General features: G+C 39.0%; 6 protein-coding genes across 16 annotated transcripts in view; 2 read left to right on the top strand and 4 right to left on the bottom strand.

Annotated features, from left to right (window-relative positions):
* Positions 1 to 782, bottom strand: part of LOC137102706 (transforming growth factor beta-3 proprotein-like) — an 11299-nt gene extending 10517 nt beyond the window's left edge. The window contains exon 1 of the mRNA XM_067482480.1: positions 1 to 782. This exon is cut by the window's left edge and continues 57 nt beyond it. Within this exon, the coding sequence (XP_067338581.1) occupies positions 1 to 289 (289 nt within the window). The 5' untranslated portion in view covers positions 290 to 782.
* Positions 783 to 37797: 37015 nt separating this feature from the next.
* On the top strand, positions 37798 to 74099 carry esrrgb (estrogen-related receptor gamma b). 2 transcript variants are annotated; one of them, XM_067482933.1, is made up of 7 exons: positions 37798 to 38335; positions 47911 to 48326; positions 52491 to 52607; positions 59878 to 59988; positions 60181 to 60342; positions 66628 to 66897; positions 69448 to 74099. In XM_067482933.1, the coding sequence occupies exons 1-7, from the start codon at positions 38286 to 38288 to the stop codon at positions 69690 to 69692; spliced, it is 1371 nt and encodes a 456-aa protein (XP_067339034.1). In that variant the 5' UTR covers positions 37798 to 38285; the 3' UTR covers positions 69693 to 74099. The 2 variants fall into 2 exon arrangements, with proteins under 2 accessions (XP_067339034.1, XP_067339033.1); XM_067482932.1 differs by having other exon boundaries at positions 37802 to 38331.
* A 13429-nt stretch (positions 74100 to 87528) lies between these two features.
* On the top strand, positions 87529 to 114935 carry ylpm1 (YLP motif containing 1). 7 transcript variants are annotated; one of them, XM_067481503.1, is made up of 23 exons: positions 87530 to 88379; positions 91708 to 91932; positions 92503 to 92541; positions 92900 to 93088; positions 93282 to 93796; positions 94007 to 96661; positions 96923 to 97046; positions 98108 to 98249; positions 98325 to 98414; positions 98506 to 98686; positions 98819 to 98842; positions 98957 to 99147; positions 99326 to 99480; positions 99573 to 99635; positions 99785 to 99904; positions 100000 to 100176; positions 100258 to 100341; positions 100439 to 100522; positions 100607 to 100681; positions 105815 to 105866; positions 108301 to 108428; positions 108615 to 108789; positions 109313 to 109617. In XM_067481503.1, the coding sequence occupies exons 1-22, from the start codon at positions 87846 to 87848 to the stop codon at positions 108759 to 108761; spliced, it is 5994 nt and encodes a 1997-aa protein (XP_067337604.1). In that variant the 5' UTR covers positions 87530 to 87845; the 3' UTR covers positions 108762 to 108789; positions 109313 to 109617. The 7 variants fall into 7 exon arrangements, 6 of the variants coding, with proteins under 6 accessions (XP_067337608.1, XP_067337609.1, XP_067337604.1 ...); XR_010911212.1 differs by lacking the exons at positions 108615 to 108789; positions 109313 to 109617 and adding an exon at positions 108085 to 108193 and having other exon boundaries at positions 87529 to 88379; XM_067481507.1 differs by lacking the exon at positions 109313 to 109617 and having other exon boundaries at positions 87529 to 88379; positions 108592 to 108727.
* Positions 112362 to 117175, bottom strand: LOC137102234 (prospero homeobox protein 2-like). The gene is made up of 4 exons (XM_067481510.1): positions 115742 to 117175; positions 115270 to 115371; positions 114604 to 114798; positions 112362 to 112529 (listed from the first exon to the last, which is right to left on the bottom strand). The coding sequence occupies exons 1-4, from the start codon at positions 117143 to 117145 to the stop codon at positions 112362 to 112364; spliced, it is 1869 nt and encodes a 622-aa protein (XP_067337611.1). The 5' UTR covers positions 117146 to 117175.
* Positions 117176 to 123916: 6741 nt separating this feature from the next.
* Positions 123917 to 131144, bottom strand: LOC137102460 (leucine-rich repeat-containing protein 74A-like). 2 transcript variants are annotated; one of them, XM_067482013.1, is made up of 14 exons: positions 128509 to 131144; positions 128197 to 128365; positions 127569 to 127744; positions 127348 to 127455; positions 127170 to 127263; positions 127021 to 127070; positions 126833 to 126914; positions 126289 to 126374; positions 125999 to 126193; positions 125772 to 125867; positions 125509 to 125637; positions 125249 to 125353; positions 125006 to 125091; positions 123917 to 124787 (listed from the first exon to the last, which is right to left on the bottom strand). In XM_067482013.1, the coding sequence occupies exons 2-14, from the start codon at positions 128252 to 128254 to the stop codon at positions 124766 to 124768; spliced, it is 1287 nt and encodes a 428-aa protein (XP_067338114.1). In that variant the 5' UTR covers positions 128255 to 128365; positions 128509 to 131144; the 3' UTR covers positions 123917 to 124765. The 2 variants fall into 2 exon arrangements, with proteins under 2 accessions (XP_067338114.1, XP_067338115.1); XM_067482014.1 differs by lacking the exon at positions 128509 to 131144 and having other exon boundaries at positions 128164 to 128361.
* A 1128-nt stretch (positions 131145 to 132272) lies between these two features.
* Positions 132273 to 143578, bottom strand: LOC137102461 (jun dimerization protein 2-like). Of its 3 annotated transcripts, XM_067482015.1 has the most exons (5): positions 143421 to 143578; positions 142322 to 142374; positions 135259 to 135476; positions 134551 to 134655; positions 132275 to 134260 (listed from the first exon to the last, which is right to left on the bottom strand). In XM_067482015.1, the coding sequence occupies exons 3-5, from the start codon at positions 135451 to 135453 to the stop codon at positions 134069 to 134071; spliced, it is 492 nt and encodes a 163-aa protein (XP_067338116.1). In that variant the 5' UTR covers positions 135454 to 135476; positions 142322 to 142374; positions 143421 to 143578; the 3' UTR covers positions 132275 to 134068. The 3 variants fall into 3 exon arrangements, with proteins under 3 accessions (XP_067338118.1, XP_067338117.1, XP_067338116.1); XM_067482016.1 differs by lacking the exon at positions 142322 to 142374 and having other exon boundaries at positions 132274 to 134260; positions 143421 to 143565; XM_067482017.1 differs by lacking the exons at positions 142322 to 142374; positions 143421 to 143578 and having other exon boundaries at positions 132273 to 134260.
* Between the last annotated feature and the right edge of the window lie 601 nt (positions 143579 to 144179).

Genomic DNA, 144179 nt, shown 5'->3' with positions numbered 1-144179 from the left:
CTGTCTCTGTGTTGTCCTGACCGCAACTTTGCTGACGATCCCTCCGCAGCTCCTCCAGTAGCTCCTTGGTGCTGTTATACAAAGCTTGGATGTAATAAGGGATTTTATTTGGTCCGAGGGAGTGCGGTGGACTTGTAAGTCGGAGTTTGCTCAAAATTTGACCTCGTATTGCCTCGACCCTCTTCCTTTTCACATGATCAATATCCACGGTGGCACAAGTTGACAGGGATGAGCTCAAGGTTGCGCAGTTGAGGAGGAGGACAAACAGTAATACTTTACCCAAATGCATCTTTCTCTGCGCATTTGGTTCGCTCCGTAGTTTAATTTTGCAGATTCAGAGACGAAGACGGCCAAGGTCAATGTCAGGTAATGTTAGATGCAACTAATAAGCCCGGCCGAGGTTTCTGCTGTCTTCCGTTTGATTTAGCGGCAATAAACTCCTCACTTAGTTCGTTTTCTTGCGGCAGTCCCCTTTGTTAGGAACAGAAATCCAAGTTTGTGATCGCCCATTAGGCATTAATCACTTCAAAGTCCCGAATAAAAGAAACCAGCTTGTGTGAAATGGATCCGGCACAAATACCTCTGTAGAAACAAACTTTCTTTTTTGCATTCTTGTGCCCAGCCCAGTTGATTTAAGTCTTCTCGCAGCTTAGAACGTATCTCCTCTTTTAGGTTTCATTAAAACCTACAGCCTTGTTATTGTCTCTGAGGAGTCAGACCGCAGACTGTCGAGTTAACGAGGTATATGCGACTTTGAGTGGTCGGTATACTATGGCCTCACATGTGTTTTATACCACTGCTTTCTGACGTTTGATGGAGTAGGAGGGACTGCAGGCACCCGACAGAGTCCGCATCGTAACAGGGCATCAACTGTGACTAATAAACATGTTTGAGAGCCTGTTGACCACGTCGATCATATGAGTAATTTTATTCAATTTTAGTGTTAGTATTCTCAAAATTGTTGTTCCGTTATTAAGGAGTCCTAAGTCGCGCGCGTGTGTGTGTGTTTTGAAATGTGATTTAATTGTCTCTGCTTCTGTTCACACTCTGGCTCGAACACCCTCTAGTGGTAAGTTGTTGGACTCTCAGGCGCTTTATCTCACAATACCTCAGTTAAGAAATTCTCCTTTTCCTTAATTATATTCCTCTCTGAGCATCATATTAATAAATATGTCTTTTAAAGGACAGTATTTTGTTAGATGATATTGTAAAATAATCCTAGACTTTCCTCTTTTTTACTGTCCTCCCATAGGTTGAGTTAAAGGCAGCTTAAAAGCAGATGTAGAACACTACTGTAACTTAATATATTAAGCATGTTAATAATTCAGGTTTATACAGTATCTATTTCTTTAACTTAAATCTCATAACTGCATTTTAAGAAAAGGAGATGTTAAAAACAAATGTATCTGTTGTAGCCCCCATAAAAATAACAAATGCTTTGTTGCTTTTACACATGATATCTATAAAGATAATCCTATAATAATTCACAATTTGGTGTTTTGTCTGCACTTCCTCAGCTGAAGCCTTCTTACTAAACCCGCACAATAGAGAACAAATCCTGTTGTCAGGGTCTGCTCTCAAATTACAGAAATCCTTTCAAACTTCACATTCTGGCACCATGATCACACTGCTCTTCAAAAGAACTAAAATGTCCAAACTACTGAGGCACATTTTCCCATGCCCTCCAAACCAGCATCCTCACAAAATCCATTTTTCTTTCAGGGGGCCTGAAGGTTTGTTTCACAGACCCGCAAGTTATGTTATCTTTCAGAATTTGTTTTCACCCCCTCCCCAGTCACTTTTAATTCTATTCATAGAGTACATCCACATTTCTGGCTGAGTGAGCTTACAGTAGACCTAAAATAGGTTTAAGCTCACCCAGGCACTGGAGGCCCTGTACCCAAACATGGGGTCTGGTATTTAACTATTTTGCTTTTGCCCACCAGTTTGCATAGCAAGAATTATTTCATAAAATGTCCAAACTTGGTAAATATTTAGCCTTACACCATATGTTCAGGTGTTTGTTTATGCCACATACAAACTGTCTTGATTTATTTTGCTGGTGTTGAGATGAATATGACATGTATATATAATTATTACGCATATTTACTGTGTAAATGTACATATGCATTATACATTATTAATGTTGCATACAGACCCTTGCACCATCTGATACTCGTGGTCTGGCCCTGGTGTCAGATGTCTTCTAAGAAAAGTGTGATTTTTGTTGATTTTAAGCATATATGTGAGCGTTTTTTATGTGTTTTGATTATTTGTTTAGGAGTATATTAATGTCAGAAAATGTAACTTACAATTGCATAAAATGGGCTTGAATTATCAATTCATTGCTTCACCTAAATATCAGTGTCAATAAACATCCATTGGGCTGTTTTGGTGTTGTTTGTTAATATTACACTCCTCACTATTAAATGTACTTATTGTAGTTATTAATAAAATGTAGTCATAGGACCATTTTGTGACTTTCTTTTTATTGTTTTGAAATTGAATTCTTGTAAGGTCGCTGCAGGCTCTGGCTCAAATGCCTTCATTCTTCAGTTTGACTCTGTCATTTGTGAGCAATAGTCATGTTTGGTCTTTTTGTATGATCCAAAAATGAAAAGAGAATGACATATCTCTATACCAATTGTGAAACAATCTGAGGCCAAACACCCATCCACTTGCCCAAAGGCTCATCTCAAGAGTTTGAAAGCAGAGTTGGGGAATAGTTTGGAAGACACCACACAAGTAATTTCATATTGTTTTCTCTTACCAGGTCTTAAATTCTTCTTTCTATTGTTTTCTGGTCTTTATTTTCCAGTTTGTGTGTCACACCACCGTGCATACACTTAGTGAGGATTATTGAAATTTCTACATAATCTGGCAGTTTACATTCAATTCCTTTGGTTGTTTTGATGGCATAAAATAGATTCTTTGTTGTGCAGTCATGTCTGCTGCCTACTTAGCCTCATCCTTTGGCAATTATTGTAACGTTGGCAGTTCTCCATTAAGCCAGCAGGTGATGCTGCTTAACAAACAATGTTGTGCTGTGTCTCAGTCCGTATACAGATACAAGAGCAGAAAGATATAGTATAAAAAATAATACTCGTTGTTTTAAAAATTGGACCTTTATTCATGTCCAGAAATTCTATAACATTATTTAAAAGTGAATTAAATTTGAAAATACAATCACATGTTCTTTTAGTAATAAAAAATAAATTATAAATTCTGTCTGCTTTTAAATGACCAGCTATACTATACATTTGGTTTGAGCATGTATTTCCATTTGTCCTATCAAGGCTGTGTGGAGAGACTCTGTAATATATTATCAGGAGGCCACACTCAATCACATGAAATCCATCTAGAGCACACAAAATTATGTCATACCAGAAACACACATACACACACACACATAATTATATATTCATATATTGTATATTGTAGTAGTCCAGATTGTCTGGGCATTCCTAGACATGATCCCAGACATCATCATCAGAGTTCACTTTTACTCCAAACGTCCTCCAATGATTACCTCACTGCTAGGTCAGGTTTTAGTGAGTCATTCCCTGACAATCTCTCCGTCTCGCCCTACACACGGAAAAGGAATGCAGTACAGACCAGAGGATGAAAACAAAAACACATGCTGGTAGCCACATGGAGCAATATGTCTTTATTTTCCTGTAATGTAGGTTAGATTCCTGCTGTCTGTATTCGTCAGACTACTTACTATAACCATAATATTTGCCGTGTACCAACAGCATTGCTGCCCCGTCACAAAACGTAAAACTTTGTTTGTTTGTTTTTTAAGTTTAGTTTTTTAATTTTACCGTGGTTTTGAGGTCAGACATTAACAGCTGATCATATACACAGCTCTGACAGTCGGAATGTTTAGGACTGGCTAGAATAAGTCAGACAAACCCAAATACTATGCGTTATCCTGCCAGATTTCCCTACTACAGGAGACTGACAAGCCAGCACAGTAAAGTCTGCTTCGTCTGGGGCTAACAAGCCTATGAGTCATAGTTGGGGAGTCAGTTGGGTAGGAATGCTAACAGGAGACCCCTAAAACCCACACCAGCGGAGACAATGATGTGTGTATGTCATGCCATACAACTCAGATGACTCATCTGATTCCTTCACCATCTGTGTTAGTCATTGGTTTTCTTAATACATGTACATAGGAAAGGAATACCACGCTGGCTAGACGATGACTTAAGGTGAGATCACGTGGAGTCAGCAAAAACTTGTCTGTCGCTCTATCGTCTTTGTGTCTGTTGTGTTTATTGGGCTGTTTTTCTTGTTGCAACCTTACAATTATTACTATTTTCTAAATACAAGCCTAAATTGTTTACATGAAAATCACTTGCAGGATTAAAGGCTTATCTGTCTGTTGTGGTTACATTTGTAACAGAGGGATGGTTTGGCCCCATTGACAGGAAAATGATGGCAAATTGTAACATTTGACTGCACATATTCCGTACTCTTCTTGTTGTCACAGTTGCACGGTTAAACCCTACACTCCTCCTCTGCTCTTTGCACAGTTGACCAGCCTGTTAGTCTGTAGACTGATCTCAGTGATCTAAACAATTGTACTTTAATGATCTCTAGCTCTTGTTCCTATGGTTGTTCAATATACATAATGTAAACTGTGTTTGGAGAATCTGCTAATGTAACAAAATGGTTATATTAATTCTTTTATTTTAATCTAAACCTTGAGTAGTTACCATAAATAACAAACACATAAAAAAAAGATTTTTTTTTTGAAGACCAGGGACACAAGATCTTCAAACCTGAAACAAACAGTGTATATATAAATTTATATAAATAAAAAAAACACTTTCTATCCCTTATTTTCATGAGTATGTGATTCCTTTTCCCTCCTATGTCACCTTTCGTCATTTACTTTTCCTGGATTTTTGGCTGCCATATTCATGGGCGTGGTGTTTGGCAGGCCTCTGTGATGGCTTGCTCCCACAAGACAGAATATTGTGGTGTCTGATGTCACAGAGGTGAAGACTGTTCACTTTACATCTGGGTTTAAAGGGGTGGCGATCTGCTGAGTTAAGGCCTTTTGGAAAACAGAGGACAAGGTGTCATTGGGCCTCTGCATGAATATGAAATAGCAACGCCCATGTTGTTGATTCAAACGCCACACAAATACAGTCAAAGCTAAAGCTAAACACGCTTAGCATTTTGTGATTAGCACTCAGTGTGAGTAAGACGGCAGAAAGTTGCTGTGCTCAGGGATGTTTGTTGTGATTACTAATGGCAGAGTTTGTGCAAATGATTGATGGCAAGAGGCTGTCAGTGATTCCAGTTATGATTCAGCCCAGTTTAATCATGTTACCAAACCATGAGGAATTCTTTTTTAGTGACTTCACTTTTTCGTGCCTCTTGGGCTAAAATATAGACCTGTGACTGCTATAGTCACCATGTGGAAGTTAGAAGGAAAAATTAATCTAAAGTTTTATTCCTGCTCATCTTTGTTCTTCATGTGGAATTTTAGTGAAAAACAAACCAGGCCTTCTCCAACTCCCTCCTATCTTTAATCTTCCACACCCCATGTCTGTATTCTCATAAGTGTTGCAAGTTGGCTTATGGGGAAACTGGCTTTTGGGGATCGCCACATCATTGGCACGCGTGGCAGAGGAAGTGGAAGAATAACAGAGAAAACAAAAAGGCACTTTACTGGAAATTTTCCAATTAAAGGCAGACAGGAATAAATATGGTTATAAATATGGTTAGGCAGATGTTAATGTCTGCTTTCTGGTTTAGACAAGAACAATGATAATGTGCAAATACTGTTTATAAAACACAGACATAATGTAGGTTTGTGCTTATACACACATTACCAGCTTGCGCTCAAACACAATGGTAATATACATAATGCATACCAACACACACACACACACACACACACACACACACACACACACACACACACACACACAGACAGCTCTGGCCAGGTTAGTGCTGGCCTCCTCATGCAGAGTCTAGACAGGAAGCTGGACCATGCCAGATTAGGGATTTTCTCCCTCGAACCATTACACACACACACACACACACACACACACACACAGACACACACACACACACACACAAACACACACTGCTGACAGTCATCTTCTTTCAACATGTCTGTGTGTTTTGTGTGCCTGGATGTGTGTCAGGGAGAAAAGAGAAAGAAAGGGAGGTAAAACAGAGAATTGGTGACAGGACACTGTGTGGATGTACTGTAGACTTGTCTTTATACGCTTGTCTGTCTCTGTATGAACAACTCTCACGCAAAAAAACTCAGCCACAAAGAAGCAGACTTCATGTCGAAGGCTTTTTTTTTTTTTTACCTCTCATTCTCCTTTTTCCTCGACTTTCCACCCATTGAAATGATGAGTCTGAGGCGCAGTGTGAAAAGTTCAACTTGTCCTTCCCAGGTACAGGAACACACCACATCCTGTAGTGCTTAGCTAAATTAAACCGAGCCCCTACTGTTCTCATCTGCTCACCTGTAGCCCCTGCCAGGCCCGGCCATGACCTTTGAACCCACACAGATGGGTCTGCATAATAAGACATGGGCACACACGGCTAAGTGCCATCTTGGACATGTTTGATGGGTAGCTGTATGGGACAAGGAAGGTCTGAAAACTATATGTAGTGGAATGCTAATGGGTTGACCTTTCTAAAGAGATGAGGGTGTGTGTTAATGTGTGTGTTTCTATATTTTTTTGTTCGGATTGGACTGAGCTTTAAGCTAAGAAATCCGAGACCAATAGAAGTGTGTACTTACTGTACACAATTTTTGTCTGTGTGTGCGTTGTTGGCCTGAGGCCAATGCCCCCTGCACCCTGTGTATGGCACGAGTGGCTGTACTTTTCACTCTAACTGTATGAATATGCATGGCCTCCTGCCTGGTTAGACGTAGCAGTATAGACATGGATTATAAAGAGCTTTCCTAAAAAATTTTAAACTTTATGTTGTTTGGATTGTGTAGCAGAAAAAGAAGCACCTGGCCTCCAGAATGTGTTAAGGAATTGTTGAAGGAAGAAAACTATAATTTCTCAGTTGAGGAACAGTTCAGTTTGGGGTGAATGTATTGTTTTTCAGAGATGTTTTTTTATGACCACATGTTCAGTTTGAAGGTATGTTGCACAACAGTTTTTAAAGGAGTTGCTTTTCCATCCCATAGACATTTATGAATTGTAATGAGCAAATTTACACACAGAAAAAAAAGTGAAAAAAAGTCTCTGTAAGTCAGACTTACATGACGGAATACCAAAACAACTACACCTTCTTCAAAATTCAGTCCCTTTAGTCTGTCAATTTGAATGATCCCTGCTGTGAAAAAAAAAATCTATATGATAATTTCTTTTATTGCACCTGCATTCCACCTCACAACATGAAATATTCGATGTTGGCACAAGCAATTTAAGTTCACTTTTTATATATAATGTTTGAAAGGTTACTTTTGGATAGCAGCTATCTCCACCCAAGTCCTCCTGTTTTACACAACTTTAATATATGAGCATATTTACACCTTGTCTTAGAGAATATATGATATATGTGCACTGGCCACTGCTGCATTAACAGTATATTTCATCCGCTTCTTGGTTCTGTCTGTGAAACCATCTTCTTCATTTCCCACATGAGTGGCTTTCTTATCATCCAGACCCCCTCCCGCCTGCCCCAGGGGCTGAGTTAAAGCCGATAAAACACCCAAATATTCTGTTAAACATGGACGGCCTCTGCCGTGTGGCCTCTCCCTGCAATGCCTCCTGGGTAATTATGGTAATAACTCAGCCGTCAGAGGCGAGGCCAGAAGCCCTAGGATGACGAGGTCAGACTGCAGAGCTTGAGACGAGAGGAGCGGCAGCGCTGGAAGTGGGGTGGTCTGGGTCAAGGTGAAGCAGGTGGGGCTCGCGGGTTGCTATCACATAAACCCTTGCTGTCACGTCAGAGGCCGGTGGATGTATGTGGACATTCCCTGTGATCTGTCCTCCTCAACAATCAAGATGCTGATGAGGGATGATTACAAGTGTTTGAGTAGCTCAGTGTCTTCTGCAGCCTTGACTGATAGACACTTGGTCAGGTGGGTGGCATAGTAGGAAGGTGAAAGGGTGTCACTGTTTGGCTGTTGGACTGTGGAAACTAAAAACTGCTAATTGGCATGATCCATGTTACTTCAATAGCAAATATTGATGTGGTTTAGAGGAGCAAATTAGACAGATATTCAGAAAATTGAGAAAGACACAGGACAAAATGTTCTAGTGAAATCCGATCCATTATGGGTACATGTGGTCCCAGACATGGAGGTGTACAATGTTACTTTCAGAAATTAAAATCGACTTCTTTGTATTCACTGTATTGTCTGACCGCTTGCACACTCTGACGACAGTATCTTGCTTGATGAATAACCGCAAAAGAAATGGAGCAGACTGGGGTTTTGAACATTTTTGCAGAAAAACCATCTCTATCAGTAGATGTATCTGTTCACTTTAGCCGGATTTAAACATGTTGTATTATTGAATTTGAATCTTATATATTTTATAGATCATAACATTGTTATACAGACAATTCAGATTATTAAGAAGTAAATATCTTACTACTCACTTTAATATTGTGGTCTCAGTTTATTTAACAGTTTTGTAACTTCACTCTTGCATTTTAAGAACATTTTAGGTCATTGTATCTGAACATTTATTTTGAAAGGCAGAAGGATTCAGAATATAATTGGCATTATTACAAAGTACAAGAACACAGCAATTCACTGTGTGCATGTTTCTGTGCATGTACACTTACATGTGGGGCCCGAGCCTTTCTTACATAACCTATATTTAGACTCAAAGTTATGCTAGACGAACAATGACAGAAGCACAATATTCCCCTTTATTCTATCCAAATGTTGGTCGGAGACGAGACCACAGGAAAATGTTACCATTCAGTCACCATTTTAGCTCCTTCAGCATTTCGTAGTTTCTTGAACCCTAAATTTTCCCCTCTTGTGCTACTCTTTGATCACCCAACGCCAAAGCTTTGTCTGGGTCATTCCAGTCTCTTTGCATAGAAATGTCCTCTCTAAAGTATAAATTTGATAGGAAATGGAGTGAAGTGACAAGTGTAATTATTTCCACTGACACACATCTTCATTCAGACTGAAGTTTAATGTAAAAGTGATCAGTGCCAGGGCTATTATCAGAGGCATCCAGATGTCAAGGAAAATGAGAAAGCTGCATTCAGGGAAAGTATGAGTAAAAAGCTAACACCACTTTGCAATAAAGCTCAGCACTTAAACTATTTTGACATCTAACTAGTATTAGTACTGATAGATGTGGTCACAACCCTAATTTGGCTCCATAGCTTTTAACTCTTGCATATGTATTTCTTTCTTTTTGTTCAAGTATGAGAAGGTACCAAGCCCTAAATATCTCAGTTCAAAACCCATCAGTTTATTCCTGCCCTCCTAAATTTGTAAGCACTATGTTAGCACTTATTTGTGCTTACATAGTTACATACTGTACTTTATTCACTGCCATTCAGCCAGTGGTTCATTGAGACCCCTAACCTGCAAACAACTATAAATATTTATTTGCGTCAGCTTGTCTAAAAATAACTGTATTACAATAGAGTATCCTGGAAGAGTTCCAGGAGAGTTGTGCAGTGAGCAGTAGTCAGCATTCACAGTCCGGCCAGTGTGTCCACAGAGAGATTGGGCAGTGTCAAGAGGCAGACATATTGATAGCTTTGTGGTCAACAGGAAAAAAGTCACTTAGCAAGGGATCCTTTGGGTCCAAAGTGTATTTCTGGAATACGCAGATGGAAACGAGGAGCAGTTTGAATGAGGCACAGTGGTTCCCAGTTACATCTATAAAAACTGTCTCTGTGTTTTTGTAACATCACAGTGCTAAATTTCAAATGAAGCTAATGATTTCAAGGTTAGAAATACTGTAATTTATATTAGAGATTAGTTTAACAATTAATCTATCTACTATATATTTACTATTATCATGTGATGAGTTCTTCTTTTCCTTTTGGCTGTTCCCTTTCAGGGGTCGCCACAGCGAATCATGTGCCTCCATCTAACCCTGTCCTCTGCATCCTCTTCTCTCACACCAACTAACTTCATGTCAATTCAATTCAATTCAATTCAATTCAACTTTATTTATATAGCGCCAATTCACAACAAAGTCATCTCAGGGCACTTTACAGAATAAAGTCAAGATTATAAAGATATATAAAGAGAACCCAACAATTCCCCCTGGAGCAAGCCATAAGCAACAGTGGAGAGGAAAAACTCCCTTTAACGGAAGAAACCTCCAGCAGAACCAGGCTCAGGGTGGACAGCCATCTGCCTCGACCGGTTGGGGTGAGTGGAAAGGGGAGAGAGAAAAGAACAGAGCAACAAAAGCAACAACAAAACATCGGGCAGATTGGTAGGATCAGTAGCTTCACGCTGGAAGACACACAGCTTCAAAGCCGGGGGACACCTGCAGAAAGGGACCGAGAGAGGGGGACAGAGGAGGACAAAGACAACTACGGGAGAGAACACACAGAGTTAATGACATACAGTGGTGACAATTTCCTCTCTCACTACATCCGTAAATCTCCTCTTTGGTCTTCCTCTAGACCTCCTGCCTGGCAGCTCCAACCTCAGCATCCTTCTACCCATATATTCACTGTCTCTCCTCTGAACATCTCCAAACCACCTCAATCTGGCCTCTCTGACTTTATCTCCAAAACATCTACCATGAGCTGTCCCTCTGATGTCCTCATTCCTGATCCTGAGGATGCAGATGCACGTTAAATAATCAGGGTTTGTTTCAGTGTTGACTTAGAGGGTGTAAACCTTAAATTGACACATTCTTAATCTAGTAAAGCAACAACTTTTTTTTTTTTAAATCCACTGTCCCTTGTACAAATACTGCATAAACTTGATATAAATAAAAAATATTGTACTAGTGGTGTGTAGATGGTTCCTACACACTTGATGCTCAGTATGGTTGCACTGTGTGGCTTAGGTTGGCTTGTGCTTGTCCACACACTGATTAGTAACTTATGATTTGAGACAACCGTTCCCTGGTCTGCCCAGAGACAAACAAGTTTAAACTCAGCTCTGCATTCATTCTTTGTGCCAACAGTGTATGACCGCCAGTATCAAACTATCTACCTCTCTGACTCAGTATGAGACACAAGTCCCACTCCACAACTTGTGTCTCTCCACCCCAATCCCTCCTTCACCCCCAGAATGCAATAAATGTCCAGCCATCATTTATTTTAATTCACTCCCCTCTTGCACAGATGAAATGGATTCGTAACCTTGTAGGACAAGGACGTGCATGCCGTCTGCCGTCAGTTGCTGAGTTATTCTCTATTCTTCTAGCATAGGGAAGGGGAGAGAGGGAGAATGGGAGACAGTGAGAAAGAGGCCCAATGATGAAGAGAAATAGTCTGGCATGCAAATTGCCAGCTGCCATGTCCAATGAGGAGGCCTGGTGGAGATTGTCACCGTAGAAACTCTGGACAGGGTTAACGAGGCTGAGGGAGAGACAGAGCTTAAAAAGACAGCAGCAGCAGCAGAGGAAGGGTGGGAAAAGAGTCTGAAAAAACTCAGTGTGATTTATTTGGCAAATCAAGGCCTGGTGAGTGGCTTATTGGTAGCCTAATGAGAATGAGTGTTTAGGAGATAGCTAATTGGACGTGACCAAGGAGGAGAAGATAGGAGCAGGCAGAGATGAGGACTGGTTGGAGTGTGTCATTCAGATCCCAGTACTTTAACTTTGTTGCTGACAAAAATCAGAAGTCATCACACTTTTGAATCAGGAGCCTGGGACGGCATTTCGCATTTGCTAAAAACAACAACAACAACAACAAAACAATAACTTACCAAAACAGTTGCCAAATTTTTGCTCAGCACATGGATGATTAGACTAATGAATGCAGTTCAACAGATACTTTGCCATCATTGCCAAAATTTGGGCACTTAAGAATTTGGTACTCTTCCACGACATTGTTCATGTAAGAGCTTTAAAAACTAGATTATTATTTTCCGGCTCAGCGGGTATTTAATACATGATTATTCACCTGTTAGTGGGTTTTTACTTTGATCACACATCATATATTTGCTATTTGGGTTTTTGAGCATTTTATTTGAGATTTGGATAACAACACAGTCCAGAATATCTGGGGGAAACTGTTGTCCTTTTTAGCTAATAAAATACAATCTTTGCATTAGGTTATGATGACACATGATGCAACACCCACTAGAGGGTAGTATTTAACTACCAGCAGCTTTCAATATTTTTTTCCTGCTGCCTGCTATTTTTTGCTATATCCGTAGCTTTTTGTCTATTAGTCACTTGATGTCTGTATGAATGCTAAATTTCAAAGCCATTTTCATGATTTCATTGGAATATATGTTTTAATAAAGAAAATGTATTATTTCCACTCGTCTCTAGTATTTTGAGCTTACAGTACTGTCTCTCAATCAAGTTTTTAGCATAGACGCTCAAAAGAAACTCAAGGTGCACACCTGGTTCAGACATGTTCCTTCTTGACACGGTATCATCCTCTAACACTGAGCCGTGTGTAGCAGTAATCGTTTTTCTTTGTCGTTAAATCCTGTTGATACAATACACAACAACATATTTTTTGTTAACTCATGAATACATGACATGCCAATATTAACTGCGGTAACTTACAAGTTTACTGCCATTTAAGGTTGAGTGCAGGAATTTGGCAACCATGTGAAATTAAGATTCATTTAATTAGAAGTAATTGTATTGTTTTTTAAAAGCCTTTTACATCAACACCTGCTGCTGTTACGTTTTGCTTTTTGTTTGGTTGTTACATTTTCCTAAAAAATAAACCTTGCTTGTCGGCTCTCTGTCTGTTTCTGTATTAGTTGTATGCACGAAATAGTGTATACATAATGACTTAATAGATATTATTTCTGTTCTCTTGGAACCAAATTACACAGGTGCCTTTTGAATTGTATTCAACATTTGATTTCCAAATACATTTTTATTAAATCAGCCTCTCATTGCTCTCACAGCCTCTCTTGTCTTTTCATTGAATGCAGATCCTGTTAGTGATGACATCTCCTTTGTGCGTCCACTGAAGTCCTTGTAAATGTTTGTGTTGCATCCATTTGATCACCGCAGCCTCTCTCTCATTTCATGAGTGCTGCGGAATGCACATTTGAAATGGGTTAGGACACAAATAGGATTAATGCTCGCAAGAGTTCTCCTAAAGCGTTTCCACCTATAATGTTGTTTGCAGATGCACTAAATGAGATGTCTCAGCAGGAGCGTACATCTCTGTATGCAGAGCTAACGGAGGGAGGCCTACACCAGGCTGCTCTATGACCCTCTTGATGCAGCTTCTGCTTTCTGGCTCCACTTTCGACAGGACATTGCATATAGGGAAAGAGACAACATGGGAAATGTGATTACACTGTTTCCTAATGTAAGGGAATCTCATTTGTTTTGGCAGCCGCTTGATTGTTTCTTTCTGCGCCGGCAAATTCAGGAAAGTACGATGCAGATGAGGGTGAGCAGCTACTGTTACCACCCAATCTGAGAAAGTGTGTGTTGACTTTGAAACCCCAAACTTATGTTATGTTTATAGATTGAACGAAAACATTAAGCTTCTGTATATTTAAGTAGACCAAGAGATATTTAAGTCAGACTGTTAAGTCTGTTTTTTTGTGTTATGTGTGTGTGTGTGTGTGTGTGTGTGTGTGTGTGTGTGTGTGTGTGTGTGTGTGTGTGTGTGTGTGTGTGTGTGTGTGTGAAAAATACGTCATGCTCTAAACATAACTGTAAAAATAAATCCTGAAACCTAGTCTTAGAGTGCGGACTGTGGTCACAGTGCAGGATTATGACGTAAGATGTCTATTAAAGGACAAGACTTTCCTAAACAAGATGAATGAGAGATATCGAACTCTAGCATGACAAACGAGGGCTGAAGTGTGGCAAGTGTTTTATGATGGTCCCTAGGGTTCTTATCTCCCATAACCCCTGACCCCTTGACCTTTTAAAGCACAAGGGTGATTACAAGCAATGGAATAACTGCTGTACATGGCCATTACAATACTGTTGAACACATCTGGGATCTACGTTATGGAGAATTACAAAATTTGTTTCAGCAGCACATTGGCTGGAAAACAGAAATTTACAGAAGACAAAACGATAAAGCAAATAATAAAAAGATTTCACCATAATCTGCATACCTCTGTATCAAATATTCCGTCAACAAAAGAAGTGATTTCTGTCACTGGACCTGAGGTCTTCATGTGTTTAGCAACAAGGAACATGTAGGTCTCACTCACTGCTCATCCGTCACACCTGTCATGTAACCAACTATGATATTTGTTCCCCATGGGACATGTAACTGTGTGACACAGGCATTTTTCACCACAGGCTCTGACAGCACAGAGCAGCACTGACCATTAAACCCTGGGGCAGGTAGCAGTTTATTGAATGCTATAACTGAGGTGAAAGAGCGTTCAAATAAAGTCGAGCAAAATTGAGCGCATTTGTTTTAGCTTTGCGTGTAGTCTTAGGATAAAGTAAAATTTTCTACCCATGGAAAATGTAAGATCTTACTGACAAAACAGTCCAAGACATAAAAACTAAACTGAGTTGAGTTGTGTCGTTGCCATGTTTGATTAATCGTTGACAGTATGAATTTAGGGTAAGGACAAGTAACTGATGTACATCGATGCTCCTGTGGATACTAGTGTAACTGGCTACTGGAGATGTACTGTACATCATTTTTCGTAACATACAGTCTGAGATTAGTGCAGGGTCCCAGGGGTCTCGCTCGTCACTCCATTTCCTAAATTGACAGCTGGAGAAACTCTATTCCACTGGACATGATAAACGACACAGGCGTCAGAGGAGTGTGTAGCAGAAGAGAGAAAGGAGTGATAAATGGTGGAGGTTGGGAGGAATCAGGGCAGATGAAAGTTGTTGGGCACTGAGAAATGACTGACAGCTCATTATGACAATCCGAGAAGGGAGTATAAGTTGTTCAGCCGAGCGATTTTCTATATTTTCTTTTCTTTTTTCCAGTCTCAAATGCATAGAGAACAGGCGCAAATGTCCACTGATATTGAGGTTCTCAACATTAGTGAGTGTGTGAGTGTGTTTTTTTTCAGCTGTGGAGACTGAGAGATAAGAAAAACTAAGTGTCTGTTACAAAAAAAATACAAACAATTCCAAAAACATTCAAGATGTGTGCAGCAAAAAAAAAAAAAAAAAAAAAAAGCACATCCATTTAACAGCCTCTAAATACTTGGTTATAGTAATGCCCTGCTTTTTTAATAAGTTGACATCATCAAATATTTAAGAAATCTGTTTCGTTTTTAGTTTTTATTTGGGTTTGACGTTTCAATGTCAAGAGCAACAAGTATTTCTGACCACATTGACCTTTGCACTGGACATAGGTGACTGTTTTATTCATTTTTCATTACTCTTTACAGTATAACCCATTTGTCTTTGACATGTGTAGTGTGTATGAAGCTATAAGTCACCCATCAGGACCTTAGAAATCTCAAAGAAACCCCTGAGATTGCCAGTTGGCATTGCTTTATTGGGTATTTTCCCCAAGTACTTTTACTAGCTTCTTGCAACCTCACTCAATTTAGTTGTTTTAGCCCCCTATGGCTGTGTTGCTGATTTTGAATAAGTGCTCAGGGCAAGTAGGGTCAGCTGCAATTTCAGCCGTAGCTAAACTGGTCTATACTAATGTGAGATCTGAGGTGACTTTGACTTTTGATTAATGACAGTTCTCCAAAGGACATATCACCGGAAAAACTTTCCACAGCATGAAAATCACTTCCAGTAAAAGAAGAAAACATCTATATCTTTATGCATACGTAATATGGTGCTTACTGGCTGCATTCAGTGTGAAATGATACCCAGGTGCCGTTACAGGAGGCAAACACTGAAAGTGTTTGTTATTAAAATATTTGTACTTCTTGGGCCCCAAAGGCCCACTATGCCTTTTCCCACTTATGCATATTTCCATTATAGTGACATCAAGCAAACAGAGAAACGCTGCTGCCGCTTCTCTGCTGTTCTCTCTCCTTCTCTCTCGAGTGCTTCTCTCACAGGCTGTGAAAACAGCAGCCCCAGGGAGTATTCATATCCCATGAGCCCCTGGGGCAGAAGGCCCGAGGACACACTATGACGAGGGGTGTTGTGGGAAAAAAGAGAGCAGCATGAATACTATAGATAAATGTAAAGCAGATTGAATAGAATTGGCCCATTTGGGATTATGAAAAGAGATAATGAAAAAAGATGGGAGTGGCTACTGTAGTTTAAACCCTAAAACCACAGACAAGCAAAGAGAATTATACTAAACTTAAAAAGTCAATTCATGTGTCAAATAAAAGTTTACACACTAATATTTCAGTAATTACTGTGCACACTGAGAATTGCCTAAATAATTATCATTCTTATATAGATATATTTTGGGGGCTTTTTGGGCTTTTATTTCAGAGTGGGTTGCCCCATTATGCTTTTAATTTTAATAGAGGTGTGTTTCTATTAGCAGCATTATCTGTGAAGAAGTAGGATTGAAAATACATTTTAATTAGATCATATTCACCATGTAACAGTTCTCAACAAACCACAAAGTGTCCAAACATTTTATACCCAAGCTTTGTTGGTCATTAAAAATCTAAAGTTCAAATCAATTTTGTCCAGCACTAATATTCTATAGTATGTTGTAGTATTGAAGTTATGATCTACACTCACATGCTGCCTGCAGAATAAAGGTCATAAGAAAAGGAAAACTGAAGTGAAATGCCAGTTCAAAAACATACATGAAAAAAATGTCGTCTGTACTGCACAAGCTGTGCCGTGGTTTGTGAAGCAGACCAGAAGATTTACCAGAAGTAAGATTGTTGGATTGTGGGACAAAGGTCTCTGTGTCTGTGCTCTCCTGTATGATCTTATTATCTGTCAGCCAATTTAACAGAGAGGCCTTTAGGGAGTGACAATGGGGATATAGGGAAAGAGGAGGGGACGCCCTCGCAGACACACAGACACACACTGATAAACACACACAAACACACACCTCCGCTCTAATTCACACTGACCTCTGCGGCCTCTCCACAATGCCTGTTTTTGTATTTGATAGAAAAATCAATAGGCTTGCTGGCAGAGAACAACCTCCATGAAGAATTAAAACAAGGAAAGTGTTGGTAGCGGTCAATCATTTTTCTGTCCACTAACACCACACTTACTGATGCAGACATGAATAAATGCTGTTAACCTTTCAGAAACTTGCTGCAACCCTAAAATGGGAAGAGAAAGGTAAAAATGATGATGCAAGAAACATTTGAAAGTGTGACTCTGAAATCAGACATCAATCATTCTAAAAAATAAATTTCGTAGCAGAATCATTCCATTGTAGTTATTCATTGAACATGTTTGCAGTTCTAAAATTCCAGGCACAACCAAATATAAATCTAAATTGAACGCTGTGAGACATCCCATATGCAACATTATATAATTGTTTTGCTAATATCATCAACTGAAGACATTCTTAAAGCAAATATGTTATAATATAAATATTTTTATTATGCAAATGACACACATCTGTATCCTCTGGCTTGAAACATCTAGCTCTCTGACATAGGATATTACAAAACATTATGCAGGTAAATTGACTTGTATGTACATGTATTACCCTTATAAAATGGTAAATGGCACTCAAAGCACTTTACACTGCTTCTTATTTACCCATTCACACTCACAATCACACACACATTCATGCACCGATGGGGGAGCTGCTATGCAGCTGGCCAACACTCACCGGGAGCAACTAAGTTGGGGTTCAGTGTCTTGCTCAAGGACACTTTGACATGTGACCAGAGGAGCCGGGAATTGAACCAACAACTGTGAGATTGGTGGACAACCGCTCTACCTTCCTGCGCCACATTCGCCCCTCTATATATGGCTCATTTCACCTCATTGATGCAATTACAAAAATTGATTTGACTAAATGCTTATGTAATTCTCCGTGACTTGGCAATTACAAACTTAGAATATTGCAATATGCATCACAAATTTTTACAAAAACCTGTGTTGAAATCAGGCATTTTAGGCCACAACAGATAAAAAAACCCCATTAACTCCTGGAGGGACTAGTTCAGTTCAGCATACATTACATGTCTGTTCCTAAATATGAAATCAGAAAATTGTAATATCATATTTACAACCCCAATTCCAAAACCTTGGGAAGATGTGTAAAATGTAAATCAAAACAGAATGCAATGATTTGCAAATCTCATCAACCCATATTTTATTTACAGTAGAACATAAACAACATATCAGATGTTGAAACAGAGAAATTTTACCATTTCATGGAAAATATTAGCTTATTTTGAATTTGAATCAAAAAAGTTGAAAGAGGATGATGTTTACCATTGTGTAGCATCCCCTATTTAATAACTGTCTGTAAATGTCTGGGAAGTGAGGAGACCAGTTGCTGGAGTTTTATGAGACGAATGTTGTCCCATTCTTGTCTGATGTAGGACTCTAGCTGCTCAACAGTCCTGGCCCTTTGTTGCCGGATTTTCCATTTTATGATGCGCCAAATGTTTTCTTTTGGTGAAATTTCTGAACTGCAGGCAGGACAGTTCAGCACCTAGACTCCTCTCTTGCAAAGCCATGCTGTTGTAATGGAGGCAGTATGTGGTTTAGCATTGTCTTGCTGAAATATGCAAGGCCTTCCCTGAAAGAGATGTTGTCTGGATGGGAGCATATGTTGCTCTAAAACCTCTATGTACTTTTCAGCACTGATGGTGCCTTGCACAGGGAACAGACAGTGATTTCTGGAAGCGTTTCTGAGTCCATGCAGTGATATCAACAATCAGGTCTGTTTTTAATGCAGTGCCGATTAAGGGCCCAAAGATCACATGCAACAAGTTTTGACCTTGCACACATAGATTCCTCCTGATTCGAAATCGTTTGATGATATTCTATAATGTAGATGGTGGGATCTTCAAAGTCTTCACAAATGTACGTTGAGGAACATTTTTCTGAAGTTGTTCCACAATTATTTGGTGCAGTTTTTCACAGATTGGTGAACCTCTGCTCATCTTTACATTCGAGACACCCTGCCTCTCTGTGTTCCTTTTATACCTAGTCATTTTATTGACTTGTTGCCAATTAACCTAATTAGATGTCAAACGCTCCTCCATTTTTATTTTTTTTCTTTTGATTTGGGGGAATTACATTACAGCCTTTTTGTTGCCCCTCTTCCAACTTTAATGAGATGTGTTGCTGCCATCAAATTCAAAATGAGCTAATATTTTCAATTAAATGGTAAAATGTCTCAATTTCAAAATATGATATGTTGTTTATGTTCTACTGTAAATAAAATATAGTTTGATAAGATTTGCAAATCATTGCATTTGGTTTTTATTTACATTTTCACATCTTCCCAACTTTTTGGAATTGGGGTTGTAATACTGAAGTTACTGGGTTTTAGTGCAGCCACAGTTTCTTTGGCTATGAAATATATTTTTTTAACAGTTTGGTTTGGTGACATTGCTGGATTGGCTTTGGGAGAAGTCTCTAATTTGAACAACATAGAACAAATGTTGAGAGACCGGAAGATGGAGTTTATAGACTCCATCTAATGGAGTATTAGATGATGTCAGTAAAACTGGAATAGACAACACAAGCTTGTAGAGACTCTTAAGGTGAAGTGTACTTTTTAAAAATACATTTTAAAACATTTTTATACATTTCTTTTTTCATTTTGACATTTGTTATTGTGTGTAAATCGATGGGCAAAAATATGGCTTATTTCTAGTTTAAAATAAATGTACTATGCTGTATAATGTGCAAAAATTGAAGGGTAGGAATACTTTCCAAAGCTACTGCATCCCAAATTTTCCTGGACTGTGGATTCTGCTGACTTTTGATTAAATTATTTAAGGTTAAAAGGCTCCGGACATTGATAACTTGATTAGTTATGAACTCATCATCATTAAAACTTTTCAACACAGGCAGCGGGTTAGGCAGGTAGTTTATTAACCAGAGATCATTCTGGATAAACAGCTTCAAGTTAGTTTTCCACGCACAGTAAAACATGACCGCAGCCCATGATCAATAAAAACGCAGAGTTTCCACCACCAGCATCTGTGTAGTTTGTCAAATCACTGGTGATCTAATACCTGTGCTTACAACTAGAGGAAGATAGAACTTATTTTAATAAATAATCAAAAGACTTTAAAGCTGATTGATGGCCTGTTATGGTTCATTCATAAAACAACATTGGAATTAAACTCACAAATCTGGCATTAAAGCACCGCTTTTTACCAGCTCACCACTCTGGTATGGGATGGACAAGTGTTCACATGTCTGAAGGCAAATGTATCGTAATCATTGGTTAAAGACATGTTGCAGTGGGCTATAAACAAAGTCAGCACAGGGTTAGGACAGCAGCAGATTTAGAACTAGTTTTCACCAAGAAGTTGTTAATGCCTTCACAGTAGGATTCATGGGATGGGGGATGAGGATGACACTTTGCGACACCTGGTGGCTGCAAAGACAAACTGCAGGTTAGCTTAATGTGCCTTTTTCTGAATTAAACACACTGGATTTCTAACGGAACGCCACCAGTAAGGTACAGCAATCACATCGCACAAAAAAACCATGACACTTTCAACGGCTACATCTGTATGGCATGATAACAACCTACTAAACCTGGAAGGAGGTAGAAGGTTCAATACTGGACCATGATGATGGACGGATAGGAGCTGAATTACTCGTTGATTGGCTTAATTTTTACCATATTGGGTTATTAAAGCTTCACATGCTAATATCCCTTATTTAGCTTGTGCATGAATACTTCTTTGTAAAAAATTTTTACGGCTTTTATCAAATTCTCAGTTGTCTTGTGCAGAAACAATTTGTTGAATGACCCTATTCTTTTTAGAACAGTGTTCTATGAAACGAGTTATTATTATTACAGTTAGTTATTATTCATTTTCACACCTGAGTTCTGAGTGCATAATACTTTGATTAAAGACCATTTGCCATACTCAGACACAACTCAACATCAGCGAGCACTAACTGCGGTAACAGTTATTCCTCGAAATGTGGTTGTTGATCCAAGGTCAAGCAATGTAGACAGGCCTCTCTCATGCCAGTCTTGAGGCCATTCTGAACAGATGTTGGCAAAGCCAGCTGGACATGGCGACCTTGAGTAAATCTCAAGGGGGTCTTCTTTGGCAGCATGGGCACCCAACGCTCCCCCCTGGCAATGGAGAGCCAATGCAGCAGTGTGTAGGCAAGTGATGTGTGCGTCTACAAACCAGCATTGTGTGTCATTCAAGCTTCAGTGAAAAGGTACCAGTGAATCAATCACATGCCCTGTGTAACACTGCACTAAATGAAATTCAATGGACTGATTGAGTGAGTGATGGATGATTCACATACATACAGCCAGAATTAAGTGATGGAGAAACACTCAGAAGGAGAGTGGAGGAGGTGAGGGTTGGTTAGACCTCTGAGGTCTGAGGCGTGTGCTGTGTGTGTGTGTGTATGTGTGTGTTTGTGTGAAATATATAGACATAGAGTGAATAGACTCTGAAGGCTGGGCGCCCTGAGGAGTGCTGTGTTCATACCCCACATCTGCCCTCCCAGGATGCCGCAGAATTTGTGTGGGTGTGGGTGTGTGTGTGTATTTACTTCTGTGTGTTCAAGAGTGTGTGTGGTTACCATCTGGGCAGAACATCAGGGGCACGCCTGGACTGCACGGTGAGCCAGTCCACTTTTAATCTGCCCAGCGCCCTCTCCCCACCAAGGAAGGTCAACGCCTCGGCAAGGACAGCACTGTCACCCCTGTAACACCAACAGTGGGGGTCGGCACTGGCTATCCATAATAGATGGCAGCTGGCTTTAGTGTATGTCTTCACTTTGCCTGGGGCAGCGGTGTTAGCCCATCTTTCATTCCCACTACTCAGCCGAGCTAATGTGCTGTGTTAATGCTTGTGTGAATCAGGAGGAGTGCTCAGTCGTGTGTCTCCCCTGTAGCTACCGAGCGCTCATGTCATTGCCAAAATAGGACAGAAGGTGTTTCAACAAAGGAAACATTCATCTGAAGGTATCACAGCATGACAACAAAATCAACCTTCATACATAAGGAGTTTACAGCACTAGTTAGTAAGAGAAATGGGATATGGTGAACTTTGTATAACGAGGTGCCTTTGGTAAAGAGCCTTCTATGTGTAGTTTACAGAACTTAAAATCTTTAATCTCTAAAGTTTCTTTTTGTCGTTTTTTGTGTGTGTGACCCAAGTTTCATACTGTAAAGTGGCTGTACAGACTGACTCATCCATCAAGCATCATTTCTAAGAGCATCAAGAGCATGTTCTTCTTTCAACTTGCCACTGAGACCAAAACCATTTTAAATGCAAATGACCTAAATAAGATTAGCGAGGTAGGCAGTCCGCTCCTTGTTAATTATCCCATGCACTAGTCAATTAACAGCGCTAACGATGGGACACTTAGTGAGCGTTAACCCAATTTACCACGGCTAAGAGCCCGGTGGACACAGTTGCAAGGGGTAACCTAAGGTGGGATCGAGAAGAGAGGGGTTGGGGGAGGGTCAGCTTCACTCCTGTTAGAGAAGCCCTGGGTTTATAGACAGCGACTTGAGCTCTTGAGAAAAGTTTAGCACCTAACTATGAAATTAGAATTAAAAACCACTTAGCAATGGTGTGTGGTCTCCTCTTGTCTGTTCCCCCACCACGATGTGGGCTTGGGCACCATGTGGTCTAAAGGAGGAGCAGGACTCATTTAGGGGTAATTAGAGTTACTCAGGATGTGTTAGTCAAGATGCTGCTCTACAGTTAACAACATTAGCTATGGCAGGGATGAAGGCGCGCTCTGATTTAACAGTTGTCACTAGACCTTGGCTGTGAGAGGCACGGGTGACTGACAGGTCGACATCATTTATGTGTCTGGTTGTGCGCACATGTGATACTTGCTCACCTTTGTGTGTGTGCAGGAATATGTGTTTGCAGTGATGTGAAAAAAGCATTTGAAGGGTTATTGTGAAATTTGTCACTGTTGCTTCTGTCGTTCTCTGTCAGCGCAACCTTGTAAACCAGGAACAAAGCTGGTTTGTTCTAAGAGACATTAGGTGACATACAGTAAGCTACTGTTTACAGCGAGTGCATGGCACCTATTCAAGCATGCAGTGATACAGTGTTTTACACGGATAAAGTCACTGCTGTACAAGGCAGGTTGTGTTTTTTGTTTTTTTTAGTTGTATTGAAGAGCAGATGAAGCATTTCACAGCTTTTTTTGCCTTTTCCCATCACATCATGATAAATATATTATATTATAATGTCATCAGATAAAAATATAGCAAATTAAATTAAATGACCCTTCGCTTTAAGAGCATATGGGTTTCACTTGAGCTCTGTGAAAAGTGTACAGTTAAGGTTCATAACAACTTTGTATTAAATTAAAAAGCAACTTAGACTGATCAATCCAACCCACAATGAATGGGTGTAATTCGCTGCACTTATTTGTATCCAGATAAGATAAAGGTGGTCTGGTTGGTTTGTTATGTAAAAGTTGAGACTCAAATTGACATTGGTGCCTGTTATGTTTAAACATATGTCATTTGAGTTTAAAAGGTAATAAAATTGCTTCCCAACAGACAAAAGAAATGTTGGGAACTAAAAGAGCAGCATTTCCACATCCTCTATGTAAAAAGTCTTAACACTGAAAACATGTTTGTTTGTTTGTTTTTGCTTTCTTCCTATTTCCTATTTTCTTTTCATCTGTAGATAAGCAATTGTAACCTGCAATAAGAGGCTTGGACTTAAATTTTAAACATTTCTACATTTTTATGGAAATATTGGGCTTTAAATTATTTACTGTTCATTTTACTGTTCATTTACTGATGTTTTGGCAGAACCCCCCCACCTAATTCTAACTCAGACAGTGATTTTTTTTTTTTTTGGCATTTACTGACCTCAACACAAGACCAAATATACTGTATGTACAGAGTCAAAAATACACATGAACTTATAATTCACTGGTACTGAATGATCCAAAATATCTCAGCCAAAGGCCAAGGCCTCTCAACTTCCTGTTAGTAATCATGAGTGACCTCAGCTGGTGGCTTCTGTGTGCCAACATAAAAAGAGTTTGTTTGACAGAACTCAATGAGTTAACAGACACGCAGCACAATGAAAAAGTTTATTGAAGAGTTTATTGCAGATCTGAGAAAGATGACGGTTGTGATCATAATGATAACATATGTATATAATGTTTTTTCTCTTGTTTGTAGTTGGCCACTGTAAAAAGAAACTCCTAAATGTCTTCATAAGTTTTTTGGTACTTTTTGGAAGTGGTGGTTTGCACCAGCAGACCAGCATCAGTATGAACTTTAAAATACAGTACACGCTCACTCTCTGACTCCATGGGGTGACATTCAGGCGCTCTGTCAGACAGACTCTCTCCAAAATAACACATCTGCCCTGCTGACATAAATCATCATCACACCCTGGCCCTGCCCACCCATTTTCATCTGTGTAACCAGAGCTCTGTGCTTTAGCAGGAAGTGTATTGGTGTGAGTGGTCTATTGATCATTGATCTGGCGCCATCGATCTTAACCTCACCTCCTTCCCTCCCACCCTAACTCTCTCTCTTATTCTCTGCAATGTGTTTAAATTCACAGGACATTAGCTGTTCATCTTTTGACATCAATTCCCTCCTGGAATATACACATAAACTGAAATAATGAGAATAAATGGCACTTCTGTCTGCCACTGGTATTTCTTTTTTACATTATTGATTTATCTGCTTTAATCAATATTTTTTGCTACATGTGCAGGAATCACCTTGTAATGTTGCAGAAAAGGCACTTATTTCTCTCTGAGTGTCAATACCTATGACAACTTGAATACTGGTACAAGAAAAATCTTCATCAGTTAATTTTTTGATTACAATACAGAAAACAGAAAAGTAGAAAATTCAAATATCTAGAATTTGTTTATTTTTTTACAGAATTAAAGACTGTATGTGATAAAAAAAGAGGTTTTTTTTCTATTTATGCTTTGAAGCATGGGATCTAGAAAAAGAACAACAACCTTTATTGTCATATAGCACATACATATTACAATGAAATTCTTACTCTGCCTTTAACCCTTCCCCCTGGGGGGCGGCATTGGGCAGCCACAGGGTGGTCAGCTAGCATTGAGTGTCTCGCATCAGGGATACACCAGGTGGGTAGGCTGGGATTTGATTCCACAACTTCTGGATGCCATCCTGCTACTCTGCCGATTGAGCTACCAGGCACCTGGCTCCACCTGCATCTGGTTGGTTAGCAGTGCAGTCACAGTCTATCCTCGCTGGCTGTCAAACTTGTCTTCACAGACCTGCACTGATGATTTTGGTCATCACTGGCTCAACAGCCCCTGGATGTAACTACTTTATACGTATATTTTCGTAAGATCATCAGGTTTACTATAAGCTTGTCTAAGAGTTTTGTAATTAGGGGGTCTGGGAATTTTTCAGTGCATAAAGGAACACTGTGAAAATCTCGTTACATGTGCCACATCCTTGACTTTTTCTCAGTGAAAATGTTGCCATCCATGTATAGGTGCCTTTTGTAAAATATGTAAGTAAAATATTAAAATAATATGTCAATACATCGTTGCAAATAATCTGCAAAAGAAATTAAAATAAATATTGTATAAATGTCTTTTTTATAACCTGATCATATCATGTTTAAAACAGAGAATGACTCATGAGTTCAGGCTCGATCTCTTTATCAATGGCACAAATGGCCAACAGTAAAAGCTACAACTGTATGATGAGCAGATCAATATACACATAATTTACAAACTACAGGGCAGATAATCAATGAGTATAAAGGTGTATGAAATATACATTACAGGGACTCCACTATAGTGTTGACCAGGGACTTTGACAAATAGTCAAGTCATTTATTTTTGGCGGTATTGATTATTCAATCCGGAGAGTTCACCAGAACCGTCCATCTTCTGTTGTCCTTTTCACTTGATCTTCTTCAGAAGCTTATTTATGATTTGTGGGTCAGAAGCAGCTGTTGGTTAAAACCCCTTGGAGTTGAATAAAAAGTGATTTGAAGTAAAGCACCTTTAATGTGGCTTACCTTTGCTTACCTTGATTGAAATGTGACTTTACCTGGGTTTTATTTTCAATTTTAGCACTCAGACGGATTGCTTTCGTGCATTATTCTTTCTTTCGTGTATCATTCTTTCGACATAGTAAAACTAAAATGGTTAATGGACTTGTTACTCTGTGCTTCGGTCTCCAAGTCATTTCTCTTGAAGGCCCTTCCTTTCTTTTACTTTTAGTCAAATTTTTTGTTTCGTTCTGTTACGGTTTATGATATTCACACAGCCAGAATGTGATTATTGCTTGTCATTAGAATAACAAATGCACTGGGGCTCCTGATTTAGTGTGGCTCTGTGGCCCCTGATGTATATTAATACTACAACACTGCACCTCTTACCCAGAGTTCATCATTCATCCGGGCAAGAGGTGGAATTGAAAAGCAGTCCTTGTTTTTGCTGGAACTTGGATCATAGTCATTTATTGTGTCATGAGACAGGGTGGCCCGCTGCATGTCCTTCACCTCCACTTGCAATGCCAGCTTCTGTTAGAACTAAATTCTGTTTATGTGATATTCTGTGAGACTCCCAGTTCTTAACAGTGGAGGGGGGGGGGGGGGGGGGGGGTGTAGAATTAAAGTGAAGTGTAGTTTTAACTTCCTTGTGTTTATTGTCCTTTTTGTCTAAATGTATCTGCTGTCTTACGTTCAGATTTCTGAACTCTGTACTGAAATAAAAGAGTGACATATTTGCATTTCATTTCATTTCATACATATTTTTAATCATGTCTCCTGGCTCTGCCCAGCATACCCGTTTAAGTGTGGTGAGATTCTCGTTGAGTGAGTGGTGCAGCTCTGGGCTCAGTTAAGTGATGACTGCTGGTGACAGATTGTCCTCCACCACATTGGTAGCACTTCTCCCAGACAGACCGTCCATCCCTTTTTCATCTCTTCCTGAGTGGACGTGAGGGCTCACCCAGCGATACAAGACAAATAACACTTCTGCCAGGCCATCACTCTCTGCAGCAACGAGGCGTTTTAGTTTTCAGTTGACTGTAGTACATGTAGTAGACTCAGCTTCCTTTTTTATTCCTTGACCATCCCCGCTGCACTGCCATGGGTCTGGCTAAATATTTCTAAATTTAGTGTGTTAACTAAGTAGATTATTGTCATTTGCAGTGATGTATTTTCTTGGCCTTTTTCCAACCAAAACTGTTTTTCTTGTTCACGTTATTTACCTGATTGAGCTGTTGCAGTAATATTTTTAGATTCTCATTTCTTTAATCACTCTGAAATAACAAATAAACTAAGTCTAAATATGTTTAACTATACGTCTGAAGTTGAAATAGATAGTGTTGGTTAACCTTGAATGAAAGAAGCAATTTTAGACAAAAAAAAGAGGAAGGAGAAAATGTTTTGCACAAACATTTGGTCATTTTTACCTGATGTGCAAAAACTTGTAAATGGATTGTCTGTGTAACAATGCATGACTACCCTACCTGCCTTTTACTCAGGAGGAAGGTAGTGTGAATGTGCTTGTATGAAAGAGAGGCTTCGGTTGAGTCTAGACTCATGATTCGTTAACTTCACAGGTGCTCTCGGGGAATCCTGAGGCCACACTCCCCCTGCCACCGCCCAGGGCAATTATGCTCTTTTGAAATGCAAATGGTTGGCATGTACATGTGTTAGTGTGTGTGTGTGTGTGTGTGTGTGTGTGTGTGTGTGTGTGTGTGTGTGTGTGTGTGTGCATGCCTATATCGCCGATCGCTGTGTGGGAAGGTGGGTATACATGCAGGTCTGTGTGTGTGTGTCTCCGTGCGTGTCTATGGGTGTGCGTGTCCCCTTAACTTATCTTAAAAGCACCTAAATCCACTGGCACCCTAGTGCAGCAGCAGTCAAATACAATAACATCAGAAAGCCCTGCTACCTTGTGCTCGCTCGGTCCATAGAAGGGACCCTCCAAAATGCCGAGCCAACAAAGAACATACCTTCAATTAGACAAACGATTAACATTTTAGAGGAAGTCTGTGTTTGGGTCCCTTGGGCTCCCTGCACTCCCCTCCAGTCTCCTTTTCATATTCAAATCCACTGCATAAAAGTTAGCTATATCTAATCCTAAAAATGGGTCTTTTACTATTTTGTAAGGAGATAATGCCTGAAGTTTTAGCAGGTGAAATAATTGCCACGTTATAGAAGATCGTGTACCATTATGTTTAACAATCATCGTGGGCCATAGGTGCTCCAATGAGTCAGAGCAAACCTTGCTCTCACAAGCACCACAAAGCCGTATGATTTTGTCTTTTCTAATTTAGTTGCTGATTAGTCAGTCATGTTAGCCTCCATTCATTTAAACCAGCACCTCTCCGTGGGTAGCCTCAACACAAGTGGATTTTTTGTCATCATTATGTTGCGCTGGGGTTTGACAGTCTCCGTAAGAGACGCCATTATTGATTTGGTTCATTTTTGTTTCTGACTGCTGTCACTTAAGCATGGCATCTTAGTGCTGAGTAGGCCGGGGTTGCTCATCTGCCCTCCTCTACAACAAAGTGTGACAGGATACAAATGGTATTGTGTGGTAGCTGTAAACTTTGTGTGAACTTACACTGCGCTCCTGTGCTGTTAGGAGTAGATGAAATTCCTCTCAGGCACTTAACCTCGGGTCAGGTAAAGTGAATTCCTCCCAAATAAGCCACTTACAGGATTCACGGAGGTGTCTGTATAACTTTTTTTTTTTTTTTTTGAATTTAGAATCAGCTTTTTTATACTCAAAATTCATGGCAGTGTGCTGTCAGGTCTTATTAATGCTACACCTCACATTCACTAGATTCAACTTCCAACTGGATTTGCATTCATCCATTTGAAGGTGTCTTATACAACTGACAACATGTAACTCTAGGCAAATCATTATTTATTAACATTTTCACAGTACAATATAAAACACAAAAAGACTTTTACTTAAAAAACAACAAACCCACTCTGGTGAATTAAGACATTGACTCGGTTGAAGGAAACACCCTCTGAAATGCTGAAATTATGTATTGATTTTTCTCCTGTCTCGCGCCCCGATGCCTCTGGGTAATTGCCTCTTTGCTGCTGTTACTGCTACAGTTGAACTCAACCACTGGGGTGTCTCTATGTCTCTGGCCTGTTATGTAGACCCTTACATCAGGAAGACTACACCACTACATGTCTGTTCACATATCCCTACCATTGAGGAGGAAGGTAGAGAGGTTCCACTCTGTAGAGGTTCGGTGCTAAACACTGACAAGTGATATATTGCCATTAATAATAATGTTTTTTTTTTTTTTTAATAGTTCTCATTTAATGTGCAATTCAGGATTTAACTGTGTAAACACAGAGCATCTAAAAGCTGTTTTGTCAACACGTCAATAAAAATGAAAGTTTTATAGTGATATTTTTAGTTATATATTTTTATATGTTTTTAAATTCTAAACTAAAAATACATACTAGACAAACTAAGTTAACTTGAAATCAACAAACAGACATGTTTTCATCATTCAAATGACAGAAGCTTAGTCCAAACACGATTGTTTTGCCTGCTTGTATCAGTGTTTGGAAGTCGTCATTGCATTTATCTGTTGTGTTAGAGACAAGAACTAAATGGTAAAATCCCTAAAGCAGATGCTAATGGGTAGTAACACCGCTTTCACATTGGCACGTTGCAAGTTGTTTGTTCATGGGCATAGAGATCTGTGAAACTAGACAATGTAGATTTCCAAGTAACGTTAGTAACGATTAAAGTAACGATTTCATTACAGATTTTATCACCATTGTAGCATTACCGACTAAGATACAGCCACCACACTAATGCAGACATTAAATTATAAACAACAATGAAGCTGTGAGTACTTATACTGTTGGACAAAGTACCTTTTTGAATTCCTGTAAGTCGTGGTTCTCCTGGGTTTGAACAAACACAACCACAGGTCCGTAGTCTTGTTATTTTGTCATATAAAAGGCAAACTACCTCACAGCTCCTGTTTGACAGGTGTCAGTTTTGGTGCTCAGGCGAGTTTAATAAGCACAACCTTTGGCTGAGAGTTGACACGAGTAGGTCACAAATCTTTCCAGCTTTTTATGACAGATTCTGATGAAGGCTTTTGACAGCTGGAACATTATAGTTTGAACTTGGCAGAATATATTATTTTTAAACCAGAGGACTCAACCCAGCACTGCACTTTAATTCTTTCAGGATGCTTGACTGCCTTCTGAAAATGGAAGACAATGAACACTCTGTACAAAATGTCTTTTTTAGCACAATGAGCCTTGTGGGCTTTAGAGAGTGATGAAGACAAACGGTTGACGACAGTACTTAATTCCCAAGATCTAGAATAAATGTTTTCCTCTTCTTTTGCTCCAGAAAAGCTCTATCTATCATTAAGTTTTAGAAACACTCCTACAAAAAGTGTGTTCTTGTTTTCAGGTGTAGATGTAGTACTTTTAGTTTGGACTTTTTGTTTTCAGAGGTTAAACTGTTATATACATGTTGTCTAAACTGAATGGCATGTTGGTAGAATCCCCGAGCAAAGTAAACGCAGAGATGCAAAATGGGTAAAAATTGATTCAAATTCCTTTGATGTGGCATTGTCTCACTCACTTGAAAAATCAAATGGAGAAGGAACTGTGGTAAATTGCTCTGTAAATCTGGCTGCTGAAACCAATACTGTTTTCTTTGCTTTGCTAATTATTAATTACCCATCTCCATGCATATGTGTTTACTCCTAATTGTATTTGATGGATGAGTGGCAGCTTTGACACCTCATTAGACCAGATTAATTCAACGACACAATATTTATGTCTTGGCAATGACCAGTTATCCTACCATCTATCATTGAGATGATCTCACTGATTGAAAACCACTGGTCCGTGTAATCCTAATTATTTGGAATTAGAAAAGAATTTATAGCTTCTTGTGGCGTTTTTCTGTGATGACGGCAAATTGGAAACATTAAATGCATAACGAGGGAGAAAATTAGAGGAAGATACAATCATAGAAGTAATGTGGGTGAATGTCGGAGAAGGGGGAAGGGCGCATAAAATAAACGAGGTGCATGCCTTATAGCGCCACAGTTTCTCACTGCACTGCATAGTTGTAGATACAGACTGTCATTTTTTTGGACGATTCGGCATAACATTTGTCTCGTTCTCATAATTCTGAAAGGGAATGCCCACAGGATACCTATTTAGAAGAAGGGTTACTTTTTTCACATTTAACTAAACCTGTATATTCTCCAACTCCCCAACCACTCACTTCTAAACATGCTTCTGCAGAACATCTCGATCCATATTCTTGTCTTTTATTAAAAAGTTGGCTGAGTATTCGAAAAGCATTTTCACTGAACTTCATATAACCCTCCTCTAACTTCTGCAAAGCTTTGCCCCTCATGGGAGGAGCACAAACTAAAATCCAGCATTTGAGCTCACAGAGAAGCAACAAGGCCCAGAAGAGTGGAGCTTTTACTATCATACAGTATAGGAAAGCCTCAAGGAACAGACTTCTTTCCCAGGTAGTGGGAACTTCCTCAAGCTTATTTTTCCAACTTTTCAAGTTTCTAACACCATTAACTGGCTCCCTTGTGGTCTTGAAAGGGGTAGCGCTGATTGAATTAAGCTGTTTCCTTCTTTGAGACATTTTGACAAGCTTTCTTAAACTGAAGTCATTCACTCCTATAACCAGACCCATACCAATATGCACATACAGCAAACACACACACACACACACACACACACACAAATTCTTGTATTTGTATGCACATATCCAGATGTACATATATAGCACATATCAAGACATGCAAACATGTACAAATACAAACCATCTAGAAATATCTGCTGACCAGAATCACTCAACGGTTATAGACGTTCTTAGAAGCTGCTCTATAATGCAATTTATACTATGGTATTTTAATCAATTTGACTGGACTTTTTAGATATACTCGGCTCAAAACACTCTTTTTAGTTTTAAAAATAGGACAAATGGTCTTTTGGAATCAACTAGGGAGAAGTTTAATCTCATTGAATGGAGCCAAAGCCAGACGTTGAGCTCTACACAGTGTAGAATACAAGATTATACCAGCCTGATATAGCCCTTCCACCAGCCGTTTATTTTTATCCTCTATTAAGGCAGCGATATCCTTAAAGGCTGCCAAAATTATCCTGTAAAAATGCTGACTGGGAAATATGAAAGGTTCCAGGCGGTTCTAGTAAGCAATCTGTGCGCATGGTGGAGCAATGTGACTGCTGTGCTTGCTATACCAACAGGGGTGACCCCGGTTGGATGGAGAGGTGAGACTAAATGAAAGTCATCCCCGGATCTTAGGGGAGCCAAGCCTGGAATACCAAGCCTATGTTCAAAAAGAGATTTAGTGCCAAGCTACAGCTGCTTTAAATAAATCTTTGTTTTTAGTAGTTTGTTGATTAGCACCATTTAAACAGGCTGCACATTTTTTCCACACTATAATACACACGCTGTGATGTTTGCTGATCTTGGTCAGTAAATTATGAATTTGAAACAATCTGATTACATTTAAGTGCAGATTTGACATACTTAAGTCATGTATTTCCATTTTATATATATTCACTGCAGTTTACAAAGAAAATACTGTGCTATACTGTGGAGTTTGTTTATTTGACAGCTTTACAAGTTACTTTATCACAACTACTATTAACATTTTTCTTTGCAATATTTTTCTCCTTTGAAAGTTTCTTTGCACTTTAGTTCACAGTATGCATTTTCTGCTTTTTTCATTGTTCTGCAACCCCCAACATTAGCTTTTTTATTGCTACTAAGTAAAGGTGCAATTTGTTGATAAGGATAAAATAAATTAAATTTTCATGGTTTTTCAGATGAAGGGTAAAGTACTTTTTACTACTTTTTAAATTAACAGGGCCTGAATCTTTTATATTTCTGCAGAAACCTTTATTTATCAGTCACATGGGCAAATCTGGACAATAATGTACATTCGTTTTAACATCATCAGATTCAATGGTGTGTAAAATACAATGTTTTTTTATTGGGATACTTTTACTAAAAATTAGAATAAAAGTAAAGAAGTGCTACTCCTCATAGTACCTGTAATTTTACTTAATTATTGAGTTTGACTACTTCTGCCATCTGTGATCTAATCATTTCTGAGTAATACGTTGCAAAGGAAACACTACCACCTCATAACTATTTTGACAATACCCATGGAAGTAACAGCCTCTTTTAACATGGGATTGGGACAAGCTAAGAGGATAATTTCCTTATCAAACACACTCTAAGTTGTTTAAAAAAAGGAAAGTTTTATACTTAAGGTAACTGTTCCTCAGAGTAAAGGTGGTAATTGAAGACTTACTAGTACCCTGTGGCTGTTATGAGACATTGAAGTCTGAGCTACGTGACATGAATGCAATGAACATACCATTTTATTGTTCTTTCAGAAAATTTTGCATATTGATTTCATATTTTACAGTTGAGTCTACCTACAGTAGACATGTAATGGTTTTTATTATGAAAAATCCACTTATATGTTATTAAAACAAGATTTTTAAAAAATCATTATGTCACCAGATGCTCATAGCGTAGAGTGTAAAGTTACCCACTTCTGTTGGCGCTAGCTGTTTTATCTGCAGGCTCTGGACACAGCAGCTTGCTATGTACGCAAAAGCGTCATAAAGCTTTAAAGAGCTGACATCACGAGGGCTGTTTTTGCCAGGTGCCTTATTGGAATGAACTTGAGATTAATGTATTGATCCTGTTTTCTGGACGGCAACGAGACAACCTGGCTTCGGTTTAGAGGTGAATCTATCCAGAGCCTCCTGTTTTATGCAGATGACGTAGATGACTCGTCAAGGATTCGACTGGTGTCAGAAAGAGTTATTTAAATTAGAGCATGGGTGTAGAATTGATTTTGTTTATGTTTGATGCGATTAAATGTAATGGAGAACATTTGCTGTTGCTGGGATCACAATAATGGCTTTAACTGAAGCATAACCCTGTAATCAGATTGTTTTTTTTGTGATTGAAATATTTTAAATAATAATTGGGGCAGTGAAAACAGCCACAAAAGTGCAATAATACAGACAGCAACAACACAAGTAGAATAGTGTAAAAATTGTCATTTGTAAAAGTGATACATTGCAGGTGCTGCACTGACCAGTGTGTATTCGGGCTGATGGAACGATTTTAGTTTAAGCTCCTCGTCTTAATATAACAACAGTACATTGCTCACAGTATAAACAGCCATTGGACCTCACATTAGGTGCAAAGAAGAAAAACACAAAAAAACACAACTTCACAACTCTAATATCTAGTGTGAACTAACTGCACCTGATGAAGCAGTGTCGCATCAAAAACACATCCACCTTCATTTCTACTTTTCCTTTCCTAGTTGTGTGAATTGGCTTCACTCTATCACGACATCTGAGTCCTGCTACAAGTCCCAGATTAACACCACCGCTCGAGTAGTTTTGTTTTAACTGTCCTCGGTTAAATGAGAAATTAAGAGGCAAGAGATAGAGGCTAATAGCATTTATTAACCCAGTGTGAACGGGCAGCAAGGCGACCGCTGTTCTTCACCAGTGCTGTCTAGTCCTGGTGGCTTAGGCTGCACGGCCCAGAGAAGAGGAGTGGAACATAATAAAACCCAACAAATGCACCCCGCTGATTAATGCAGCCCTGTGGCTATAGTAATTATCCCTCTCCACACTCCTCCGGCAGATGAGCCAAACAAGTGTGTGGCAGCAAGAGGGAAATGTGCAAATGATAGATTTGTAGAATTCAGTGAGCTCCATGGAAGTAACTAGATAAAGACACATTTTTGTTGACTACGGAGGTGGACTTGACGCTTTTACTTCCATAGTAGATGTGTACACCTGTTATTGGTCAGATTTCTTTTTTCTCTGTCGAGTGTTTTTTTTTTTTTTATGCTGTAGGATTATTTTGTATGTGTGTAAGCAAAATATAATTTCTATCTATCGTCATATTTAATGCACATTTGATTTGTTTTAAAGACACTGACATAAACAGGGGCATTTGAAAATTAAAGCCTAATTACAGCAAAGTAAACCTAAAAATATGACTAAATAACATAATAAATAATATTCTTACTTTATGGATTCAACAATATACTATTAGTTAAATAAGAATAAGCATCGTATCACTATGTAATAACAATTCATATGTCATATTTGGGTGCATGGCCCAAAATAGGTGAAATGATAAGTATCACTTCTGCTTCTACTAAGATGAGGAGAAAATTTGCAACCATTCACAAATTTTAAAGGTGGGGAATAAAAAATAAAAGTAAAAAACATCCCTTTTGTTGGATCTTGTACCTGCAGGATTTCTATTAAATTAATTTGATTAACTATTAGCTATGGCAGCGATTAGTGGGGTTTTTGGATAAACTGAAATGTGGGTCAAATGAAACTTTACAGCCGTCAGTTCGGCAGGAGATGCTAGAATAGTTTTCTATTATTATTTCCTTTTCTGGTAATTCAGGCAATTCATTCTTTTGTTTGGTTAGTAAATAAACTGCTGGTTAGTGTTTCCTCCTTTGAGTTTTGTTTTATTTTGAAGCTGACGTGCAGCATTTTTCACTAGTTGAGTCCAAAGCAGTTTTGAAGGAGTAAACAGTGAGCTTCCTTCTGAGCCGTAGCCGCACATGACACAGTGTCTCTGCTCAGGGGTCAGAAGGTCGGACATAGAAGACCAGTTTGTCATGAATCAGGAATTTAATTACATACACCCAATTTGACAGGGAGACTGTATGCCTCAAGCCAAAACAATGTGTAATTACTAGGTATTGACAGATAATGATTGGCTCCTTTTAACTTTTCAGAAAAAAGTAATGATTTGCTACATTAGAACTACATTAGTTACATTAAAACATGTTTAATGTATTTTCGGAACCAATCTGGTCCATTCCAATTTAGTTTGTGTGTGTTTGTGTGTGCGTGTGTGTGTGTTTTTATTAATAAAAACATATTAAATTGTGCTAATGCGTCTAAACTTTACTTGACAAATTAACATAATGCCCCTTTATATTCAGGTCTTCTCTGTAAACGAAGGCCATATTCCATCACTGAGAAGGTAAAACAACTCACTTTTGGTTGTAGAGTTGTTTGACGTTTTGCTTAAATACAGCTCTAAAGATTGGATGACTGTTTCTTCATTTGGTGATAGCGTGATAGTGGGATTACAGACTGTGCGCTCAATAGATTTCCTGTCAGATGCCATGAAGCCCCGTGTCCCCTCGCTGGCTAAGCTTGGTGGCTGAGAGGGGGGAGTACGAAATGGCATACCTCAGAAGTCTGCCAAGGCGAGAACAACGGAGGGGAATAAAATAAAAACATATATTTTAAATGTATACACTGAAAAAAAAAACATCTCTAACACATGTGATATGAGTGTCTCAGATTTGATAATGTTTTTTGTTAAAATTGTGTCTAATCAACCAAATCACTAGCTTGTTTTTTATAAAAGAAAATTCCTGTAGCTGAAATATTTCTCTAACTTTTTGATAAAGACATCAAAGACAACATTTGTACATTATATTTTATTTAATTATTTTCACTTGATAATTGTCTCATGTGTAATCATACATTAGAACATTTTTTCCTGTTTTTTTCCCTCTGCCTCATTAAAAACATAAATATATCTTCTCTATTGATTACGTCTGGGTGTCTTAATCAGATCAGCAGGAATATTCTGGTTTTCCTCCACAGGAAAGTATATTAAATGCCAAATTATTGATCAAAAGTTTAATTGAGAATGCGCAGCTCCTTTATTAAAGCAATCAGCCTCTTCTCCCATGACTCTGATACAGACTGACATGAAAAGAAAGCATTCAAATGCATAATTCCTTTTTATTTAAAAGACAGTTGGGGAAACAGAGTCTGTCCCGAGGCTTCTGGCGACATGGCCATGTTGTGATCAATAAGAGCGTGTGATGGGTTTTGTATCGATCAGGAAAATGTGGGTTGATGATGTGGGTTGGAGGATGGGGCGGGATGTGGGTGGGAGCTTCTGGTTCCCTCCGACGGCTGCCACAGTACGCAGACGTGGTAAAGACGCACTCAGACCTCTCGGTTGAGTTTTCATCATTGTTATTGTGTTGAGGTCATCGTCACTCTGTTTCTCACGCCTTGCCTCTGTCAGGATGGGTGATCCTCTCTCTTCACAGCGTGATTGGTGAAATGCTGTAGGAAGCAGCTGCCGTAACATTAAAGGAGGGCAGGCTATGGAAAGCCAGGTCTGTGGTGGAGAGGATAAAAGCATAAAGGGAATAGCTTAGCTGTGTAAGCAGGCATGGAGCCCTTTAAAGTACAGTAAACACACTGGTGTAAATCACACTTAGTCAACGTGCTGCTACTTCTGTTGCTTGTCAATTATTACTGACCCCTTCACTTTACTTCTGCAGTTGTAAACACCTGCTGTGAAACTCTCTCTATCAGTTTGTCTGCCTCTATCCATCCATCCGTCCATCCATCCAGGGTGTCTGCCTGTGTCTTTGTGTTTTGCAGCGCTCCCTTGTGAATGACTGGACATCCACTGGCTGTCCATTAGCCCATCCCATCTCGGTGAGCTCTCATTTCCATAGGCCGCTTTCGGGACGTTCCTTCCTGAAACTGTCCAATAGCAGATTCTCCATATGGGCCAAACCACACCCCCCTTCTCTTAAAGAGCCCCCTTGTCTTCAATGGAGACTCAGTCCCCTCACTGACTTACTCAGCCTGAGTGCACTCTCACCACTGCTGCTCTCCATCTGTCTCTTGTCTTTTATTCTCTTTTTCTCGCTCCATCTTTGCCCTTTCCTTTCTTCTTTCTCCCCCTCTTTATGCTTGCTCTCTGTTTCATATCTTTGACTCTACCTCAAGTTATTTCAGTCTCTCTCTGTATCATCACTAAATCCACTCTTTCTCTCACCATACGTACTCCTGCAGCACCTGTGCAGATTGGAGTTTGTCGGGCTGATCCAGAAGTGTGTGTGTTACACAGGGGAGGGAGGGGAGACAACACCCAGGAACACCTGACCAACATTTCATCAAGATATGTGGAGACTTAGGAACTGATCTCCTCCTCCAGCGTTTCCCCAGCTGTTTGTTTATCTGTTTTATTGCAACACCTGGAATGCTTAACGTGGACTGATGGATGTTTCCGAACTCTGCATCCCCGATCCTCTCTGCTACCACAGCCAGTAGGTGCATCTCTTTTTTCTTTTTTTTCTCTCTACTTTATTTTTCGTCGCTACTTTTGTTTATGTTTTAGATGACAGGATTTCAGATACTTCTTGAACTGTAGTTTTTTTTAAAATAAGAAAACAAATCATAATAAATGTATAAAAAACAAAATATAAAAAAACAAAAAAACACTATTCTTGCATTATCTCAGCTCCACCTCCCCGTATATGGGACAGCCAAGCTCAGCACTGTCAATGAGGCTGCAGCGGTGTAGCCTGCAGGGAGTCCAGGTCGGACTGGCGCCCTACAGCTGTCTAGCTCTGCATCAGGATTCAGGGTTTAACCTCAGCCCCAGGAAAGAGCCAGAGGCAGATTAGTGCGGATGATATCCAGACGACTATCCTCTGGCAGCAGCCGGCGTCCGGCGGTGTCCCAAAGAAAAATTAAACTGTGACTGTAGAGTTGATCAGTCTGTGAGGGAGCGTGTGTTGTTGAGAAACATGAGTATATTTAGGCATGCAGATGGTTTCCTGCCTGTGTTTAGTTGAAGCTTTAATCACTTCTATGTGATTTGTGAATTTGCATTTTCATTCTGGTGATTATGATTATATCTTGCTGAAACTACACTCATCAACAGGGAAAATATGATCTCTAAAGTGGCACTAAAATAATTCTATTTAAGGATGATTAAAGTGCTAAATATTGTGATTGTGCATTTTGAGTAAAGGGATCAATCTCATGTTGAGCACAAACTCAAACACTCGTGGCATGCCTGAAAAGATGCTCTCCTTTTAAAGAAATATGACTGGACAGGGAGACTTTTACTGCCTTTAGTGTTAAACTGAGGGTGGGAATGAAAAACTGTAGCACTGTTTACTCGAATGTGGTTAGGAATATTTTCATAGTCTAGACTTTCTATAAAATAAGAAATAAGTTTATTTTTGTTGCATCAGAGCTCCCTATCGTGAGACATTCAAATTGAGAAAACTTTTCAAATGGAATACTTTACTTTCTTTTCTTGTATTTATATGATATAAAGCATATTTATGTACAAAAGCAATGGCTCTTGTTTATAGGGATTAATAGAAATAAATTCAAAGGTCCTTTAGATTTCACTCATTTTCAGAATCGTCATGTAGTATTAAAAAAATTGTGGTGATTTTAAATTACTGGCATACAAAATTGCATTTTAGTAAGAAATGAGGTGTAATTTTAACAACACTGACAATTAAAAAAAATGTACGAACATTATTTTTTTTAATAAAATATCCAATAACGTTAGTTATACACATTTCTGTTTGAATTGATAGAAATTGTTTCAGAAGTGTGATGTTTAACCACAAGTGTTCAGGGGATCTGTCAGTTGTTTTGATATTGCTCATAAAAGTAATAGAGCTGCATCTTTTTTCACATGTTTAAATATATCAGTTTCATATATTGTCATTTAAGGTTGTGACATTCGATACTGCAATTCCTGTGCAGGTTTCAGTGCAGTTGAAACAAACCTACAACCCTCTTCTTTTTTGCACAATCATCACTTTACAAAATCTTTGAATCTGCATTTAACACACACACATCCAGTTAAAACTGTGAACTGTGAATTTTTTTATGAAGTTGAAGATATGTTAAAGCATTTTAAGCTGAATTTGAATGACAAAATAACAAAGGGAAACAGTATGAGGCTATTAACCTATACTGACCCTCGGCCAGATCTTGGCCCAAAATCAGTAGTGTGTGTGTGTGTGTGTGTGTGTGTGTGTGTGTGTGTGCGTGTGCGCACGCGCCGGGATGAATACAAACATATGGAAATGTGATTGGATGAGTCAGTAGCTGGTTACATACTGCATGTGTACACATTTACACATACATGTTGCTCGTGCATATGTTACTTTATTGCTATGCAAACAGTATCTGAATGTAAATGTTTGGAAGCTTTTAGAATTATAATACAGTATTTTCATGACACACTAACAACAACATAACTAGCATTACCCAAAAACCTAAACATTTATTATTTTTGCAGTAAACTATATGTATTTGTAGTAATTATACAGTCACTGAATTTATCCTAATTATTGCAACATTTGCTAATGTTTCACAAGTTAACTTGTTTTGCTGATTTTATTTTATACGTATTTTATTTTAACTATTGACAACCTACTTGTACTTGCACATTGTAAATCTGTGCTTAGTTAGATTTTGCTTTAGGGAATAACCCCTTGAGGACTTAGCCTGAGGTAGGAAGTCTGTCTCACACCACATTTCTGCTGAAGGGGCAAAAATGTCCCTCCATCAACAAATATTAGCTTATCTCACATTTGTCCTATAAATATTTAGTAGATAGAGTACATGCACTTATACTTGTAATCATGACCTTCGAAACTATCATATACTTTATACTTTAGCTTTTAATCATTTTTAGAGATAATTTTAATTAGTCACAGTTCACAATATTGTGTGTTTGTTAGAATACTCTACCCTGTGTTTTATTTTTCTATGTTTAATTTCTTGTTAAACATCTGCATGAGGCCTGTCTTGGTGCTTCTTCAACCACAATTTATTTAAAACAAAGACCTGAATTAGCTGTATAACAGAAATCAAATTAACCTGGGTTTCTGCAAGTGTGGTTTAAATAACAAAAGCTGGATCAGAGTCTATTGAACTGTTTAATCTACTATTAGATACTCTCAGATACTCTACTTTCAGTCAGTTCACACCTTTTTATTCTATATTCTAGGGACAATAAAAATCCTTTTCCTTTCTGCTCATAAATGGTTAAAAAAATTGTATGGTAAATAATACTTATGTTCTCTTAAATACATAACATGTTTCATTCTGAACAACAGAGACACGGTTTTCCTATTATTTAAATGTTCAAACAATAATGTCGTCAAATGTTTGCACACACACACGCACACAGGAAACATCTATATAGCCATAAACACACAAATATATACACACACATATGTATGGGAGTAAAGACTCACACACTGACCTGGCATCTAATTTTAGCTGTGCAATATCATGGAAACATCTGACATTGTCTTTTAAAAGAAACACACATCCTCCTTATGAACGTAGTAATGCTGTGTCTAAGAAGTGTTCATGTAAAACAGTAAATAAATACGCCCCGGTCCAGTCTTTATCAAGTCATGGTTACACTTATTAGTCAATATTTAATATACTATAACAAAATATTCAGATTATTAATGTTTCTTGAAAGATTATTGGTAAATTAAGCTTTAAATCAAGACAAATTATTTTTATATATGCAGTATCAGAAAACAAATTGCAGCAGAATATTTTAACAGTGAGTAGAATTAAGTCTGGAGTTGTATATTGCTGTGGATTTAAACAGTATAAATGTGCATTAACTGTAGGTGAAACTGACATTTAGTGTATTGTGTTGTGCCAAAGCTGAGCTTTGATAGCTGGAATTTACTTTAATAAAAGAGAAAGATCCAATACTAACTGGAAAGTATTGGCTGTGGTCACTTCGAGAACTTATAACAGAGATTTATAAGTTGAAATTTACTACAAATTAACTAAAACTACCTGAGTTAGTCAGTAAGTTAGTAAGGTAGTTATTGCTGCTTTTGTGTGTTCTTTACAGGCATTTTTTGTGCTTGTTAAAGCACAAAATAATGTTGTGTTCTTTATGAAGGCCAGTGTGTCACAGACTGCTTAAACGTGATAATGATTGTGCAAAGTTTGTTGCCTGCCTCTCATTATGCACAGTATGGAAACAGCTATCACTGCTTTTTTGTCCCACGGACACAGCTGGTTTTTGTGGTCAGTCCGTGGTGCGATATGTCCTATCCTTAAGTTTGGTAGCTGCTTGATGAGTAAGATCCACTGGGAAGCCAACCGAACCCACAAGTCCACTGACGGATGGAGGGAGCAGGTGGTGGGACCATGCTTGGTTGTGTTCACATTGTGGGAAAAAAAAATGCTGCTTCCCTCCAATTTTTCTTTCACAGCCAGTTTTGAGTTTGAGGAAAAATTACCGGCGATAAAAACAATTCCAAACACCTAAACTTGCGGCTGTATTTTCTCATGGCACTGCTGTCCAAGTGTTCAGACTGTCATCTTTATTAATGGAGCCGGCTGCTGCATACAAAAGCCCAGCTCTGTGCTGGAGCAGTGCCGTGTGACAGCAACAGAGGAGAAATAACTTCTTTACATGTCATGCCGCCTCCTGATATACACCAATCAGCGATGGACAGGGGTCACCATGGGAAAAATTCCTGTGCTGCTGTCCATGATCGACAGGTGTCAGAACACAAACTACATTGCAGATTGTTGTGTTACGAGCTGTGTAGCTGCAGACTGGTAAAAGGTAGTGCTGACCTTGTTCACCGAAACATTAAAAACACCAGGTGGTATTAATGTTCTGGCTGATAAGTGGAGATATATTCTTTAGGCAGCCTGTCAAGGTCTCTGATTCATCAGGATGTGGATGGATGCTTTTTGCACTCAGTCAAAGAATGAATAAAGCTTTTCATGTGCTCAGGCTGAGTACTTCAGAGATGACTTAGAATAAGTTTGTTTTGTTGATGAAATGAAATTAACACACACACAAAGACGAAGAAACAGTGTGTCTAATCATGAAGTGTGGATACGCCACTATGTTTAATTTAATGGGCCTCATCGTAACTTCACGAGGTCTCACATTGTGAACTTAATTCCTCTTCACTACGTTAATTTGCATTGTGTCAACTGACCGAAGAGCTTACTGTATCAGCTTAAGTCTCACTTGAAATTCAGCCCATGCCCTAATACCATTAGGCAAATGCAAAGTTGTGTCATTTACACATTTGGAAAAAAAGGGGGAGGGTGAGCAAGAGAAAAGCCAATTTGCGCTGGACAAGACTCACTTGTGATTATCAGTGGATGTTATTACTGTGGAGAAGCAGACGTTTGAAGGTTATGTTTCTGGGCAGTAATTGAAATGCAAAATAACATTAGGATCGATGGCCATCTCTGTTTATTTATGAAATCAATATCGTAACTGTCCCTCATGAGCCCCCCTCTGATTCCCAATGACGGCTTAAGTCTCTGCTCGTTTATTCTTTCTCCTCCACGACCTCCTTATTCTGTCTCTTTTTAAAAGGCAGTTAGGGGTGTGTTTGACTTTGCAGGGAGAGCAATTTCCTGGAGGTGGTGGATGTGTATGTAGATGGGCTTTGATACTCCAGGTAAGGAGACATCATCCATGTGGGAAATCTATGCAATTTCTCCTCGTGGCAGTGACATTGAAGAGGCCATATGCTGAAAGTTCTGTGTACAAGCCTTTGTGTGTGTCTGTGTGTCTGTGTCTGTGTGTGTGTGTGTAAAGAGACGGGGAAAGAGAAAAAAGTAGCATGAATGTAGGACTGGGACTTAATGACATAGGAGTGGATGTCTAGTAAGAAAACATTCGTTCAAAACTAAATTTACAAAGAGATTTTTTTGATGTGTGTCTTCGGGACACACGTGGGTATATGTCCTCTCGTCCACTGTGTCACATGTCTCATTTTCAGCTGGATCCGCTAGCTGAAGTGTTCAGAATAATTAAGACAGGTAACTGCCATTCACAATATCTGGGTTTCTACTTTATTAGAACTGAAACAACTAGTTACTTAATCATTTATTTGTTGTATTGTTTACTAACTGGCAAATTGTTTTTATAATTATTAGTTATTTACTAATGATTGTAAACTAAATATTTTCGTTTCCTGTGATTAATCATTTCATGAAAATACTTTTTTGCTACCCAAAACTTTATTTTGCAACAAGGAAAATATCTTTCAGCCAAATAAAGCCCAGAATTTTCTCATATGTGAATGTAAAATACACAAAATCTGATGATAAAAATGTGGTTGAGAGGCTGTGAAACTGCAAGGTTAGAGCAATGTCCAACTTGCACATTTTAATGATATTTCTTTTCTAAAAGTGCCCCAAAATGTGCTTTAAAAATGTATTCCGACAGATCCCACTGCACTATATTATTTGCAACAGCGTATGAATGAATGCATTTACATTTTTGGAATGCACTTTTTTAATTTAGTTTTCTTTTTTTTTCTTTTTTTTTTTGATGACCTTCATTTGTGCCGGCGCTGTGTAACACGCATGTTGTTGTTAATACTTAACACTTGGACGACATACACTACCTCATTTTCCCGCTCGCACGACCATTCATTTCCCAGACTGCGGACTAACAGTGTAATCTATGTGTCAGGCAGGAAGGGGCACTCAGTTTAAAGCCGATAGAGTTTACCCCAAACAAGGACAGCCTATCATAGAAAGATTAATGAACTAATTTCATGCATGGCTCTTTGCCTCTGTCCTTCTGCGCTTCCATGTTTGACTGTGTGTTCGGCGCCATGATTTACGCTGTGTTCCTTGCTACAAGCTTAACCCCGAGCTTAACAATAATATTTCCCCTCAGTTGGAAAATGTGTTGTAAATATGGAGAAACAGATTTTTTTAACCCTTCACTCATCCAGCAGGATGATACGACGTCAGACAATTGTTTTAAATACTCATTTTCGATTATTTATTTTTTTTAAATATAAATCCTGGTAAAAATTTATTATACTGACATTTGGTGGCTGGAAAACATATTTCATGGCTTAGAGAAGAGGTGGATGAATTAAGGATTTATGTAGGGAAGCAGGGGATCTGCAACACTGCCAGCTTGAGGAGTCATGCCAAAATACACACAAAAACAAACCAAAACACACACAGCCACACACACACACACACACACATATACAAGCTGCTCTGGTGGGACATTTTCACACCCATTGCAATTTGGCTCCAAAATAAAAATAATAAAAAAGTAGTGGTCACTGATCTGGCATGTGTTGCGCTCATATTAAACATTCTGGACAGCTCTCCGGTCATTACAGGCTTTTGTTTGTTTCTGAAACCTGTGTGTCTGCTTCTTCCATGAGGGCGGCTGTGCCCCTAAGAACAGCAGAACAGAGAAGGCAGGTGACCTTCACGTCTGTCTGATGAGTCTTGCTTGTCTGCTCAGTTTGTACCATTTTTCTGCGCGGTGGAGCAAACACCACCCCATTAGATATTAGGTGCAATGCATTTGTGGGCATGTGTGTGTGCGCGCTCGCACACGCGTGCATTGCCAAGGGAGCAAGACAGGTTGAGGAGAGTCAGGCTGCGCTTAAAAAAACTCTGCATCTCCTTATAATAAGAGTGGGAAACCAAATTATGAAACTATGAAGCTATTTCTGTCCACGCGAATTGGTGGTTCGTGCCATTATTTCATTTCGACAGATTTGAAAGGACCCATTAGAAATTTTCATTAAACCTAACAAAAAACATCTCCCCAGCGTTACTGTGTGCTAAGTGTGGAATGAACTACTTTTTACATATGCCACAATGTACTATTCCATAGGGAATCCCCCCTATCTGGCTGCCATGATGTATTAACTGTTACCACGCCGCTCTCTCCAGCTCCCTCAGATGGGAGGAAATATGCCTTCCAATCAACTATAGGTACATGTTGATTGCTAACAAGATTTACCATGAGCCCTGTGAATCTTTTATAAACCACAACAGCCTCAGAATGAAGACTTAACATTATGCTGTATCGCTCCATCTCACACTATGTTAACAGTCCCGACTGATTAAAAATGCATAAGGAATGTCTGGGCCCGTAAGAGGAGGGTTTATTTTTTCATGCATCATCTGCAACAGGAAGGAAGAAGAGGATCAATAGATCTGATCTGGGCCCAGGGGCACAGGGTATCTGCACCTCCCCTTTCCCTCCCTCTAACCACTACTCTCTCAGTTAAAAGAGAGGTTTCATGCTGTCAGGGCCTGATGACTTCGCTGCTTTACATAAACACTTATGCAAAGAGGCAGCAGACGGAACCTGAGTTTATAACCACAACGCCGAAGTTGAGAGGAAGTGGGCGGCCCAGGGGCGTGAAAGACACAACGTTCAGAGGAATCTTGCCAGCTTGCTGTTAGTTTCAGACATTCTTAACATAACTTCCAACTGTTTTCACACAATATTTACTACTCACATGTTGTGTTGAAGTTGTGTAAGATTAGCGCCAACCAGGAACAACAGAGCCAGCGGTTCTAACACAGACAACAACAACAGCTTTCGGCTTGTCCCTTTAGACGTGTTGATTTGGCATGTGTTTTTACGCCGGATGCCCTTCCTGCCGCAACCGTCCCATTTTTCAAGATGGCCCTTTGTGGATGAGCGGGGCCACACCTTGTGGGGTGGGATTTGATCCCACGGCCTTCTGTATCCCAACCCGATGGTCTGCCCCCCCAGTTCTAACACAGACACAGGCCTCTTATGCTTTGTTTAAGAGGATACACTTCAAGTACAACAACATACAGAAGCTTTGCCTTGAGCAGAAATGATTAATTATTAATCATAGCAATAGCTGTTATTTATTATGTCGTGCATGTACTGTGGATCTCAAATAGACAACTCATTATTCTGTTTAAGCTCTACAAAATAAAAGCGCGCAAAAAAGGCTCCCTTTCTAAACATAACTAAAGTTTTTTAGCAATGCAGCCTGTAGCATCCAGAAACAGTCCCCCAACATTCTCCTTTGTTTTTATTTGTCCATATTTGGTCTAAGTTGTTTGTCTTTTATGTTGGCTTTGTCTTTTTTCTGTCCACACACAAACATGTCACAAAAGTTTTTATGATACATGTCCAATGTGAAGAAATAAATGTAAATTAGTGGGGGGAGCAAAATAAAGAAACCTCAGGTATATAGGTGCCATTTTTATTAAATGCAGCTTTTTGTAACTCTATAATGGACCTTTAGATTAAGGAACTTAATCCCACGTCTTCCAGCCTGTCTAGCCTCTCTTGTAAATCCGCTGTAACCCAGCACCATCCACTGGCAAATTAACCTGGACTATTGATTGCGTCATGCCCTACAGTACCATGATCCTCCAATATGCTGAGTGTAACACCTCTTTGTGTCCATTAACAACCTACTGAAGTTTCATTCATTCATTTTCTTCTGGCAGCCGACCAATTGTGGGCATTGTTCATAAGATGTATGGGGCATCTGTTGACATGGTCATTAGTTACCATTTTGCCTGAAAGAAAAAAGCTACTGTAGTATATTACTTGGCATTCCAACACATTAATGGACCTGTCTATAACACAATCTATCAATCTCAGATGAACCGGCGCGCTGCTTCGCAGCTGATGAATCCCTCACAGTGTGATCAGGCGATGATGAAAGAAAGCAACCATCTGTACATTTTGTCATACTTGTTACTAGTGATAACTTCATTGATGCTGCATTTTTTTGATAATTACGTCTTTTTGACAGGGGTCTTTCTTTTTTCAGGCATCATAAAAATAAGTAAACCATTTTATTTCCAAATCAGCAGGGTTGTTTGAAAGCCCTGTTTCTCAGTTTTTGACTTTAGTTGAACATTGTATTCATATGCTGATTAGATGATTACCAGGTTTTTGAACATTTGTATGCAAAATGTATCATTTTAACATTTTACAGTGGCTCAGTTGTTGCCTAGTTCCCACTATATATAATGCTATTTTAGTACACAAACTGACTGCAGCTCTTGCTCTGTGTGTTTTTATGCAGGTTGCTAACCAGAATGCCCTCAGAGGACCGACACCTATCCTCCAGCTGTGGTTCTTACGTCAAAACCGAGCCTTCCAGTCCTTCCTCCTCACTAGTAGACACCAGCAGTCACCACAGTCCGAGCGGCAACTCTGACGCTAGCAGCGGTTATATTAACGGCAGTAGTGGACGTTCACACGCCCTAGACTCCCCACCAATGTTCAACCCAGCCATGCTTGGAGGCGGTACCGCCTGCCTACGCCGCTATGAGGAGTGCTCTGGCAGCATGGCAGATGACTCACCAATCAAGTGCGAGTATATGCTCAATGCCATTCCCAAGAGGCTGTGTCTGGTATGCGGCGACATTGCCTCAGGGTACCACTATGGGGTGGCCTCCTGTGAAGCCTGCAAAGCCTTTTTCAAAAGGACAATACAAGGTATTTCCATACTTCCTCTTTCAGTCAACTCACCTGAGTTGATTTCCATTGTCTGTTACTCTCAGTTAAACCGGCATAGAACTGTATACAATTGTTGAGCCTTTGACCTGGGTGTATTGTCACTTTATATTGTTTAAACCATAACAGCTGGGATTGCTAGGAATGACCAAATGAGAAATCCATTGTTATGTGATCCTCAGTGCTGGTATCCAACCCTCTGCTCTTATGGGACTAATACAGTGTGGTGATTATAAGTGTCTACAGAAAGCATTAGGCCCAGTCTGTAAATCTGCTCTGTGTTGTAATTTTTGTTTGGATCATACATCTGGCATCAGATCTGCCACGTGTGGCAACTGTTCCAGAGTAATCACTTGGGTAACGGTAATGCAGCGCAAAATGAAATGCAGAATTTTGAATTTTATCTGCAGCATTTGGGTCTGCATGGACTCAGACAGCAGGTTAGAGAGGTCATAGTAACATAAAGGCAGATTGATCTTTAAGAGTAAAAAAATATGTTACTGTCCTTTGTAATCCTTTGTAATTATCAACATAATATAAAATAGTTAAACTTATTTAACTAATTAATTTTTTTGTAAAATGGCAAAAACTATAACACCAAATCAGTGCCAAGATTCTTGGATGCTTCACTTAATTGTCATGGTAACTATATTCACTTTACACTGTTTTATAACAGCAAAACACTCTTTTATAATGTTTCCAGTATTTCATGGGCTGCTGCACAGTGGGTCTTGATCAACGTAATAGTTTGTTGGAAAAACACAAATTTCAATGATAACATTAGACCAGCTATAATGTATATAAGACAGTCAGCTAACACACAGAAAATTTAACTTTTTAACTTTGGTGCTAAACAAATGTTTATGCTGCATTTTCTAAATGCTCTGTTGCTCTTGAAGAGGCATTTTTGAAATTTTGTTGGTCACAGAAAAGGCAATTTAGAAGACAGACAAAGCCGGATGCATTTTTATGTGTAGCCATGTTACTGTAGCTCAAATCACCAGCTGTCTTCAGGCTCATTTAAGCTAACAATTATAGCTGAAGACATTATTTTATCAAAAGTGCATTTCTTCACAGTCATGCTGAAGAAATATTCTTACAAATTTCTTTAGTGGTGACAACCAGCTAGAATAAACAAAACAAAAAGTCATGATAATTAGATCATTAGATCACTCAGAACTCTGTGTTGTCTAAAAAGCTGTGATACTGTAGGGCAGTCTTCCAAATATCACTACTATAACTTTTGAAGACACAAATCAAAAAACTAAAAACAATTTTAATTATACTTTGAAATTATAGCCACAGAGTGGTTTTGAGGCTGCACGTGTATCATTCTGGTCTGCACAACAGTTATGACTGTGAGTTGTGTTCCTATGTGAGTTTGTGTCATCCTACATGAATCCCCTCTCTTTTTCTTCTGCTTCCTTGTCTTGCTCTCCTTTGTGGAGGACAAGCTTGTAATGAACCTAATCTGTCCGTCATTCGTCCTGAGCTGCGGGAGTTTCAGTCAATAACAATCAGTGTTGGGTGACTGTAATTAAGAACCAGCCATTTCATTGGGAGAAAGTCAAGAAAAGAGGGTGGGAGGTTTGGATCTGTTCTTAGCCCCCAGGCCACTCCAACCCAACACCCAAGGGGGAAGAGATAGGGGGCCAATTAGAAGCTGAGGCACGTGTTGTCAGGGCAATAACAGAGGACGGAGAAAGAGAGGAGATAGACGCTGAGGAGATGTCTAAATAAAAGGCAGAGGGACAAGGGACAGGGGACGTGGTCATCCACTGAAAGGAGAAGCCTCTTTAATGGAATGGTAATCAGGAAGGGGGGTCCCGGCCTTGGTAAAGGAGGAGGACAAGGAGAGGTCCAGCTTGAGTGGAGATGAGCATGTGGATAATAGCATGACATAATAATATATCAAAATTTAGAGGGAAAATAAGAGAGGTTAAGGAAGGATATTAGAGTGGTTGAAATGTCCTTTGAGAAATAAAGGTGGACACAGGACCTGATTAACTAAGAGGGTATGCCAACAGTGAGCTTTTAGTTGTAGGCAATTTAAGACTATTCTAGACGCCCGTACACACACAGGCATGTACTCACCAACATGTTTAAAACATGGTACCTTTAACAAAAATGTTCAAAGAATGTGACCTTTTCTTGATGAAAACTATTTCTTCTCTCTTAAATTCTTGCCTTTTAAGTAATGTAAAAATATATTAAAAATACAATTAAAAAGGCTAAAAGCATGAGGGAAGGTTAAAACCGAGAGGGGAAACCAAACTATACCTGTGTCCTAATACCATACATTGCAACACTGGAAAATTGGAAAGAAAATATTTTTTATACAATCAGTGTAAGTACTAAAATACTTCCCATTCCTTCTTCAATATACCGTCGGTAGTTTACTTTATAGTAAGTAGCTTTTTTTATAGTAAGTGGTACGTTTTTTTTTTTTCTATTTCAGATTTTTTAGAGCACTATATTTTGAAAATATTTGACAGAATTCAGATACTCAAATTAAATAAAGGGCACTATGTAGTAAAAAAAAACAAGTAATTTAAAACACTACAAGAAACAGGGAAAGCTGATGAGACAGCCTATGGAAGATCTTAAAAAAAAAACGTAATGTTTTGGGGCAGTAAATTAGCAGTTGTACTTCAATCTTAGTAGGTTTTAACACTTGTTTTTGTTAAGAAAGAAAGAGCAAAAGCCAAAACAAATATACCAAAAACAGAATTTGCAAAACTCTATTTAAATATACACAGTACTGTATGTGTACATGCACAAAGACTTATATATACATACATACCACCTCTTGCACATTTGAACAGATACATTATTCCTTCAATTTATTACAACCCTATTCAGAGAATTGTTTGTTCAATGCATGGTGGGGAATTAGGGTAAAGCTGTTTTAGTCTGCATGCTGATTCTTTTGTTTATGCCTTATTGTCATGTTTAATTTGTGTAAATAAACCAACTTAAAACTAATATGAGTGAAATCGGGACAAAGTCATTCAATTATTAAACTCTAATTGGACACAGAGGCTAGTGTAAAGTTTAAAGAACATGCTGCATACAATGGATTTGTAGCAGACAGCATGTGGCTTTTATACACATGAGCACTGCAGTGTATTCTCCCTACGCTAACACCTCAGTTGACTTCAGCCACCCTTAAACCAGCAGCAGCCTCTGCCAACATCCTGGCATGGTGCCCTGGGCCCCTCACTGTGCATGTGACCCTGCTGGCACCATCGTTGCCAGGGATCCTGACAAATGTTGGCACCTTCTCCTTGACCAATGGGGGGCTGTGTGTGTGTGTGTTTGTGTGCGTGCGTGTGTGTGTTTGTGTGTGTGTGTCAGTTGTGGGTTCACAACACCTGGGTTGCTTTTTTTAGGTAGCATTAATACATCTCTGGACTTATGAGACATTGTTTAAACACTCACTCAAGAGATTTGGATACTTGGGAAAGAGATTTGTCATTGGATTCTTGGGGTCACATCAACTTTTGAAATGATCTGAAAAGAAATTGTTAACCGGAACCTGGTGAGAAAGACAGGCAGCAGTTACATGGCAGCAGATTCAATATGTCTGCATTTCTGGCTGTTTTTGGACCTGAGTGATTAAATTGCATAGGAAATATTTCCATAGTGAGCCAACAGCCATCGAGACAGACTTGAATAATACATCGAGCTTTGCTATATGATATCCTCAGATCGGCCAGTCTAGCAGCAGCTCGTGGTCTTTACTGGAGAAATTTATGCAGAGCACTCGGCTGTGCGTCCATCTTTTAGCGCTAGTGTTTTTGAGGGAGGGCAGCTTTCCCATTGTCCTTTAGGTGAAGAAGAATGCAAGGGGTTGTGGTGATCCTTGCAGAGAGGACATCCTGCATTAATGAAGCTAATTTATCTGGGAATCAAAATCGGGTGGGGATTCCAGGGCGGGGAGGTGCTTTTAACATGTCCCATCAAAATGCCACTAAACTCTCCGCTTCTTCAACAGTGTCACATTGGGTCACCTTGGGACAGGTGTGTGTGTGCGTGTGTGTGTGTGTGTAGACATGCTCCTTTTCTGTACAATCATTTTAAAACACAATTCTCCTAATGTTTGATGTGCAGAGAGAATTAACCATGATTTCCAATATCTTTCAGGAAATATTGAGTACAGCTGCCCGGCCACCAATGAATGCGAGATCACCAAAAGAAGACGCAAGTCATGCCAGGCCTGCCGCTTCATGAAATGTCTTAAAGTTGGCATGTTGAAGGAAGGTGAGTGTAGATTTGATGATGTTTTATTACATTTTATATTAAAAAAATTTATCTAATTTATAAATATTCAAATTGTTTTTTTAATTCTATAAGATCCGGTCAAGATTCTGTAACAAAGCTTAAAAACATGTGTTTTTATTGATAAACAGATTATCTTGTACCCAATAATTAAATGCTTGACATTATGTCCTTACTGAGTTCAAGAGTCAACATTTCAAATGAGACTCAGACAGGTGTCGCTTTTGTGACTTCCAGTCTATACAGTGTTATCGCGATCTAGAAGACTGGTCAATAATCACATATTAATGCAGGATGTGGTCTCTGGGAGACACCGGTGACATCACCAAATTACTTAGCTCTCCTCACACTGCCGCACCTCCTAGTGTTTAACTCAGACGGGTGGAAAAAGCTGCTGAGTTTGATGTTCCTATTAAGACCGACTGAGATGTGTAACAGTACTCTTGAAAAGCACAGGCTGTTCCCTCAAGACTTCCCTCTCCCCTGGGCTCAGGGTGTCTTTCTCCCTCTCTCTGTCTGTCTCCCTTCCCCTCTGTTGCCTGGTATATTGATCCACTAAATGCTTTCCGAACATCCCACCTCACTTCCTGCAAGTGTTGTTTCTCCTCCAGTGTGAGACCTTTGAGAGGACAGAGGGAAATCTAGCCGATAGATTTTCTTTTTGATTTTTCCGCAGGAAGATGTTTTTGTTGTTGGTGGTGGTGGTTTTCTGTTTAGTTAAAAGAACTATTGCTCACAGTTTTTTATATAATGCTGAGTTGTCTGTACATTCTTTACATTGTAAAAAAGAACTGCTAAAAGCAATTTCAGAATCCATTATATGTGCCAGTTTTCTACAGTGAAAAAACAGAGCTCAAGTTGTGGGCTATGGCTGAGTTTACACTTTTACAGTAGCATGATTATTAATTCAATTGTGTCTGAGGGCAGGTATCTGACTTACCTGCTTTACATTCACCATACCAACAGCCATTTTAGAGTTTGGCAAATAGTAGCATTATAGTAGTATCTATGTTATCTATTCTTATTCAGTAGGGCAATACTGTAATTGCCTTAAAATCCCTCAAAAAAGCAGGACCAACCTCAAACACCACAAAGTAAACACTGTATTTCGGTTTGTTTAGCCCACCACACTAATTTTACAATAGCCTGATGAATGTATAGCCTGATAAAGAGTTCAGAGAAATTGTTTATAGGATCCAGTTAGAGACACAACGGTAATACATTTTTCTAAAAATAAATCATGGTCATACAGTTTGGTTGTGTTCTGCCAGCACCAGAACACGTGTCATAGAAGCCAGCAGCAGTTAACTGGAACCTGTGCTGGTAACACAAGATTGTATGTCAGTCGTTCACTTCTACTGATACAACTTCCCCATGTACTGATGTAGCTGTGCTTGTTCCTCTCAGACAAGAAGGGTCATCAATCGTATTGCCATTACAACACTATTTATAGATGCGCCCGCTCTTGATGTCTTCATCCTGGCCCAAATATCTCACAGGGAGGCTTTGACACTCAGCCAACAAAAACAACGTTGCCTCAGGAATAAAGCTGAAACTATTAGCGTATGCTTACAGGAAAAATGACGAGGGTATTGTCTATGGCAGGCTGAGCTAAGCTCTTGACGTGGACAGTCAGTGTTGTGAGGGGGAATTTGATGCCGTGGGTTCCACCGCCTGCCACTCCTGAGTCGCTGCATCACAGCTACCAGGACATGTGGAACAGTAGGTGATTTTCTCAAAGTGATCGCATTCAATTAAAAGAAAAAAAGCACATTTAATCATGGCACAGTGCTGTGGCATGGCATCTTGCAGACTTTAGGAGGTCTTGATTATGGAAAGAAGAAACAACTGAACAATGTAATATAAATTCAGGTATATCATATATGAAACAACCAAAAACAAGATAATACAAAATGGTATAGTACTGAATTTGACCCCTAAGCTCCATTTTAACATCCCATCCTGAATTATGAAGTGCCAGTCACTGGAGTGAGACCAGCATCATTGATGGGGAACTTCCTCCTCCCTGCAACACTTGGCACCTGGGCCTTTATTTCTTAATTCCTCTGCATTTTGGTGGCTTCAGGTCGTTTTCAAATCCAGCGTATGTTAAAAAAAAATCCAGTATGCTGAAAGCTCAACAGGAAAATACACATTGTGCAATTTACACACGTGAAAAACATCCTTCCTATCACCACACAAGTTATTCTGTTCAATATGTCAAAGGTCTCATTTTCAATCATGTCAGTTCTGATGAGTCCACATTGTTTTTGTGACAGTAAATGAGAGATTCATGAAAAATAATAAAAAAATACAATGGAGATAAGATGCCTCCTTCCAGATCCTTTACTTCTGTGCCACTGCAGAGTACCCAGATCAGCTGGTTGGACAGTAGCAGCAAGAAGAAGTTCACTGAGTGAGGGCCTGGACTTCCAGCTGAGTCTGATAAAAGGTCACAGGTCCAGTGGAAAAACCCTCACGTAATCACAACTTGCGGAAGGTATGGTGTCAGTCACCACGCCAGGAGTCAGTGCCTGCAGCTAATAGCAGCACTAATACCCCCATAGCATTTCTGTATGGTGTTAAATGATGCAAGAATTTTGTGACTTGGTAGATTGAGTCAATATTGTTATTATTTGCTGAAGATGGAGCTTTTCCTTTTCTTTTTTGTCATTTTAGTGATGTGACAAAACCCACTCATGTCACTGATGACATAACCATATCATCATGTTGGCAAATTAGTATTTGTAAAAAGTATGTTGCATTATAATAGAAGACTACAACCACGTCGACCTACTGAATTTTGAATAAGACACTTTTTCTTATTTAAAGCTTGTTGGTTTTAATGTTAGCTCAGTGTTTCTGTGGCATATTCTTTGCTTGTGGGGATTTTCTGACACCGCTGTAATGTGGTGGATGAATACAAGCTGCCAGACTATTTTGGCAACCTACACCGCTGTCTCGCTCTCACCCGACCACAGATGGGGATCAGCAGTCTTTCCTGAGCGAACGTGGCAACCAGGGTAACGTTACAGCCTTATTTTCCTCTAGCGACATACGCAAAAGATTAGTAAAGCCATATCCAATATCACAGACTGTCATGTCTCTTCCCAATCAATAGACTTAGATCATAAACCAATCTATAGCCTACACTAAGATTACATCATCAAAATAAAAAAAAGGCTCATATTGTATGGGGGTCTTTAAAGACTTTACATTTAAAGCCAATACGTTTAAACAACATATAAAATAAAGCTGGGTTTGCACGACATCTGCGTCTCTGAAGGGAGTTAAACTGTAAATTGTGGTTACCCTTTGACCCCATGCTACCTAATTTTTAAATTTTTTTTAATTTTACCACAAACCCATCTAGCAACACATTTTTGTGGGCCTCTTTTGCATTAGAGGGTGTCAGAGTAGCTGGCAGACTGCAGCTGAGAGTCAGAGCCCACCCAGATGCTCTTTGCTGGCCTGTCCTCACTGTCTGGCAGGTGATAGATCAGACACGGAGGCTAACACGTGTTCCTCTGAAGAAGGGGATTTAGTGAAGAGCTGACCTCTTTCCAACCCTCCAACACACACTACACTGTAATCACAATACACACATGCATGTACACACCGGCCCAATGTATATCACCCCTGACAAGTGACATGGAATCAGACCTTGTGAGGGGCTGTTAGCAGTCGTCTCCCTCTATGCCTTTTTATCTTTCACTCACTCCAACACACAATAATATGTGCGAACACCACAAACTGAATGCTAGCTTTACCAATACACTGGGGATCCCGAATCCACCCGGCCATCTCCGGCCGTGCAGATGTTTTCAATTACAGGCGCATTTGTGGTCTGAGCGGCTCTGTAATACGCCATAATACCCCTTGTGGACACGCCAGCTCACATTTACGAAAAGTGTAAAACATGATAAAGAAAGCAATGCCATTTTGTGCAGTGGTGTGAGAACAAGTCCAGCTTTGTCTTGTCAGCCCGTTGGGGAAAGAGCAGGTGGGACACCATGCTGGTACACTCCTTCCTTCTCTTTTCCCGTACTCACTCTCTCTCTCACTCACTCTCACTTTCTCCTTCTTCCCCCTCTGCAGCCCACACAAACTTTTTAGCTGTTTGCAGGCTTTGAGCCTCAGCCCTCACAATTACCTTTAGAAGGGCAAGGTCCCTGTGCCTTGAAAAGGGTAAGTGACCATGTAGGAGGGGGCGCACACTGCATCCCTCTGATTTTTCCCAGCTAAAATAGGGAGCTCCTAATCTCCCTTTGGCAGCATTTACCAGCCAGCCAATCCTGACACATTCTCTAGAAAGAAGCGCCTCTGACAGGTGAGGAGCTGAAAATAGTTGTGTGAGATACAAACACACACATGCACATGTTCATGTTGGAACACACAAGCTTGATACACATCACATGAGCCCAGTCATATGATGAAACTCTCCCATATACCTACATGTACTTTGTAATAATTTAGAAGTTTTTATTTCTGTATTTTGTAATGACTTTTCTTTTATTGTAGGCAGTTTTTTGTATAATTTGTATGCTCACCCACTTCTTTTTAATTAGTTTTATTTGTTCTGTAGTTTTCTTGTTATCTCTGTCTATTATTACTATCATTATTATTATTAGTTCATAATATCAAAAATTATTAAGTAACTAAAGCTACTTCAGCAAAGTACAAGTAACTCAAAATGTACTGGAGTACATGTATTTAGTTACTTATCACCTGATTTACTTATCATCTGGTTTGTTTTTTTTATTGGGATTTTTCTGGAGAAATGTTACAAAGTTCAACTTAAATTCCTAATATTATGACTATAAATTTAAAATTACTTGGTTTTAAAATAATTTGTCAAAGTGAATAAGCATCAGAGGAAATCAATAAATAATAAAATAAAACTAAATAAAACTAATTCACATGAAAAATACAAACATGGCTGCTTCAATAAGGAGTTTGCTTTAAGGGTGCAGAAGGAAAAAAATGTAAAAGGGAAGCTGTAGGTCAGGTGGCTATAGAAAGTATTCCTATGCAAACATGCCTTATCGTTTTTTCACACGTGTGTATACACACACACACACACAAACAAACATATATATATATATATATATATATATATATATATATATATATACACATTAAGGCTAGACTGTCAGCCAGTATCTTTGTGCCCCAGCCTGTATCTCTCATCACATACTGCACTGTTCTGCAACAACTTACCAAGTTCATGCTATCCAGCTCACACCACACATTCCCCACACTCTTTTACCCCATAACCTCACCCCCTGCATCAATTTTTTGGCTGCCAGACTTTATGAAGGTCTAGCAACCATAAAAAATGGATCTGGATGCTTTTAAGATGATCTGTGTAACCGCCTGGCCCCCATGTCACACGTTCTTTCACAAACCAGACTCTTTTGGACTCGATTGTCTTGAAGCATGAAAGTTGCTGCGGTTTTGGGCCACCCCTCTCCATCCGCCCTCCCCGGCCTTCTAAAAGGGGCCTCATCCAGCTGTCTTGTTGTGGTCAGATTCTCAGTACTGTGCCGTATCACATGGGGAGGGGATAATCCTGCTCTGGCTGGGACAGGCAGGGCTGTCAGGGAGGAGATGTACACCCGATGCTGGACAGAAAAAGAGACAGAAAGAAGAGTGAGAGGAAGGGATGTGGCGGAAAATGTATACATCCAACCAAAAATAGCAGTTTGTTTTGTCTTATTCCCTATTCTGCCCATTCTTCAGCATTATCTAACTTCTTTCTCTCCTTCTCTGTCATTCTCTCTGCCCTCCCGCCTTGAGTCTCTGTCGTTTGCAGTGCCGCTAAGCTGTAAACTGAAACTGGTTAGCACTGAGCTCTTAATTCTTGTCAGCGTCTATTAATTATGGGCCAGTTGGATGCTCCAGTTCAAACAGCCCCCGCAGATCTTGGAATTGTAACTCCGGCTGTTTGGTCACTTGTCGCTTGTCGCAGCCACATGACCCTGCAGCCCACAGCAGGGAAACCAGTGTGTTTGTGTGTGTGTGTGTCTCCTTTTCTCTGTAAGGATCGGGGTAGATGTCGGGGCCAAAAGCAGCAACAATTCCTTGTTACTTAGTCTTACAGGTCCATCATGAACAAATTTAGCACATTCACTTACTTAATGTGCTGTATTTTGGTATCATACAAGCATATTGTTGTGAAAGCCTTTAAGTAGAGAAAAGCCACTGAAATGATTTAATATCTGGAGAACATGTGCACTGTTTCCTGAAGCACAATTTATAATTTTAAATTCAGCTTTACCAAAATGAATGGTAAAAACAACTACTGAAGCTCCATCTATTGAAAACCCAGTTCCTAGCTGCCTAACTGACTAATTAAAACCGCATCCACATGTGTTCAAAGAACAAGAAGTCTATTTGCAAGCCTTATTGATTACTTTAAGGCGTACAAATGGAAAGCTGTGTTAGGAGAGGGGCTCTCGATTTAGCTTCAATCTGCCAGGCATAAAATGATCTCACAGTGTTTGCTGGGAAGAATGAGCTCCCTCTGGGCACGGTGGGTAATTAGGTTAGTGGATAGTCAGTGTCAGGAAATTGAAAGACCATCCTAATCGGATTCTTTTGTTTCCAGGGGAATCAAAGGAATTTATATGAGTCACTGGGAAATCTCACACGACTCAATTCCACTTGACCATGTAAAATCTGTTTGCTCTCCCTCTATGCTCAAACAAGTTTTAATACACAACTTTAAATCCAGCGCATGAGGTGCATCTGATGTGGCCGGTGTCCTCTGAGATGGTTTTCAAGATAATCCCAGATAGGTCATGTTTGTATACTAACCAAATACTTACACTCTTCCATCTGTGGCAGAGAGGTTTTGAACAGACCTGCTTTTCAGTCAAAAGGTTAATAATATATGAATAAAACTCTGCAGCCAACGATACTAGTGTACATATACTAACCGGACAAAATTATTATACCTCCTTAATGTACTTACTGTACAGTACATAGCAGGCGATGTGTTAAGAGCATAGTCAGTTTGAGGAATACACCAAGATTAAAACTTTTAAGAGACATTTATGACTCAGAAATATGTATTTAGAGATATGATAAATACAAGAAATGTTAATATAATTAACAGTAGTCATTCTCACTGAAGGAGGTTTTGCTAAAGATAAAAAAAACAACCAGCAAAGTGAACGTTGGCTTAAATGAATTGTACACTTTGCTGCATCTCTTCAAAGTTTTATTTTTTTCATTTCTTTTTTTACAGGAGTTCGTCTGGACCGGGTGAGAGGGGGGAGACAGAAGTACAAACGAAGGTTGGACGCAGAGAACGGCGCCTACCTCGGCCTCACTATCCCCCCACCTGCAAAAAAGCCGCGTGAGTCACATGTTTGGTCTTCTGTCTCACACAGTAAAATGTTCAGAGAGGATTTGGACTACTGCAATTAGATTGTTGTTATATATTGTGTTTCCTTGAAGAATACTGTATGTGCACAGTGACATTTTGTAAATGTATAGATGCTGTTCCTCTCTTTTTCTCCATATCTGCGTCCACTGCCCTCACTCTCAGTGACAAAGATTGTTTCCCATCTGTTGGTGGTGGAGCCAGAGAAGATCTATGCCATGCCTGACCCCACCATGCCCGACGGAGACATCAAGGCCCTGACCACGCTGTGCGACCTGGCAGACCGCGAGTTGGTGGTCATCATCGGCTGGGCCAAACATATCCCAGGTAGAGAGAAAAAACTGCTAGTTTTTCTGAACACATATGTTTCTTGATTTCACACGTCAACATAGCCAGGTGTGTAAATATGTTTTCCATAAAGCCATTAAAGTGGTTTAAAAAGAATCAACAGGTGAAAACGATTGACAACAGATTAATCTGACCAGCTGATTTGGTTCCTAAAATTCCAAAATGATTTCTAATTACTTAAAATTCCTTGCTACAGTAACTGGATTAATGAAAGGCAAGTGCATTACAGTGTCAGTAAAGCAAGAAAGTTGTTCTTTAATATGCTGAAACGATACATTGTGAGATTACTGAAGTAGTTCACTGATTGTTGCACATACTTAAACCCCCCCACACTCACACACATTCATGCACACACACAGGATAATTAACATCTGCTACTCGTCGGCACCTAAGGGAGAAGCTAGTCCCATATTCTAAAATCTAATCAATAAAGAGCAGCTGAAACCTTTGATTTGACTGGGCGGGGTGGGAGAGTCTGGGGTATGGGATCCGCCCCTATGTCAATGAATTCCATTTCAATCCCAGACTTAAAGAAAGCAATCCTCTTACGTACATAAGGAGACACCACAGGGCCTGAGTGAATTTCATTTATTTATTTATTTATTTATTTAGGGAAATATTGCAGATATCCTCAGTCTTTGTTTATGAATTCTTAAGACTTGTGCAGATGTTCTTAGATCTTATTTTCCCTTTTTTTCTCTATCAATGGAAACAGAAACACACATAAGCTTGTGTGTTAAAAGTACCAAATAGATGCATCTATGTGATCTAACCAATTAACTTACATTATGTTCAATGTTATAATTGTTAAGTAGCCAATTAAACCCATTAACACGGGCAGTGTTAAATATATTTTTAAAGTGTTTCTAATTGTGTTTTCCTTAACAACAGTATATTAACTGATTTGCTGATATTAACAGCAAATCATCACGTAAAGGAGCTAGAATCTAGATTTCCCCCCATACAAACACAACAGTCAAAGCATTTTCCATTTCCCTGCTATCACAGAAGTAACAAAGTAATCTGGTCTGTCTGAGTTAGCTTGAATGAGTAATTCATCATCAAATTTGCATTTGACAGTTTAATTAATGCAGTTTGGGTTGGATGATGATGTTGATCCCAAACCTACCTCAGGAACCCAGGGGAGCAGTGTAGTCTGATGAGGAGATTAGACTGTTGAGGGAGGCTGGGGTACAAGACTGGGGCGCTCACCAGTTTGGAGTTCACACTTAGACAAAAGAAACATGACTGATCCAAACACACGGTTTTACCTCTGACCTCTTTTTCATGAAGCATCTCGAGAACAAGAAAGGAGCTTACCTTTTTTTTTAATTCAGGTATGTTTTGGGGGTAAGAGGGCAAATAGGGCAACTACAATCAAATTCTTCAATTTACTCATTGCCGCAGGGACGCAGAAATAAATTCAAGAAATCATATTTTTGGACCTCAATCTCTGTTACATTTTCTATGTATAACTATTGATTTTGTACTCTATGAAGATCTACATCCAGCACTGACAAAGTTATTAAAGAAGCATGTGACACTCTTGGGACATTTTACCCAGGGCCATCGGGTCGGCGTGCCATCAAGTAACGATTAAGACAAAAGGGGTCCCTACAGTTTAACAGTCCAGTCCCACCATTACACTCATAGCCCAGTGCGCAAATGGCCTTAATGATGAGGTAATAAGAGTCATTACTGCACATCCTTCCATTAACGTAAAAGTTCTTCAACATCCAGATGTGGAGAAACAACATTCAATAGGTTTTTCTCCTACATGTGCTAAATATTCATGGTCAATAACCTAGTGTATAATTTGTCCCAAATATAACATAAACTGATGTTAATATATGTTTGTCTCTGTAGGAGACACGGTTGATAATGGTTGAATTGCTTTAACTTATCTCTGCACATTCACTGATGGGATGTTACACACTTAAACACACATCTGTCAGGAGGTCAGAGGTGACCACTTATTTGTGCAGCTGTTAACACACACACACACAGAAACACACACACACAACATCTCAGACAACTCCACACAATGTAGATGTAGCTTTATGTTTCGAAGCAACGGTATTCAGCACCCTCTGAAATTTAAAGTTCGGTCACTTCAAAGCATCACTTATTTTCCTCTGATATTTTTCATTTCTTTCCGTCTACCACACAAATTCCCTGTCTCTCTCTCTACCATCATATCTTTCACACACACTCTCTGGCTTCACTGTTCTCTTGCTCCCCTGACTAACCCCCCTCCCCCCCCCCCCTCTTTTACTCCTCCTGCTCATATAAGGCCCTCTAGTCTCATTATTACCTCTGTCTTTTTATTAGGCCCATTAGGGCTCTTAGGAGGCCTGTAATGATACTAAATGAATAGAGAGTGAAGTGCTGTCTGTTTTAGACCTAGCTCTCAATGACAGCTTCAAGCTTCACTGCAAACCACTCAGTCTCTGCATTGTACTGAATGGAGATTCAATTACTTATCTGATCTGTACCTGTACTGTACTGTTGCATAGACAGAGCACTGTCCTTCTCTGCAAACAGTCACTAAAGCAGTATGGTTTTGAGTAGGCTTCCTTTCAGTCTGACCTGTAGCATACAGTAATCTGATGTTGTAGATTTAGAGTATTAAAACATCAAATTTAATTGCATGTTTGGTTCACCTTTGCTGCGCTAAAGACCCAGAATTGACTTTTGTATCCTGCACATTATTAGGTTTATGCAACCAAAAGACTTTTGTTAAGGTTTATAACAAAATTGTTCATTTGCTTAAAAGTTAAACTAAAGGCATTATATTTCATGCTCTGAGTTGCTTGTGATTTTGAATATTTATCAAAAACCATTATCTGTAACCATGATCCAGTACTATGAGCATCTAAATAATCCCTTAAAACATTTTTATCACATTTTATTAGCTTTGCACAGGTTTTCTCATTAAGTGAGCATGTAGCATAATCCAGGCAGCATTATATTTAGTTTATAAATGTATTTGCTGCTGTGAGTTAGATACAGGATATAGGTATTTTTACCTTAAATATGAATCACCCCCTTAGAAAGTTTTAACACTGAAAATAAAAGGACTATAAACTATAACCATATTACACTTAGGTGCAAAAGATTGCATTCTTTTATTTTGAAATGTCAAAAAGAGGAACTCACATTTGGCTATTATAAATGTTCTTTTATCATACGAAGTTAAAAAATGGTCAAATATTGTATTGAAATAAGATATAATACAGTAATAAAAATTACACTGGTGCAAACCTTTTCACCCCCTTGATAAACTTGGTAATCTTTAACGATTTGTAGGCAATGTGGGAATTCAGTTGGTTGGCTTTTGTCATCACAAGGAGGAAACAGCAGAGACATAGACACTTCCCACTTTGCTCAATATTGTGTCATGTTTGGTCAGCCGGCAGTAAATCAGTAGGGTGAAATATTGATATTTCATCAGGGGGAATAACCCTCCACTGCAACACTTAACTCAGCCACCTCCAGGCGACGTACCTGAAGTTCCAGGACGACCTCCGGGGAGCCAGGAAGTCACTCCATCACTTCAGTAAATTGAGTGGAAAGAAAAGAAAACACATGCTGGGAAGAAGAAAAGAGGGATAAGGAAAAGCAGACAATTGAAAGGGGAAGCAGATCTTTGACAACATGTATGAATAGATGTAGAATAGAAAAATAGATGGTGTATAGATGTAATAGTTTGTTTATTAATGCGTTTTTGCTGTTCTGTAGGAGAGGTTTGATGTACAGTATGAATCACTGGTAGTAATATTTTGTTAATTAATACAACTCCAATTTTAAAAATGTTGGGACCATGTATAAAATTTAAATAAAAACAGAATGCAATGATTTGCAAATCTCATCAATCCATATTTTATTCACAATAGACTATAAACAACATATGAGATTAAAATGAAGACATTTTACCATTTCTTGGAAAATATGAGCTTATTCTGAATTTGATGGCAGCAACACAGCAATCTCAAAAAATTAAACAGGGTGGATGGACTCTGCAGGACACAGCATTGATGGTTTTCAAAAAGAATTTCAAATTTTGATTCATCTGACCACAGAACAGTTTTCCATTTTGCCTCAGACCATTTTAAATAAACTTTGTCCCAGAGAACATGGTGATATTTCTGGATCATGTTCACATATGGCTTCTCCTTTGCATGATACAACTTTAACTAACATTTGTAAATTGTACAGTGAACTATGTTCACAGAAAGTGATTTCTGGAAGTGTTCCTGACCCCCATGTCAGTGATTTTAATGCAGTCCCACCTGAGGGCCCAAAGATCCCATGCATTCAGTTTTGACCTTCGGTCTTGTCCCTTGGCCACAGAGATTCCTCCCTATTCTCTGAATCTTTTGATGATATTATATACTGTTGGTGGTGGGATCCAAGTCTGCACAGTTTTATGTTGAGGAACATTCCTGAAATTGGTTTTACACAATTTATAAACAGTTTGTCACAGATTGGTGAACCCCTGCTCATCTTTACATTCGAGAAGCTTCTCTGCCTCTATGAAATGCTCCTTTTGTTACCCAGTCGTGTTACTGACCTGTTGCCAATTAACCTAATTAGTCAAATGCTTCACCATTTTATTTAATTTTTATTAGCAGCAATTACTTTTCCAGGATTTTGTTGCCCCTGTTCTAACTTTTATGAGATCTGCTGCTGAACTTCAATTTCAAAATGAGCAAATATTTTACAGGAGATATTAAAATGTCTCTGTCTTAACATCTGATATGTTGTTTATGTTCTATTGTAAATAAAATATGGGTTGATTTTATTTTTATTTTTTTTTAATTGTGGTTGTAATTTTAGGTCTATTGTTATTCTGTCTCATGATGGCTTTTCTAGTTTGTTTACATAGAATCATTGGTTCTGACACATTATTCTAAATACAGCTTTAGGAATTAAATCCATTAACTTTATTTCACAGTGTCTTTTAGAGATGGAGCACAAATCCATGATTTCCTGATGCAGTCTACAGTATCTAAATTCTGTGATCCCATAGTCCTCCCCTCCCCCAGTAAACGTGTACCGGATGTCCTCCATCAACTGTCTGTTTGTCAGATCTGAGGCTTGGATCGATCCCCCTTTCGCATTTGGTGGACTGATTACAATCTACTAATCAATAACACCCCCAGCTCTCTTTTCTCTCTGTCTAATTCTCTCTCTCCCCATCGTTTCTCTATTTGCTTGATAAGAACCATCAGGAGAATCTTTTTGTAAGGCAACCGGTGCCATTCCCATCCATACAAGCCCAGATTTAGGTAAACAGAGTGGTGGGTTCCAGGCCCTGGTCAATACCTCCAATCACCTTCCTATTCACCATAGATAGTGAAAGGTGTTTAGCCAGTGGTCCTTTCAGGTGTCTGTCTATTTGATGTTTGTGAATGTTAGAGGAGACAGTTGATGAGTCGACCTCGAGACCTGGATAAATTGTTACCCACAGTTCAGAAGACTGAAGACGAGCAGCGAGCCTGTGAGGTGGTATTTTTGTGCATTTGTCTAGATCAATCAAATGTCCATCATTCTAACAATGTCGTGTCCTCTTGCAATAATAATGCAATTAATTTTAAGAGCATTTCAGCATTTCATTGTGTTGATGACTAACATAACCTCATGCAATAACTTTGTTCCACAAATGTCTGGATGACATCTGAGCTTCCTTTGAACTTCTTTTTTCTTACTTATGCAACGTTATAGGAGGAATTAGCGCAAATAGTAGATATGCACATAAGTTAATTACCAAAATATGTAACTGCAGTAAAGCCCAGTATATTGGAGTTTTGCAAACTGTTTCTGTTGTTGTTGTTGTGGTTGTTGTCGTCAGCAAAATTACTGTTGATTACTCTCTTTCCTTTCTTTTTCACTTTCATAGTAAGGGAGATGGATTTGTCCTCACTAAGCTATGTCTCATGTGCTTATGTCTTGTGTGGTAGAAGGACCCACTGTTGACAGTTGATGGTTGAAGCAGCACTGGCTCAGGTTTCAAAGGCCCCCTCACTTGATTGATTTATATTCTTCCCTTAAGCCTCCACATACAGTGGCTGGCCTCTGTTTCAAGTTGAGCTTCTCTGGGGATTGTGCAGCTTTACATACACTGCCTATAAAATATATAGTGACTAGAGAAAGCAAGTTACAGAGAAGTGAGATTGATAAATGGATCTTGTGGTTTATCACGTGGGTGTACAGCAATACCTGGAAATTTAAAATAAACACAAATTCTTTTTAATCCTGCAGGTTTTTCCACTCTCTCACTGGCAGACCAGATGAGCTTACTGCAGAGTGCCTGGATGGAGATCCTGGTGCTGAGCATGGTTTTTCGCTCCCTGCCCTGTGAGGACGAGATTGTGTACGCTGAGGACTACATAGTGGACGAGGAACAGGCGAGGATCTCGGGCCTGCTGGATCTGCACGTCGCCATCCTTCCACTGGTCCGACGCTACAAGAAACTGCGCATGGAGAAGGAGGAGTTTGTCACACTCAAAGCCATTGCCCTCGCCAACTCAGGTAGAGTTAGTTTCCTGTTAACTGCAATAAGGATCTGAAAATCTTAAAGCTAGTGTTTCAAGATGAGATCTAAAAAAACGTGAGGATACAGTCTTGAGTTTAATTTCCCCCAGAGGTTAAATAGGGTCAAATACAGACACAGAGCAAAATTAATGAATAATATATTTAAATGGTCCACTTATATAGGGCTTTTATCCAAAGTTCTTGATTACCCATTCACACACACCAATGATGGCAGCTGCCATGCAACATGCTCAACTGATCCCTCGGGAGCAAGGACACTCCAACACATAGGCATTAGAGATCAGGAGTCAAACCACTGATCCTGTGGTTCGTGGACCTTTCCAACTGAGCAACAGCCGCCCTACATTTCTATTGTAACTTGCAATTTTTTCGACAATTTTTCATTTCTTTGCTCTACAACAACGAAGGTGCCTTGAGCTTGAAAGGATGTTGCGTGTCTGTGTTAATTCTGTAATAAATCAAGATACTTGGCATTTAATTAAAGCAAACAAAGAAATATAGCAAAAAATGTCAAGTGACTGTCTATATCTGGTGAGCCGATCACTTCCACAATGAAGGATACCTGATAAGAGGGGACAAAAAGGTCAGGAGAATGGTTGTTTAATGCAACATCCCCTGTATCTATCCCCATCTATACTTTCATTTGTGTGCACATACATGTGTGTGTGTCACACTGTGCTCTCAGTTCTCTCCATCTCCATAAGAGTAGCTGGCAGCACACCACAGCCGAGGGAGATATATTTAGCATTTCATTAGGAAAACAGGGGCTGTCAATAAAATGTGTTAAGTGGAGTGGAATGAGCGTTGGGGAGCGACTGGCCTCGTTTGTTCCAATGTGAAGATGCTGCGCCCATATTGACAGTTTGCTTTTCATGAGGCCGGGCCTGTCCCCCACTAATCAATGCCTGTTAGGAGTCTTTTCTCCTGCCTGACTGAAAAATGAAAAATGCTGAGCCCAGAGCTTTAGGCTTGTGATGACAAACTCTCCATGGGAAAGTAGAGAGAGGGGAGGATATATGGGAGGGGAGGGCTCCAGGGAAGGATGGGAGGGGGTGTTGATGGAAAGACAGGGATGTAAAGGTAAGGGAGAAGAGTGAGAGAAGAAGACAATAGTTGAGCAGGAGGTTCAGGGAGAGCGAGAGGGCAACTTCGGCTCGTTTGAACAGCCTAGGAGAGCTTTGGGCTCCAGGGGTCTTGTGGGTTTGACAGCTGTGGAAATTCATGGCCATTGATTTTGTAATTAGCGGAGTATCGACGGGATTGACGCCGGGCTGCTGACGGATTACATGGAAATTGCTTCTTCAAAGTTAGTTTTGCATTCCGGCCCTAACCTCTTTCAGCGCACACACATACACACACAAACGCACACATTCACACACGCTGACACACATTTGAAAATGTTTCCCTCACCTCCTCTCTCTGTTTCGCACACACATGCTCACACAGCCAAACGAGGATCAGATCAGTATTAACATGAAGGTTTCAAATGAAGAGTGCTGGAACACATGTGCGGTCCACATAGCCTAGTTAATTTCCCAAGATAGAAACGCAATTTACACAGAAGGCGACTGGTAAAAGAGACTTAATCAGTCAGTTAGGAACATAATTAGCCTTGTACTTTCCTTTTTTCTGCCTCATTTACATGTTCATACACGGTCTTACTTCACTCCACAACTTCCATGACACATAGCAGAGCTGATCTAATTCACTCACGCACTTCAATCAAGAGCCACATTTGCTTTAGCTTCAGTAATGTTCTGTTAGATTTACCAAGATGAGTTACTTTGATTCGATTATTATACTGAATTGAATTCTCATTTTGTTGTGCACAATTTTATCTATCAGGTAATGAATTGTGGATATGATGCATACACAGATTAGACCTGACATGTAAGAAATTGGCTGAAAGCAAACAACTGCTTTTCCATTAAAACTCTCTGTGGCAACTTGTCCTTTGGAGGACAGGCTTGTTTTTTTTTTCCCTAACTTGTAGACTTACACTTAGAAAGCAGTTTTTAATAAGCCTCAACTGGTTTTATTTTAGAGCCTATACATAAGGGGGCCAACTGCTCTTTCTTATGGAAATGAAGGCCATCTGCTGCCATCATTCAGCTGAATGATATCCTAGTAATGCAGCCATCTGAATTCATTAGCAGGGGGGATGTATGTGGTCCATGATACCAAAAGAAATGAATCTTTTTCTTGTTCCACTGTATATTTATACAGACCTACAGTACCGCTCCCTCTCTCTCCCTAGAGTCCTGGACATGCATAGGCATTTATTTAAGGAGCGTCATTAACCACTAACAAGAGAGAACCTCTCCCCCAAATTGTATGTTTGCAAAGATCGGGTGTAGAATTTAAAGGCAGCGGATGCTCCAGCAAAATACCAAGTTTTAGATGTAGATCTTTGTTGGATCAATTGAAAGTGTTTGCTTTTCATTTAGCACAGCTTTAAAATATGTTTTTAAAACCATTTTCTATCTTTATTCCTTCCTTCTTTCCCCGCCATACTTCTTGCTCCAGACTCCATGCACATAGAGAACATTGAGGCTGTCCAAAGGCTCCAGGATTCTCTCCACGAGGCCCTGCAGGACTTTGAGGGCTCCCAGCACCCAGAGGACCCTCGACGGGCAGGCAAGCTGCTAATGACTCTGCCTCTGCTCCGTCAGACCGCCACCAAGGCCATTCAGCACTTCTACAGCATCAAAATGCAGGGCAAAGTCCCCATGCACAAACTATTCCTGGAGATGTTAGAGGCCAAGGCTTGACATATGGGCCAGATATTTGACCGACAGCTGCATCACCCAATGCACAGCAAGGGACAGCCCATAAAAAAATCAAGGTGGTGTGCCAATTGACAATGAAGGGATGAAGTTTGGACTTCGAGTAATTTTAACGCATTTAAATTGTAATAAACGTAACGAAAAAGGAACTTGAAATGGTTTTAAAAGGGTGAATATCAACCTGACTGATGCAGGATTATGATGATGTATATATGAAGATGTTGTGTACAGAAATCAGGCAACCAAGGTCTTGTTATAACCGGAGACCCTTTGCTCTATATCACCTGAAGCTTTTGTGAATTTGTTTCTTATCTTATTTTCATCTCACAATGGAAATGTGTTAATATAAATGTCCTAAAGAACCGTACGGCTATGTAGCCACATTATGTGTTTTTGTTTCTTTATGTCATATTTTCTAATCTCAGTTGTTAAAGCAATAGTCTCTAACTGGTCGGCATATAATAGGTGTACTGTATATTGTGTGAAATTGCACTGGGCGGGGGAGGGAGGGGGGAAAATTGTTAGACATATTCTTATATTTGTCATCAAATACACTGTACCCACCACAGGTACAGCAAGATTCTCAATTTCCTCACAATATATTTACCTCGTAGTAGCTTCATTGACTCAGTGGTTGTAGTCAACTTGGTGCTTACAGAAGGACAGTGGTTGGCTGTCATCATAGTTCACAACAAGTTTGCACTAAGCGTATCTGTAAAACATGGCAATAATGGGACAGTACTACTGAGCTCTGTCTAGTAACATTGGGCCTCGGTCAGTGTTTTCTTTGCTAATAAAAACTAAAACCCTCCTCACTACACACCTATATTTTCAGTATCATACAGAATTACCAGAAACTGGATGTACTGTGAAACATACACATGATAAGCTATGTTCTGTGCAGAGAGTAACTGTATGGGTTCATAGAAAGAAAGTGTAAATACGGATAAAGGGCACGATAATACCACATATGTGCAAATTAATGCAATCTAATACACCCTTTTTTTGCAGCCCTGCAATTAATACTACCTTTGTGAGGACTGTTAAACCTCAGTTTGTGTCAGATAGGTGCTGATTAGACACTTTGGTAATTTTTTAATCTATACTTTGTGATGGTGCTGTATCAGATTGCATTATATTGTATAGGTTTTGCATTTCCTTTTTTTCAACCCTCTTTGTTTAGATTGTTATCTCAAACAACAAGTGTCACCATATTGGCATTAGCTCCAGAGGTAATCATATTAGGTCCCAATCATATTCAAGAAAGGAATCTTTAAGTCAGCTTTCTCTGGGCATTAGGCTACATTAAGATATACAATATAATATTTAACATTTTCCAAAATATTTAAAGTGGAGACAAGAAGGAGAAGACATCCGGTTTTCATGAATGGCTATGACACTATTGGGCATAGATTAGATTTGTCAATTCAGTCAACATCAACATAAAACAACATAAAACCAATGTGAGGATTGGTCACAATGAAGCCAATTAATCTTAAAAATTATTCAGTAATGAAAATAAATTCGAGTTGAAACCCTTATTGGAGATCATTTCTGCACCTTTAAGTTGATTTCCAATTTTGAAACAAGTTTTCCAAACTTAATCGGCATGAATATCCATAAACATTGGATAGAAATGTATCGACACACAACTGCCACAGGTGAAATGTGACAAAAATGTTTCCTTGAGAAACAACCTTCCCGTTGATCATTATGATGTGTCTCTGTTTCAAGGTGCCAAATTCAATTAAGATGGCAATTTTTTATAAGAGTGAGGATGGTAAGCCCCTTTGGGTTTTTTACCGTTTGGTAGTGAGTTAAGTGTTTGTGTGCAGCAATATAATGGCACTTGTGTTTTGGAGAATACATTAAATTCTATTTAAAACTTAACAATAATGTCCACTTACTCATGTCCTGTAATTTCAGATGTCTTCTAACTTATCATTAATGAAGGTGCAAATCACTCAAACTGGCACTATTTAGATATTTCTACACAAAGTGACACTCTGACACACTAAGTGACTAGCTGCCAGATTCTTATGAGAAATCAAATGGAATGATGTGAAATAGCTACAGTATCAGCATATTTCTTCCCGTCCTGATAACCTGAGCAGGTTAGATGGAAAATATTATCATAAGAATAAAACAATACGATAATAGATTAATCAGATGCTCATAGGTTTTTCTTGATACAAAGAAGCAGTTTTGTCTTTAAAGTGTCAAGTGCCATTAGCTGCTGCCCAACCAGGAAAAAATAGTAAACCAAGTGACCAGTAACTACAGATGATGCTATTGATTCACTGTAATGTAATGCATATATAATTATAACCCAATACAGTAGAGAATACAATTCCCATGATGCACCTCCACTAATGTATAACCAGCTTTTCCATCCCCCAGTTGAAATTAGTGATGTATCACCTCTGTACAGTAGCAAACCATAGCTTAGTGTCTTTAGATAATTTAAAACACTGATTATAATGCATTTTGAGCCAGTCGCTGCTGTTTCCACATTATAGGTGATATTTACACTACAGTATATTATTAATGGTAATATCATCGGGTTTCTGAATATTAAGCTATGCATCTATTTATTTTGAGCATCCCCTTAACCTAAAACAACTAAACATGACGAAACCCTCTCATCTTATATTTCTGTTAGTCTCAAAATGAGACACTGTGTGAAGTCTCAAACTACCATAACAAAGTAGTGATGTTTCATTAAGCCCCATCAGTTCATGTTGTGCTGCCTGCGTTAATGGAATTATCACATTCTGGCCTAAAACTGGATGTTCATATTACTTCTCTGTGCACTTTGAAGACTGATATCGGATTATTGTTTCTCAACTTTCCCTTCTCCTGAATTACGATAAAAAAAATAAAAGAAAAATGCTTAAACTGCTTTATTTTCAGAGGTCTAAAATGGTTCTACTACATCCAATTAATTCTAATTGTCTCCTACGCTGAAATTCTCAATAGAAATGGAGCAATTAAATTTCTGCTTTGGCTCTTCCTTGGGGACAAGAGATATTTTACTTCGGTTGATGGTAGGGAGCGTTTGTCTAAACCTTTACAGAGGCGATTTCATGGGTGTATGTAATAGTATCATAACAGTGATCACTGGGCTATGCAAGGCAAATGTGGCCACCTATGTTCCTTGTGTTGTAGAGCATCAGATTAACATTTAGTTGTGCTTTGTTTACAATGTGAACATACTGTACAGCGCTATACACTGCAAATGTATTGTGCATATTTCACTATACCATCCTGTCGCTGCTGTGCATTATATGACTATAATCGTTTGTTTAATTTGCCCCTGTAATGAATTTCTCATGGTGTTTTTGCAACTTCAAGACAAATTTAAAGCACACCTGAGTAGCTGTATAATACAAGTCACTGTGTTGAGTCAAAGGGTGATTGCTCAAGTGAGAATATTTGGTCCAAGGTGGGATATTCCCCTATTTATTATTTCCTTTTTTTTTTTTTTTTTTTTTTGTGAGTCTTTGTGTATTTTTGTTGTTGGCACAGCAGGACGTATAGCAAGTGAAATCATCTAGACCCTATACCTCAATTCATATTTTGAAAATTACACTGGGTTTGGAAGCGGGCCATGAGTTCCTCCTGGGAATCAGTGGCACAGAAATAAAGTGACATCACTGACTGGGTATTAAAAAAATGTAGATGAACCTACTGCAACTGGGGAGCACATTCCTCTGAGGAGAAAGCTGCTTATTCGCTGTTCCATTTGCGGACTTATCTTATCTCTGTGCACTCTGAGATGACGAGATTTACATAAAACACGGAGGAACCTCCCTGGCCATTCTGGTCCGCAGTGTATAAAGGACCCCACTAAGTGTGTGTACCGTAGACATGTGATTACCCAAGAGGTTTACTCTCTTCAAAAGCAATATCTTAGCAATTGTGATAGATGAATCAAGTTAAAAGGGAATTTTGGTTTATTTTAATTATGAACTTACCCTATGTTTGCTAAAGAGAAGGATAACTCTGTACACACAGTCCTGAGAATAAAAAAAATGTGGAAAATGTTGGAACTGAGAAGCAAAAAGCCAAACATAGCTGGGTTTCACTGGGCAGTACTGTTTGGCATCTTCTTGTGTTTTGTTTGTTGTGTTCATGCATACTGTACCCATGTGTAAATATATGCTTATTTTTTTTTGGAGTGAGTCAGATCTAACAGTGCACTGAATGTACAGTGACAATAAAATGACATGGTTTATGTAACTCATTGGAAATTATTTTTATTGAAAATGTGGTTTACAAACTTCAAAAATTAACCAACATAAATATGTTCTATTAATATGCTATAAGTACCATATTTACAGAGAGGGTAAACTTGTATCACCAATTTTGTCAGAATTACAAGGTAGACCATTCCCCTATTCCCCTAAGAGCATTTGCGATCTAAATGTCGTCCAAGTAAAAAAGCAACTAGGGGTAAATTTTAAATTGTGTGGGTTATAATTTTTACTCTTTTAGATTATTTCCAAAAAGTTGCAGATTTTATAGGAATGCCCTCTATAGTTAATAATACTTACGAACCATTTCCTATATGGTTCTTTTATTGTGTAAAGCTAAAGGACCAGTCTGCTGTTTTTAGCTTTTGACAAGTATACAAAGTTGTGAGATGCAAATTATTCACATACAATAATAAAACTGACACTATGCACTAGATATATATTTCATATATTTTATTTGCATTTTCAGCTAACAAATTGAAAATATGCACAGTGTTAACATCAAGGTTTTGTCGGATCAAAGTGAAACCTGTATGTAAACACACATATAGTAGATAACATTGACATTATTAATTGTAAATGTGTTTTAGTTATTCCAAATCATCTGAAAAATCTGGTGAAAACAGTTGTTGTGAACAGTGATATCAATGTCATACTTTGATTGGAGCTATCTGCTATATGTATGTTACAGAGTTACAGAGTCACTTTGCTCAGATCTCTTACAGTTAAAACGATGCCAAGAATGGCCAATTTTGTGTGTGTGTGTGTGCACGTGTGTGTGCACATGTGTGGGTTTGTTTTTGTGTGTATGTGTTTGTGTGTGTGTGTGTGCCTGTGTTTGCGTGTGTGTTTGTGTGTGCGAACGTGTGTGTGTGTGTGTGTGTGTGTGTGTGTGTGTGTGTGCATCTACATGTGTGTCTACATGGACATTTAGCAGTGCAGTGCCTTCGGGTGTAACGCATCCTCCTGCCCTGACTGTCAGTTGGTTAGCTGTCTACACAATGTCCCATTTGACCTTGTGATGGTTAAAACACTGGCAGAATGCACATCTAACACACTCTCTTCCTTTGTGGTGCAATCCTGTGGAAGTCATTTCATTTACTGGGCTTTCAACTTCAGCCAATATGGGGGTTGGGGGAGTAAGTCTGTGTTTAATCAGCCTGCCACAAATCATTCCCCTAAAAAAAATCAACTATGATGTCCAACGAAAAGACCTTTCAACAGAAGATTGAATCAAATAAATAGATGGGCTCGTCACTTTTTCATTTTTTATTTATTCCTCTCAGCACAGCTATTTCCATATTAACTTGTGGATTGCTCTGCACAATACGCCAGTATTACTAGTATTCAGTTGTGAATGTAGAGTTGCTATCCATAAGCAGTGAGGACTGCTGAGAAATAACTCAAGCTTTAACTCAAGATGATAAATAGCAAGGAGTTAGGCTCAACAACAACAACAACAACAAAAACACCTTCATGTCTTATCACTGCAGCTCCTCTCTCTTTTGTCTGTGAGTGCTCTGTTTTTAGTATTGTGGGAAGGAATTACTGCATGGCCCACTGTCCTCAGAGTAACTTTCCATCTTACAAACTATATTTTATTTTCCTTAAATCATCACCAGTTGTCGGGCCTGTCTGTACTGAAGGAGGGGCATTGACACTGTCACACACCGGTGTGTTAATCAGCCAACCTTGTTGGCTACCTCTTTCAGAAAATCTATGGTCACACTATTAGTGCAACCTTGTAATGTCACCACCGGCTTTATCTCCACTGCTGTCCACTCACACTCCGTCATTTAGTCCCTGTGAGGATTATTCAGCAGCTGAGGTGAGAGTCCACTGAGAAAATGCTGTACAGTGACAGTCATGGTTACCTAGAGTGGTGTTGTCTTAGACAATGCAACTAGGTGAAAGTGAATGAAGGAGATAGGAAACCATGAATATGCTCCCAGTGTAAATTGAAGAAGGTCATGATTTATGGCTCCCAGCTAAAACGTACGTACATGCTGAATCTACTCTTTTTTTGTCTCTCTCTCTCTCTCTCTCTCTTTCTCTCTCTCTCTCTCTCTCTCTCTCTCTCTCTCGTCTGGCTCAAGGACGGGTAAGGGTGCCTTTCTCCACAGTTCATCCCCGCAGCCGCACAGTCTGTGGCACTTTGTGATGGACAGCCCAGAGAAAGGCCAATGTTTTTCAAAATGAATTGAGCGCCATCTATAGGCAGCCCGGGTGACTGAGTGATGGAACCTCCGGAGTGCAGAGAGTGCACGATAGAAACCCGTGATTAGATCTGCATTAAAATGTTGCGCCCTACTACCTGAAATACTCCACCCACCTGCCTCATCAGCTTTTTCATCACCTCATCAGTCACGTCAGTCTTATAGTCTCCTTATACTTGGAGACTCAGACAGAGAGGGGACAGCTGTGAGTTTTCCAAAGCCTCCTAACAGCTGCAAACCCCGCATGGCATTGCATCTGTTCAAGTCTCGCAGTATTACAGTCTGTGTCTCAACTAAAGGAAGCTGCATTACAGTTCATTGAGGGGTTCTCTCTGGTCTTACCCTATTAACCAGTGAGCAGATGGAAATTATATCGCGGGGTGTTAGGCCTGAAAATTGACCTGCAAGCATCTTGCTGTCTCAGGCAGACAGCTTAAAATGGGACGATTTAAATAAGGCCACATGAGAGAAATCAGGACTGGGCTATAGATTCCAAGAGAATGAATGCCACGAAGCTTCCTCTGAATCTTTATTATTTATTTGGATGATTTATTATGTCTGGGTGCCTCTGATGTTGTAACTTTGCCTTTGCGGGGAGCCAGACGTAACAAATGGAGCGCTCATTAGCATTTGACCTCCACATTATGCTTTGTTTACCTGCCTCTCCTCACCTCTATATCTCCTCAGACAAAATCAGGGCTCTCACAGAAGGCTCTGAGTGTGACACAGTTTTGTTACTGGGCGGTAAAGGTAAGTACCACATTTGCATTGCAAGATTTCTCAAACTTGAGCATGCAGAAACAAGGAGGGGAAAAGATGCTCAGCTCCTTGGGGACATAGCCACTCCCTGACGCTGCCGTCTAGGCTCGGGAGTCTTGACAGCTGCTCAAATCCCATGAGATGATGGAGAGAAGTATGAACAAAGTTACAATAAAGCATCACTGGTGCTTCCTGCTGTGTACAGGGAAACCACTGCTGCCTGTGGTTTGGAAGCTATTCACTACTAATTGCTTATAGGCATAAAGGTCATTAAGGCCTAATACCTTGGATTTTGGACTGTGTGTATAACCAACATGCTCTTGTGCACATGTATGTCTTTTGTAGGTTGTGTAATGTGATCACACAATTTGGTTGCAGAGTCAATCAAAACACAAAACTTAACAATTCCAGGTTTGCATAAGTATACCCTACCCCAAAATAATTTTTAATATGTGCCTTTTGTTCTGTCCATCATTCAGACTATACCAATGAAGTGGAAAATACTTGATATAAACTGTGAGAGTATCAAATCAAATAAAAAATGAATTAAATGTAGCTTGAAAAACTAAAGAAAAAAATCATTACAATTGCAATTATATGCACTGTGCAATATTAACATTTCCACGTTTCATGGACAAACAGGTCATGCATACAGCATGTGTAAAGAGAATCATAAGCAACAAGTAATGGCAAATTGTCAAACAAAAATACAAAAATACACACACACACACACACGCACACACACACTATTACCAGATCGGGGGGTGTGGCAGGTAGCTGTGTCTGCTGTAGTTAATTGCGCAACGAGAAACTGTTCTCTAATTTATTTCTTGCCTGTCCATACAAGAGTGATCGTGAAACCCCATTCATTTCACAGAACACAATTTTCATATTTAATGAGCATGACTCCAATACAATTACAGTAATTAGTCAAATCTCCCTCACAGCCAGTGGAGCTCGCCACCATTATTAGAGGATCTTATTAATGATGTTGCACATGTGGTGCTCATAGGGTAATTGAGGGCATGTGTGGGTATGGGAACAGGGGTGCTGGGGACTGGAAAGCAGAGGTGGTGTCAGTCTGTTTTCTGTCTAAATTGGGGCTTCTGTTAAATGGAGGTTTGCTTGATATTAACTTTGAGATGTTTAACATTGTGACAGACGGTGATTCAACAGCATGGTCAACTGCAGTGGGTGTGGACACATAAATCAGGTGTGTATTGTATATCAGTTTGCTTGACCTGAAAGCTTGTATTTTACAAGCTGCTTTAAATAATTTCTTATATCTGTTCAGACCGTCACTGCTGTGCAAACCCAGGAGGTTCGCACCCAAAAGGATCTGGAGAAAGTAGCCCATTTATCGTGAGTGATGATACTGCAGTGTCTAACATTTTGGGGGTTTGTGAAGTTTCTTTTTCCATGCTGATCATTAATAAATCTACAGTATCTTGTCTGCAATGAGAGTGTAAAGCTGTAAGCGACGCATCTCCCATTCCCAGTGAGTCACAGTGTGCCGTGTCTGCTTCGTGTTGGTTTGTGTATCTTTTGTTAGGTTTATGTAGAAATGTAGCTTTTTCCATGGCCTAAATGTCTTTCAGAAAAGTAGAACCAAAAGCCTGCATACTGCATTTTGTATACAAAACCAAACACTATGTCATATGTTGTTTCATGTGCTTTGAAACAGTTAATGTCAGGGTTGATGTTTATAAGGAAGCAGTTGTTTTAACCTCAGAACTGTGACTTAATAGCCTCTTCTCCAATTAAGGTCAGTGTCACCGCTGAGTTAATGCGTGTGACTCCACGACAGAAAAACCTCCATTAACACACCCATAATTAGCGGAACATGGTGGAATTAGACAGCAGCAACCACAGTGCTTTGGTGTTTTCATAATTAAACACTGGAAAAGACAACAATTAAGCCCGATCCTAAAACCCCAGTCTCTTTCAAGCCAGAGAGGACGCGTATTGTTTTTTGCGAAAGCTCTTGAGACGGGGCTGCTGTTGTGTGAAGTTTGAATTACAGTTGAAAGACAAGAGCTGAAAGTGAGGGAGGTCACGACAACAATGTGGAGAATTCAGAGAGGTCGGAAAACTCAAACACAGCTGCTGTGCTGCAGGTGCCATGTTTGTTTCAGAGCAAAATATACGAGGACTTGGATCTTGTAAATTTACTTGGGGCCAATTTCAGCACAGATTACTGTTCCATATGGTCCTGCATCGCTGCCACCGTGACAGAAAATGCAAAAACTAGATTTATTTTTGTTTTATAAAAAAAAACTTTTCTCACTTAAAAAGATGAGTTGGTACATTGTTTTGGCTAAATGATTTTCTGCCTGTATGATATTTAACATTTAACAAAGTAGTGCTGTAAAGATTTAAAGTTAAAAAATATCTTTAGCCGTGCCATCAGCATGGCTCTAAAAATGGCCATGTTGGTCAATCCAGCACTTTGGAAATATTTAAACAAATGAAATTTGTATAGACATTCATGGTTCCCTGCGGATAAATGCTCATTACTTTGGTGACCTCCTGACTTTTTTGTAGTGTCAATATGAAGATATCGTTTGCAGTCTTGAGTAAAATCTCTAGAAACTATTAGAGCCTATTATGTATCCTCAGGGTGAATTGTATTAACTTTAGTGATCCTCGAATGTTTTTCCAGAACCTTGGTTTATATCAAAACAGCTTCAAAATACAACTTTTCTGTCATCCTCAGCTGTGCGTATCAGAGCTATTTAGCAAATGCGTGAACTTTACAAATATGCTGGCATGGAGTGTAGCTCCATGTAGCAAATATATAGCGAGTGAATATGGTGAATATATGTAGCATTTAGTTGAATATTTTTTTCTCTGTAGTTTGTGGAGACCAAAGCATAACTACAAGAAGAATGGATAATGGTGATACGTGGCCAGAAGGTTGAATGTTAAAGTTGCCATTTGCTGCATCTGCTTTATGAGGTGGTATTTCTGTGTTGTTACAGCTTCTTGTGCTCCCACCTGGAGGTAAAAAAATCAATTATGGCAGGTTTACATAATAATTTATAAAGTACTTGACACTGACATTAGATTCTTGGTGAAGGATCTGTCATCCTGAATGTGTGTGATTTGTTTGTGGATAAGTAAAGGGTTACTGGGATGCATCTCCATCTGAACTGACTAATTCTTCTCATTGCAGCACACTGGAGGACAGGCCTTTTTAGTGATGCACTAATGTGACATTAATTGCTTTTACTTTTTCACTCCATTAAGAGACTGCTATCTGTGTCAGGAGCCTGGCCAGATGGTTTATCGGCTCTACTTTGGCAGCAATGTTGCTAATGGACTGAAGCACAAAGCTGTAAAATAACGACAGCAACAGGCAACCAGGAGAAATACCCACCATTGAAATGTGAATACGGAGGGGCACAGCACCTGCTGTATTGTGGAAAGCAGAACTTGGAAATTTGGGGCTGTTGTTTGAAATTGGCTTTCATTGAAATGCTGATGCTAAAAATCAAGGAATTTTGAGTAGCGTAAGCTCGAAACTTCAAGCCTTTGACCTCAAGTAGATCAAGTCTGTTTGTTTAGAGTATTTTTAATCTTTTTTTGAAGAGCAGTGCCAACTCTTCATTCAAAATATTGGCAGCTATTGACTAAGTGCTGAAAATAAGGCCTCTGCATTGAGCAGTAAAGCCAAGACCAGGGTCAAATGCTAAGTAAGAAGAAAGTGGCACTAGAGCCACCCTGGAGAAACCTCTTCCTCTGTGTCCTTATTCTCTTCCTCTACTGTCCTTTTTCTCCCATCAGGCCCCATCCACATCTCCCCCACCTTGAGGCCAAACTTCCATGACCTAGGCCAGATCAATAGCACAGTTTAAAGAGGATGGACTGTGTAAATAGAGACGATGGATCCTGCCGATGAGGATACCTTGACCACTGATGGCCTCTGACTAGGACGGTAGCACTTGATCAAGTCTAACATTGATGGCTGTCAATATATTTGGCACAGAGAGGTTTGGATCCTGTCTGGGGCATCAAGATCTAGAAATATCTACTGATCAGGACAAAGGATGAGTGTTCATTTGTTAGATTATTTTCTGTTTTTGTGTTACAGTTAAGGATGATCCAGGGCACCATTGGCAAACCAGCACCCAAAACCCAAAACCAGCATCCTGTTGATTTGCTACATTTCTGTGCATTACGTGATTAAAATCCTTCAGGTTTGGGCTGTTAGTCAGACAAAAACAAACCATTTGAAAAAAAATTTGGGATCTCAGAATGTGTGATAAGCTCGTTGTACTCTTTTCGCATTTTTAAATCAGTGGACTTTTATAACAATGAAGGTCATAATCTGCAGATGATTCCACAAATAATCCCTTGTTGCAGCCTTAAACACACACTGTGCTCCTCTTTCCATAATTTTTGATAGTATTTTGCTGTGTTTCCATCTTTTTTCTAATAAATTCCAGATTAGCTGTTTCAGGTTGAAATTGTCTAAATAATATCCCAAATTGATTTAGTAGAAATTAAAAGTTTGTACTGCAAGTTGAAAGTCTTGGATTAGCATACTGTATCTCATACATAATATATTTCTGCAATATTTCTCTTTACAGCAGTCTTATTGAACCATGTGTATGATTATTTTTATAGATTCTCAGATGTCATGGCACTTACCATATTGATTTTTAAGTAAACAGCCTCTAAATCTGAGGTGTGATTGTAAACACCCACTCAGAAGGCTTCAAACTGGATTTCAGCTGAGGATATTTGGAGGTTTACAGCAGGATTGTGTAACATTTTGTGCTGAATAGCAGCCAAATGACAGTAGATTCATCAGACAGATAAATTTAGAAACATGTAAAGTGTCTAGAGTTATGCATCACATACCAACAAGCCAGAGGCTGCAAGATGCAGCCAATGTCAGTGTTAAATGAAAAAGTTTGAAGTACTTCTTCATCTAACAATTAAATCACAACTATGTGGAAAAAAGTGTGGGTTGTGAAAACCTTCCAAACAGGTTTTAAAATGTAAGGTGCTTTTTTAGAAAAGCAAGAACACGCTGCATATAACAAAATAGCATAAGCCACATATGTAAGTTTGTAAAAAAGTGTTGACCCATGGGGTCATTGTGTAATCCATTCCAGCAGCAAGACTATGAGCGAGATTTATATTTGTTTTCGCATGTGGAAACCAACCTATTTTATACTTTTGTATAGACCACATGAACAGATACCATCTTGCCATCTAAGTGAATATTCCTTCAGTAAAAACAAAACATTAAACCCCTGCATTTACACTGCGTGCATATCCCACATGATACTTCGTAAATGCATAATGTGTTAGTGATAATCGTGCTTATCTTACGTGTGTGACAGCTCACATTTTAGTGTATACACCAGCCCATTACTGCCTCTGTAAGTTATATGCAACAACACAGTCTGTTGAACCTGGAGCCAGCCAGCTGCTCATATTAATCAAAGAGCCCACTTCCTTTTATGGCACAAAGAAAATAGTCATAAATGTTCTTATCAGCCTTTCGAATAGTGTTGACATTACAATCAGATTCATGGTGGCATAAACTATTACATTTCATCTTTATCATATCGAACAATCTCTTCTTTTTCACAAGTATCGTTTATAACTGCAGGACAGCTAGTAATGAAATTCAAAGAAGTCTATCAGCCCAAAGGATCTCCCACTCTGTTTACTTAGATTTACATATATTTATGTGGATTTTGTTTTCCTACAACAGCAAACAGGCATGATGAATGTATGGTGTGCATTCCCGCTGGGACAGGTGGCTCTGTGCAGAACTGATCTGTGGTCAGGAAGCTTCAGTACTTAAATACCGTAAAGTCTGGAGATCCTCAACCTCTGCAAAATTTTATTACAGTGGAGCCTCTGAATTTACACATAAGGAATGTTTCTACATAATAATTTAGGGATTACAAAGTATCACCAATTTAATCATGAAGGATGAAACTAAATTAGAATAAATGTCACTTTTAATATTTAGGGCAAAATATATTTCTCAGAGGTTCAGTCAGCAATGAAATGTAAAAACAGCCATAAAGCCAGATGTCAATAAACCTTATGTTGTTTATGTAGCAGGTATTTTAGCACCTAGTGAGAGATACTCCAACATTCTTCAAAATCAAATCTGAAGGAAGTTTTTTGACTTCTGCTTTGTATACTCCCTCTTTAATTTAGAGCACTTTGATTAATCAATTAATATTCCTTTCTCAAGGTCCTTTTATAAACCTCATCATTAATAAAAGCAGACATTCAATTAGTAGCCAAATCTTGATTGCCAATTTTGTCATAACAGTCTCCCTTTCCCTTTTTTTTTCTTTTTTGGTTCGTTATAGTATAGAAGTATAGTGTGGGTAGGAAGAACGAACTAATTTCATTAATCTAATTGTCATCGCTTTCAACCATCCCACTAATAAGTACAAATTAATATGATTAATCAATTTGACGACATAAACTCATTCAATTACAGTTTTTCAAAGGCAAGTGGGTGTGTTGGGGTGATAGGGAGGTGCGGCGACTGAAGAGAGGTGGGCAGCTGCTCTGTGAAGAACCTAGCCCACAAAATTGAAGTCAAGTCAGGCAATTAGTCATTGTGAATGATAAATAAATGGTGATGAAATGTGGAAGGCTGATACCACCCTAACCACAGTATTTTATGATTCAACAAACTGCTCCTTCTGTGTAGAAAAATTAAAAGTCTATAAACCCTAGATTTTGCTCTTTTTGTGTTTTTGTCAAGGCTGTCTCAATCTTCTTTTATAGCAAAACAAATCTTCAGTCAGTCTCAGAAACCATGTTTGAAGACAAATGCAATTTGAATAATAAAATAAAAACATGATAATACAAAATGTCTGTCTTTACCACATGTGCACAGAAACACAGTTTTGACACATTCTACCTTTTAAGATCTTAATTTGCTTCCTTGATTGCTGAGCTAAAATTGGAGTTATAATTTATGCATAAGTTTTTCAACAAGAGATACAGGCTACACAATATGCAGTAGAAATTAATTGTAAACAACTGTATGCTGCAGAGTCTACTCTGCAGTTATGCATTTTTCTTTAATATAAGTGAAGATTAACTAAAATAATTAGATTGTGTTGTGTATATAATGCATTATAATGTATTGTTTTACATAGACTTCGTGTAGAAAAGTAGAAGCTCACATATTTCCATACTTCATTTATGAGACAGAAGATTTAATATTTTTAAGAGGAGGTAGTTAACATATATACACATTGTGATTGCAGTAACACTATATCATAACATTTGTTTCTCTGTTATGTATTTTCTGTTATGAATTTGTGCTTGTTTTCACATTGCCCACAAATGGAATAATGAAAAAAATATGAATAAAGGTGTATATCACATGGGGCACCACAGTGGTGAAGAGCCTAGATTTGCCACCTCACAGCTAGAAAGTCACTTGTTAAAATCTACCTGCCAGCTGTGGCCTTTCTGTGTGTAGTTTGCATGTTGTTCCCCGTGATTACATAGCGTTTCATTCCACAGTCAAAAGACATGCATGTTAGGTTAATTGGTGATTAAAAAAATGCATGTAGGTGTGAATGTGAGTGTGAATAGTTGTACATCTGTGTATGTGTTGGCCCTGAGATAGACCAGCAACCTGTCCAGAGTGTAACCCCACATCTCCAGCCCCCCCTGACCCTTAACAGGATAACCAGTTACACATAATGGATGGATGGACGGATGGATATACCACATGCATAAGCTTTACACACACAAATTCATATTCTCTCGCAACATATAACCCAACTGTAAATTTACTGTCATAGGCCTTTTTAAAGCATTTTGATTTGTCATAGAAGAAAAAGCACAGGACTTACTAGGAAAACTCCACATAAACACCACCATGACCCTAAAACTGAAACAATGTACTTTATTCATTCATTCATTTTATTATTTACACCTGTTTTTGCTCAAGTGACATGCCAAAATAAATTAAATGAAAATGGCAACAATGTTACAAAACACCTTAACTTCATCAACCTGCACAGTATTGAGCAAAAAAACCCCAAATCTTAGAATTAGGTGTGTAGATAATTAATGTTTTCAAGGTCACAAATTTAGATGAGTTGTCCTTTGTTGTCCTCATGCTAACTGTCCTAATTTAAATTTACACTCTCAGACTGAAATGGTATGAACTGCTGCAGATTGACGAGTGTAGAGTGTGTTTACTTTGAGCAGCTGCTGCGATCTAATTTGGATGTTTTAGATCTGTGCAGAGAGGAAGACATGCTGGCTCAGCATTTTGGGATATGCCCTTTAATCTGCTCTATCTTATCAACACAGCATCACCCCTATTCAAACCTATGTCTGATCAGGCAGTGTGATGTTGTTTGAGTCTTACATTGGGAATAGTTTATGTAGGGGCTGTCTCTAATTTGTGAAGTGAGGTTGTATGGAGACAATTAGACTGAGCTTCGATTGCAGTATAGAAGCTTGGATGCTGACAGTCAAGAGAAGGCTTTCAGATGTCATACCAATTAATCTATCCAGCCATCAAACAATATTCTGGAAACAAAGTCGGGGGGGTCGATCAATCCGCATCACTTTTCTCCTCACCGGGTTATGGGAAAATTGATTTGTCAAACAAAGCATTTTGGAAGCAGTGCATGGACTTGTTTGGGATCCATTAGCCTCCATTGAGCATTTTGTTTAACATAGGATTTTCATCACAGAGAAAATGCAGTGTCCTCAATACTGTGAGCTACAACTTTACGATTTCTGTTTTCTTTGTTCTTTCTTACAAAGAAAGAAAGTGCTGATGAAGATTGAAAAGGGCGAACTTCGTATGCATTTTGAAATATCGGTGCCGGTCAGTACAACACAATACAATTCAACAGCCACAATATAAATATTCTATATGTTGTTTCAACTAAACTAAAACATATCATCTTAATGAAAGAAGATTTTTGCAGAGCTGTTGCATTTGACAGCAGTTATTTTAGTTAGGTGTACCCAAAGCAACCACCTGATTTTGTATTTATTACAATAGCCAAGAAATACTTGTTCTCACAACACCATACTAATGAGCAGTATGACAATTAGTCTTAATCCCCCATTCAAAAGCAGCAGGCATTAGTCCCCAGTATCAGTATTAATGTACACTGTGCGGGTATACTGCCATCCAATACAGTGTGGCTGCCCTAAGCTGTATTATGAATTCCCTGTGCAGTGTATTGTTCTAAGACAGAACTGTATCACATTGTGCCCGTCATGCTGTTTTAGAGGGGAGAGAGCTTCCTCTGTGGGATTTCTCCTACCCCCATCCCATGATAATGTATCTCTCCCTAAAGGGTAGGCCTCTGTGACCTTGTCTTATTCATTGAGGGTGTCTTAAGTGAAAGAACTGAATCCTGAATGGGCCATTTCCCCTCTTTTAACACCCCTTTAATGTCATCAGTGAAATATGAAGTCATTAGGCGATATTAAAACACTGCTGACAAACTAATTAACGGGAGACATTAAACAGGGCGGGCTTGATTAATCCGCTTTAACGATTCTTTTTAAGTGGTTCTGGTCAAAATTAATACAGATTTACTGGTGATCTTAAGAAAAAATACTCTTATGTGTATCAGACCTCAAGGGCAACCTAAAGTCACCTGTCTTTTACCTCCCGTTGTTCCTAAATCCTCTGTTGCTAAACCCAGTGTCTGAACTCACACAGTAGGTTCCTGAATCTACAAACAAACTGCTGAAGATTGTATGGGTCACCGTAAGAGATTTTTCAGACATTTTTCATTGAAATTGTTTGACTTATTAAAAAATAATGTAGCCTGACAAATTCCAATCTCTATGAAACGTTTTAGAGCTAATATTGTTAGTTATTATTCTCTGTATTATTATTAGTCATTCGAGGCCTAAATCTTTCCTTTTTTTAAAGTTTCCGTGGTACCTTGTTGAATGTGGTAGAATATGTTTGTAAATGTCTCCCTCTGGTGGGTGAAGCACAGATCTACGATCAGCTGATGGGAATCCTGCAGTATTTCACATGGGAAGCCGGGACATCCACAGTAATCGGTAATTCTTTGTTTTTCTGTGTGGTATAGTAAATTTTCTTTTTAAAATGCAAATTACAAAAGCATTGGCATTTCATTTTTTTATTACGTAATTCTTTGAACAATTAATTTACAATAACAGTAAATGGAGCGTAATGGATTACACTTAAAACTGCAAAAACAACAACCACAATAACAATAACAATAACAACAACCGGTTGTGCCTAAATTTACTTTAAATCTATTTATATGTAAATACTTTACACAAACAATGACCTAAAAATAAATATTTCACACCTTTTTGTGAAACTGATATATTTTCTGAATATGGTAACGTTATTGTTTCACTGTGTGACAGGAAACTCAACACTCGCCATTATCCTTTTTCAGTCATTTAATTCCTTTTAATTTACATGATAGTCTTTTAATTTCCCAATCGATTGTTTTACTAGTAACTATTTTTGTAATGTTCTGAATAAGTAGAAAATACACACATTAATACAAAGATGGATTTTTTTTTCCGCTGCTGGAAGTGGTCACCGATGGGCTGTGACTATTTCCGCCATTGTTGGTGTGCGTGTGTGCGTGTGAACCTGGCGTAATATCGGCCCCTCAACATTTTGTATATGATTTTTTTTTTCCCCATACTTTGACAGGGTTAATCTTGTACGTGTTTCTTTGACAGATAATTGTCAATAGAGAGGCGGTGTTAATTATTTGCGTTTAATGCTGTGTGATTCTGTGGGGAAATGAAAATGTAGCATTGTCTGGTCTACGTAAGGTAACGTTAGCTTTTAGCTTTGTTAGCTTCTCGCGCCCGACTGTGTGTGAGCACAAAGGACGTGTAACGTTACACCGGCTCGCTTTTAAGCAATGTATCCCTCCTGGGGGAATTATGGTGGACCCCAGTCGCAAAACTACGGAGGGTCCGGACCCCGCAAGCCGCTGGGCAGCGGTCATACCGGCGCGTCGGCGGGGTTCGGTGGCTTCGAGGCCTCACCGAGTGGCTCGCTTTTCTCCAGTCTCCAGGAGCAACACCTGCAGCAGATGCAGCAGCTGCAGATGCTGCACCAGAAACAGCTCCAGTCAGTGTTGCAGCACGGGAACAGTTCGAATACCTACAGTGGTGGACATTCGGGAGGGTACTCGGGGTCATCATGGCATTCAGAAGGAACAGTACAGGTAGACACCGGTGTGGGATCTCAGCCGTACTATAAACAAGACGAGACTGCGGGGAGGGTTCCCCCTGCTCCCAAGCCGGGTAACCAGCAGCCTCCCCCGCCTCCAACACAGACGCACAGCACCGAACAACAACCTCTTCCTCCAACTCCAGAGCCCCTGTCAAAAGAGGCCAACACGAAGGATTCGTCCACGAAAGAAGACGACGACAAACCATTATCTTTGCAGGTAATGTCATGTGGGGGTTTGTTTCGGCATGATTTGACCTATGTTTCCGAGTTGTCTATTTCTTCTACTTGCAGCCAAAATTAAAGCCAAAAATGACCTTGGCCACATTTGTATTAAAAAGTAGTATTATACTTTACATCCAGCATGTATCTGCCGATAGCCATGAAGTGTGTTGACATTCTCTAAGTGTCGGGTTTGCTTTGCTTTTGGTGGTTTACTTTATTGTTTGTTTGTTTTTCTAACCTAACATGTGGGATTTTCTATATTTTGTTACAGGTTATCAATTCCATTAGTAGACAAAAACAAGTCAATTAATTGCTTCTTTCGACCATACCATTTGTGAATCCAGAACCTGGTGTAGTTTTTCTGTGCCTTAGACCTGCGTTGTTGCTTCATCAAAAACACATCAGTGAGCCACACAACTAAACTGGATCAGAGAACTAAAGTCATAGGTAAAGCAGATCTGTTCAAAGCTCCAGTCCAATAATTGCCATCACAGTCTTGAAGGTCCTCTACCTGCATTTACATGGTGCCTTGCGTACCTTTACTATGGGGAGGCAAGGGCAGGGAAACCCTCACAAATGGAGAACGGGCAGCTCAGAAAGTAGTTGATATGACATTGATCTTCATCTGCCAATAAATAATGGATGATAACTTGAGTTAAATGGTCGAAGTGTTCCTGAGCACATGTTTGTTTTTGAGTAACACAAAGAGATAAAAAAAAGTATATATATTTTTTTAAACACACATTCACCCTTCACACACAAACTTACGCAGTGATGACAACAGCTGCCATGCAAGATGCTTGCGTGACCCAATAGAGTTAACTTCTCCCAGGGACACTTCAACATGTAGCCAAGAGGAACCAGGAGCTGAATCCCAGTTAACTCTGGTTTGTGGATGCAGGTCAGCACAAGCAACACCTGCTGTTTCACATGTGCCAAATTTAAATGGAACTGACACTAGACCACTGCAAAGGGACAAACTGACATCATGCTGTTGTTTATTACAACAAAAGTCAAGAAGTTGCAATTTATAGTGCAACAATCTTGCAAAGCAATGTAAATAAAAATGCATGTCCGAGCAAGCACAGTGTCCTCTGACTTACAGGAATTACTCTCTAGAGACTGTACAAGTGAAGGCCAGTATGTTATTGGAGCTGCTGAATTTATATTTCATTTATGTATTTATTTTAAGCCTTTCGGCTTATCCTCTTCGTTCAGGGTCACAACAGCAGATCATTGGTTCACATATTGACTGATGCAACTCTCCCCAATTTCCATCAGCCCGGCACTGTGCAGCTGGGGATTGGGAATGGGCTGTTGAGGGTTTAGTGTCTTGGCCAGGGACACTTCCACATGTGGTTAGTAAGAGCGGGGCGCAAACCTCGGCCACTCTACCAACTGCGCCACTGCCGCTTATTGATGAACCAAAATGCCTATATATTTATAATGAAGAAACTGGTTGCCCAGTGAATCAGTGTCTTTTCATTTTCACAGAGCAGTAGAGGTCTATGTCATAGAAAAGTAGGATATTAGTTATGCCACTGGATTCACAGACGTGCATTAGTCGAAAGTGTCCACTAAAGAAAGTCTGAACCAAAGTCAGAGTAACTGGTCATTGTTTATATATGATTTGGTGCATTTTATTTTCACATTGCAATTTGGAGAGCACACAAGAACATTACATACCTGCGTACAGTCCTCAATCCCAGCTCTTTCGACCAAGTGGGTCAGAGGAAGAAATAAACCAGGTGCTTCCCACGGTTTAATTCTGTTCCTTTTTTTTCTCCAATATTGTATAAAGGATGACAGGGTCATGACGTACTGTAATTTGTCCAAAGGTTTGAACTTTGCAAAAAGCGTTTTCACACTTGACACAAAAAGAAACATGGTTCTTTTTGATCTAAACAGAGACCATCTTTTGTGGTTAAAAAAAATTTGGTGCTTTGGTCTGAGGCACATTTCACACTATCTGGTTTGAGTAAAACCAAACTGAAAAGTTTGAAGGTCTGGACCAAACAAGGTAGTTGTGAAAAGGCCTTGCAGAGGGAAAAATGTCGATATTTTTCCCTCTGCAAGAACCCACACTGTTCTAACATTTGGCATTTAAGTAAAAATGTTATAGTTGACTTAATTGTCAACACTGTATGGATTTGATGATAATCTATCATTTAAATTATAAGAGGATTGAATTAGTGAATTGTTGCACTTTGGTTATTATTGGTAATATTGAATAAAATGTGAAGCCAGTGATGATTGATTATAGTAAGAAAATGTATCACAGTTACTGTGTAACATTGAGCAGGGAATGTGCATGCAACAGTTTAACAGTGTTGGAAATGTGGACATGGTGAAAGGAAATGTATTTGTAGAGCAAGGTTTAGCATTTCACGTACAGATGTGGATAAAATTGCTGGTACCCTTCTGTTAAAGAAAGAAAAACCCACGATGGTCAATGAAATAACTTGAAACTGACAAAAGAAATGATCAATAAAAGTTTACTAATAATTAGCTAATGAAAATCAGAAATTGCTTTTGAATTGTGGTTCAAAGGAATATTTTTAAAAAGCTAATTAATGAAACTAGCCTGGACAAAAATGATGGTACCAATAGAATCATAGGGACATGTTAAACTAAATTGTGTCCTGTAATTAGCATCACAGGATCAGTCATCAGTCAGTCTGCCTGTTTAAATGGTGAAAAGTAGTCACTGTTCTCTTTGGTATGCTGTGTAGCACACTGAACATGGACCACAGAAAGCTAAGGAGAGAAAATTATAGACAAACATATTAAAGGTAAAGGCTATGAGACCATCTCCAAGCAGCTTCATGTTCCTATGACTACAGTTGCACATATTCTTCACTAGATTAAGGTCCATGGAAATGTAGTCAACCTCCATGGACGTGGGCACAAGAGGAAAATTAATGACAAATCGAAGAGATGGATAATACGAATGGTAACCAAAGAGCCCAGAACCACTTGCAAAGAGATTAGGCCAGGCCAGTTTTAATAGTTTTGTTTTTTAAAAATATTTAGTCAAACCACACTTTAAAAGCAATGTCTGATTTTCATTAGTTCATTTTTAGTCCATTTTGTAATTTATTATTACTTTTGTCAGTTTCTAGTTATTTCAGTGGCCATTTTGGGGGTTTTTCTTTCTTTAACTAAAGGGTGCCAACAATTGTATCCACATCTCTATGTGGCAAAATGTTTAGGTTTATCTAAACTCAGTTGTGCAAGGTGCATTGAGCTAAGCATATGAATTATGAAAACAAACAAGGATCCTCATGAAATTTTCTGATTGATGTTTGTATTTGTCTAACCAGGAGCAACAGCAGCTTTGGTACAAACAACATCTTCAGAATCTACAGAAGTTGAAGCAAGATAAAGCCAAGCAGAATCATAAAGAGGGAGAGGGTTTTATGCCCCCACCGCCACCAAGTAAAGCGATTCCACCACCACCTCCATCAGAACCACTGAAAAGCGCACCCCCTCCACCCCCTCCAAAAGAGGAGCCCCCAGCACCACCTCCACCACCAGAGGAAATAAGGGTTAGCATTTCTTACCATTAGTTTTGTTTAGGTAAGAATTGAAACACGTAAGATTTTGTGGAACTCGACCAATTTAGACATCAAAGCCTTGAAAAATACAAATCTGAATAAGTGGTGGCTCCAGATAGAAATGCACAAAAACTCAGGTGAAGTTACTTGGTTATTATGGTTTTAAAATCTTAAAAACACAGACCAGAAAATGACTTAAAAACCAGGAGGTCTCCAGCATTGTTAAAAATAAATAAATAAATTGATGGAGTACTTTGTTTAAATATATAGAAATTGTGTATAACTGTTTAGGTATCATCGTTCACTATACTGCTTGTGAATTTCATTATTGGTATGTACTTAAAGGCTGTACAACAGGTTTGTCATAATATATGCTCAAATCCGTTGTAGGGGGAGATTTGCTGTTTTTATCATAGTTTAGCTTTTTTTCTGTTTCAGCAAGTGTCATGTTCAGCAGCCTTGTAAAGACACAACAAATCCAGTTTTAGACTGAGTTTATCAAACAAAACAAATACTCACTATAAGTATAAATATGTTTATATTGTTTGCCCATAATTACAGATTGAAAATGTAGGAAAACCAACTACAGTTATTGACACAGTAAGTCTCACCTACCAGTCTGTCATTGTCATCACCATCACCTCCTTAAATATTTAATTCAGTTGTTGTGTGTATGTGTATGCACATTTATTGTACATATATATTATATGCACATTTTCTTTTTATGTCATATTGTACCATATGATCATTGTAAATTCCAAGTGCCCTTGAAAAAGTTTTTACATTTGAAATTAGGAAAACAATGTGAGCAGTAATAAAAAATTCTGATACTAAAGCTAAACAGTATTGTCTCCATCTCAGAAAAATTGCCATCCCTTCCATCACAACTACCCTTGGAAAATGTCTTTGTGAGTTACAGACAGGCTTTGCCTCACACTTACCCTGTTTCTTTTTAAAGCCTGAAATCCCACAAGACCCAGAGGAGGCTGCACGCCTCCAGCAGTTACAGGCGGCAGCAGCACAATGGCAGCAGGTGCAACAGCAGAGAGCGGGTTTACAATACCAAGCTCTGATGCAACAGCACGAAAAGCTTCAGCAGATCTTGGAAAAATACCAACAGCTGATTCAGCAACCTGCAGATCTTCAGGTGTGTTAATAGTAGTCTCTGTGACCACTGCTGTCTTACTGGTTATCTTCCATGCTCCATCAACGACCAATTACCTAGACATAAATAAATTTGTTTGCCAGATATACTTAGGCAGCTGTAAATATAATTTGGGTACCTGCCCAAGTACATCAAAAAAAAAGTAGTTTCACTTCAGTGTTTTCTTATTTTGCAGTCAATGTCTGCTGAAATGCAACTGAGACATTATGAACTGCAACAGCAGAAGTTTACCCCTTTATTCCAAGACTGGGATCGCTCCTTCATCCTGTGGTTTGAGCAGTTCCAGACCTATCCCCACAAAGATCAGCTCCAGGACTATGAGCGTCAATGGAAACAGTGGCAGGAACAGATGAATGCCACCAATGCTCACCTTCAAGAAAGGGTTGCTACTCTGATGGCCATGGTCCCATATGCCTCTAGCCAGTACAATAGTGGGATGATGGGGCAGTATGGCCAGTACCCTGGACAAGACATGCAGATGCATCAGCAGTCACTAAACCCAGGTGTGCAGCATTCTTCAGCTGCTGTTGGTCCCAGATCTCAAGGTCCACGACCCACTGGGTTTGGGCCGCCTTTAGAATCACCTGTTGGAACACCTGTAAGGGGGAGTTGCCCCGCTGCCATAGGAGTCAGACCTCCAGATCCCCCCAGTATTCCGCTACCAAGCTTTAACAGCATTAGGGGACCACGGTATGTAGAAATAGTTTATTATGCTACTGTAATTGTTTATTTTTAATTGTTAAATTATTATTATAGTTATTAAAATTTGTTTTGTTGGTATTGGAATATTTGAGTTCAGCTGGGCTGTTAAAATCATAGTACTTTGTGTTTATAATTAGTGTTTTGTTTTTTTGTTTTTTAAGCTTATCTGAATGTTTTGTTGTGTGTCACCCATAAAAGTGGAAACAACCCTAGATTTGACAAGCCACAGCAGCGCTTTGATGGGCCCCCCAGGTTTGACCAACCACAGCAGCGCTTTGATGGGCCCCCCAGGTTTGACCAACCACAGCAGCGCTTTGATGGGCCCACAAGGTTTGACCAACCACAGCAGCGCTTTGATGGTCCTCGAAGGTTTGACCAACCAAGACAACGCTTTGATGGTCCTCCCAGATTTAACTCGCCTCGATTTGGGCAACAGCCTCGATTTGAACAGACCCCTAGACTCCCTGGCCCTCCAGCTCGTTTTGAAGGCCCCCCTGTGATGCCACATAAAACCCCACAGGATCCCCAACCTAAGGTAGAACCCGCCACTGAACAACCTACCATTATCGACTCTAAGATTACAGGAAAATCAACTGGGCAGCCACAGGCTGAAAAAGAACAAAGTAAGTCAACACCAGCTGAAGATGCCAATACGGATGATTTGACAGATGATAACTTGCTCGGAAGTAAAGGTTTTTTTGTTCAAAATGACCCCATTCCTCAGACATTACAGACAAATAAAGACCCAGAAGAATCAGATGCCAATAAGGCCTCTAGCAATAGTGAAAAACCTGAAACTGTTAACAGCAAGCCTTCTGTAACTGCTTCTCCCTCTGTAGCACCTAAACATACTTCTGCCCAAATCCCCACCCAACCAGATAGTTCATTGACAAATAACAGACCTCCAGCTATTCCAAAGCCCCCTGGGATCCAACAGGGGGCCCAAGCTTCTGGCCAAATACAATCAAAACCAGAAGCACCAAGGCCGCCTCCTGGTAGAGGACGAGGTCAGCCTCCAGTGCCTGGGCGCGGACGTGGGCAGAGAGGTGCTGGAGACCTTGGGGAACTGAATACTGTTCCGCTTGGAGAGGAAATGGGAGAAATGTCTTATGACTACATGCCACCTGAAGAGGACACCAGTATGTCACAAGAACAGCAAGAGTATCACTGGCAAGATCCTTCATATGAGGAGTTTGGTGAGGAATCAGAGGTGCCCCCAGAAGAAATGTGGATGCCTGAGCAAAATTTTCCAGCAGAGGATGAATATTATGAAGAACCAATAGAAGGATCCTATATGGGAAGAGGGAGGGCCCCAGTGATGAGAGGAAGGCCCCCAATGATGAGAGGTGGTCCTCCTTTGGGTAGAGGCGGTCCTCCTTTGGGTAGAGGCGGTCTTCCTTTGGGTAGAGGCGGTCTTCCTTTGGGTAGAGGAGGCCCTCCTTTGGGTAGAGGCGGCCCTCCTTTGGGTAGAGGTGGCCCTCCATTATGTAGAGGCGGCCCTCCATTGAGTAGAGGAGGTCCTCCTCTGGGTAGGGGCGGCCCTCCTCTGGGTAGGGGCGGCCCTCCTCTGGGTAGGGGGGGTCCCCCTCTGGGTAGGGGCGGTCCACCTTTGGGTAGGGGCGGTCCGCCTGTGGGTAGGGGGGGTCCACCTTTGGGAAGAGGGGGACCCTCTTTGGGTAGAGGGTGTCCCCCTATGGGAAGAGGAGGCCCACCCATTGGGAGAGGAGAGCCAGTGGACAGGCAGTGGGAAGAGCCTGAATCATCAGAGGAAGGGGACCTTTACTGGGGAGAAAGGAGACCTCTCATGAGAGGGATGAGACCCCCTTTTCCACCTAGTCGGGGTCGACCTCCACGCGGGTATCATGGGTTCATGCTTCAAGGAAGAGGTCACCCCCCTCACACAGCACATGGGCCAATGGATCACGAGTCATTAGAACATGAAATAGACAATGACTGTGGTAAATTGGATCCATCAAGACACCCCATGTACCATGGACATGATCCTCATAGCCATCCAATGCATCCTGATAGTGGAAGAGGCAGGCATCGTATGCTACCACCACCTCATGAAATGATGGATCCTATGGAAAAGCAACTGTACGATGATGGAATGGATACAGAATTGGGGTGGCAGATGCCACCTGGCAGAGGCCCTCCTTTGCCTCCACATGAAATGATAGATAGAGGGAGAATCAGAAGGAGACCTGTGGGTCGAGGAATGGCAAGAGGTATGTGGCGGCCAGGTGCAACACAGGAGGAATATAAAGAGGAGTACAATGAGGGTTACGTTGAAGATTATGGCCATGGTGATGATGGGTTTTGCTGGCGGCTGCCACAGGAGTATCCTCCTGATGACTATCAGAATGCCAAGTACTATGAGTCTGAATGGGACAGAGAGCGTGCTCCTCCTGAGAGGGACTATCCCCCTCGCATACCACCGCCAGAGCCCTACAGAGAGGCCCATTGGCTACAGGAAAGAGAAAGAGGTCGTACATATTCATTTGATGAGCACGACAGGGGAAGAGGAGAGCTTAGAATACGTGAGTACAGGGATGAGCCACCATACCGGGAGGGAGAGGCACCATACCCACCGCCCCCATCAGAATGGGACAGGCCTTCAAGACTTCCTCCACCACCAGAGAGAGGGTATCCTTCTAACTATGAAGATCACAGACCTCGCTATGAGGAGTGCAGGCAAGAGCATCCTTTAGATATACCTCAAGCCCCTGCAGTGTCTGTCACAAACTCAGTTGAAGCAGCCACGTCAGGAGGCAGTGGAGCAAATGTTCTTGCGCTCTCTCAACGTCAGCATGAGATCATCTTAAAAGCTGCTCAAGAGCTTAAACTTATAAGGTAATTTCTAGGCTTTATCACATTACACAACATTTCAAACAAATTACATTCTGTATTAGCGTGTGGCATCTAGCAATGTAGATGTAATTTTTTCATTTGCCTAGTTTTTGATATACCCACAACTGACGTTTCTGCTGCCATCCAAGAATCCTGGATGTGAATGCAATATTATGTGTTGTGCTGAAATCAAAACTGTTCAGCTGGTGGATATTTAAACTTTACCTTAAGGTGAAGTTAACTTCTTTTCATTTGGGTGTACAGGGAACTGCAGGAGTCGAAGACCCCTAGTTCTGAACCTCAGCCTGCGCAAGCTGACATCCTACCTGAACTTCCTGCTGGTCTCCTTGGTTTGGAGATCCCACCAGATGTCAGGAATGTTCTCAAGGTAAATGATAATTAATGCATAACATGTATTTTGGCATTATTTGTTATTCTAATTACCTGAATGTTAATATAATTGGTTATATAAGTTGGTTAAAATCTTATCAGTCAGTGGACCATAGAGAGCAGCACCGCCACCAGAGGATGCTGGCTAGGGTTGCATGATTGTTGATATGTGAAGGACCTTTTTTTTTTCTTCCCATAACTATTGAGCAATGTCTTATATTTATTTTTTCTGCCTTCATTATTTATTTATTTTTTGAAGACATGCAATATAATCATTACAAAAATTAGACTGTCAAAAAAAAAAACTCTTAATGTTCTTAATTTAACAGTTTTAGCAGTTTTTTGTTAGAACATTGAAGAGACACACTAGGGGGAAATACATTATAGCAGTTAGAGTAAGGAAGATGCTTCGGCTATATGTTGAAGTATTTCAGGGCAAGACACTGGACCCCCAACAGCCCATTCTTATCCAGTGGGAGTCCAAGCCAGATAGAAATTGGGGAGGGTTACATCAGGAAGGGCATCCGGTGAAAAACTGTGCCAAATCATCATGCGGACAAGGATCTGCTGTGGCGACCCTGAGCTCACGGGATAAGCCGAAAGGAGAAAAAATTGAAGAATGACACTGAATTTTAAATGTCAGTAGAGGCCGTATTAAAACACAGATTTTTTTCCTTGTAGTATACAATTTATAATTATAGTGGCAGTCTGCAAACCCACTGTATAACATGCAGTTTAGATGCACCATAATTCCCACTTCATACTTTCAGGTCTTCTTTTCACATGCCCATATACCTCTGTATACTTTATGTACAGCAAAATAGTCCTGTAATTTACTAGAAGAAGAGAAAAAGAAAGCATTCAGTTTCATTCATTGTCACATAAGAAGGCAATTGCAAAGGGGTCTAAATGGAGATTTCAGTCTAAAAACGATAAGTTGCACAGCACTATGCTAGGCCAACCTTCACACATTTTTTACATTGTCACAAATGTTAATTAATTAATTAAATTATACCATTTTGTATATAACAAATCTTCTTGTTCAAATGTCATTTTTAGGGCATGACTGCAGCAGCACAGACAACTACCAGTGAACCTGTGTCGTGGGACACAAAACCTGCCATTGATTACAAGCCAGTTCTCCCTACTCCACCCACAGCTCCAATGATTCCCAAAACTGTTGATTATGGACATGGCCATGGTATGTGCACCAGTAGAACATCATTATATGAAACAGATTAGGTGGGGATGTTAACGGTGACAATCAATTTTTCAGAGCCTGGAGCCACTGTTGAACGGATCTCTTATGGTGAAAGAATTGTGTTAAGGCCTGACCCGATGCCATCAGACAGGGGTTATGAAAAAGGTTATTATTAGTTTTACCTTTTTCCACTGGATAATTCTTGTGCAATTTTTTCACTTCTGATCATTATTGAACTATGTCCTTCTGCTTCTAGAACCTCTTGGTCCAAGAGATCCTTACAGCAGAGATCCATATTACGAAAGACGACCAGACCCCTACATGGAGCGCCGGGACTACAGTAGAGAGAGAGAATTGTATAGAGAGAAACCTCCACCTGAATATGAAAGAGAACGATTTGAGAGAGAGCGCTATCCTCCAAGGGAGAGAGATGACAGGTACTGCATTTTGTAGCTGCAGCTTTTGTTTTTTTATTTTTTTTCTTCTTCTTCTTCTCTCTAGACTATGGGAAAGTGTGCTGATCCCTTTTATATATAATATTTTTTCTGTTTGTCTGTTTTTGATTCAAGCACACAGTCCATGGTTGAGGAAAGGTACTGTATTACATTGTGGCATACATTGCCATAGCTATCACTGTGTCACTCTGAAATAAGACATTCTCTTAAGAAAATGAAACTTAACAATAAGTTATCTCTCCCTCTGTGTAGATCTCCACTGGCACCACCTCCACGCTCAGGATACAGAGAGAGAGACCGGGAACTTCGAGAAAGGGAAAGAAGTGGGAGTCGTGATCGAGATGAACATTATGGAAGGCCTGTCTATGATAGACCTCCATATGAGCGCACTGGACTCGACCGTGGTCTGCCTGAGCGTTACAGTCATGGCTCCTCACCTTACGGTATGTTTGTTTCCCTCTGTAAAGACATCTCTTTACATAACCCAACTGTTTTTGCTAGAAATTATTTTCAATTCTTTACACTTACACTGAGTCATATTTCTTGCTCAGTTACAAAATAAAAATTTTTGTATACTTGATAAATACTTGAATTGCATATAATGTAATTAATGGCATATAGTGGAGAGAAGAAGTTATCCAGAGGACAGAGGGCCTCCCGCTGCACCATCTCTACCACCCCCACCTCAGCCACCCCCGCGAGTTGAGAAGAAGCCAGAAATCAAAAATATTGATGACATCCTCAAGCCGCCTGGCAGATTAACTCGGCCTGAAAGGGTACTAATTGCTGCTGCATTGTTTATTGTTGTGATAACATCACGTTGTTTTTTTTATCGATTAAAACTCATCTAAGCTACACATTTTAACAGATTGTCATCATAATGAGAGGCCTTCCAGGAAGCGGAAAAAGCCACGTAGCAAAGCTAATACGGGCAAGTAGATTGACATTAATTATAATATAGGAACAATATGCAACAATAATTAGCTTTCAGATGTGTTTTTAAGTAACAAATATCCTTTTCTTTTTGTAACAGAGTAAATAAAAATATGAATAATTTTCATTCTTGTTGGCAATATTAAGGACAAGGAAGTCGATTGTGGTGGTGCCCCACCAAGAGTTCTTGTTTTGGACGACTATTTCATGACAGAGGTTGAGAAAGTTGAGAAAGACCCAGATACAGGAAAGCGACTGAAAACCAAGGTGGGTCTGAAATAGAACAATAAAGTAGATAGAAGGTGAGCTTGAACTGCAGATTTGTTTGTGTTGTTTTTTTAACACAAAAATGTGTTTTGCAGGTTCTCGAGTATGAATATGAGCCAGAGATGGAGGATACCTACCGGAGCAGCATGCTAAAAACATTTAAGAAAACACTGGATGACGGCTTTTTCCCCTTCATCATTTTAGACTCTATTAATGACAGGGTTAAGCATTTTGATCAATTCTGGAGTGCAGCTAAAACAAAAGGCTTTGAGGTGAGTTGTATTTATGGTTGAGTCAGACAAAATGTTGCTCCATTGTGTCCTGTGCTGACGAGATTTTAATCTTACTTCAAGGTATATCTGGCTGAAATCACAGCAGACACTCAGACTTGTACGAAGAGAAATGTCCATGGCCGCACACATAAGGATATTATGAAGGTTTGTAAGATCAGTAAACTGGCAAATACATTTATAAATGACTATCAAAGTTTCTACATACAAACTTGCACTTCCTAATTGGGTTTTCTGTGCACAGATGTCCAACAATTGGGAGCCTTCGCCACGTCATATGGTGCGGTTAGATGTCCGATCCCTACTTCAGGATGCTGCTATAGAGGAGGTGAGCGATATATAATTTATGCTTACTTTACTTTTATTGTTCTCTATAATTAGCTAAGCTACACTAACATGTTTATGTTATTAGGTTGAAATGGAGGATTTCAATCCTGATGACGAGCCTAAGGAACCCAAGAGAGAGGAGGAAGAAGAGAATGATCTGGTAGGACATGACAAGCCTTCATTTATTGCCATATAGTTGTTAGAATAATTTTCACTTTTTTTTTTTCTTCCATATAAGGTTTAATGTTAGCCTTTACTCATTTGTTGGTGGTGTTTGACCAGGTGAGCTTTTGGTCAAATCTGAAAAGTCATAAGTTAATTTGTTACATTTTATTTACTTTAATATTTATATAGAAAATGTGAGTTTTGCAAAAGAGTAGTATATTTAATGTCAAATAATACAATAAATCAGTTTGATTTGATTGTTAAAACGTAAAATCCTGTAATCTTCACATCACAGGTTTTCTAAAAAGGCTGAAATTTAAAAATTCAAAGGGTCACTAACTTACAAACATCAGGAAAAGTGTTCACAACATTCAGGTTGTATGAGTTAAGATGAGAGCGGATCATTCTGCTTAGTTGAGGTTTTCTTTTATTGCAAGGCACATTTTATTTAAACGTATTTTTTTTGTTTGTTTGTTTTTTAACAGTTTGAAAGTTTCAGGATGTAAATGTTTCCTACTATCTCAATAAGCAAAGTCCCTTGTCAAGTCTGCAAAGCTTAGCAGCAGATTAGGCAGCTGGGCTGGTTTGATGACTGTTTATGGATCTATGAAAGAATAAAGGCAATTAAAAGGAAAAAAACCTCAAGATAAACTCTTACATCCTACTAAAATAATATTTATGTCCCATCATCTAACAGATGTTTCAATGAGCCAAACCAGTGTATTAAATGTTTTACATCTTTTTTATTTTATTTCATAATTTTACATATTTTTTAACCTAACAAAGTTTAAGGTGTCATTGACACTGAGCATTAATATTGTGGTATAACATATATTACAAACAAAGTGTTGGGAATGGTTTTCTCATGTAACATAAAAAAATGCTTGTCTGCATGTACCAACAAACTATAAATAACCTAAAGGTAAGAGTGAAACTTTTTCTAAACTAAACTATCATTAACATCTATTTAGCTCTTTTTATGTGTTCAAAAATGGAAAAAAAATGTATAAATGAAAACAAGTTGTAGCTTAATTTTTAAGCAAGCTGGAAGCAAAACAGCTTTGCAAGCATTGTTCCTTATTTAAATCTACCAGTCAAAAATGTTTTGGTTATTTTTAAAATGCAGTGTTTTTTTTTTGTTTTTTTTTTTTAAGTATTACATAATACAATTAAAGTAAAGTGGGGCCTGGTATGGAAGTGCATGTGGCCCCACCAATGGCATCCTTGGTGCCGGTCCCAAGCCAGGATAAAAATGGGAGGGTAGCGGCAGAAAGAGTATCCGGGTTAAAAAGTCTTGCAAATTTAATGTGCGGAACACGCTCCACTGTGGAGACACCTAAAGGGACAAGCCGAAAGCCGCTGAGCTTTTGACATAATCCCATTAAAATCCCATGGTGTCATAAATCGGTTGATATTGAATAGTACGAGTGTAATATCTAATGGAATATGAAAATGTCAATATAACACATTGTTTTGTTATTGTTGCTTGAAAAGACATAAAACTCTGCACTGATATTGTGCGTTGTTGTGTCTTGCATGTTCATAATATACCTTATTTTAAAACCAAGCTTTCTTTCTTCAAATACAAAAAAATAAATCGGGCTCGACATTGTGTAAAAATTTTATAAATTCATAGTGAATTTTGAGCCATAATTTTGTTTATTTTGTTAAAAGGATGAAGGCACAGCATTTAAAATAGTGTCTGAAATAATTTGAGATGTGTGCATTAAACTCAGTATCACCTAACATTATTAGGGGAAATATTGTTATTATTAGGGCAGAATTTGAAACGGAATGTCTCACTACTTAATAATAATAATAATAATAATAATAATAATAATAATAATAATAATAATAATTTATTATTATTATTATTACACAGCTCATATCTTTCATCTCCTTTTAAATTTGAATTTTGGTCTGAAGTTTTAACCTTAGACTGAATTGTCTGAACTTCAGGTTAGTACAGCTGCAGCTAAATCAAACTGGGCAGAACTTTGAAATCTACCTGGTTTGATTACTGCACCTGTACAGTTTCTAAAGTCCAAATACTGTTATAATAATACCTAGAGAAATGTTATGAAGGTTTCTAGTATCTCCGGTACATGAATCCCTAATATTAATTCAGCCATTACCAATTAACTGTTTTATTGCTTGAATAAAAATGCACAATGGCATAAATTGTTGCTTCAAGATGTCATACCTAGGCTTGGACAATACTTTGATAACTGTGGAATGGAGGTAGACACATTTTTTATTAAAATGAAGAAAAGAAAACCTCAAACATTCAGATTATACATCTATCTGAATTTTGTTACCCCTCTCTCTCTCCCACATATAGTAATCTAGCTCCCCCTAGTTGACATATGGAGTATACATCAAAATATCTGTGATACCTTTTAATTATAATGTAAAAATAAATGCTTATTATTTAGAAAGATGTAAAATAACCAACCAGATATAAAAACTAAACAAGAATATATAGACTGCTGTTGAATATTAATTTATTTTTATCTCCCAAAATCTGAGCCTGAAACATGACAATCCAATGTGAATACCTGCACACTTTGGAACACTGATTCAAGATACCAAACACAATAAAAGTTTGATGAGTTATCTTTGAGAGAAATTATTCTTGGTTTTCTTTTAGCCAGTCTATAATAGCTTTTAGATAATTGATTTTATTTAAAAAAAAAAAACTCTAAAGAGTTCCTATAGTTATTAATATGTACGTGTTGCTTATGGAGAATTTGTTTAGCTAATCATTATTCGGTGTTTCATATAACAGTTTTTAAATGTTTTTGGTAAAAGAAGTGGATAGTGGTGGTGAATCATATTTTGCTTTAACCCCAATCATTCTATTCTAGTACAACATTTTATGTAGTATATTTTAGTTACCACACCGTATATCACAGTTAATGTGGTCGGATGTGTTGCACTTTGGACCACATCTATCTGTAATATGGAGTTTATTATTTATATGCTTTATTGCATAGGATGTGGATAGACCACAGATCATCTGAAAAATAACAGCTAAAAAAAGAAATCTTGCCAGATTATATTTTATTTAAAAACAAATATAAAATATTTTTCAGTGACTGTCTCTGGTTGTTTGTTGTATCATCTGTTTGTACGTCACTCAGTAATGCTAGCAGATCTTGCCATTTATTGAATTGTGAGGCAGCAGGCTGTCTCTATTTCTTCTGTTGGTATATTCAACTGAACCTAAATCTGATCAGATGGTGGTTGTAGTTGAATTTCCAGCAGTGTGTATTTGCTGCCCATGTGTTATTTTGGTTTTCTTATTTGTCTCACATACTTCGTATAAACTGAGAAATACTGGTATATTTAGCATAGGTTAACCCACTTTAACTATTATAAAAAAGTTTGGGAGGTCCCGATAACCATTTTGGTCATGCCCCTGCCCTTAGGTACTCAGTAATACTTATCAGACCTCCCCGAAACTGCACCCCAAACCAGTTTACAGTAGGCTAACATTGGTTGAGAAGGTGGGCAGAGATGAGAAAGTGTCGGTAGTAGAGGTATTTTAAGAAGAGTGATAACAGGAGAAATGCAGCTAATTGCAAGTTCTACTCAGCTAAAATCTTAACCAGATCAAGTCACCACCAGTATTTTAAACGTGTTTAATATTTACTAAGCTATTGCTGATGTCAGTTCTAACTACAGCTTTACTTGGAATTTTGCTTCTTTTTACAGTTATATTACCTTCACTTCTGTTTGTGGACCCTACAGTGGGCTCTACAGTGAATGATGTGTGCAAATTTACTGCTAGCTGCCATGATTGTTATGGCAAAACCACACTTAAGAATTTCTGTTCTCTTAAGATTTGAAGGTTTGTCTGCCAGTTCTGCCCACACTGTACTCATGGACTGGAAATCTGTGACAGTTGATGAAAACATTTTTTAAGGATGTACAGCTATTTTTCAGTTCCCCACTGTCAGCATCATCACTGTCATTTAGACCAGCAGCGTCTGCCCAGTGTCTCTCATCAGCTTAATTGTACAGTGAATTGATGAGAAAGTTACTGTCAAGGAAGTCATACTACGAGTACAACAGTTTAGTTCTCATATTCTGTGTAGTTAAGTATTTAGATTTAAGTATTTGTACTTGTACTCAGTCAGCGAAAAAGTGGTATTAGGACATCCCTATTAAAACAATTGTGTGCATCTTAAATAGAGTAACTTCAAACAACTAACTATCTTACAACTATCATATCAGTGTTTTAAACTTATAAAAAGTTTTGACCACAGTACTTCACTTCTGCTCTCCAACCTGGAACTTGCAGCTATCATTGATGACTTCCTTAGAGATTATTAAACTATCCCACAAGCATCAGTTTCACTTTTTTGAAATATAATGTTCCTACAAAAATGCAGATTATGCCAATTTCAGTTAATACATCTGAACATATACGGTTTAATGTCATTGACTTTCATCTTCTGTAATTTTCCTCTGAGGACATTTAGGTAAACTAATAGTTGCGTCCTTACTAGGAACTGGCTAGTTTTGATAATGAACTGGATAATTTGCTGCCAGTGAGCCAGCAAAATTGCACCTGATTGTAACTTGACAATTGAAAATTGGTAAGGAAAAATAATATATCACAAAAGCACATACTGTGATTTGTCTAGAAGCTTTTTCATACTCATTTAGCATTTGTGTGAGTAACATGGCAGATTCATTTTTTGCGATGTTAATTGTAATGTTTAGGGAATGTAAAATCATATGTTTACTAGCTAAAGGCAAATGATTAGACGTAAAATTTCTAGTTTTGCTTTTTGTTTAATTTTCTGCCATGCGAGCACATGAAGGTCTGCTTAACAATGATCTTTAGGGAAGGGGCTCTGTCATAAAACTTGTCTTTTGCAGGGAACAACACAGCCTTTGTTTATAGTTTTATTTTGTATGTAACAGTATAAAAACGCAATCTGAACAAATGTCACATTGTGTTTGAAAAAGATAATTTCTTATCTGTCAGTTGTCAATTAACTTCTGATGAACCAATTTCCTCTCTTTTCAACCATTCCCTTTCCCAAATCTCTCTTCTTCCCTTATCCTTGAATCACCCAGTTGTTTAACTATGACAGTGTTTGTTTATGCAATATAGGGCTACATTCCAAAAAGCAAATGGGAGATGGACACATCTGAGGCAAAACTTGGTGGGTATTTCCGTTTGTCTTTCACATATATAATGTAGAGGCATCTTCACCAATAAAATGCATTTGAAGCTGATGTAGGGCTGGGCAATATAGGCAAAACTAAATCTGAGTTTTTTGTGTTCTTTAAAAATATTCTTGTTCCTTCATGCTCAAAGACAAGTGAGGAAGGGGGCGGGGTTGTCTGCCATTTCCATATAACTGGTGTAACATGTCCACCTTCTTTGGTATTTTGTCACATTCACCTCTAATATCTGCCATTTGTCAACATTTTTGATTAGCAAATCTTAGACCTGCAGACTTGACAGACTCTAAGAAAAGTCTGACAGCTTATACTATTGCTATAACTCCATAAAACAGCAGGTCCAGGTGTTTGAGCAAAGCACTTAAAGTGATTTCAGAAAGTATTCACAGCACTTAACTTTTTCAAGTTAAAGCCTTATTCCAAAATGGATCAAATTCATTATTTTCCTCAGAATTCTACAACAATACCCTGTAATGACAACATGAAAGATGTTTGTTTCAAATCAAATGTATCAAAAATAAGAAACAAAAAAATCATACGTACATACATGGCATTTGCATAAGACTCGAAATTGAGCTCTGGTTGGATCCTGTTTTCACTGACCATCCTTGAGAAGTTTCTACACCTTGTTTGGAGTCGACTTGTGGGAAATACAGTTTATTGGATATGATTTGGAAAAGCATACACCCATCTATATAAGGTCCCACAGTTAACAATTCATGTCAGAGCACAAACCGGGCCATGAAGTCCAAGGAATTGTCTGTAGACCTCCGAGACTTGTATTGTATCAAGGAAAAGATCTGGGGAAGGGTACGGAAATATATCTGTAGCATTGAAGGTCACAGTGAGCACAGTGGCCTCCATCATCTATAAATGAAAAAAAGAAATTTGGAACCAGGACTCTTCCTATCCTAGAGCGGGCGGGCCGGCCGACCAAACTGAACAATGGGGAGAGAAGGGCCTTAGTAAAAGAGATGACCAAGAACTTGATGGTCACCCTGAAAGCGCTCCAGCGTTTCTCTGTGGAAAGAGGAGAACCTTCCAATAGAACAACTATCTCTGCAGCACTCCACCAATCAGGCTTGTATGGTAAAGTGGCCAGACAGAAACCACCCCTTACTAAAAGGCACATGACAGCATGAACATGAGGAACAAATTTCCTCTGAATGCCAAGTGTCATGTCTGGCATGGGGATGGCCGCATCATGCTGTGGGGATGTTTTTTAGCTCCAGGTACTGGGAGACTAGTCAGGATTGTGGGAAAGGTGAATGCATCAATGTACAGAGAGATCGTTGATTAAAAACCTATTCCAGAGTTCTCTGGACCTCAGACTGGGGCGACGGGTCATCCTTCAACATGACTCTAAGCACGCAGGCAAGATGACAAAAGACTGGCTATGGGAAAACTCTGTGATTGTCCTTGAGTGGCCCAGCCAGAGCTCAGACATGAAATGGTTGAGCACCGACACTCCCCATCCAACCTGATGGAGCTTGACAGGTACTGCAAAGACGAATGGGAGAAACTGCCCAGAAATAGGTGTTTCAAGCTTGTAGCATTATACTGAAAAAGACTTGAGGCTGTAATTGGTGCTGAAGGTGCTTCAACAAAGTATTAAGCAAAGGCGGTGAATACTTATGTACATGTGATTGATTTTTGTTTTGTTTGTTTTTTAATAAATTTAGAAATTTCTAACTGACTTTTTTCACGTTGTCATTATGGGGTATTGTCTGTAGAGTGTTGAGGAAAATAATGAATTTTAAAATAGGGCTGTAACATGTCAAAGTGTGGGAAAAAAAGTTAAGCACCTTGAATACCTTCTGGATGCACTGTATCTCAATTTTGTTATTTTGGCATTTTTCACATTGCTCAAAAACAAAAATTCTATAAATGGATATATCGCCCAGCCCTAGCCTGCTAGATTTTGCAACTATATCTGTTTATCAGAGTGTTTGTTTTACTTCTTGATCCTGTCCATTTAGAAAAGTGGTCCATCAGTAAATTACTGTTAGCAAAAGTTTTGATAGCTGCTATGACAACAACCTTTTGCTGCCTAGATTGAAAGGTTCAAATTTAAGACTCAAATTTCCCATAGTTAATCAATACACATTTCACTTTCTTTTAATGGCTCATTGTACTGGGGGGGTTGTTCCTCTTTAGTCCTATAATTATTTTTTAAACCATTACCTATGAGTGCAGATATCGTCAGATGAGAAGGGGAATGACTAAGAAACCCTGCCCTCTTCTGCAATATTGATGTGGTTGTGGACGTGCAGTTGATGTGAAGCAGAAATGGCCAAAACATAAAGTACTAATATAATTGACTGGATTTGGCTTTTCATGAATTATTAAAGGTTAAGATGACAGTTTTGCGGAAAGGCAGAGATAACCTGAAGTAATCCTGTATTTATACAGACAAGCTGGATGGTCTGGGTAGCAGTGGGAAAAGAAAACGTGAAGGTGAACACATGGCAGGCCTGGAGGACTACCTTCAGCTGCCTGACGACTATGCCACACGCATGTCAGAGCCAGGAAAGAAAAGGGTAATTTGAAATGCTGTACAAAATAGCTGTACTTCAGGCATTTTTGTCAGGGTAACAGAAAAATATTGAAATATTAAAATTTTGATACGGTACTGACATAAAATAATGTAACAAATTTGCATGGAATCATAAGTCTTCATCTATTTCTTGCTCATAACACTAGACCCTGGCTGTTCTCCTTGTTAGGTGAGATGGGCTGATCTAGAAGAGCAAAAGGATGCAGATCGAAAGCGCGCTATAGGTTTTGTGGTGGGTCAAACCGACTGGGAGAGAATTACGGATGAGAGTGGTCAACTGGCTCAAAGAGCTCTCAACCGTACCAAATATTTCTAAGAAGATAATCTTTTTACTTTATTGAAGGGTATGTATGTTTTCCTTTTGTATTATGTTATGGTTACTGTAGATGTTACAGTAACCATAACCATGTAGAAGATTAACCATACTCAAATATAATAATATATAATAATAATATATAATTATTTGTTCAAATACGAGTGGTGATTAGTATCCAAATTCTGCTATTTAATATGACTTCATTATGTATTTCAAGAACTTGATATGTTCACAAGCTCTCTTTTTGGATCAAAAATTATTTTTGATGCAAAAGCAAAAAAAAAAAAAAAAAAGGTTTTGACAAAACCTTTTGCCCTAATAGTTGCTCCACCATTGTTCAGCAAGCCAACTACTTTATTTGCAAGCTTAAATGCAGTAAATATTATTATATTATGATATATATTATCAATATTATCAATCAGTCAGAAATATTGAAAATATTCTGACTTTAGATTAGGAGCATATATTTTTACTGAATAAAAACATTTATAATGACTTCTGTACTGATATATACCAATTTATCAATGTTGTTTTATTTTTTTATTTTGCAGGTGTCCAGAATGTGAAACTCAAATGCTTATTTGAGAAGAAACATTAGACCCATCAAGGTGGTATCTCCAGTAGAAATGACATTTTCAGTTATTTCATTGATAAGGATACAGTATTAGTTTTTCTTAGTTTTGAACAAGCACTCCGGCTATATGCCAGCTTGTTTATGATTCTGTGTTATTTCTGGTCATGTGTCCAGTGTTTGTTCATGCTTTTGCTGTTTTTATACTCTATGTACTGTATACCTGTAGCACTGTTTCTTGATCCATGCATACTTGAATACAGACAATAAAATTTCATAAAATTATCAATGGTGTCTTACTGAGTTTTTATTTTAGCTTCATCAGCAGAAAGCTTTTATTGCATTTGCTCACTTGCACGTGGAAGGAAAATGTGCTAAAACCTCCTATGCTAATTTTGACATAAGACATACTATGATCAGTATCTCTTTTTTTTTTAATGCAAAGTGTTTCCCTACAGCAAGGATTGGCACCATGTTGGCTCAATCTAAACTTCACGCCATTATGTGAAAAAAAAAATATGAATTAAATTATTAGATCTGTTCACTTTTTCTGCAGCCCAACATGACAAATTTCTCTGTTGTGTCTTGGCACTGACTAACCTATTTACCCACAGACCTTTCATTCAAGTAGACTTTCTCGGTCTAGTATATATCTAGGTCTGTATAGTTTCACTGATGCCTAAAACAATGCATCTCTGCAACAGTAACAGACTGCAGTGTTTTTAACGCTGGGCAAACGTCTGTGTGATTATGGCCTGACATCAAAGAATTAGGGACGAAGACGACTGCTGCGACATCTCCCGTGGACTTTGGGTCAAATTTTTAAAAAAAGGCACTTTACACCGCAAAGACTCCAGACTCTGGCCAACTAGTACATAAGTTTTGCACCCACGTGAGATATGAAGGGGAAAGACGAAGACCTGGGACCACAGACACACAACTATAAGCAAAGTAGCTTTTGCTTATTGTTTTCACTCCACTTCCAGTCAACACAGACTGTTTATAGCTACTTCTAATCTAGACTATGTTAAAAAGTGAAGTTGCACTTGTGTTAGTGCACGACAAGCGACCACGTTATTAGTAACAGGCTGAAGTTAACAGCCAATCAAAGTGGCCTCTTGTGTAGTTGAAACTACTTCCGATTCTGCATGAAGAAATTCTAACAAAGGTCCAACACAGAAAAAACTAGGCCAACAGATGGTCACCGACAGCCTAATACTGGACGGTGTTTGGTGTGTTACGACCCCAACGGCCATTAGGATCGTCCACACCCTGGACAGGTTGCTAGTGTATCTGAGGCCTAACACAGAAAGACAACCATTAACACTCACATTCACACCTTTTGATTCACCAAATGCATTTACTTGCATGTCCTTGTACTGTAGGAGGAAAGCAGAAAGCATGCAAGTACAGGAAGTACATGCAAACTCGCCACAGAAAGGCTGCAGCGGGCAGGTCGATTTGAACCAAAGACCTTGTAGCTGAGAGCTGGCAGTGGCTCGGTAGTGTGGCAGACCATAATCAGGTTCGAGCTCCGCTCTTCCCGACCAAATGTCGAAGTCTCCCTGGGCAAGACACTAAACCCCCATCAGTCCATCCCCGGCTGTGCAGTGTCTGTCCCAAGACCGGTAGAAATTGTGTTAAAAAAAACCCAAAAAACCTTGTAGTTGTGAGGCGGCAGTGGTAACCCCTCCACCACCATGCTGCCTTTGCTGCCTGCCTGTCTGTCATTTTTATTATTACTATATATAATTTTTATTATTTTTTTTGTATTTTACTTTTAACTCCCACTATGTTTTTTTAGAGAAATATAGTGAATAAAAAAAAGCGCACATACCCCTTGGACCCTTTGCGAGATTATGGGTTTGTCAAGACATCAGTTTCTTATTGGAAGTGAACTCTAGAGAAGTATAATGGGAAGTTTGATATTCAAGGTACCCCCCCCCCCAACGGGGTCAGAGCCCAGAGTAGTTTATTTGACTTTTTTTCCAACATTTAAGCTATTGAGAGATAACAATTATCTACTATATTTGATCACCAAAAACATATTGGTGCTTCTGTCTTTGTTTTTATGCTAAAGTGTCTCAGAAGTCAGTTACATGTTTAAAAAGCTTAAAACAATTGGTTGCAAATTTATCTGTAGCCTATAGGTAAAACTTGACGTTTCATACAGTAACACTGCTACGACTCCTTTTTGGTTAGAACACAAAGCATTTGTGAGCAGGCAGAGGTTTCCTGCTTGAATCATTCAATCCGAGTGTTTGATGTGGCAATATGACTGTTTTTAAAGGTACTTCTGACATTTTAACTTTGTACTTGAAATCAAGGATCTACACTTTGCATGCGTGAGACATTTTGGATTTAGATGGTTCATGGAATATGAACATTTAATGGACTAAGTGAAGACAAAGCAGTGATCGTTGGCTATTAACACAAGCTTCTGATGAAGACCATGTGTGGTTTGCCACAGACAGTCACCTACTGTATGTGATTTTGAAAGTGGATAGATGGATCCATATGGTAAGTATGGAAGAAACACTATTTTTAATGAGTTTATGGCTTGAGTGAGATGATAGACATAGATTACTGATTCATGTAGCTTTCATTTTAAATATCGTGTACAATGATAAGCTCTGTTGAATATTAAAGAAGTTTTTCTTATATTGTGTGGACCTTGTTTTGTTTTCATTAAGGACAATTGCTAATCAGAAAACTGCATTCTGTGTTGCACTTCACAACCAATGAAACTTTCACAACAAAAAATATTTGCTCTGTAATGTAGCTGATATAGCAAAATACTTAAGTCAAACTACCTCATGATGCAGCAACAACTGTAGATACTACAAACCCAAAAGTCAGTCTTCTATATTTATAGAGACTGGAGACATGAGGCATGTGTTTGTGAGAAGTGATTTACAATTTAGTATTATAATTATTAAAAAACAAATAGTTTGCCTATAAACATGAGTAAGTCCACATTGTTGACAATAACCATTGTGGCACATTATGTCTTTTCTTTCTTTTTTCGGTTATCCAGAGTGATGACTCTTGAATTCAGCAGGCACATCACTGTCCAGTTTACAGATCACCTTGTAGATTGCTTTCTTCCAGGATGGATCACGATCTTTGCCCAGTGAAATGGCGATGTAAAATTCTTTCAGTGTCATCTCCGCAACTTCAAGAAATGTGTCGGGCACCTGAGATTCCACAGGAGGAAAATTAAATTAAAGGATGTCTTCACTGATTTTGAATATGCTTCTTTTGGTTCTAGTTTGGCTAATACAATTTTAGACAAATAGGAAAGCTTGTGTTTTCATTTTATCTCCATGTATGTTTAACTTCAGCTGCCCGCACACAACCAAGTGAACACCAAGTCTTTGCAATCTATCAGACTTTACGCTTGTATGGGGTGTGACACTGCTCTATAATAAAACAAAGGAAAGGACCAAAGGAAAACACAAACAGGTTGACATGACACTGGTAGTGGATATACGGAGCATAGCCTACAACATTTATTGAAATAAAACACTTTAAATTTCTACTCAGTGAAGTTATAGTACACAGCTAACACCATTAAAGGTCCTTCATGAGAAGAAACTAGACCTCACAATATTCTATTTTTTTTTTTTTTTTAAGAAAAAAAACCTTCTAAACTCTGCTTTGGCCCCTTATTAATCCTGGCACCATGTTTCTGTCTTCTGTCTCTTTAAAAGTGGCATGTTTGTATCATTGCACCCACCGCAGGTTGATGTTTGTTTCTTTTCTTTTTTGTGGAGCTACAAAGCTCAGTGACATCCTGTGGTGTAAACTTTTAAACCTACATGGTAGATTTAATTAGTAAATTATATGAGTTTAGTTGCTTTATCAGGTCTAGGTTTAAATATCTTTAGGAAATACTATTTTATAAAAATAATTGTTTATAGTAAAATTTTAATATAACATTTATATTAAAATGTAAATTAATGTACCATGCAGAACTCTTATTTAATTTGACAGAATCATAATTTTGCAATTGCACATAAATGTCACTTTAACTGTTACTTTTGATATGACCTTCAGAGTAATGTGATAGCAATTGTAATTTTTATAAGTTATAAAATTCATAAATGATAATTAGCTGTTCATATGATTTTTATTTTTTTGGCAAATTTTAGGACAATATTAATTTTTCCCTGACTCCCTTAAAGTCATCTCACTGCATTCGATTGCTTTAGACTATACAGCTGTACCTAATGAAATGGACATTGTGCTGGTCTATGTACAAGAGTAAAAGGTTAATGTTGATGGAGCAGCTGTGGTCATGGTAACAGGTCATGTGGGGTACTCCGGTTACCTGCATAAAGTAATACGTACATTTATATTACTCTAAAAAATCTAAAATTGCAGCATGCAAACATTGACATACCTTGTACATTCCCTAGTGTTCATACAGATCTGACATGGCTATTCTGTATGTGAGAAGCTTTTTTGCTCATTAATATTAATGTGAGGTCACTGCTGTTAGATACTGGATAAAACCTGAGACATCAGACCAAATTTTAGAAAATGTCTGAGGAATATTTTTCATTTTTAACTCTGATTTCTTTCTTGCTTTAAACATATGTATCTTAGCTCATCTTTAAGCACCAGTTTCCTGAGATGCCCTCGAACTCTTTTTCTCAGTATGTGTGTGTGTGTGTTTGGTATATTTTATTTATAGTAATTCTGGTGTAGAGTACAGTGACTTAACAAAACCTTATTTGAATATGACAGATTTAAAATGTTACCCAACTAGCACAACTGAATTCCCACGGTTTATGCACAACTTGGGAATTATCTATAACAGATATAACCAGCAGCAGAGGTGTGTGGACACATGCAGGACCGCTGACCAAAAATACATTACAATAATAATGCAATTTGAAATTCTATCTGCTATTAAGAAAGTGTGGTATATAAACCTACAAAATAGTCGGAGCACTTACTTTAAATAAAATCTGGAAAACTACTGTTCGAAATTGGTTTCTTTTCAAATTTAGACAAATGTCTTATTAGATACAGAAGCAGTTAATACAGGGAAAGCATTAACACTTCCAAAAAGACTTGCACATATTAAAAAATTGACCATGTTCCCAAGAAAAAATATTTTACTAATACCTGAGTACTAATTCAGTACCCATCCTCTTAATCGGGCCAGTGAACAACACACTACACACAAAGTATGTATGTATTTATCTATGTATGCACGTATGTGGTATAGAGCAGTAAGAAGTGTCGTACAGTACCAGTTACCTGGAAGTCGTTGGCTTTGTTATAGTGCATGTTGAGAGCTCTGAAAAGTTCTGATTCTCTCCCAACAGTCAGACCCCTCACGTTGGTCACTCCTTCAATAAGAGCATGTCGGGCAAACTTCTCCATCTGGATGTAATAAAACTCTCTGAAGTTACTGAACCATTTGATGAGCTGAGAGGTGATGCAGCGTGTGAACTGAGGATGAAAAACAGAGCAGGTAAGTGAGCTGTTGAAAGTCACTATGATTATGTAATTTGATACGCTGTTTTTGTGGGGGAATCTGATTTAATGTACACTGAAAGCAAAACATGAATAAATTGTATTTTACCATATTTTCGTGTTGTCATTTTTACACGTTTTGTGTATTTGTTTTTATATGCAGTAATAATACTGTTGATTATAGTCTTGACAAATAAAAAAACTTAATTAGTCTGGAACTCATTCTTTTTTTATGTTGTGAAATAGATGTTGTATATTTTGAAAGTATAGAACAGGTTTGAAAATGCTTTTACAAACCTTTGGATCAAAAAACATAAAGCACATTATAAAAATTTACAAATTGTAGGGTTCTTTTCCTCAATAATGGCACAAAGTATGCCATGTTTTGTAAATTCATTAAAAGGACAGATGTGTAGAGGAACTGTATTGGTGCACATATTTTCTCACCTGTACATCATGAAAACACATCTTAAGTACCAGTGAACTCGGGTAGCGAGTGTAGAAGAACATAAGCTTTGCTTTCTTCAGATGGTTTGTGGTCAGACCTTCCTAAAACACTCTAATGTTAAGGATCAACACACACACACACAAACACACACACACACAGCTACAAATAAATCTGTGTCTTTGTTAATGAGCCCCGAACTATTTTCGCTCTGAGTAATCAGCTCACCTTGAAAGTTTGGAGAGACAAGAATTTTCTCTTAGGTTTGTCAGAGAGTACATTGTGGATTCTGTAAGGTGAAAAGTTAATATCTCATTTTCCTGTTGATGAACAGACCCATTTTTACTGCACACACCTTTTATCTAGCTGCTTCAAAAGGTACAGTAAGAAAAATATTTAACATTTTCTGTCACCGGTTGCAAAGGCTCGAGAAGATAAAATACACCACATCAGTATGAGACTTCCAAAGGATACATTTAGCATGTACAGGTTATTCTTCACCAGACCATCAGGCTCAATCTTGACATGAGGGAGAGACAGGTTTTCCAAAAGCATTGGATCAACAGCATGAGTCTGTGGGCTTCTCACAGATCTGGAGTTCACCTTTGATCTCACTTTGACTGAATTCCAATTAGTGCCAAACGTCTCCAGCTTTGCCTCAGAGCTTTCATCTGGTCGGCATCTGAGGACATGCTGATGGACAGTGTCTGGATTCTTCTCTGGTTGCTGATCTTTGCACACAGTAGAGTCAACACTGAAGGGTACTGAAGGTTTTTGATGAGGGCATGCTCTCAGATTAGGCTGGCGGACAAACTGGTCAGATGTTTCCAGTCGTTTTTTTTGTACAACCAGAGACAGTGCTTCGGTTTGAACATCTGGGACTTGCACGTCAGCATTCCCATGACATGAAACTCTACATTTATTATCTTTACACATTGATGATTGAATCGATATGTCAGTCCCTACACTCTCTTCGTGGTTTGGTGATGTCTGCAGAAGTGGCAGGCTTTTGAAAATATAGTCAACACTCCTACTGACAGCTCTTGAGAGTTCAAACTTCAGAACATCTGCCATCAGCTTTAGTCTCTCAGGTTTGGTTTGAAAGTAGTTCATCGGCTTTACCTTCTTCCATCCTTGATCTTTTCCCATATGGCAGTTTTCAAACTTGCATGAATCTGTTGATGCATTCCTTTGAGTTTTGTCTGAATTATTGTTCCAGGTGTGATATTTTTCTTCTTTACTACTGTCTGTAGTTTCATTTGCTTCATCCACATTTTGAAACAGCTGCTGATGCCGACTTTTAAGTGGCTCTCTTGTTTGACTGGAACTCATGTTGTAAGATCCACTTCTTTCTATGTATTCCTGATGTAAAGGCAGTTCGTTAATCCTTTCCTTTTTCTGCGAACTGCCTGTCTCCTCATGCTGATTTGTCATCATCTCTGTGCAGTGCATTTCAGGAGAGCAGATTGTGCCTTTGATGATATTTTCTACTCTAGCACGCTTTGCTTGATGGCCACTATTTAAGTTCCAGTCATGCTGACCAGAAGTTCTGGATCCAGAAGATTGGTGCCTTCTTGTGATGCTTTCTCCAGATGGATTGAGCTCCAGTTTACTGTAACAGATTAAACTACTACCAGCTTCTTTGCTGCTGTAAAAGACACTCTGTTGCAGCATGTTCTCATTGTCTTTGTGCGATGTCAATGCATCTGAATTTGATGGCACATGATCAGGTTGAAAAGAGGTGAGATGTTCTGCAGGGCAGCCATCAAGACAAATGTTGCTGGAAGAACACGTGCCTTTGCTCCAAACACTTTGATCCATGCTTTTGCTTAGAAAGGAAACACACCAGGAATCAGATAGAATATATACAGCAGGCATTGTGAGAAAAAAAATATTAAAAGCTTTAGATCAGGCTACTATGCATATTTTTTGAGTATGAGTGACTGTCTTATAAGAGACTCAGCTGCATGGTAATTTTTGTAGTTTACTTATATTAAAAGGTCTGTTTCCAAACCTTCTTGTTTTAGGTAAGAAATGTGGCGGAGCTATTGAAAGCAGCCACAGGACGAATATTAGATAACCTACCTGTTGCCTTGTGAAAAGGGTCATGGGTGGCTGCAGGTCTGGACGAAGTCTTGACGAGACGACTGGATTATTTGTACTGGTCCTGGTCAGAGAAACTAGGGGGTGTGGTCAAATATCCCAACCTATCCCCTCCGTACCTGCTTCATAATAACATTAACGTAGTGCTGGAAGGAGTGCATGGTTCCCTTTTTAAATTAGATCTATACTCTGCTTTTTTTTCTTTTGAAATTGGAAGTGAATTTTAAAGCATTGTTCATAACTTAATACAAACAAAAGTAAATTCCAATGGTCAGCAGTAGTGGTTCCTCCTGCTCGGACCGCCCCCCCTCCGCCTCCGGGAGCAGCGAGTTGCCGTAAGTCGCTGCTTCTGCTGCCGCTTTCCGAGGGACACAGACCGCCCGCTGACGCAATGCTGTAACTCTCCCGATGTGTATGTAGGGCGCTTGGCTGGTCTCTGTCAGCGATGAGCCGGGTAGGTTTGGAAAAGCAAGTGCATCTAGGCACGAGCTCCGAGCTCCGACACTGCTAACCATCAGTTGGCTAAAGGTGGCTAACAGGTGAGAGCGTGTGAAGCAGGACCTCACCCAGAGACAGACAGACAGACAGACACTGACACCTTCACAGGCTGCTCAGGTGTGAGGAACCTGACTTTAAATGTGAGCTAAGTTTTTACCAACAACAACACAAGTCGCACTTATTGTTACGATAAACGGTCTAACAGACAGAATTAACTCGCGTGGCATATAGAGTAATGTCATTCAGATCCCGTCACTTCTGCTCACGCTTTATTGTAGGTTTTATTGTAAATGGATAAAAATGACATTTTGATCATCACTCTTCATATCTCTCTCTGACATCTCTCATATACGAAAGTATTCAGATATTGAATTTTTGAATAAACCCTTAGCTTTAAGTCTTTCGAGGTTAATAGGTGGTTTGAACTCGTCAGATCTGCTTATCATCGAGTAGTTTTTTTTAATAAAACTTATAAAGGTTAAGTCAGATTAGTAGAAAATAAACAGGCTGTAGTGTATTGATCACCATTGTGATGTTTTAATCACACTTTTGGAGACCAGGTCATCCAAATAACAATAGTGTTGTTTTTAAAAGCAGCTCGTAGGAGGTCCTTATAAAACCAGACAAAATTCAAACATGCACACACTGAAAATTAAATGTTAAACAACATTTTCTTTTTTTCTTTTTAGGCTAATAATATGCTGGTGCGACAAAATGCATCAGGTATGTGCTAAATCAACTGCTCCTTCATGTTTTCTCACTTTGTAGATTATTTTTCCAAGTTATCATGAAGGTGTTATTTTTAATTGCCTGTGTTATGTCCAGTTGCAATTTTCTCTTTCTCTTTTGGCCTTTTTCCACCTTGAAGGACTCTCCGTCGGCAGGCAGCTAGTTAATAGGAGTTCTCAGCTGTAAATTCCTCTCAACATTTCATGTTGGTTTTTAAAATGCTTTTCAATCAACTGTGGAAACTCCTGAGTTCCACAGACAATGATGAATTGTAAATGTAAAATATATCATAGACCTGTACAGAATTTATGGGACACATTTCACTATTTTCTGACTTCTATCACAGTTTGGTTGCAGCCCTTAATCTTGTAGTATTACACTGTGTTACAATCATCCAATCCTTTAATAATTGTGTTGTGTTTCCCTGATATTTATGTAAATTTCCATCATCAGCAAAGATCTTTCCACATCTGATATTTCAAGACATCTGCTGTTTGCAGGATGTACTGCAACACTTCTTAATATTATGTACTGTGTTCAACTCTCCCACCTTAATTACATTACAGTAACTTGCTTTTTTTTGTACAGTAGAGGAAATAGTCACAGTCAAAACTCTTTTTCAGAGGGAGATGTGAGGTGTGAGAAAGGTTGGTAGATTTCAACCTATAATATGGAAAATATAGGTCAGGATTTAACATTTCTCTGTCTCTCATATCATCAATGAACCAAATGTTTTAAACATGAAAAACATTTTTTTTTTATTTATGTTTTAGCTGTAGGTGACACAGTAATAGAAGAGGAAGTGGTGTGTGAAATTGAGACGGACAAGGTATGAACAAGGAAGAACATTTGTATGATTTGTGTATGTGTTTGTTTTGGGGGTGGGGGGTTACTCAGACTAAGACAACAATTACTCCCGCAGCGGGTGTAATTGAAGAACTGCTGGTTACAGATGGAGGCAGGGTAGAAGGAAGAATGACTCTCTTCAAACTGCGTAAAGGAGGTGTGATGATTAAACACTAAACCCTTGGACAGTATTACACAACTCTTGTGTAACAGTTCTTTTCGCTTTGTTTGTCTTTTACACCATATAAAGTGATTAGAATTTACTCCAAATGAAGATAGAGAGGATGCCCAGAGGCTGAAAGAGGCTTAGAACACCTGCGTCATGCTGACAACCTTCAATGAGGTGGACATGAGGTGAACTGCAGCAACTCCTCAAAATACTTACCACAACTTTACTGTGTTTACAGTGATGCTGAAGCACAAAAGCATTTGATTCATTACCTACAATGCAGACAGCAGTGTTTACCCACCAGTACCATATTTCAGACTTAAGTGATGTTATTAAAATATTTTCTCCCCAAACAAATAATGTATTTTTCTCCACTTTTGTTTCAGCAACATTCAGGAGCTGAGGAAAACATGTAAAGATGCTTTCTTAAAGAAGGACCACACCAAACTGGGTTTTGTGTCCGTGTTCTGACTGACCACCCTGCTGTCAATGCTGGTAATGACAACACAGGCCTATCTACAGTACACACTGTGTTTCCTTTCCTTAATATATAACTTACTGAAACTACGCTTTATGCACTGTTGGTATTGATAAATTTGTCGTTTATTGTGTATTCCCAAAATGTTTTCTACTGCAGTTATTGATGATACAACCAAAGATATAAAACATCATTGTGTTTACAAATCATTGATTACATTGTAATAACCTGTCTCTTTAGGGGCTTGTTGTACTAGTGATTTGTAATGCTGAGGCCATAACTTTACCCTTTATGTGCTAGGAGAAAAGGTAAGAATCTTTGCACTGTATGGGTTTGTTGGTGAAAACAGATTTCTAATTGTTTTAAAGTCATAGGTAGGGAGAAGAGTGGCAAAGTGCTGTGGCCATGGAGTCCTTGTAAAGGAGGGTTTTCAGAGGCAAACTCAAAACCGAGTGTTATGAATAAATGTATGACATATTTGACCGACCTGTGGCCATCAATGACAAGGTGAGAATTATGTGACCATAGGTACAGATAGAAAAACAGTTTCCATGCTTTAGGTGTGGTAGACTGTGACTGAAAAAGTGAAGAAGGACTCTACTGCAAAAAGCGTAGCTGGTGGGTATTTTACACCTGCTTTTTTAGGATGATGGGGAAAACAAACTGCCGTAAAAGTCTTCAAAAAGTACAAAATCGAGGTTAGGCCTTAACCACATGTTGATTTGTGGTTTTATTAGTTTTTTTAATCTGATGCATTCAGACGTTATTAACTAGTAAAACTGCTTTCTGCTTTTGCAGGTTGAAATCAGGTTGATTTCACGTGTGATTTCACGTGTGGCACTAACATATGACCATGGACTCATCAACGGCAGGGAAGCAGGAACTTTCTTACGTAAGATCAAAGCAGTGGTGGAGGATCCACAAGTGCTGCTTCTGGACAAGTGATGCTTCTATAATAATGTTATTTTTTAATCTATTTCTCAGCTGCATAAAAAAACTCCACATTTCAAAACAACAACAAAAAAAACTCACAAGTTGCACAAAATTGCCTACATAGTAGTCAACAGTCAACAGCTGTTGACTTCTTATCTTTTCAGTCAAGTTGCAGGGGGCTACTGGGATTGTGTTTGAGTATTCGTATGGACCCTAAAGACTCAAAATATCTGCAGTGTGAGCTTTGGCTAAAAGAAAAAGATCACTTGCAATCCTCTATAAACAATTCTTTTACTACTTTTGAGTTTAGCAAAAAAAAAGAAGTTTACATTACATATCTCAGGACAAAAATTGGCATATACAGGCATAAAACAAAACTCTGGGTTAATAACTCTTGTGCTTTTTAAAGAGACCCTAATTCTAAACCTCACCCTAACACTTGCACTATCCCCTATCCACAGTTCTTTAATTGCAAAACAAAATTAATTTTCTAATGATCGGTTGTCTGCATAATATTCTCCCCTGCTCGTTACGTAGCAGAAATTTCAGAACACATACTTTTTTTTTTTTAAGTAGGCTAGATAGAATATTCAGCCTGCTTAATTTTTTGCTCACCTTATTGTGTTTATAGATAAGTTTCTGAGTGCAGACAGATGAGAAAAATAGCAATGTTATTAACCTAAAATTAAATCTACAGCACTATGAATTGTGCAAAATGTTATGAGGTCTGAATACTTCCTGAAGCCATATATATATATATATATATATATATATATATATATATAGGTCATATATTGTTTTCTATCAGTTAACTTCCATCCATAATCCATCCATAATTAGCGACAATTTTGACAATCCATAAATCATGAATAATTTTGTTTGTAAAAAAGTTTAAAAAATGATTATGTTTGGGACCTGGTGATAGGTCTTTCTCTCCATTTGCTGAGGTTGCATAGATCTCACTCAGTTATCTGATCAAATGTTAACTAAAAATTAAAATGATTGTTAGTTGCCCTATAACGACATACACTGCACCAGAGAAACAAGAGACATGAAAACAGTAAAACTGAAGCACAAGGCCAAGCAGGGAATGTCTTTATGGGCAATCTTAGCTGAAGCATTTTATCTCGTGCCAAATCTGTTTTGCTCTTGAATTCAGAGCCTCATTACTTGAGCTATCGATCGCCCCTTGACAAGATCCAAATAATGGGATCATCTCTGACAAAGTCTTAAGGGTAGCTTGGCCCTTTTTTCCACTTGGCAAACCCAGGCTGAAGTGTATGCAGCTGCCTATGAACCCCCTTCAGTATTTCTGTTTACTTTAATAATCGCAGGGAACAATGGGTCCTAATGTACGTCTTTGTTTCTCTGCCAGCACCTACACAAATGTCTGAACAACACTGTTTGGAGGAAAAACACAGAATTCATTACGTGAACACAAAAAACCCAAACATTAGATTACCATGAGAATACTGGAGGTCCTAATTGGCCTGAATGCAGCAAACAATGACACAAGGGTTCCTTTAATTTAATTATTTACTTTCATTACCGCTCAAGATTCCATTAGCACTTTCGAGATCATGGTAATTGGCAGTGTGTGCCAGTGGGTGCATAGATATCTGAAGGGTTTGTTGGCAGGTTTCTTTTTTTTTTTTTCGTCTTCAAAATTTGGCCAAATCTGTGAATTTTAAATTGGACTGCTCAATAAGATATGGGTTTCAAGTCATTGTGTCCATTCATTTGAAAGATGGTCCATTAGAAATTGGCAGCAAGCGGTTTGTTTTCATTAAGCCACATCAGAGGAATAATTTACCTAAATTATTCAGTTATTTTTTTCTGTCTTTTAAATAAGCTAATTAAATCAATATTGTATAAAGAATTGTGCTTTAGTTAAATTTTAAAAATTGTATTTTTGGTTTCTGGTGATACTATTATCAACAGCTGAACTTGTCCATTTTTATTACTAAATAGCAGAGTTCGAATGACTTTTGTTTTCTTAGGACAACTGGATCAGTTTTCTGATTTACAAACTGACAGAAAAGGACTAAATAGCTTCACTGATTCCTGTTAAATGCAGATGTTTAACGAGTACTTTGCACAGCATGACTTGCATTCAAATTATGATTATGGTAGAATCTGATCTAATTCACCACAGTCCTGCAACAGTAATATCTTGTCTAACATTGCTATGCATTATGTAACTTATTTGATTAGGATCCACATGCAGTATTTGTCTGCTGCAGTAATTTAAAACTTAGCATCTAACTGGAAGCAAACCTGGAACAAATCAGCACATTTTGTGTAAAAACAACAACGAAAAAGACAAATTCTAACAATCTAAACCTGAAGAGACAAACAGTGAAGCTACTTCAAATTTTTATTCCCATAGAAATAATTGTGTTCACAGACTTAATGCTTTGGAGCTTTTTCTGTTTCACTTAAAGGTTGAACAAAAGTGGATAATGTGGACTTTGCCTGGGGGAACCAGGCGATGGTCCTGAAGGGAAGATGTGAACAAGGGAAGAGTTTAAAAATTGTGACTGACAATTATTTGACCCTCTCAGACAGGGACCCTGGCAGCAATTGCTTTTATGATACATACACATCTCACATATTCAGCTGGTAGAGCAGTCGTCCACGAACCACAGGGTGGTTGCTTCAATTCCTGGTCCTCCAGCCTACATGTTCCTGGGCAAGATACTGAAACCCAAAGTTGCCCCTATTGTTGGCTACTTGTAAGTTGCTTTGGATAAAAGCGTCTGCAAAATGACTAATTGTAATTGTAAGATATAGATGATGGAGGTCAACCACCATAGAAGAAATCAACCCACACCCTTGATCTGCGAAGAGGTGTCAACAAAAAAGGTGAAAGGAGCATCAAGCAGTTCTGGTCAAAGTTTATTGTATTGTTTTATTATGTTTTGTTACATGTACCTCTCTGTCTCACAGTTGAACATAAATGGATCAAGGATACTATCTTTTTAAGCCATTTACACAAATCAAAGAACATATGCAGGTGAGTGTTTCATGTCACTCTGTTCTGTTGTTGCAACTGAAGCCACCTGACAGAAAATGACTGCACTGTTACAGATCACACCTTGAGACAATTCAACACACCATGATAATCCTTCTTTACAGGACCTGCATAAGTAATCATGCACATGCATATTCATAAGCTCTGTTACCGTTAGAGCCTTTACAGGCTAGTTCATTCTAACAAAGCTAATCAGTCTGCTTAAACAACTAGCTTGCGTCTGGCTCTATTCGTGCTCTCCTTTCAGTCCTTTGATATGGATGCCAGCTGTCTTTTTCTTCCTCCTCTTGTTCTAGAAGATTATTTTTGGATGAACAGAATGAGATAGAGGACCCTGTGGCCCTGCTACAGACACAGCTGGCAGTGCTGAGGTGGTTGCAGCTGGTTGGTGTCAAAGGTTCAAGTATTAACACGGGACAGAATTGTATCGAGCTAAGAACTAAGGTAGAAATAGACATGGGGGGGTCGCTGATGTCACAGGAAGCTACTATTCAGTTACACCTGTTAGTGATTGGAATAATTTCTCCTCGGAAGTATTATTCTATGTAGAAAAAATGCAATTGTACCATTGTGAGGTTGATATGCCAACAAGCGGATATAGTGGTTTTGCATGGTCATCTATAAAGAACAACTGCAAAATAACTGATTGTAACTTTTATTTAAAGTGTGTCCATATCCTCATCTTGGTGAAGCTGTACATCTCCGAATCTATGACAGCTGAGCAAGGTGACTGCAACAAAAAGAAAATGGGATACTTTTAAATCTTAAATGATCTGCATAGTTATACATAATTGAGTTACAATTTGTGTGTGACCAGGTACTTTAAAACTAGTAATTTAGCTTCTTCACATTTAAAAAAAATGTCCCCATGAATGTCTATATATACACTTTTACTATACTATATTATACTATACAATTATTGTACATACATGCACTTCACAGACTAACCTGTATAATATTTTGGCTGTGCACTTCTTGTCAAACTTCTTAACCAACCAAATCAGCTGTCCCTGATCCAGAGGTATTTCAGCCGCCTGAATGTAAGACAACTTAAATTTTTCTAATGCACATCCAGGTGCAAAAGAATATCTCAAAACAAGTATTTTTGTGAGTATTTCAATTAACCCATTAGTGGTGTGTATCAATATAACATGAGGTTGTCAGCACAGTGTAGAATATTGTTAACCTGACCTTTACAGCCTTCATAAAGGCCAAGGTGGAGACCTCCATGACTCCTTCTTTGTCCAAAGCCTGGAAGAAATCCATGATGGTTTCATTTCGCTCTTTAAGGAATCTCTATAAAACAAAGCATTTTATTACTTTAAAATGTTTCTTTAAGTAGCACAAAATGTATAAGTGAGGATTACATATTTGTAACATCTTACACATTTAACTAAGATCAGGAGCATTAACATTTAATGTTTTAATTCTATCTACTTATTGCAGCGGACCATAAAGACGTCTAAAGCAGATAAGTTCCTGATGACAGAGTCCAAGACCCTGTACCGGACAGTCAGAGCAGGACTCTTCTGGTGGACTTGTTCAAGCAGCTCTAAAAAGTTTTCATACACATACACAGACTGCACTCCAACACATACACAGACAGACACATCGCAGGCAGATGTAATCATCATATAGACAAGATTCATGTGCATACCTAACATTTTTGTTTGAATCAATCGTGCTGAAGTGAAATTTGTTTAGCTGCACTTACAGAAATATCGATCATTTCCAGTGCTGAGTTTATGTTGTTTTTAAAGGTTGTAAGTAGTGTCAGTGCTCCGCTGTCTGTCATTGGGTTAGAGGCGAACTGAACGAAATACACACACACACAAATTTACATCTACAGTGAATTCTGAATCTACACTTAAGTGGAGTTCAAAAAAGTTTGAAATTATAATCGGACACAGTGCTCTTTGAATTGCCCTTTTCTCTACTCACCTTGAGAATACTGAGTGTGTTGTTGGAAGCCAGACCCTCACAGAGCAGTGTCACAGCTTGATCATCCATATTGTTACTGCTTAGGTCCAGCAGCACCAATGTGCAGTTTTTTTTCAATGCTTGACCCAGTGACTTTGCTTCCATGTAACCAAAATTGTTATATGACAGCTGAAGCTCTTTTAGAGTGGAGTTTACCTGAGATAAGAAACATGAATGACGAACATGTAAACAGGAAGCAGACTGTTGAATACACACTGAAGACTTGTTTTTGAGTGTGTTATGTCTGTCACCTTCAGCCCATCACTCAAAGCCACTGCACCACATGCACTAATGGAATTCCAGGACAGATTTAGGACTTGAATCCCTATATTTGTGGCTTTAGGAAAAGGAGAAACAAATTTAAAATTTCACAAAACACTTAAAACTGTAAAAGTTTTTTCAAGTCAAACTAAAATGAAAAGCCAAATACTAACCCATTTTAAAAAGAAATTGGTTAATGGAATACATACAAACAGAATGTATTTTGGTAGTGCTTGGTGTGGATTTTGACCTGTGCATTTTAGGTTCCACATAATTTTTTTTTCAAGGCAGATGAAGGCAGGTAAAAGGTAATTAGCCTATTTTGCTAGCTTCTGTTTTTGAATTTGAGTTAGAAACAAATTTAACAGCACGATTGATCCACAAAGGATAGATTGCTTAAATTAGTATCTGTCATTATTTGAGCTTGTTGAAAAAGACGAAAAAAATAAAGGCCATAGAAAAGTGGGAAGTGAAAATAAATTGAGAAACTTTGAGCCTTTAAATTGGTTAAGCCACAAAATGATCTATTTTTACCTATCATATCACCAAGGTATTTTCCTCCTTTATCACAGATCTTGTTGTAACTAAGGTCTAGATTTTTGAGCACATAGTCACTCTGTTAGATAGGAAAAAATATATATGTTAAATTACAGCGTATTATAGATGACAGTTGTTTAAATGTTTATGAGAAATTGATTGATCATTCAAAGTGTAGAACTCACACTTAAAGCCTCGGCAAAGCATTTAGCAGCAGAATCATCAAAATCATTTCCTACAGGAATAAGGGAATCTTAATTTTCAAATTATTAAAGGCTTGCACTAATCTTCGCTAAATAACAGTGCTGATCTTGAAGTCAACTTAACTAAGGACCTGAGAGTTTTATGGATTGGATGTAATAGTTGTCTACCAGCCTTTGGGAAATGATGTTTGCCCCTTCAAGGTGCAGCTGGTTACTGGACAGATTCTAAAGTAAAATTACAAAAAAACATTGGTGTAATCTATGTCATTGTGTTAGAAATAACAATTGAGATACTTTTAAAATAGTTACCAGGCTGCAAATAGTTGTGTTTCTTTGAAGCATCTTCATCAGATAGCGCACCCCCTCTGCCTGAAGTCCGTTGTGCTCCAGCTCAAGGTTTGTGGTATCATTGTCACACTAACCAAAGAAATATATATCATGAATTATGAAACATGCTAGTATAATATAAGGGTCAGTGAATTTTGTTGAACACATTTGCACATCTAGAGTAAAGGATTCAGAGCCCCTACTTGTAAAGCTATGGCCAGAGCTTTGGCCCCCAAAGGTCCCAAACCATAGTAGTTCAAGTTGAGATGTGCTTCACCCAAATGAGAGAGGAAGGAGGAAACAGGAGAGGTCCCTGTCTGCTGGCAAGCTTTGAGGTACAGCTCTGCACGGGATAAACTTTGCCTCCTATTTTGGGGATCTGAAAGAAAAAGGAGATAAAACAGAAGAAATGTGGGAAGACAGAGAGGCAAGGTTATTTTAAAAAACTTCTTACTAAAGTCCATAAAATTGTAGTGATGCTATTGCTTCAGGGCAACATGGGGGTGGAGTGGTCAATGCTGCAGCCTCACAACTGTGTCACCACTTCCCAGCTGTATATAATAATCATTAATAATAACCTTAAATACAACCTGGACACAAACATAAACAGTAGAAAATGGATGGAAAGATTAAACTGTTAAATTGTTTTATCTATTTTTACTAAAACTACATACAAAAACAGTTTCATAACTAACATATGTAACCTGCCTACAACAGGGCAAAAATCATTTTTGTAAATGAAATTTAAGACTTTTTTAAACTTTGGAAAGGAGAGTGGAAGTGCTCTCGACCACTGACCCTTCATTAGTTAGGGTCTTTTTTTTTCCCAACCTTCGGTTTCCAGATCTGTGTCCCACTCTTCCCCACTGTGCCGCTCCTGCTTCTCCATCTTATCCTGCCTCCCGTGAGTGCGACTGACTGATCGGGTGGCTGCCTTCTATACTTCCCTCTATCACACAAGATCCCGACGACCTCACCTGGGATCTTACCCCCGCTACACCTGTGCACACCCCAGGGGAGGAAAGAGGTGACGTTAGCTTGCTGTGTTTTATTATATTTATTATACTAAATTTTCTTTACAGTTCACTTTAGCGCATATTTCGATAGTTTTTAAATAATAATTACACAAAAGAATTGTGTTACCTCTTTATCGAGGGACATCAAAGGTGATGTAACGATGGTTACGTATTGCAACCCCAGCTACAATCGTCATGTTCTATATTCTCTGTAGCGCAGCCCTCTGGCTGGAGCACAATGAACCACGCCCACCGGTGAGTGGGCCAAAAGTTGCTACTGTGTCGCTCTCATGGTGCGATCATCAATTACGTCCGCAGATGCGCCATAAAACAGCGGCGTTCGTAGCACTTAATGCCCAAATGTGACCTTTTTCCTTCAGCCAGCAAGAGGTGCAAGTGGGGCCCAAAAAGCCAGAGCAACAGGGTCATAGAAGCCAGGGTTCCTTCTATGTCCCGTGCTGCTTGTCCTCTGGCTGTAGCATAATGAATCACACGCTACAGCAGGATGTGGTTCATGCTCCACTAGGCACATACAGCAGCTCGGAGCAGAACATACAGAACCCTGCCTCACAGCTGGAGTGGCCCCAACCGTGAAAAGCACAAGGGGGAGGGGGGAGACAGTGGGAGAACACAAATCTAGAGAGACATGACAAACTAACCGTCACTCGAGTGGAGGTGGGTGGGGGAAGCACTGAACTGGAGAGTGAGGGGCATGAAATGTCATGGAGATAGAACTGGACGAAAGACCAAGTGGAGGATCTGCTGCCAGGCAGATGTCCTCCACCAACACCTCTCTGAGCAGTGCAACAGAGGGAGCCATTCCTCTTGTGTAGTGTGCGCGAATGCGCCCCAGGCGCTGGGCCCCAGAGGGGCAGAAACCTTCCAGGATTATGACTCTTGACCCGAAAGAGCTGGTGATGCACTTAGGCATGAAGGCAGGACTGGGTCGGAGAACATTCGGATTGAGAGATACTCCGGGGAGACTGAAAGACGGGGAGACCCCTGTGGCATTGTGTCCGCAGCCATGTTCAGTACGCCGGGGGTGTATACAGCTCTGATGGAGCCTCCTTGCGATGATCTCAAGCCCCAGTGAGAGTGGACAAGTATGTGGCAAACTGAGAGCACCTCAGCAGGTGCGGAAGAACGTTCTACACAGAAAGCAGCTCTAGCACATTTATGTGGTGAGACGTGAAGACCGAGACGTGTGATGAGGTCGAGGGGGATGCCCTCTAACATGACACTGGGATCCCTTCAATAAGCCAGATCTGGAACCAGTGATGGAAAGATCTTGAGCAATCTTCTCGATCTGCAGGTGAGAAAACCAGCGCAGCAGTTGTCTCATGTCCCCAGACTTACGGAGAAAGTGTGAGGGGGCAAGACTGTAGCCAAACGGTATGCCCAGGAAAGAAGCGCAGAAACTTCAGGTAGTGCATGGGGGGACGCTGGTGGTTATGCAGAGTAACCCGGCGAATCTTTTGCGGCCTCTCTGTCGCCATCTGCACCTCCTTGATAAGGTGCTGAAATTAGGGCCAAACAGACCATCAGGGCTAATAGATCCCTCCACCATATCCATCCTGACGGCCTCTTGGATGAAGGAGAAATGAAGCCAGACGTTCCTCACGATCATCGTCTGTCCTGACGAGATGCACACCGGATTGATTGCTCCCCATCACTAGGATGGCACTGGAGAGCTTCGTGATCCCTTCAGTGTACCTGGTGTGGAGAGTGTCAGGCAGCAGTGCCAGCTTGGAACCAGCTTTGGCCAGAATAAAGATGTTGTTATCTGCCGCCGCCAACTGAGGCGGAGTAGTCTGACTCCAGCTCCGGATGACGTTGCCCAGCAGTTGGACAGGCGGGAGCCTCTACATCAGGCATGTTGTGCAGAACCCAATACTGTTCAAGGACTTCAGGGACTAATTCAGCCCAGGAAGTTCGTGAGCGAAACAGGAGAGCGATAAAGTAGAAACATTTGGCCAACTCGCCGCTGGGCGTGCAGGCACAGGGATTGGTTCATTATTCTCCAGCCAGATTTCTGCGTAACACAGGAAATAGAAAATGACCTTTGTTAATGCTAGCAGATATTTAAGCTTAGCTAGCATCATGGCGTTATATTTCATTCGAAGTCCCACTTCCTCCAAGGAGGACTTTTTGTTACTTATCCAAAATATTTCATTTGTGTTACAGATTAAAGTTTATAGAAATGCAAATCTACCTTTACTGGTGATAGAAGAGGAAACAGAAGCAAAGGTACCTGACCACGTTAGCTGTATTAGTTGGTGAAGTAGCTAACGCCAATGCTAGTTTTTAGATGACCATTAACCATCTTTACAAGATGCTTTATATATAAGACTATGTATAAGACTATACAGAGAAAGAGATAGAAATAGGATATGCACACATCTGTCTTTACATTGGCTGCCCTCAGTAATTGTGGCGTGGCAGTTTTGCTGCAGTTGCTAAGTTTGAACAGCAGAGGGCAAAGTCTTACTTGTGTAGAAAGCTGTGTATTGCGACGAGGTCAAGGGCTGCCGGCAAAATACAGGAAGTAAACATGACGCGTTCACTGACGAGGTCAAGGGCTGCGGGCAAAATACAGGAAGTAAACATGACGCGTTCACCGAGTGGGAGTGACTGCAGTTGCAGACGGAGAAAGTGTTTTGTAAGAATGATGTTGCTCAATGCTCATATTTCTGCAGACGTCCTCATTTTGTGTTTTTATTGTGTTAGGATTGTGGATTTTTGTGGATCAGAAACGCAGCGTCATATATCCGTGATTTGGGATAAACTAATGTTTTCTGGAGTACTTTGTATTTTTGGTTTCTTTCATTTTTTTTATGTATTCTGTATTTCATATGCTTGTCTTGTAACAAAAGTAATTTTTTTTCAAAGGTAATGTTAATGAGAACGATGCTATTTAGAGCTGTGAATGTTCTGTTGTAGGTTATTTGTGTACAACTTTCATCCTAGTGTATTTGCCCTAGAACTTGCACTGGACTTCTAGTGTTTTTTATTTGTTTTTGTTTTTTGATGTTGTTGTTTTTCTTTTCTTCCATTTTTTTCTTTTTGGAATTGCTCATTTTGTTAAACTTGAGTCACTGTCCATGAGTGGATAGGAAATTTACCACTTTATGTCAAGAAATATAACTATCAGATAAACCCTATAGATAATACCTTTAGGAAATAATGAACCCACATAAAATAGTCATTTGAATAGTTGAGTGTCATTTGACCCGGCTTTACAATCGTCTAGTCTACTGCAAATCATGCAGTTTTCCACTAGATGGAGCTGCGGACTGTAAACTTTCAGTCCAACCTTCTACATTTAATAACACCATTTCTATATTTTAGTAGATGTGGGGAACTACAACAACTCTGTTTTATGTAGTATATGTGGTCCCATTTCTGTTCTTTCAGGTCTATCAGATGTATTAATTCACTTTGCTGTGATGTTGTCTTTAGGTCAAAATGTGTTGAGTGTTAAGAGTATTATGTTTTGTTATGGTGTAAGTGCTCTAATTATTACTCATTTAGTAATTCTCAGTTGACTGTAGGGAGGGATCTGGGGACCAGTCTTACTCAATTGCTATTCTATTCACCTTAGACCAACACAATATTTCAAATAAATCCTGTCAGCTCATTACCCATATCAATAAAATGGGTTTACTTATGATAATAAAATCAGAATTTGCATTTGAAGAGAAGTCAGATATTGCAACTAAGCCCATAAACAGGGCCATTAATTAACTTAGTTTAACTTTACCTGTACACTCAACATCTGAACGATTTTAGAAACAATCTATTATTCTTTAAAAACAAAAAAATGCAATTCCTTTGTTTTATATGTACATAGGTAACACCTGTCCTTTGCACAAATGGCGACAGGGAGGTATTTAAGTTTTTGTTTTGTTTTTTATTTTACTTTTATAATTGCATAGTGTGTCATTGTATAGTTAAAAACCAAACACATTTAGGACATTAACTCCACAAGGAAAGTTCATACTCAGCTGCTGGTTTTCTTATAGGAAGAGCGTGTACATTTACAGGTACATAATGGATTTCATGGTACTAGCACATTTCTGATTGCAGCTGAGTTTAATTCTTTCAAACGCCCTATGTTACAACTATCCCCACCTTTTCCTAAAGTCCTGCATTTAAAATGTCTCTTAAGTTAAAGTACAAACGTCCTGCATTTAGTGCTAATAATTCGACTCTTAAAAGTAACCAGTAACTAATCATGAACTTATTGTAGTGCAGTGGCTACATATTTTTTCTGAATTTGAGTGTAGTATGAATTAGCAGAAAATACAATAAAAAAAATTCTCATAATAAAATCTAATAATTGTTAGATTCTATAACTTAGGGAGGTAAAAAGTAGTAAAAAACATTTTATAACAATTAGGGTGGTGTTAATAGAAAGTAATGTGATCTTAAAATATAAAAGATAAAAAATAACTTCTAAAATGTATTAAAAGGATTGTAGCTTTCTGTCTTCAGGTGGAAGATACAGTATTTCTCCTGCTGAGCTCTATACAAATGGAGCTGTAGTAATTGATCTGGAAAGAAATAAAACCATGACTCACGGATGTTTTTAAATAAAAGTAGAAGCCTAATTCTGACAACATTCCTGGCCCGTTAAAAAAACATGATTGCACAATTTGTGTCACTTGATACTTCGGGTGTCATGACTAGGAGGAACAAATACAATGACTTAGGATGAATTTCACTGGAGAAAAAAACAGACATAAAATACTGCAGGTCTAATGGACTAATTCAAAACAGAAAAAAAAAAACAAGTCATTTTTTTCTAGTTAGAAAATAAATTTTTATCTATGCAGAGTAAAACAGTCATACATATGAGATACAGGTCCAGAACAGACATTGAAATACTGCTCAACTGCAAAGGTTTCTGTTTGTTTTCACAGCTGTTTGACAGCGCAACATGACACAAACTGGAAAGATTCAAAAGACAAATCACATCAAGTGATCAACAAGCATTTCATATATGTTTATGTATACAAAGCAGTATAAAACAAGTACAGACAAGTCCAAAAAAAAAAAGTGTAAACATTTTGTGTACATGTGCTTTTCATGACGCCAGCGTCACCACAAATCGGATCAACCGCTAACTGCCATTGTCGAGGCAGGATATAGAAATGAACCAAAAAAAATTAAACTACTTCAACTGGTGCACTTGAATTGAGTATTGTTTCCTAAAACACTACACCTGTATATTTCAGTTAGCATACATAGGAAAACTGCAGAACACTAAGCCCTGTTTGGCTTCTGCACTAAAACAATGTCACACAGTCTACCAAGGGCTTTTTTAACAGAGCACCATATGATATTAGTGTGTTTCCTCAGTGTTGTTTCCAGTCATACTCTACTGTTTCCATCGGTCCCTTTATGTAGAGGTGGTTGAAGTAACAACTAGGCACAGTGGGTGTCAACAACACTTAATGCAGAGATGAAACTGGGTATTTCCAGTCTTCCAATGGACAGAGCCAGCTCATGTAGCAGTTCTGAGGAAGCCCTACATCCTCAGGTCTTTGGTCAGAGTCTCCAAAAGTCTCCAGTTTGGAGCTCAAGTGCTTTAGAATTTTATTGCAGGTTATGTTTTTCATTTTAATGGCAACCGCGGTGGGGGCCAAGTTGGCCTTCAGGGACTTCACGTCCCTGGTTTCCTGGTTTCACTTTGTGTCAGTAGACAGCTGCTCCAGCAGAGGGTTGGCCTCACTCTCAGGTGTTTTGACGCTGTCGGTCCTCACGATGCAGGTGGGCCGGTGGAGGTTGAGCATCACCATTAGCTGCTGCCTTTCCAGACGGAGTTCCTCGATCTGGGCCTTCAGTTCTGAGTTCACCATCTCCAGACGCTCTGATTCCTGAACAGAGAAGGTAAGATATTAGATACTACAGAAAAAAATAAATGGTTCAGACTACTTTGCACTTGTTAATCTTATACCTGTGACTCTTTAATCACCTGTGAAAAGTGACGTAACCTATGGCTTTCAATTGTGCATTCGCTTGTTTTAACCACTCTTGAATAATCTTAGCTTAGAGATGGGCTAATTAGCTTAAACATGAATTTGTGTTGCTCATGATAAGTCTGACTACTTTTTGGCTGCCACCCTTAGCTGCTCTGCTTTTGCTTATCAGTATGCAGTGTACTCACCCTTTGAAGGAAGTCAGTCCGTTCCTTCTTTTTGTTTCGGCATCGCGCTGCTGCTACCTTATTTTTCTCTCGCCTCCGTTTCCTCCTTTCTTCATCTTCATCAATCTGCAAATATACTGTCTTGTCAATATGTAAAACGGGGCTTGGATTACTGGATTTTATGTTAAGAAATATGTCTGAATTACATAAATCATGAACAACCAGCAGTAGTCATCACCATGATGGGAAACCTTATGTTGTGCAACTTTTACAATTCTTGTCCACCAATAAGCCACAACAATAATACCACCATGGTTTTAATATTCAACTATTATGTTTTTTATGAAAATATTTTTTAAAAATGCTGATATGATTACGGTTTAACCACCTCTCAATACATAAAGTGGTTAATCTTTACCAACAGTGACCCTTATTTTTTTATTATCATTACTGCAACCTGTATTGTTTTCTTTGTGAAGTACCTTTACTTTTTCGCTTTCAGTAAAATATAGACAATCTGCTTCTTACTTTTACTTGAATAAAAGATTTGATTTGTAGTGGAGAATTTTACTAGCATACTGGCGCACTGCATCACAAGAAAATGATAAAAACCTGCCTTGATAGACAGCTTTGAAAAATCATGAAGCTAATGTTTCTGCCCTCTGACCTTATACATATGTTTCACACAGTCTCCTTCTGCACCATTTCCTCTTTTCTCTTCCGCCTCACCTCTGTCTTTATGGCCAGTGGCCTCTTCCCCAGCCTCCCCAGGAAATGCAAAGGGGACAGCATGCTGCCCAGCTGGCGGAAGTCAGCTAGCTTGAGTTGATCAGTGAGTGTGGTGGCTGAGATGCCTGCCAACGGGCCGAGGCTGGGCAAAGAGCCCGCTGCCAGTGAAGGGTCAGGAATCTGTCCCGGCATCATGTCCGACCCGGCCACCACCGCAGCTGTGGAGAGAGAGAGAGAGAGAGAGCGAGAGAGAGCGAGAGCGAGAGAGAGGAAGGGAAACAAAAAAGAGGAAGAGAGGAAACGATTAGAACAAATCAAGATTAGGAGAATGAACCGTGAAATAAACAAGCTGACTGTGAAAACACAATGCAACTTTTTATAGAAAACCAATTAAACCATTTTATTAATTTTTAACTTATAATAAACGGTCACATCCATTTTACTTTTAGCTGTCATGCATTGTGTGCAGTTTTGCACTTTTAAATACCTTTAACCTTGTAAAATGAACCTTAGGTTTATGGATTATGGATTTCTTCCATTGCATTGCCGTCACATCACACTCTGTTTTCTTTTGATAATATTGACTATCCTCCACAAAAAGATTAATTTACTCTCATCCTTCTTAGTCAAACATCTTTCTAAATACAGGTTGTCATGTCCAAGAATGCATTCAAATGTTGACAGCTGTGTTATCTTGTTAGTCAGCAAAAAACCTTTACCCTGTCAGCAGCTACACTCATCTCTTTAGTGTCACATGCAAAGACAAGCGATGAACCTGTCGAGCTGAGCACATAAACAGAGGATAATAGTCTAAACTTATGCTCCTGATAGTTTACTAGCAGCCATCATCTTCAGTGATCATTCAGTTCTTGTGAAGAGGATATCAAAAACATTTGTGTTATAACAGAGCAAGTAACATTCATGAATTCCACCACCACCAACAATTTTGGGTAGTTTAGAGGGTTCGATTTGACCACAGCACTTTTTAATGTAATCAGGGAGGAATGAGGGCCAGAGGGGGGGAAAGGAGAACTTGTTCAGGCCTAAAGGAAGTGGCTGAAGAATTAAGACATTTCTCTAATTGCTCTTAGACCAAGAGTCGGAAAACTTCTGATGACTAAATAAAAAACAAATGCTACAGATGGGAACAGTGTAACTTGAGTCGACTCTACCCTGCCCATCCCTGCAGCCTCTGAGGAAAGACTGAGCGAGAGTACTACATTTTTAGAAAAACCTTGGCAAAAAATGTTTCTCTGTCCAGCAATTATGTAAAAAAAAATAATAATACAGGAAAATTTTAAAAATGTGTTCTTTTGATGAAATGTTACACTGGATAGAAACAGAACTATAGAGCGAATCTAATTAGTTTCTGACAAAATGCCTGTATGACTGATACAAATGAAAAGCAACACTGGCAGAATGTCAGCTAGCATAACCAGCAAAACCAAAGTTAAAAGGATACATGATATCATTGTGACTTCAGAATTACGAATAATTAATTTAAGCCTAATTCTCGTTTGCCTCCTCAACCTGAAACCTCTGCAAGTTGGCCACAAGCGAGACAAAGCCCCTCTCATATAGAACCAACAAAGACATGCATTGTGAGGTGCTGAGAAAAACAACTGACTTCTCTGGTGGGTTACTAGCTGGCAGGCCAACTCTAATGTAAGTTATACCAAGTTTTTCTTCCTTTGCTGCTTTTTTGACTTGCTCTAGTACAAAAGCCATAGAGGAGGTAATAAAAAAGTGGAGTTATATAACTCTTTTCTAATGTACTCCACCCCGCCTATGGGCTGGTCTTAGTTTTTTTACAGTTGGACTGGAGTTTTCTGTCATAGAGACCAAATCAGCTTTTAACAAAAAAATAGTTTCTGAGCAGCAGTACTTTACTTCTTTGCTATGTGTGTCCCACGTGGCTTAACATGATTTACCATTTACAAATTATAAATCAGTAGTTTAATGACTAGTTTTGACTAGCAGGTATGGTGCAAAACGTACAATTTGGTCTAAAGCAGTTGTAAAACCACCTGTGCTCACAGATTACTTTATGTAGTATCTAATCTTCCTATACTTAATTAGCCATAACTTAGATTTGACAGTCCATAAGCAACAGTCAATACATGTCCTGTCACAATCTGTCAATTCATCTCCTACACACCACAAACCTGTACTTGGAGTGAACAAATCAAGCAGACTTGATTTATTCATTCCAAGTACAAGTTTGTGTGTGGAGCCAGTGTGTCCAATGAGGCATTTTATTATTTAAATTCTTACTGCCCCCTCCCTATCCCTCCAGCTTTCTCTTCTTCTCCTCCCTCATTCCCACTGTATGTATACTCCCATTTACACTGCACTTGGCAGCAGCCTGTTGTTTTTGCTGGAGAGGAAAAGAACAAGACAGCCCTAGTAAAAAAAAAAATTAAAAAAAATAATAAACTCTCCCAGACAAAATTCCCTCTCTCTGAATCTCCCAAGAGAGGAGAAATGGAAGGTGCCAAGGCCTTCTCATTCTGCAAAGAGGCTGTCTAAGAACAAGGCAAGCCATATGGCAGTTAATCCAGTCGTGAATAAGAGCAGGCACTATTAGAAAATAGCCAGACAATAGAATAAACTGTTGGACTGCAGTAACTTCTTTTCCTTTCGGCCGTTCCCTTTCACGGGTCGCCACAGCAAATTGGACTGACGTAACTGAAGCACAATATTTACTATAAGTGACAAAACAGTGACCTCTGTAAACTTAAAAAATCAATGCATTTAATATTAATCAACAGCCTAGTTTAATATTTCACATCAGATCTGATGCATCTGCACATCTGTATGTTTTACCACAGAGGAACAGAACCTCAACGTGTGATAAAGATTAACCCCCCACACACACACACACTTTTTTTTCCTTATATTGCTCATTTCTAACCAATAACTGCACTTGTATTCAGAAGTTGCAATCCAAACTAAACCTCAGGCCCAAGAAAACAGCCACAGGAACTGAAGCACACATTAGGAATGACTGAGCAAATGACTTTCAGAGCCAAAAATTGAGTCCAGTATCCAAACTAGCCAAACAGACATTTGACAGGTTTACAATCTCAGATTAGGCCTACACCAGGTTTTTTTTCAATGTTAACTGACACTGAAAAAATAAGTAAGTACTGGATTAATCTTATTTTATGTCTATTACACTGGTTCATGTAAGTACATTGTTAACCCCGCACAGTCAAACATAACGCAAGGAAAGCCCCAAGTCTTTGCTTTGGCTTGTTTAAACATGCAACTGAACGGAGGCCTCAAACACGCACACACACAGACACTAGCTTTCAGTATATAAACATAAATAATCCATACATTTCTTTATGACATCAAATCTAAAAATAGCACAAAAAAAACCCAAAGGCACTTCAAAATAAACTGGGGAAATTATGTGTGAAATAACAGGTATCAATTATGAGACAAAGCGAGCTACATGCTATTCCAGACATTTTATTGTTTTGTTGTAACAAGTAACAGGTTATTGAATCCTCACTTTTGGGTTAAATGTGATTTAAGTTGAGAAAGTTAATTTCATGTGTAATCTGTTCCATCTCTTTCAACCTGCCACACAAGTTTTTAAAAATCCCCCTCACAAAAATCAACACCCTGTCAAGTATAGAGACACGAAACCCTAAAGAAGTCTGTACAACACAGGGAAAGTTTTCTGATGCATGTCTCACACAGCGTAATTATACCCACAAGTGTGAGTCAAAGTGATTTTTCAAAACATGGGTATTTTTCCTTTTTTTTTTTTTTTTCTGTCAGCAGCAGCCTGCAGCCTAGGATTAGTGGTCAGCATTTGATGATGCAACCTGGGTACTGTGCTTTTGCAGTCAAGCAGAAAAGCCAGTGCCACAGCTTTTTGGCCCACAGGATCCAGAAACTGACACCTACACAGTCCACCAATAGACTGGGCACTGCAGCCTCTTAGAGGAGATGAGCTTAGCCAAGTGGAAATGTCATGTTTTAGTTATAAACTATAGGACCATACTCAACCCAAACTCTGACTACAGCCCAAAACTAATCTAACTGCTTATGAAATAGCTGGAGGTGTGTGTTAAGAGTGTGCATGTGAGCATTCCTGTATGTAAATACTGAGTCTCAACTCAGTCTATTTCCTGAGTCTTTCCTCAGACCAATTAGGAGTGCTGAGGAATTCAGCCCCTTACCAAACACGAGCAGCACGGCTGGAGGCCCTATTATCCACATCCCCTATAGAGATGGCAATGGAGAGGCATAGGGGTTTCAAAGGCCACTCATTATGTTACATATAGCTTATTTTCAGGTATCTTTAAGAGATACCTAGTTTCACAGCATTACGGGAAACACATGCACACATTTCAAGATGCAATTTGGCCACTTTGTCAGTTGACTTTATTAAAGTGTAATTTTGAATTAATAAGCCATCATATGGCCCACACACACACACACACCAGCATCTTGCAAAATTCTTGTAAACAACTTCTGCAGCTCTAACTCTGCACAAGTGTTTAATATGAACAATGAGTGGAGACTCAGGCCAAGGCACACTCTCAATCTTTGGCCAAGGTCTCAGCGATCATCATTACCGTCTGCACTGAGTCAGGCTGTGTGTTGAGTTACAGCCTTTCGCAATCCTCTGAGGAAACAGGGAATTTGGCACAGACTTTCCTTGAGGACAGGATAATCCAAATATACAGTATTTACATGCCTGCAACTACTCATTATATTTTCACTGGAGAGACAAGACATGATGCAGGCATGAGAACAAAGATGACACTATTAATGGCTATTACTCTGATCACTTTACGGTCATCTCTGGCCATTAAACGCAAGAGTGATCGTGTGGGAGTGGAAGTGATTATCACAACAGAAAAAGGGATCCCTTTTCAATATAGCTTTCATTTCTCTTTTGGTTCTCATGAGCTAAACAGCTGGTGTAGGTAAAAGAAACCCTTCAAAAGTCCTATGTGAAGATGACTAACCTTCCCAAAGCAATTCAGTGCAATTATGAACATTTAACCTTGCAATGTTGTCAGTGATGAGTCCCTCAGATGCAGCAGTAATGGGATAGCTTAACATTTTCCTTACAAGTACAGTTTGAATCATCTGTGAGCAAGCTGTAGTGCAGTGCATGCAAAGGTTATCTTTTGTTCAAAATGAAATTACACAAGCAAGCAGGAAGTTTAACTAATGCATTTTATTGCAGCCTAAGAACGAAACATTTTTTCAGACATATCCAAACACAAAGCACCTGCAGATTTGCACAAAGCATTAAGATTCTGACTGCTTTCATTTAAACAGTACTATGTGATTATTGGCTGGATTCCTGCTTCGCCTTCTTTATGCCATTTAAACAGTCTCACATCTATATTCTGCATCCAGGTGGTCCCGGTTGAATTTTTATAATGTTAATATTTTTCTCCATGTCAAAAGTCAGTAATACACAGAGCTTTTGCTTTGCACAGACATAGATTACATGAATCTATTTTTTTTTTAAAAGCAGAAAAAAGCCATTTGAAATGTATTGAGTTTACATGTATGACAAAGCCAACCAAGTTCCTGCAATCTCTGTCAAGATATTAGCAAAACCAAGTCCAGAAAATTAGATTTAATGCCGCCTGTTGAAGCAATCACCATTATTATGTAACATGTGGTTGTCACTGTAATGCTGTTTTATACTTTGTCCTCTGATATTTCCTCATCTGCCCCAAGTCAAGCAGACATTTTCTCTGATTAAACAAATTGATCAATCCCTTTGTTACTCCCGATGGCTTTTAGCTAAAGTGCAAAGTTTGGGTCAACATTTATGGACACTTAAGACACTTTTTATGAAAACAGAAAAATGTTTTTATGGCAGACGGAAATTTAGAAAATCTGGAAATCATAATGTAATCCTGTTTAAAAAGTGCATTTACTGTGCTCCTTTAATAAAAACACCGGTTTTCATACTTCTCAGTTACACATTTGGACATTTGTGTGTTTGCTTCCATACTGTAAATCTAGTCGGTCTTGACACCCTGTTTTTACAAACCATCTGGAAAGCCTTACAATATAATACTGATTATGGTATACCCACAGCAGTGAATAGCTGCTCCCCCAGTATTAGTATTGGTATCACTGAGCCTGGCTGTTGCATAGTTGGCCTGCCTGCCTGCAATGCGTCTGCTTTCTACTCAGTGTACTGGGGTGCAGCTTGGCAATTCCAGCTCTCCAGAGACGCACTGGAAGGCATTTCTACTTAAAATAAACCCTGTGCGCCCACGTCCAGCCTTTCAGTCCTGTCGGCCCTGTGCTGCTTGTCGGCTTGCCAGCCCTTCCCCATTAATCCACTGCAACGTTCCATTTATGCAGAAACCATCCTACGGATGTGCCTGGGCAGGCGCTGGGGCATTTAAACCCTCTGCAACACACGCTTGTTTACTTAGACACACATCAAGACACAAAGGAAACACATATATTAAGAACGCACAAATAGTTTCCGCCGTGTGGCATGTAGCCGTACAAGCAATCTGTGCCAGCTGGAAAGCATGCACCAAATATATAGGAAAACTCTGACCCTATGAACTTGCAAGTCACAAACCCACACACATGCAAATGATCCAACCCTACCAGTCATATTTCCCATTCCATCACTGGCCTTTAACCTCAAGACCAACAATGGCACATAACTGAAGCTACTTCTGGGCTTAGGTTGAGTTACTGTTTTGGCCGTGGTAGTATACAAATTCACATGTGAGGCATGCGTTTTGCATGCGTACACACAAATACACACTTTCCCTGACCCTCCTCCTTTTGGAAAAATGCTGTAAAAATGCTAAACATGTGCCCTGTTATGGGTCATAACAAAGATTACAAATATAAGCCAATTTAAGCACACATTCCTGGCTCACAAGCTCTTCAAATAAACTTCACACTTCATTTACATCACTTATGTTTCAAGGTGAACTAGCTACGCCAAGAAAACTTGTTTTAGTGTGACAGCATGTGATACTTGAGAAAGCAGCTCTGATTAATTAACTCAAAGTTAGTTATAAAGGCACACACAAATACTTACTCAGAGAAAACTTGTCAGTCGTTTTCTGTCAATGATGCAACTGTGTTTGGACGCTGTGAAGAGGTAATAAGATATTTATTACAATTCACAGGAAAAGTATCAAGCAGAAGAACCAGGGATTCAATGGTTCCTCTTTCTCAAATGTGACGAGTTTCTGCTTTTTTTTCTATTTTGTAAATGCAATATCTATGCTGTTGAACAGTGAATACAATCTGCTCAACTTAGCCAAATGCCGTTTGTATGCTGAACACTGAACTGATTGTTAAAAAATGATAGACAGCTTCGTTGACTGATGCACCAAATTAGATAACACCCTAAATCATTTGTATTTCGTCATTCCTTTCCACCTGAAATCTCTATCTTAGAGTCATTTAGCAAAGCTGATATCTTATCCATCTTGCAGCTGCACACTCTCATTTAAACGTTTGTTTTTAGTCAGATTGACCGGATGAAAAGGGCGATTATTATGTTTCTTTAGTCTGTAGAGGAAACTGCATCGTTGCACATTTGCATCGGAGTTCAATTGGCGTTTCTATAAATGATCAAACTTGCAGACTGCGTTTGGTTTGCTGTACCAGGCTTCGCTTAACCAACAGTTTGAAACCCACAACGTGTGGCGTGTATAACGTTACATAACTCTTCACAAGGCTAACCGACACTTCTCCTGTTTAGCAACACTGAAATGGAGAATCCCGAGATGAAAATACCGACAGAAGCTGGTGTGTAATTTAGCTAAGGCGTCTGTAAATAACGAGCTGTAACCAGACAGTTGCTACAGCAGATGCAACAACAACGGAACGTTAACATTCTTTAACGTTCGCTTAACGACTGTGTCAGCAACACGACAAACTTTAAAACTAACAAGTCCGACTTTCCACAGCAATTACAGGAAAGACGTGTTCACCCTCGTTTAAATCATAGCAACTGACACCAAAACGCGCAGAAGTCAATGCATTGGGTTTTTACAGCGTGGTGAGGAAGGGGAAAACGTGCAAATACGTGAAGCCAGAGCCAACATTATGCTACTAATTAACGTTAGCAAAAACACAAGACAGAATGAAATAACATCGCAGGTGTGTTTACAAAGCAACAGACTTACCTGCTGTGCGTCCAAAGATCCGCAGTAATAATGGGACTGGGACGGAGTCGGGACTCGGATGTAAGGCTGGGGACTAGCTGAAACCGTTGCATCAGCCCGTTTAAGTACTGACGGTGTCTGAGCGCTGAGGAATGCGGAAGTGCTGCCCCAGACGTAAGCTGCAAGAAAATGAGGGCTGGAGACGCTGTGGTTTATTACTCCACCCATAGCAACCGAAAATCAACATGCGCAGAGTGGAGCAGAGGAAAGTTTCAGCTGAGGGACAGAGACAGGGGCAGACGTGGGGAAATACACGCCTATGACCATAAACGAGTCAGTAAATAAAAGTGCTGCTATAAACACTCATACTCTTGTCTGAGCAGCAGGTGTTTTATTATTTGACAGAAGGCTGGGATGAGAAGATGGAGCACTCGCCGCAGACTAAAATATAAATTGTTTCGGCCTATACGGTATAAGTTAAGGGCTGTCTTATACAAATATCAAGTCAAAAATGCTCTTTGTTCGTCTAGCATACCTGAATGTTATCTTGATCAAACATTGCATGTTGTGTAAACTCTCCTCTGCGTTTGATTAGTTTATTATTTATTAGTATATTGAACCAGGTAGAATTTACAAATTTATGTCAGCTTTATAAAACCTCTCACTCATACATGCATTCATGCATTATAATACTTACAAAAATACATACATATTTTATTAATTCCAAGGGGAATTGTGTGTTACACACTACGTGAACACATTGTGTAATAGAAAGGATAT

This window comes from Channa argus, chromosome 17 (genome assembly GCF_033026475.1).
Source record: "Channa argus isolate prfri chromosome 17, Channa argus male v1.0, whole genome shotgun sequence".
In the NCBI taxonomy this organism is placed as follows: domain Eukaryota; kingdom Metazoa; phylum Chordata; class Actinopteri; order Anabantiformes; family Channidae; genus Channa; species Channa argus.
This window is presented reverse-complemented; position numbering and strand designations above follow the sequence as displayed.

What these genes read in the sequence shown, in the direction of transcription:
- esrrgb (XM_067482933.1), top strand. Translation starts at nt 38,286, where the DNA reads ATGTTTCCGAACTCTGCATCCCCGATCCTCTCTGCTACCACAGCCAGT. An exon ending in TCTGCTACCACAGCCAGTAG is followed by an intron (nt 38,336 to 47,910) that starts GTGCATCTCTTT and finishes GTTTTTATGCAG; the next exon opens with GTTGCTAACCAGAATGCCCT. An exon ending in AGTTGGCATGTTGAAGGAAG is followed by an intron (nt 52,608 to 59,877) that starts GTGAGTGTAGAT and finishes CTTTTTTTACAG; the next exon opens with GAGTTCGTCTGGACCGGGTG.
- ylpm1 (XM_067481503.1), top strand. Translation starts at nt 87,846, where the DNA reads ATGTATCCCTCCTGGGGGAATTATGGTGGACCCCAGTCGCAAAACTAC. An exon ending in CAAGAGCTTAAACTTATAAG is followed by an intron (nt 96,662 to 96,922) that starts GTAATTTCTAGG and finishes TTGGGTGTACAG; the next exon opens with GGAACTGCAGGAGTCGAAGA. An exon ending in GATTAACTCGGCCTGAAAGG is followed by an intron (nt 99,481 to 99,572) that starts GTACTAATTGCT and finishes ACATTTTAACAG; the next exon opens with ATTGTCATCATAATGAGAGG.
- LOC137102234 (XM_067481510.1), bottom strand. Translation starts at nt 117,145, where the DNA reads ATGCCTGCTGTATATATTCTATCTGATTCCTGGTGTGTTTCCTTTCTA. An exon ending in ATAACCTGTACATGCTAAAT is followed by an intron (nt 115,372 to 115,741) that starts GTATCCTTTGGA and finishes AGAGTGTTTTAG; the next exon opens with GAAGGTCTGACCACAAACCA. An exon ending in TGTGTTTTCATGATGTACAG is followed by an intron (nt 114,799 to 115,269) that starts GTGAGAAAATAT and finishes TTTCATCCTCAG; the next exon opens with TTCACACGCTGCATCACCTC.
- LOC137102460 (XM_067482013.1), bottom strand. Translation starts at nt 128,254, where the DNA reads ATGGAGAAGCAGGAGCGGCACAGTGGGGAAGAGTGGGACACAGATCTG. An exon ending in ACACACTCAGTATTCTCAAG is followed by an intron (nt 125,868 to 125,998) that starts GTGAGTAGAGAA and finishes TATTTCGTTCAG; the next exon opens with TTCGCCTCTAACCCAATGAC. An exon ending in CCTTTATGAAGGCTGTAAAG is followed by an intron (nt 125,092 to 125,248) that starts GTCAGGTTAACA and finishes TCTTACATTCAG; the next exon opens with GCGGCTGAAATACCTCTGGA.
- LOC137102461 (XM_067482015.1), bottom strand. Translation starts at nt 135,453, where the DNA reads ATGATGCCGGGACAGATTCCTGACCCTTCACTGGCAGCGGGCTCTTTG. An exon ending in CACTGGCCATAAAGACAGAG is followed by an intron (nt 134,656 to 135,258) that starts GTGAGGCGGAAG and finishes GTATATTTGCAG; the next exon opens with ATTGATGAAGATGAAGAAAG. An exon ending in GGACTGACTTCCTTCAAAGG is followed by an intron (nt 134,261 to 134,550) that starts GTGAGTACACTG and finishes TTCTCTGTTCAG; the next exon opens with GAATCAGAGCGTCTGGAGAT.